The following is a 122,431-nucleotide window of genomic DNA, read 5'->3' on the forward strand; positions in this document are numbered from 1 at the left end:
AGAGAGAGAGAGAGAGGGAAAAAAAAAAAAAACAATCACGCAGTTTAAAACAGGGTGATAGACATAACAGAATAGTTGTGCTTGATGTGCATGTGATATAACCATAGCACAAAAGAAGCTTACCAAACAGCTTGCAGAGATTAGCTAACAAGAACTAAGCTATTCTTTTCAGGAGGTGTTATTAGCATATTTTTCATCAATACTATACTTAACAGCTACTACATAGCAGGAAGTGGTATTTAACCTCTTGTTGCAATGTAACGAGATTACTTTGTATGGTTATGTTACATTCCATTCATAAAGGCCCTCCTGTGTCCAGTTAATTAGATTCACTGTTTGGCAGCATTAGCTTGAAGAAAATGTAACAAAACGTATTTGGAATATTTAAATTTTAAGCTTTTGTTTTGCCTTTCTTTCTCGAAGGCTATATTGAGAGCTATGTAAAACTTGATTTGGGGAGATTGGCATTCATTACAGCCTTCTGCCAGGGGCTGATTAACGTGGACTTTTAACCACTTAAATCCCCGAAGTCTAAAGGAAAGCTAATCCTCAAAGTTATAGTTATCCAAAATAGATGATGATCACCTGATTTCACAATCAAAACCAGGTGAAACTATTTTTTTCCTTGATTTGCCTGCAAAAGTGTGAGCAATGCCATGAGTTAGAGGGGACTTTCTGGTCTCAAGTTTTGCTTTTCAGTGAGTTCAGGCTTGCTTTGGAAAATAGTTGGAACATTTGGAAGAAATTGATCTGAATTCAGAGTCTGGAGTAAAACAGTAAAGCAGGTGAGTCTTGTGGAATGTCACATTTCTGTTTTAAACAACTTCTGTGGTCCTGGTATTTTTTCCATGAAGAAGTGACTGTGGAGTGCTTTTGTTTTTCATTATTTTTTTTGGTCATCTTTTTCCTATTTTCCTAAATATTTCCTGGGTTGCACAACTAGTGCCAGAAGTGCTATTTATTTCAAAGACCCAGTATTAGTTAACAATAAATAATTTAAAAGAGAAAAAAATAAACATGCAACAGCTGCATGTAGTTTGTCCAAGAGTTACAGCAAGCAAAGAGGAATCAGCATCTCCCTCTTGCAGAAGCTGTTCTGTGCTTCTACAAAACAAACAAACAAAAAATCTTGAAAAATAGTTAAACAAGGCTATTTTTTCATCTTCCTGTAAAAACATGATTTTACCACTGAGTAAAAAAAAAAAAGGTGGGGGGGGGAGGGAAACACTAATGAAATTCAGCAATCCAGCTTAACAATGCCACTATTTTGCTGTTTGGCCATACAAAGCATGCCTGGCTGCAGTATCACAGGCAGCAGTTTCAGTGCTGTAGCACAAAAGACAAATCACTTTTTTTTTTTTTCTTCCCCTGCCTTCCGCCCACCTTCCTAAGACTCATCAGCCTTTACTCTCTGTACATTTTTTAAAGCCAAAGCAAAATTTACAAGAGGACAGAGAAAATGTGTTTTCATGCCCAAGATTTAAAAAAAAAAAAAAAAAAAAAAAAAAAGAGGGGGGAATGTGTTGCTGAGATTTTTTTTCTGAGAACCTGAAAATCAGATTTAAAATATTGATTTGTCTTTAAAAATATATTCTGAAAGTGCTAGCATATCCTCATGAATATTATGTAGTGCCTCGTTGGGTTGCACAGTTAGATGAGCTAATGTCCTGAAGCCTGACAGAGATTCACCTTTTAGGAGCACATTGGTGTGGATAGAATCCACGGGCAGATTCATGCCCTCAAGGAAGAGGATGAGTGGCCACCTGGCTGTGCCTCTGCAGCCTGCCCTTGCCTCTCTGTTGTCCATCTCCCCACTGAGAGCCCCTCTCAGGCAGCCCCCAACTGCAAATCACCACCCCAGAACTGAAGGGTCTTGAGTTTCTGATCCTTTCCAGTGCAAAGGCCGCTCAGCATGGCATCAGCATCAACTCTTGGGCTGTTGGATGGAGGCCGAGGGGCATCCTGTGAGAGGGGACTGGTGGCAGAGCCTCAGCACCCTCCCAGTCTGCCCTACTGGAGGGGACCCCACCAGCATGGTGAAATGAACCTCTTGTTTGTGTTTCATGTGCCACTGCTGCCAGCAAATGTCATAAAGCAAAGGAGTTTTCACCACCAGCCTCCCAGCCGCTCTGCTTTTGTCCTCCTTGCCCAGGCCGGGTGACATGGGCGGGTGGCAGAGGGCACAGTTGGCAGGCCCTGTACAGAGCCCTCAGGGACTTCCTTCCCTAGCAAAACACGGGCCATGCAGAGCAGCAAACTCCAGCCTTGCCACTATTTCTTGTTCAGATAACAAATCTGTTAAAACATCTTTTTTTTTGTGTTTCCAGACTGCAAAATTAATTTAAAGGGACACTGCCAAGGTTAGCATCCTCAGAATTTGATTTGACCAACTGGGCATGTTTCCTAATAACTTTGAAAAGTCTGCACAGATCTTTATATGTGCCTTTTTTTTTTTTTTCTTCCCTCTCAAGACAAAGATATTTCTCCAGGGAAAATATATCAAAGCTGCAGGTCTGTCTGTCTTCATGGGCAACCCTGGTAAATCTGCCCAGTGTTCATATATAATAGACAGAAACCAAATTAGAATGAAAGCAAGCTTCCTTTTCAAGCCTTCCAAAGGAGTGAGTTTATTTTCAAGAAAAAAAGGAGCTGAACCAAGAGTTGGATTTTATAAATGGTGTACAACTCTTTAAGCAAAACTCTTTGAAATTTAAAAACCAAACAAACATAGCAAGTATTTGTCAGTGGATTATGGGGCACTTATTGACTCCTATAGCAGTTCCCACACTTCCCAGGGTCACACTCAGTCTCCCATCTGCTTCAGCCCTTCCAGATATAGCAGACAAATCCTGACATCCATATTTCTCCACTGCAACTGCTGCTTGCAGGACTTATCAATTATTCAATCAATAACTTGTAAGATGTGTGTCCTCCTATATGTAGTTGCAGAAACTTATTTTCCCCAGCTACTGTGACGTTGCTTGATGAAACAAGATGGTGAAGCTCTGGGGTTCCTTGTTGGCCTCACCCTCAGTGTGTACTCAAACTTCATTATGTGTCACTTTTAGCTTTTTTTTTTTCCCTGGAAGAATACACCATCTAAATATTTTACTAGTGGCACAGTTGTGCCAGCCAATTGATTGCAGAAATGGCCTACTTGAAATGACAGGGCAAGCCATGGAAACTTCCTAAATATAGGGTGATCTGCTCTTGAACTGTGATCTACCATAGAATCAGCTACAAATAACATCATCTCCAAGGTAAACACATCTATTACTAGTGCATCATTTCAGAATGGAAAGTAACCAAATTACATCCATGGAGTTCAATTAAAGATGTAATCTTACGTCTGTGAGTTCTGATTTTTTCTAAAACCAGTAAAAGCCATTTTTCTATAAGGCTTTCTCACAGCTTTTCCAGCCATTTCCAGTATCTAGTTTGTGGTGGTGCTGGTGGTATGTTTTGTTGTTGTTGTTTTGTTGAATAAAATAAGGGCCAACAACAGGTAGGTACATAAATGAGGCACCCGCTGAGGCATTTTGAGCCCTTAGCATCTGCACTAGAACTGTCTCCTTGTAATATTGATGACAGGTTTGTTACTCCTTTTTAAACTTTGCGGAGTATAGATATTATTAACAAATTCAATGCCTTGTAGTACTTCTTACAATGCTCTAAGAATTGTTTCCCAAGTTTCATCTCATTTCTCAGGTACACACCCTGTTTCTCTTAAAAAAAAAAAAAATACCACTCGCATTGCTCCCGCTTGTCAGCTCAGCAAGCATCTTTTATGCACTGTTTACCAGGAGCAGACCCGCAGTATTTTCTCTTACATGGAGATAAAATATTCTGCTTCTGCAGGTACAAAACAGTACTCCAGAAGTGTTAGAAACACTGCAAATGAAAACTGTGAACCTCTGTGAATTTCATTTAAAAGTTCCCTTTCAAGTGGAAATTCGTTATTTTTCCATGAAAAGGATGATCAAATTAGATCAGACTCCAGTTTTTCCTTTCTTCTCTTTCCTTTCTTTTCTTTTCTTTTTTTTTTTTTTTTTCTCATTTCCCCCTTCTGCAGTGAAGATAGGGAGTAAAAGAAAACACTTTTAAAAGACCTGCACTTTTTTCTTGAAAGAAGTACTACTATTCAAGTAACTTCTGAAAATAAGCTTCGAAGCAAATTTCTTCATTTTGCTTTTGAGACCTCACATTTATTCTTTGCATTCCAAGTACTGCCAATCCTATGGAATTCTTTCAGTAAATTCACAGAAGCAGAGCACCCTCGCTACCTTTCCCTCTATCTGGATTCTCTTGCAGCTGCCAGTGGAACGCGTGATGGGCTGGTACGGCACGGCACAGCCCAGCTTCCCGGGCGCCAGGCAGGAGCTGTCCAGCAAGGCCCGGGTGGCTGTCGAGCTTTCAGCTGCTCCTGGAAGCCACCAGCACGCTGCTTGGCTGCTTTATACCAGGCAAACGTCAGGGACTGTCTCTGATCATCTGCCTTAAATTTTATAGAGTTGCATCAGCTTTGCAAAGCGAGGGAGACGATGTGGGGTGTGAGCTGTCTCTGCGAGCATAAATGCACAGGCATTGCGTGTTTACAGCGTCGGTGTTTGTGCTGAACAAACGTCCTGCAGCCCCTGCTCATCCTCATTTAGCCTCTTCTCACACCCTAAATCATTCCTGAAAGGGAAACGTTCACCTGCATGGCCACTGTGGAAAATACAGTTCTGTTTAGCCTTCTGTAAAACCCTCTGTAATTTCATTATCATTTTTCAAAGGCTTCATTGTATCACGTATGTTAAAGGAATATCTGAAGGAGCTATCTTTAATCCTTTTCTGTAGGGTTTTCTTGAGTATCTTTTCTCCCAACTAGGTTTTAGGACCCTTCATATTTCACCTCCAACTGGTATACCATTAAGCTGAAGACCAAAAAGCAATGTGACTGTTCCACTTGTCCTGTGAAAGATAAGGGGTAACTATATAGGTTGGATCAATTATTTGCCTGTAAGTTAGGAACATACTGAGTCACGCACCAAAATTTGAACACACATGTTTTGCTGGGATTACTCACATGCTTCAAGTTGGGCACATGAGTAAGCAGTTTGTTGAATCAGGGCCTAAAATGGCATGCTATTTCTCAGTATAAATTATAGTTTAAAGCTCATTCTAGACCACCATGGCAAAATAAATCTTTATCTTAGCTACTTAGTACTAATGAAAAACAATATTATCGGTATTTTTCCTATAGCAATTCACTTAAAGAGAAATGTTGTACAATTACAGAGAATGGCTAACCGTGCTTCTTGATCAACCTGATAATTAATAGGAATAGAAGAAAAAGCCCTGTATTTCTGAGTGCCGATCAGGCTGCAAAGGCACTCCAAACATCTGAAGAAAAAACAGTTTGTTAATTGCTGTCTAGACAGTTTATTGCTGCAATAAGATCAAAACACAGAATACTGAGGTTTGTGGTATGAATCATGCAGACTAAACAATTGTTTTATTGCATTTACAGAGCACTTGATTTATAATGCAGTCAGTTTGGTAATAAAATTCCTCCATTGTATATCCTGAATAATTTCACCTCTTTTTGCATCTCTCTTTTAATTCTATATCAAGATGGTTTAAAAATGCCAGTATGGAGGGAGGATTACTGTCACGTATATAGGATATTACTTAGCATGGATCCCTGTTACATTGTCACTGAGCATACAACACTCAGCTGAGCCTTGATCAGCTGGTGGTATTATGGGCACACCAAAGAACAGATTTATTGGGCTGCAGTGAGCACACTAGAGGAAAAGTAAGGCTGTCCCATTGTAAGAGGTTTTGTTCCACTTGAACCAAAAGGGATCAATCAGGCAAGTGACTTTTTTTTCCCTTTTTAAAAAAAAAAAAAAAAAAAAAAAACTTTATTACTCTGAAAAACTTTTTTCCTGAGAGGAGTGATTCATTGCTCCTCTTCTGTGGTTATCTCTGGAAGACTGAGGTTTAAGGGAATTCCTCTGGGAACCCAGAATCTTTTGGGATGAAGAAAGTTACTCTTGTCTTTACCGAGTGCCTGAGCTGGGATAGGGGAGTAATAGCATTAAACATTAAATTTTCCTGGGAACACAAAGTATTGTCTTTGTATAAGAGAAATATGTTTTGTTTTGTTTCATTTGCCAGTTTTGATCAGCTATAATCATCCTTGTATCTATGAAAAGAAAAATATTGGAACAGAATGTAGTTCTGGAGCAAAACCAAAACAGAGCCCTACAGCTTGATGTTCTTAATTTCATAAATTGCATACTGAAATCCTGGTCCCATCAAGTTTGGTGGAAATGTTGCCATTGATTCCATTGGGTCACAGTTGGACATACAAATTTAGTGAACTACTTATTGATAAATCTGAGAGTGCTGGGGGAAGCACGATGATATTTGTCACTTTATAAAGACCTGTTTACGTAAGATTTTGAACTGAAAGCTGTTTGGGTAAGTTTAGATAAGTATCTTTTGTACTTTGCCTTAATATTGGGGGGAGGGGGGATCCTTCTGTGCAGTAATCCCCTGATTAAGGAGATCTGTTCTCTCTCATTGTAATATCTTAACTTGAATACCCTCACTGTAGTTGTATTTGGAGTTAAGCTCTTTAAGAAGGCAGGGCAGCCGGGCTTGACTGGTACGATATGTCTGAAGTGGAGGTGTTTTTGCATATACTCATACTTGGCTTAATTCCCCCCAGTAAAAGTTGATGTTCCTGGTGGTCAAATGAAATTACTTCTGACGATCACACAAGGCCTGTACAAAGCCTGCTCCACCCACCAAGTGTACTGTACAGGCTCTTCATTATCTCCTAGTACAAGCTGCATTCCAGAGAAATGACAGAAAATGCTCTGGTATAAATTTTGACCCCAGCTGCCCATACTCACAATGAGTGGAGATCAGCCCTAGCTCTTTAAAACTTCCAAGCATTGCATTGCCTGTCTGCCTTGTAATTCCTCTCGCAGCCATGCAGGAAGACCACAGTGGCCCCAGTTCAAGCTGCATTTGGATCTCAATCTTCCACCTAGGGCAGAACAAACCTGCTGAACGTCCGAAGCATGCGAAGAGCCGAATTTACAGGGGACAGATGGAGAAGTGCACAGGCCAGAGTGCAGCGGAGGAGCTGACCTGAGGAAAGGTAGGGCTCTGGGGACAACCCAGACAGCATGGGTCTTGTGGCTGATCCTACAAGCTTTGTGTGTCTGCAGGGCACGAGTCTCAGCAGCACACTCAGGTGAGGAGCCTGTAGAAGCTGGGGGCTCAATCAGTGCACTTCCAAGAGAAACCCAGAGCAACTCTGACACAGGGCTGGGTGAAGAAGGGGAAGATGTTCAGGCAGGTACCATGTTACACATTTCCCAAAATACCACTCCACAGCCCCCTTCCTTTCTTCTCTAAATGACAGAGGAACATACAAGCAGAGAAGAAGGTGCCTTTTTACGTAGCTGTTTTATTTAACAAATAGGTAGTGATAGTTGTAGACAAAAGCAAATACTAAAAGCCACCGTGACAGGGCAAGCCAAGCCCAGGGGTCTTCCAGCAGCATAAACCAATGCACTGTGAACAGAGAGAGGCTGAAAGAGTGCCTGAGATACAAACAGCATTCAGTAGTCTTGCAAGCAATCTGGTAAGTGATCATTTAGACTTGGAGGTTTTCGTGAATAAAATGGTAAAGTAAATCTACAGCACTGATGCCAATAATGCAGAACTACTGTTTTCCAGTTTGGAGAGTCCAGGTAAATTATTTGGTCACTTTCTGCAGAAAGAAGGAAGCTGTTGCTGTCTGAGAGGATTTGGCATAAATTACCTTGTGGGAATAGCAGAAGAAGCTCTTTTCAGAGTCTGACTTCCCTACTGATATTTTTTAAAGCAGAGCAAATACTTCTAAAAATGTGCCTTTCTTCTTTATGGTAGGACATTGGTCCACACCACACAAGTGAGGTAGCTGCCAGAGCGTGTTGATACCAATTCAGGCAGTTTTCTCCTCTGGTTCTCTAATGCTTCATGTGCAGCAACACGTCAGTCACCTGCACGTTAAGAAAAATTTGGGATGCCATTTCTATACATGTTGCCCAAGATGTTCCTGGGCCCATCCCTTAGTGCAGAGGACCCAGAAGATGGTTCTTACCCCCCTCTACTATGAATGGCCAAATACACTAACAAGCATAGAGGTACTTGTATGAAGAACTTTAAGATAAAAAGTTAGGAATTTTCCTCATTTTTTGGTCAAATGTCAGCTTACTGGCTTTGAGTGTGTTACGCTGGAGGATGCATTCTCCACATGCTCAGTGTGTATCCAGGCAGGACGGCAGCACAGTGGGCACAAAGTGTCCTCGTCCCCATACTTGGGACAAGGAGCAGGGGAATTTATTGTGGGGAAAGGCAAAGTGAGAGAAGGCTTATGTCTAGGGAAAGGTACCAAAATGTTGTAGATGCTGCAAGCAACAAATGCAGAGGCTGAAAGGTGTTGGGGACCAAAGGCTCGGGAAGTTACAACACAGCAGCCAGTGTGCAAACCCCCCAGACAGGTCTGTGCCCCCCTCCTCCAGCAAAGCACCTTCTCTCTCATCAGTGCTATGTAAGCTGTTACAAGCATATGTACTCGAGGCAGTCAGCCCTTTGTGCTCTCTTTTACGTGGCTTTAAATGCTGCTAGAAGTATTTCTGTTGTTTATTGCTGCTCAATAAAGTTTTATCTTGTGAAAGTCATGATTTATTTACTCCATCTTGCAGAATAGACATGTGCGCTCTCCCACCTCAGCACCCCTTTACCAGATTCATAAAATGTGTTAACAATTCATTTAAAATTCATATACAAGCCAAGTACAGTTCCTTCACAAAGCTGCACCAAGTAATATAAAGCAGCACGCACCCTGACATATGGCACACTGTCAACGTGTGCTCTTAAGGCCTCCCTCAGCTGTAAGTACTTCAGTGTGCTCTTGTAATTGCTCGTGTCCAGCCAGTCAAACAACATCTTCCCATTTTCCAATTACTGTAGAGTTTTTGCTAATTTTCCCTCTCAGCTACCATGAAAACACAGGCTGTGAGGATAGGTGGTTTAGAGAGAGACTGGTCAAAGTTTATCTTCAGCTTTAAAGTTTATTGACTGCCTGTTTAACAGGGGGCTTTCACCTGCCCAGACAAGACGTGTCTCCTTGCTGGTCTGTGTGTGAGTTATGCAAGGAAAAAGGTAAGGTGAGAATCAAAATAAGAATTTCTATCCAGTGTACCCTTCTGGGAAAATCATCTTACTGGTAGCTCTTGTGACAGTCCTCATTCTGAAAGGTGCAGTTGCCATGTGGCTTCAGTCACCTTTTACTAATAGCTGTGAAACATCTCTGGTTCTTCCCTTTCCCTGGTATATTCAGTTTTCTTGCAGCAGACTCACTCACATCACTGTTATTTTCATTTCCCAGCACTGAAGAGCTGTGGCTGTGAACCTGACCCAAGCACATCTCCCCTCCAGGTTCCTCGCAGCAAGAAGCCCTGCTCCAGTCTGCGCCTGGAAAAGACAGCTATGAGGATGTAACCTTAGGCTTCAACATCCTCTGGTACCTCACAATGTTTGTGTAATTCCCAACTGAATGAGAGTTGAGGGATCTGTGATGTCTCTGCAGCATGCTTTTTTCTTTCTATTCCTATTTTAATAGGGCCATGCACAGGGAAAGGCGTGTTGGGGATTCCAGAGAGAAATCTATTGGCAGTTCTGTGCTGGCCCAAATAGTAAAATAAAACGTTGGGGTGTGGACAGGTCCCAGGCATGTGCTTCAGGCCGTGGCTCTTCAAAAGAGCACCCAGCTGGGCAGCTCTGCTCTGTGTGAAGCTGGGCAGAGTCCTTGCTGCATTCCTCACGATGTTGCTACACACATTTGTGCAATATTTGGCTTATTTGTGCAACGTAATTAATGAAACATGTCTCATTGGCACCAACATCCCTAGGGACCTAAAGCAAATGGGAGGCTTTGAAGCCTTAAAGGATCTTAAAAGCAGAAAATATTTACCACAAGTTTATTAAATCAAGCTTTACTGGTAATAAATTAGCAGCCTGTAGACATGCCTTTTTCTTGAGGATCTGACATTAATCTTCTAGAAAAATACAGTAATGATTTACAATTTTCATAACACCTTTCTTTCTTTCAGTTTCCAGGCATTTTGCTTCCAGAACTCCTATGTTTGTTCAGGTCTCCCTACGGTGAGTTTCCTGCAGAAAAGGGCAATGAGAGAGGGACCCTCATTCATGTGCCATTCTCAGGAAGTCCATGAGAGACATGAGCCTTACAGCATGCTTTATAGGTGCATGCGAGCAAAACCCCACACGTAATACACTTGTTATTCCTTTTCACGTAGCCACTGATCCATGACGCTGGAAGTATTTTAAAGACATTGACCCAGAGTCTCAGTAATGGAGCTGGGGGTGGCTGAAATGCCCATTCTGCTCCTACATCTGCAGTTTAGGTTATGTGATCTTACTGTGCTGTTTTAAACCCAGAAAACACTGGGGGGGTGTTTACAGATTTGCACATCTCTCACACTACGCCATTGTATGGTAAATTACATTGGAGCCTCTCCTGAGCTCATTAACAAAAGCCCATTGTGTGAGGGTGTTATATATCCCATGTGCTTAGCCTGGGACTTATACGTGTGTCATGAAAGTGTTGGTGAGCTCGCATGAGAACTGCTTTCTAGTATTTCTGTTTGGATTTTTAATGACATTTGTGCAGGTGCACAGCTTATAAAAGGAATCTTTTCTTAGTCCATGGAGTTGTTCCACAATTCAGCTGGAGCAACAGGCATTCTTAGCAAAGCTTGATTTTTAGTGGTGACCTCCAAAATTTTTGCTGCATCACTTAGAATTACTCATTTTTATTTATTAAGGGTGTGCTTGACTATCTTCCCATTAAATAGAGAATATTCTATATACAGCCAGGGGAGGGCTTGTCCAGTTCGACAAAAGCTAAATCAAGACCAGGCAATTGTACTCAAGGACACAAGCAGATGTGAATAAGCTTATCTTTTCAGTGTAATGCTGTTTTACAGTAATAGGTGATTAAGTTTTATTGCAAGATCAAACCTTCTGTGTTATGTAGTATATTCCTGGCTGTGTTTGACACAGCTTGATAACTGCTCAGAGGGATATCTGTGGCATCCGTGAGTGGGAGGTTAGGGGATGGTTGGCCTAGATGATCTTCGAGGTCTTTTACAACCTTAATGGTTCTATGATTCAAGCTTTCGTGACAGAAAGGGGTTGGTGACAGGACTGGCCTAAACTCTTCTTGCCCAGTTACACCTTCCCCAGTTTTCCCCAGTACCCTTCCCAAGCTGGCTCTCCACCTTCTTTTTTTTTTTTTTTTTTTTTTTTTACTGTTTAAGTTGGATCACATCCCTGAACTGGATCACAGACTGGTCACCCAAGAAGATGGACCAACACAAAAAGGACTGTGGTACAGAGAAGAGAAGTTAAAAAAAAAAAAAAAAAAAAAGTCAGAGGGATTCCTGGATTATTGGAAACCGCAACAGCCTCAAAAGTCTCTGTAACATGAAACTGCAGATAAGGTTGGTCATAGCCCGTGACGTGCAGCTGACGGCTGAGCCCATGGGAGAAGAGCCTCCCAGCAGCATTGTGCAAGGGGCTGATACCGCGTCCTCCTAAATCTTGGAGGGCTGAAGCTTATTTGTACAACAAACAAGGCTTGACTGGAGTTTACCGTGCAGAATTGTGCCTCTGTAACACAGTTCAGCTGTGTGTATATTTCATAAAAAAGAAAATATAGTGATGACTTCCACTGGGTTTCTTCATCAGTGGCCATTGCATTAATGCTAAATGTTTGTGTGACTTGTTTGGGTTAAAAGAAGTGCATTGGACAGGATTCTGAATAAATGTAAATTAGAAGTGACTCATTAAAATATTTGGAGTTACAGGCACAAACGGGATCAGAGTCAAGCCACTTGTCCTAGTTTCTGTCACACAAACACTAACCCTTTATAAATCATTAATTTCCAGACTGTTTATTATCCAGGGGAAGTAACAAAACAGTAGTATCACATAACACATCCTAAGAATGCCTTGTTCATTTTAAGAGCAAATAAAACTAAATAGCACCAAGTTGTTAGTGATTCAGCCTATGAGAACAAGCCGAAAGACAAAAAGGGGAGCTTAATGAGTCTGAGGCCACAAAATAAACAGGGGAACGGGTAAAAAAAAGAAAAAGAAAAATAGTACAAGAATGACTTCACATAGAGTATCTTCACATAGATATTATTTGTTTACTATCACATGGAAATTCCCTGCTCATTACATGGTGGTGCTTTCACTGGGGATGCCACAGCCATGCTATTGGAGTGTGAATGCTTTCCACAGCTGCTGTTACCCTTCATCAGCTTTCTCCACAGGCATAGAACAGAGTGGAGCCACCCTTTCAAAAAATAATAGTCGAAATTAATTACTCTGTCGAGAAAACAACCTTTGTGTTGTTTCATTTACTAGCCCCCTCTTCTAATGTGTTTGTCACATGTTGCCCAGAAGCTGCCCATGATGAGGAAATGACATTAGCGCACAGCTGAGGATGAGGCAGGGAAAGTGAGCACCGTGTCTGTCCTCGCTAGGACTGTGCTGAAGTTCACAACTTGCCTTTCTATGGGGCAAGGGGACCTGCCTTGGCTGCAGGAGCCCACCCTGCCACGGGAGCCCACCCTGTGAAGGGAGCCCATCTGCCTGCGCCAGGCAGGCTGCTGAGTTTCCCAGCCATGCAACCTGCTTGAAAGCACAGGGATGGAGGTGCAAGTACAAAAGTGGGAGTTAGATAAAACAAGTTTTTTTCTCACCTATTTTGTATCATTTCGATGGATAATGCTGACAGCTGAGGGTGCACAGCTATTTATTCCTTGCACTTTTGCTAATAGCAGCAACGCTAGACACCGTACTGCTTCAGTACCATCGAGCCTTGCTAGCACAGGCTGTATTGGCTTGTTGTCAATTTTGCTTAAATCCGTTCCCAGTTTCACTAGTAAAAAGTCCTTTTCTAGCCAATATTACTGAGCTTATATTGAACTGGCTTTTTTGCTAGCCTTACTTGTCAGTAAAGTATCGTACTTCTAAAAGCGATGTTAGCAAAACCGTAATACAGGCCTCGCAGATGATTTGGGTCCATATGTTATTTATTTTAATCTCTTAAGGTTCCAAAACACTATATATTTACAGTCACTCTTTAAAGTTATTGTTAGTTACAAAATATTAGAAACATAGTTTCATCTATAAAATGCGTGATTAATTTAATCTTTACCATACTATTTTGCATCATACAGGAAACATTTTAGCCTGATGAATACCATGGATGTATAATTAGTGCTTTATACAGTAAACTTGATTATAACTTACACTGTCCACCCTGGCTCCAAAAATCCTTGCAGATTTTAATTCAATTGCTGCACTTTATCTGGATGAAAGCATTTGAATTCAATTATTATTATTCTGCATGCATTTGTGCCTTTATATAGGTTAGATGTGGTAGTAGTTTTAAAACAAGTTTAGTGGAAGTCTCAAATTAGGCATTAGAGTCTATATTTAGGCATCTATCAGATTTTAAATGCTGACCATCTGATTTTCCTAGCTGAGGTTTGCCAAAGTCAGGGTTTAATGGGTATTGAGACTGGAAGATAAAATTAAAGGGAAACAAATTTTGAGGTGTTTCTGAATTTTGATGGGAATTAGGCACCTGCCCTGCCTGGACTATTGCGAATGCCACGTTACCTGCTTATCTGTACCTGCCAATGCTCAAATGCCTTTAAAATCTTGGCAGGATGCTTTGGATACCCACATAACAGTAAACCCATTAAAAATCTCCTTGCTCATTTGATTTCGTCTTTCCATGGCTGAGAAACTTTTAGACATTTTTGGCATCGAGACATCCCTTGAGGTAGCTCTGCCCTTTTTAATTTTAGCTGAAGAGAACTTCATGCTATAGCAAGTTTAAGACATTTTTAAAAATGGGACCCTCAAATTGGCCACGTACTCCTGTATTTAGGCATCTCCTGGGTTTAAACACTGGCCAAGGGGCCAGATCTGTGCAGGTTGGTGCCCTTGGCAAGGAGGAGGTGGAGGTGGTCGTGCAGCAGCCTGGGCGCTGGCTGCTGGAGGAAGCAGAGGCAGGCCATTCATTCTCCTATTACAGGCCATTCCTGTGTTTATACCATCTTGTTTAGCTTACTCCTAATGCACATCCTAAGACGTACCTCTAATACACATCCTAAGACATGTTTATGAAAATTCTTTATAAGCAAAATATTTTACTTCCATTGAGTAAGTTCAGATACAGAACAGCCTCAGTGCTGCGCCTGGTTCAACTGCACTCCTGCTCTCTCTCTCCCCGTGCATCTTTTCTTTGAAAATTCAGCCTTCAGCCCACCCACATTACCACAGCAAGACCCAATAATTGTAACATATGGATTCTCGGCCAATCTTGTTTTGTTCTCGCTAACATGTTTACAAGCAGTAATTATTCTTCAGAAGATTAAATACTGCTTAGGGCTGCAGAAGGTAAGTTGTTAGCTGGAGAACCAGCAACTAGATTTTGGATCCATTTTTGGTTTTAATTCTTTAAAGGCTTCTTCAGAGCAGATCCCATATCCTTTCATGAAGCATGTATTCCCTAGGTGTGATCCTCAAATCAACAGCATCATTGAACTGGTTAAATATAAAGAATATGCCTTGGCCTGAAAAAGATTGTGAACGTTTACAAAACCGATTGACTCCATTTGTGGGTGCTCAGCACTTCTGAAAATCAGGCAAGAAGCTTTTAAAGATGAAACAATAGCCTGACTCCAGCAGGAAGGAAAATAATTTAAAATTTCAAGAGAGACACATAAAAAGGGGACATGACATTCAAGAGATATTTTATTATGTTAGACAGCAAATTCATAGGAAATGCTTTTTTCTGTGAAGTGATTTATAGTACTGTGGGACTCATGGCCACAGAGACAAGGATTTTAAAAGTTTCATGCGCAGACTGGATGACAGAACTATCTTTGTTTAACTGTAATTGCTAATAGCATTTCTGCAAGGGTTGTTTAACCTCAGGCTTCACAGCCTAATCTATACTCTGATTTTCAGGTCAAGATGAAACCTAATGTGGTGGCTGATTATCTTGCATCAACTTAATGCAAGGTCTTTTACACTGTCTGCTCTGAGCATCCACTGCTGTCCAGTATCAAGAGTGGTTATTGAACTAGATAGGGACCTCCCCCCTTTTAGTCCCACACAGCAATTTCTGCTGGTCTCAAATCAAGTGTTGGTGTTCGGACACAGCAGGGAAGGTACTGTGCAAATGCCCTGCAGAAGGATTCTGTCTGTAGGAGACAAGAGATGATGAGCACAGCAATATCGGGCTACTTAGATAAAAGTTTTCTGCCCTGCATGCTGTGATTTGTCCTTAAAGTCTCACTCCACACAGACCCGATGCCACATGCCCAAATCTCACATTCATCATCTCACGTTCAGGTGGGTGCCGCTTCCCACACTGCTGAACTCAGCTTTTCCTGCATTATTTATGGTTATTCTGTTTGGGGGAAGAAGAAAAAAAAAAAAAAAGAAAAAGAAAAACAAACAAACAAACAAATATTTTACATCCTTTTTAAGCTCATAAATATTATAAATCAAAGGCAATTTGGCAAATCTGCTTTATAGCTACGGACCTTGGATCTGCCCACTTAGTTAAACTCTGTCTTGCTGAGGCATCTTTCTATGTCCAACGAGTCTGTCACTTTGAGCCAATCGATCATGATGACGTGCTGTTCTTCCCCCGTGTCAGGGCACTTGTTTCTTTTTATTTACCCATTACTTCACTTCCTGCCATCTGGCTCCCCGGAGTTTTCTTTTCCTTATTTTTAATACCTGTTCCAAATTGTATTGCCACCATCTATTTGCCCACTGTGATCATCAGACTAAAAGCAGAAAGAGGCTGAAGCTCCTATTGCCATCAGCCCGAAATCTGATTTCCTGTGCCTTTTTTATTCATATATCATTGATAGTATCTGGAAAACTGAATATGCACTGGATTTGAATGAATACATCTCACATAATGGTGAGATAAACATAGCATTCTGCTTCACAGGTATTTGAAGAAAAAAATGTGCAGGTATTAGCTTCAATTTCCCAAAAAACTCCACAATAAGCCCTCTGAGATTTATAAAAATATATGAAATGTTCTTTTTACTTTCTGGGGGTTGTGACCTTAGGGTGACCCCACAGAGACCCCACATTTTCAAGATTTTCTTTGTTATCATGTGTTTTAAGATTACTTTACAGATCCACAGAATAAAGGCTTCTCATACAACCATTTGTTTCTCTAGGAACTCCAGTTCTAAATGAAACATCAAATATCGTGGGAGTTAGTAACCTGAAACCGAACAGCTCCTATCAAGAAACTGCTTGATACAACATTGAGTGCTCTGAATAGCAGTCATTCATTTTCAGAAGTGCCATCAGCTGAAGTGCCATGTAAAAGTCAAGTCCCAAAATTACAGAAATGTTCAGAAATATACCCTCAAGTATATTCAAACTTTTTCCCTCTTTTCTTGTGAATGCATGGATGGAGTTTCCACAACATTTTATAGATAACATAGAATTCCACATAAGGCTTGATTTAATAAAATCAGTGTTTCTTGAATGAATGTTGAAAGTAAGGAGCAAGGTGAGAGAGCAGCTGATGTCTGTTGGTGCTGGGGCCAGAGCTCAGCTGTTATGCATCATACCACTTATTTTGGAGCCCATTTATACCCACACTCAGGCCCTAGAGGGTTCCTTACTAGGGACTATGCTGAAGGGTGGGTGAAGGTGCTTTTCTGTTGCTGCAGATGTGTCCCAAAAGGTCTGGAGATCACCTTCCTTAGGGATTTGTGAAGACTACACAGGTGATTTTATGGGTGTTTTTTTTTTTGTTTTCCCCTCTTGTATTAGTAATGTGCTTTTGCTAGGTGAATTAGCAAGAAACAAAGTATGCTTCTGGTTTTCAGTGGTGCAAATTCAGCCCAGAGCTGTGCAGAGACTGGGGGGGGGGCTATAACACCCCTGGGAAAAGCAAACCTGGGGGCTGCACTATGGCATGTACGTGGGCTTCAGATGCTGTCGATCCTTTCTTTGTTTCACTAATTTTCAAATTCCTTGTGAGTTTTTACATAACACCTTATTTTGATGTCACTGCAGATAAATCTCTGTAGATATCTAAATATTCAAAAAGCTGTTTAACCCCAGGAACACCCTCAGTACTTCACTGTGAAAAGATAGAGCAGGCTATTAAAAAAAAAATGTGTGGGGGGGAGGGGGTAGTGCCCATACTATACAATTCCATGACTTGAGGTAAATCCACCCTAGCCCAGGAAACTGTATCCTGGGTTACTCATTCAGAGTATTTCTTCCTGAGAGGCTGGTTGTTTGTGTATGGCTGCCCCAGGCTATTGCAGCAAAATTCCTTGTGCTGAAGCAACTCCATTCATACAGGCAGGGCCTGAAATAATGTGCACCAGGGCTAATGCACAGCTGATCCTGCTCGGGGGAGCTGCAGATTTGCATCCCAACTGATCTGACTGCAGTCAGACACAGCCTTATCAATGGAATTGAAAATAGAGAGAAATTCTCAGCACTTATATACACCCTGGGCATCCAACAGACCTCTCTCCTTTCTCAGAGGGTTACAGAATGCATTAATTGAGCTTCAGAATGGCTTATAATTGCTGACTAATTTCCCTTTCCTAGAGGTGAAATTACATTAGTAGCAATAAAATAAAATCCTGCACGGCTTCCTCAGAAGTACTCCTGGATACGAGACCCAATCCTGTCCTGACTGCAGCCATGCTGGTGAGAACCTGCTAAAAGTGAGAGAATCTGATGGGAGTTTTTGTGGCTGGGTCCTTTCTGTGCTGGTTGATGCTTCCTGCCTTGCTACACCAGATCTGTCCCAGAGATGTGGCAGGATGCTGCAGCTCATACCTAGCCTACTCTAGTCCCACATGCTTCTCCTCCTCAGCTGCTGGACCCATGAGATTTTTTTTGTTTGTTTTGGTGGTTGTGGTCTGAGGAAATAATCCAGCTGAGTTATGAACTCCTTACTGGCTATTTTTCAGCCAATGCAGCATAAAAAGAACAAAAGAGGTGGGAGCACCTAGCTATGCTGCTATTTAGGGCTGATACTAAATGTTACCAAGCTAAACTGGGAGGTTTTGGCTCGGTGAACAAGAAAACCCATCTAAAATCTTGTTGCCACCCAAGGGAGAAGGCTTTAGTCTTCTCCCATCTTTACTCTGTAGCTTCACCCTGAGAGAAAACACCAGGTCTCCTGACTGCATCTTTGTCCTCTTCTGTGTTTATACAGTCCTGAGCGTACTGACTGCACAACATAGCAGAGGAAATGCAGGTGATAGACTGCTCGCTGCTTATTGTAGATAGCTGTGCCATTTCTGAGACCTGATGTGCCATGCCACATGCAGTTCCCTTCATTGCCTCATTTTGAGAGAAAGCCCTGCAAGTTGATGGTGCCTGATCAAGTCTTTCAACCCTTGGGCAGTTACAACTTTATACTTTCTTTGACAGCTGTAAGGATGATAAATATACATGCATTTCTTAAGATTATTTCAGGTCTCTGAAAGTCCAAGTTTTCTAATCTTTTGCTTTTCCCAAAATAATACTACATAAAGGATTATCTCCATCTTAAAACCTACCAGGAGGTCTATTGCTTCAGACTCAAAATTGCAACTTGAGAAGGACTGTAAGGAAACAAGTCTGCAAATGTATTTAGTATATGAAAAATGATTTTCTTAAAAACATACAAAATGTTCTTTCACCTAATTCTGTATTGATTCCTGTAGCATCATCTTTTTCTTTTTATTCTCTTAATGCATTTCTATTTCTCCCAAACGCAAAAAACTGTTTCCTTTACAAAACAGAACAAAGAAGTTTTCCTTCCCAATCAGTAATTTTGTTTTCTTTTGTAATTGTAAAAAGAAACTCCTGAAAAATCAATATATTGTTGCCAAGTCATACACAATCAGGAATGGAGCAAGCTTAGTAAATAAAGGAAATTGCAATTTTTTCCCTCTCTTTGGTCAGCCTTTAGTACATTCAAGGTGACTGTCAATCTCTTCTGTGTTTCGGGTTTGTTCCTCCCTGCAAATTTAAAAGTTAATCTTGGAGATGAAAAGAAAAGTTTGAAAAGAATTGTTCTTGGAGTCAAAATTCCTGATGTCCTAAATTACAGCAACCCCCACCCCGAAGTGATTGGCTCCTTGAAGTAATCTGACCTCTCTCAATTAACTAGCACAGAGATAAAGATTGTTCATGCTAAAGTTGTCACATAACACCAGGCTTAGAAATTGGAAAATCTTAAGTAAAAGAAATACCTTTTCAGCTGTATCTGTAGTTTCAGCATATATCAATATTTGGATTTGGTTTACTCTCTTGATGTGCAAAATTGAGGGAATTTATGTAGTGAAACCTAACAAAAAGGACTTTTCAGTGAAAAAACATATTAATTAAAATGTAGAAGGAAGCACTTACTAGCTGAACATTTGCAAGCTGGGGTCTATGTTGCTTTTTCTAGGCAAAACTGTCACCTGCAAAATATATGCAGAGTTTTGGAGCTCAGATGTGAACTGCTTACAAACCCAAGCGGGGGAGAAAAAGATGTTTTAACGAGTTGATTTGCACCTGCAATTAAACAGACACACAGGCTAGTCTAATTTACACTGAAACTTAATTGCAAGCATAAATCTTGTGTATACATGTGACATAAATAAAACCTCTCCTAGCTATTCATGATCTGTCACAAAAGAGCCAAGAGTACCATAGCTCTTTTTTTCATGGTTATAGGTCTCATTTTTGGATATGGAATTGCTTTAATGCATTTGTCATCTTCCCTGAAAATACCTAATTGTGGAGTGTCAAAAAATAAGTAAATCAGCAACCAATTTGTCTTGGAGTACCTCTAAACACGGTTGCTGCTAACAGTTAATCAGCAAAAGTATGGGGAAATACAGGCATGTGTGCTATAATTTATTAAATGTAATTCCAGCTTCTTTGAGCATCCTGCAAAGGTGCTCTGCTGCTTTTGCATATTTGTGGAGGGAGCCAGGATTGAGTGTTACAGGGAATGGCTGAAGGGATTATAGATTTGCTGAGGCTACTTTTATCTTCTAAACAATATTTCATGTGTGGAAAGGCACTTTGAAACTCCCAGGGTGAGCAGCATATGACACTGGGTCAGCAGTCTTTACATGTGTGGCAACTTTTTGATGAAACCTAAAGGAGAAAGTATAAAAGGAAGCATCCAAAAACCAACAAGAAAGCAACCCAAGCTGGGTGTTTTCACCCAAGAATACCTCTTGCATAACAATTTATTTCTGTATGAGCTTGAATATTTCGAGGCTTTTGAGGAGCCTGGATAAGGAGATTGAGGCTAAGATGTAGAAGGCTCGAGAGACCTTAAGTCTGGACAACAATGGAGCACCATAGCCACCCTCTGAATAATGTTAATATCTTTATGGAGACTTGTATAGAAATAGGACTAGATACTTTGAGGGTCGAATTTTAATTTCAGTTTTGAGAAATGGCCAGTCAGTTAAGAGGCTGCAGATTTGTTTTGTTTCTCTTGCAAAATAAATTCTCTACGTTTTTCCTATTTGAATTGTGAGCCTGCTGTTATTCTGATAAGCCTGTTTATGGTGTGACCTACTTAACCAGAGCTCTGGTGGCTCAAGGCTCACAGTAGCGCAAAGACTAAAGGCCCCAAACAGGAAAAGATATCATATGAAAAAAAAAAGTTTTCAAGCCTTTGTCCTTTACATGCTGCAAGGTGTCAAGCACTGAACCAGTGCAGAAACCATTGTTCAACCAACTGCTCTTTTCAAATGGAAATGTCTGCAAAAGCCATGTCAGCAAAAGGAATTCGTTGCTTAAACTGTGCCTCCTAGCTTATATCCTACAATAAAACCTGTGGCGTATTAGTCCATACTTAGAACTTGTTACTAGGTTTTAAAGCTCCTTTCAGGCACAGTTTTAGCCTAATCTGGCTGGATCACTAGCACGGGCAAGATTACGAAACTGCAAGGTTATGTTGCCTTTGACTTGCGAATGTATGTCAAAAGTCTGGTTTATAGTTTCCACCAACACAATTGTCTTTTAAATAATATCTTACTGCTGAAGGCTCTGCAATGGTACAGGACTAGCTACATCTACACAGGAAACAGGATCAAGGTTTTCCATAAGTCTGTTGATTTTTCAGCTTCCATGCTCTGAAGATATATTTCCTTTGAAGTGTCTCAAATAGGGTAGTATCCAATTATATTTGTAATCCCAATCTAATTCAATCAGAGACTCCAATTATAGCTGATCTGTCTTTTAATCTAGTTAAAGTCTGTAGAGTAGACTACACCTTAGCTAGCATAACAAAATTAAAATTCAAGCTGTTGAACACTTGTAATCAGGGATAACCAAGTTACAGCTGGAACTAGCTGAAAAGTGGGAGGCTTGCAAGGAAGAAGGGCTATTATAATTTAATGTCCAAACATTGCATCAATTTAACTTGAAGCTTGGCTGAGAGCTAGCTGCTAATTACGAAGGACTGTGAGAAGCACTTTTGGATGGAGACAGATACAACAAATATTTTAGCTTTGCCTAGTTTTCTTCCTCCACAAAGCTGCATCCTAGCTCCTCAATAGTGGGCCAAGGAGGTAATGCAGCACCACTTTCACAAGTGCATCACCTTGCAACTCTCTGGAGCAAGTGGCTTATCAGTTGCTTGGTATCTTACCTGCTTACTGTGAGGCCACAGCATGCCTGGAACAATTGGGCAGACACCCAGGTCTCAAATAAATCCACCCTCCTCTGCACACCTCCATTGAAAAGCCTGACCCGAAAATCCTCTGTGCAGTACAACCTGAGGGACAGCAGCTGACCTGACATATATGGACACACATGGTGATGGTGCAGCATTTACACTAGGAGAGGGAAAAGTCAGCACTAAGGGGCTTGTAGATACAGGAAGAGACACTGTACAAGAGCTGAAAGGGGAGCTTCACACAGGGACGTGGCTCTGCTGGCTGGTCCTGCTATATTGGTATAACTTCAGAAAATACATCCCTAGTTAATTAACCAGTGTTGAAAACAGCAGGTCCTAAACCAGTCTGATCAGCCAGTGTGAACGAGGTTACAATGAAACAACCGAGCTTCCTAGGCAGAAAAATATTAGAGTTTGTTTATTTGTAATTTATACCAGAATTGGCTGGCTGAAGTGACCTTGGCCAGCAAAAGAGCAAAGATATCCTATTGTGTTTAATCATACTTGGGGACAGCTATTAAACTTAATTAGTTCTGTCCCAAATCTCAGTTGCTCACTTTCAGTGTATTTATCTACCAATTCCAGTTCCCTTCTTTCATTTCTAAGGGTTGTACTTAAACTGCCTTGATGATGAATAAAGTCTGTTTCAGCCATTTTGGGAGATGATGCATGAACCATGTATGACCTAACACTAAAAAGTAATTTCCTTTGTTTGAAGAGAGAACCGAATAGCTATACTGGTGGTGGTGGTGGTTGTTGTTTTGTTTTTGTTTTTTTCTTAAAGTAGTGTTTGACAGAAGAAATGCTTTGCAGAAAGTGGCAGTTTATAATACTTTGGCCTGAGTTTTCTGATCTGACTTAAGAAAATACATATGCTGTAATTCTAAAATACAGTAATGTAGACACATGGCTACACAGCATCTAAATGGAATATTCACTCTGGGCTTTAAATCTTGCTGATTTATTTTCTTGTGTAAGGAAATTCCAATTCAATTTTTATTTGTCCTATCTAAGCAGAGATACTGAATAATATCAAATGTTGAGTCTTATCTTCAGTGGGCTCATGGTTCACTGCCGTGCACTTCAACATCTGCATAATAGCCAGATCAAAACCAAAGAGTTGCTTGAAAGAGTGTTACTTGCAGCAGGCAGAACTCACTGCCATCTTCAAGACTTGCCCAAGAATCAATCTATAAGAAAGTTAGAATGAGGCAAAAGGGTGACATTCTTCCAAAGTTTACGCTCAGCACACAATCCATAAATTGTGAAAACAGTAAATTATTCAGATGTTCAAGAGTGATCACACTGTTATATCCCCTCCATTTTCCACCTTATATTCATAGTGTAAGAAGTAGAGTACTAAGCCTAATTGTGTTAGATATTTAATTCATCATTCTACATATAAGCTAACACTTCACAAGAGGTGCAATTCATAGATTTCTGTCCCATTTTCTTTTAGGCTGTCATTCAGATAGCTTGGTGTTGACTTCATTCTATTCATTGTTTTAAGTGTTAATGTTTAGCTGTTGTTTTTTTTTTTCTTCACCTTGTCTTCCAACCATAACAACCAAAACCAGGGTGCTTGTTTTTTTGTCACTTTTTTTTTTTTTTTTTAATAAAAGCTGAGTTATCAAAGACCAGATAGCACCTTCCGAACCTGCTAATGCTCTGAATCTCCACTAACAATTGGTTGTCAGCCCTTCATTAGGAATGGCATGAACCAAAGTCACCCACATGGAAACCAGCCAAATTTAGGACTAGGATATAACTGATGAAAGTAATGGAAAAAAAACTGCTGTAGCAAAAGAAATGGAATTAGGTCTACAACATCAAATACATACATTACTAATCATAGTCATAAAAGCAGAAAGTGAGAGGTAATTTTACTAAGTAGAAGATGTAGAAGATCCCTGCTAAGTGGTATTTTGACATCTGAAAATAATTCAATTTCGATCTTGGTGCTTCACTGACACGAACAGGAAATGCATAATTCTCTGAGCTGTTGTTTCAACCCTACCCTGCATAAACTCTCAGATGCCCAGCAGACTTTCTTGGCAACCCGCTAAGGGATCTCTTGAAACAAGGTCAACCCTTTGCCAAGACAGACAATGTGTTTCATGAGCCTTTCATAGAGTGCAGGGAGCTACTTTTTGGGAATCATAGAATCATTTAGGTTGGAAAAGACCTTTAAGATCAAGTCCAACCATTAACATAATGGCACGGCACAATGTATTGACAAATTATGAAGCGATACCACATGCAAATCTCTCACAGTTATTCAAGATGGTACATGTAAGTGTACAGGGGAAGTCATCCTTATTAGTTACTTACTGAATAGTATTTAGTATTGCTGACAGATTAAATATTTTACAATCACATTTGGACATGGTTTGCTGTTCATTCAAAAAAATATACCTCATGATCAAACCCTATGGGGCTCAATTTGTAATTCTGAAGGAGACTTACCACTAAAAAATGCCAGCCCTGAGGCAGCTGTGATGGCCTGGACACGCGGTTAATCTGGGGCCCCCTTACAGTGCTGCCTGCATTCTCGCCTGTAAAAGGGACAATAATTAGACATTTCTGATGGCTCCATTACAGCTTAGTGTTAAAAAAAAAAAAAAAAAGTTTGTGTACCTTGTCTGGAAGGAAATGATCTCACAGGATTCCTGTTACTATCTGGGATGTATCATTGGGTCATGAAATTCAATGAAGGCAGCACCACAATGACAAGTTACGCTTACCTCTGATCTTAGTGTTTATTCAGAAGCAACTAGGTGTTTGCAAATTAATAAATATTGCAGAGTGGGGGACTGCTATTCACTTAACACACAGCTAATCCATTCCTTAAAATATTTGGTTTGTATTCTTGGGCAGAGGTGTATCCCTCACTCTCCAGATTGCATCTGCCATCTAATACAAGATATTACACTAGGATGCTTCTCATGCTGTGAGAAATAGAGCTGATAGTGTTTACTCTTGCCTAGATGAAACGCTTGGGCATTTTAACAAACATCCACAGATTTGTTTGTTTACCTGCCTATCCCACATGCCTCTCATTCCTCCAGGCTGGGGAGCCAGTTGGTGACTCTTTCAAGAAGTTACAATTCCTATGTCATTCCTCAGCTTACTTGGGACACATAACTTCCAATCAAGCTGCTTCCTGCATCTTCAGTGAGACACATCTTTCATAAAACTCGTTTTAGATGTAACAGCACAGAACCCATGGGAATCAGCAGTCCATTAGCTGCATTAGGAGGACTATTATGAAGGTGGTACTTCTGTTGTGTTTATAAAATGTTTTAGAATTGTCAGCATGGTAAGCCTGAGTAGGAGAAACTGTTTACAAGTAAGGAGGGAGGGTAACTATGAATACATCTTACACACACACCATTGTGCTTCTTTCTCCTTTACCTTCCCACGCTCTAATGGAGGTGTGAAGATTTCACCACCTCCAAACTCCTCATCCCCTCTTCAGCCCCATCATCCGTGTCTAAATATTGTTCCTAAAACATAATGCAAAATAATGTAATATCTTCAGGGAAATCCCAGCTAATGGAGCTGGAGTAGACACTGGGAATGGGGGCAATCAGATGGTTACACAGAATCACAACAACTAAAACAACAGGGTTTGTTCCCATCTTTAACATGAGCATTAAAATAGTGTGAACATTGGCTCACACTTAACAACTTGTTATTAGTGAATAAGTGTTCTCTGATGCTGTTACCTGGAGGCTACATTTAGTGTACAGAAAATATGAATCTCTCTTAATACCCTGGTAGCAGCTTTCATGACTTTTACTTAGTGTTTTAGCTCTTAAATGTCAGTAACGTCAGTGCCTGGATCCTTTTAGGATATTCAAAAGATTTGGCCTCACAGATTTTAGCCCTGTGCTTGAGAAACTGGAAGCAAATTCAGGAGTTCCTAAATTTAGCTTAAAGTTTCTTCATTAACAGGTGTACCCTTTAATTATTCTGCCCTGCAAATACATATAAGGTATTGCTCTAGTGAGGGTAGTTGTATTAATTCCTGTGCAGAAAGTACTTAAGCTGTGTACAGTGCCTGTATTAATAGGAGCCATGCTAATTGGCCTGATAGGTCAATACGTAAGCTGTCCCTGTGCAGCAGGCTAAGGAAGCCTCTTTCTAAAGCTTTCTCCTCCATCATTCTCCTGTTCCTTGGTGTTTCACCTGCTCAGTCCGTGATGTGTTTGGGTGGCTGGTGCCAGCACATGTGTGCAGACCTGGAGCTACAAATTGGGTGGTGGGTCAGCAGTGCTAACATGCTGCCTCGTTGCTGGCTGCCATGCAGCTAAGGGTTGAACCACAGCCCTCTCTTTCAGTGAAGACATAATGTGCATCTTTCCTCCCTGTTTAGATGTTGATCGTCACATGGTTTCCAAGAACTCGTGTTTTTTGAAACTGCTATCCTGCTGTCAGGTTGGACAGAAACAGGCAGCAGGCTCAAGACTCATTTGAAAGATGGATTTCCACTGACTGTGGAAAGACTTAATGCTTATTTTGTTATAAAGCAGGAGAAGAAAAAAAAAAAAAAAGTCCTTTAATTATCAGAGTTATTGCGGTATAAAAACTGTCTCAGGAGTGTGTCTCCTGACTTTGGATTCAAGTAAAGTCTAGTTTGGGAGTCAAAAATAGTTACCAACATGGAATTTAACATACTTATTAACCAGTTCTGAATTCGAATGCCTGGGACTCAACATTCAATCCTGATTAACTGGCACAACAATGAACATTAATTACCCTGATCTACATTAGTTACAGAGCTATGGTCAACTTCATATCAGCAAACTTGAGGCTTCCTAAACACATCTAACAGGTAACATTCAACTCACCTTCCATGTAGTAGAGATAAGCCCTGAAAGCCTGCAGTAAGGTGTGGTGGGAAGAATACAGGAGGAAAGTGAACTGGTGTGCCTCAGAGTATGTCAAGGCTTGTTTTCCCTACCTCTCAAAGCTATTAAAAAAAAAAAAAAAAAAAAGAAAAAAAAAAAAAAAAAAAAAAAAGTAAGTAACCTGTAGCAGCACAGCTTTTTAGAAAAGGACATATTTGTATTTAAATTCTAAATTTAGAAAGAAAGATTACATTGTAAATGTGTACATCCTTCCCAGAAATAAATTGAACTGATCAGAATAGGATCAGCACAGGATTTAAGAAAATACTTTTTACCTTGGTGGGAGTTAGTGTGTGTGTATGGAGATATATACACACGTATATATGCCAACATGTATACATAAATGTATGTATCACCACTTGTCAGATCTGCCACAGTCCTAATCATTTGGCAGTGACATTCCTGAAGAGAGGAATTTCCAGGGCTGGGCAGAGCCGTGGTTGCTGCCGCTGGAAGCAGTTTCTTGTGGCAATGAATTCCACGTGCTCATAATGCACAGCATTAAAAAAGCTTCCTTTTATCAGCCTCGAGGGTGGGGCTGGGCTGCTGTTGGAAGTATGCCTATCACAGATGATGCCTCAGCTCTGTTGGTGGTAGAAGATTGTTCCTCTGGACTTTTCTTAAAAAAATAAATAAATGTCAAGCCAGAAAAGGAAGCCTGCTATTTTTCAAATCCAGAAGCTGTAATCATGCTAATCCATATGATCGTACTAAAGCCAAGTTACATGCCTTTTGCATATGATGTAATCATGCAGAACAGCCTATTTATAATCACTGCTAGCTGGAGGTACCTTCTGAGAAAAGTTTTTTGGTCACATTTCCCCTCTTCCTATATTTTCCAGTCAGTTATGCTTTCTCCTACTTAAATACAGCAATGTGCATTGCTTCTTTATTTTTCATGTTAATGCTTTCCAACACGCCTTCTGCTCTCAGTGTGATAGAGCCATACCAACTGAAATCCCAGTACTCTGAAATCAATACCAAAACTTCCATTGATTTCATATAATATATTCTTTTAAATTCAGTACAAATTCTCCACATGAGATGCTTATTTTAAATATGGATCTACTGTACAGGGCTGTCTGTCTCAGCTTGATACATAAAACAGCATGTTTAATAAATTCGCTGGTGTGGGCTGGCAGCATTATGTGTAATAAATGAAAATCTGTTGGTTATACTGAGCATATCAAGTGTAAAAGGAGAAAATTCATCAATGTAAATACCTATCTGTGGATCAATTGCTATCAATCTTGTTTAACAGTCTATTTCCTCAGGACACACTTTGGAAACAAAGAGCATTTCAAACTGCTGGTTAAACAAACAAATATATAGAAGCTCTTTGGGAAACATGAGGGTGGAGTAATCATCAGATAAAAATGGTCGGAGTAATTTTAAATACCTGTTAATCTCTTCTATTTTATATTAGTAAACACAAAGTTTCTGATGGAACATGTCCATTCAGAGTACCCCATCAAGAGTAGGGGTTTCTGAGACAATGATCTGCTTGCAGAGGAAACGGCAAGAAAAGCAGCCTAAAAACCAAAATTTGTTCCCTGACCTCCATGTTCAGTAATTGTCCAAGGAGGAGGGCAATACCTTCTGCTCTGCAAGAATTTTTCTAAGATTTGTATTATCCTTGGCTAAATAGAACCCCTTAAGACACACTATAAAAACAAAACAAAACCCCAAGAGGATATATAACTAATGAGATCATGATGCACTGTTTACCTTGCTCTACAACGCTAAGATCTTTTCATGGCTGTCATGTACAAACTACAGCTCCCCCCTCCTGAAGCATCACCAAAAAAAGTCAAACCTGAACTATACCACAGGCACTTGGCATGACTGCGTTCACAGGCACAAACTTCATGATATAATAAATGTACAAAATGCAGGTTTTTTAAAGTTAAAAATGCTGATGAATTAACCAGTAAAATGAGACTGTAGTATTGTGCAATCGTGTCTGTGGCAACTGCATGGCCTTGTTATGTACTATTGTTTCCTCCCAACCTTTGTGCTGTCTACCCAGATTCAGGTTTTCCACCCTAAATCACCCTCCTGACACACACACAAAATAATCTATAGATCCATGCGTGGATGTTTGCCCTCATAACAGCTCTACAGCTGCAGAAATGCCATCCTCATTTTACAAGAGGGAAACTGAGGCACAGACCCTAGCAAAATGTGAGCACACCAGCAAGTGCAGGTCGAGTCCGACTTTGAACCTAAATCTGAATTCACCACAAAATCACCTCTCAGCCAAACCAATCTCACCAAAAAATCCCTGTAGAGGATTCAATAGGAAAACAAAAGAAATCAAGTCTCCCCCCCTCCCGGTTTTGCAATCCCCATCTCCAAATGCTTAAGGAGCCTCACACTTTTGCTTGTGCAATGTCCAGCTGGCTTCAGTGGGAATCGGAGGGGTGGAGGTGACTGCTCTGTAACTCTCTGGGGCTTTGCAGCAAAGTAAATCTGAGGCTCAGCAAAGTGGGGTGCAGGAAGCCGACGGAACCACAGGGACTGTGCCCCCAGCGTGCCACCAAACGCCAGGGGCCACCCAGATGGCTCTCGTGGGGAGCATTTAATCGGGCATTTTTACGTGGAATCAGACAAGTTGGAAATGACCCACCGTGTGCTGACCCAACCAATTTGGCTCCCGTCGTCACTTTCAAAGCACAATTTTTTCACTTGCATCAAGTTTTTTTCGCGTGAATCTTTTCCATGACTAACGTTTTTTATTTGCTTTTCAAAATACTATCGGCTCACTTTTGTCGGCTTCCCAGAAAGTGAGACTTAAGAGCAGGTTTTGCACAAACGCCGGCTGCAGCCGCCTGTAAAGCCCCTAACTTGCCACGTCGGGAGCCCGGCTTCGCCCCCCCCGGGACAATCGGGGCTCTTTCCTTTCCCACCTTATCTCCCGCTTTGGGATTAGCATTGTCCCGGGTTTCTGCTCGCTTTAGGGAGAAACCCCAAATCTCCCAAAGCACACTATAAAAAGTGCAGGTGAGATAACAAAGGTATTGTCCCTCGGCAGCCCGCCGGCTCGCTTGTTTACTCGGGGGGCCGGATCCTGCCCCTTCCCCGCAGCTCGGGGGGGGCTGCCCCGGCCCCCGGCAGGGCGCACGCCTTTGTCAGCCGGGCCGGGCCGAGCCGAGCCGAGCCGTGCCGGGACTACATCGCCCAGCGTGCCCCGCTGCGCCCTGATCAATGGACCTTATTTGAATAATCTGTGAGCCCTTGGACTCAGGCCAATCAGCTGTCAGGGACCCATGATAAATCGCAATGCATTATTGATAATCATAATTACTCTGACATGCGCATTCCGCCCAATGGGGGTAATTTCCCAACTCTAGGAATTTGTTGTGAAGAGGAAAAATAATTGCTACTATTTTGCTCCCGATGCTGGTGCACCATGTCGCGACGGAAGCAGGCGAAGCCCCAGCACATCAACTCCGAGGAGCAGCCCCCAGATGCTGCAAGTGGTAAGGCGCGCAGCCCCGGCGCCCCCCAGCCCTGCTGATGCGCGGAGGAGGCAGAGGGGCTCTTGCTGAGGGGGGGGGGGAATTTTTCAACCCTCGTGTTTCACCCCCACCCTGGGTCCCACAGGCTCCTCGCTGGCTTTTTGGGGCGCTTACATCTCTGTGGAGTTGTTCCGCGGGGCTGGGGGGGCTCGGTGTTTCCCTGGGGGGGGGGGGGTCGGCTTGGGACTGCCCTGCAGCGCTGCCCGAGGGGGTCCCCCAATGTCCCCCCCCCTCCCCAACCCCCCTCACGGGGGCACCCTGGTCCCGCGGAACTCGCGCGGGTCCCCGCGTGGGGTGCGCGCTCGGGGCGCAGCCCCACGGGAGGCGAACCCCAAATTGCCTGGGGCGGAAAGGATTTTTTTTTTTTTGGGGGGGGGAGAGTAAGGGGGGGAAGAGGAGAAGGAATTGCGAACCGTCTTCTCAGGGGTAGGAAATGACTCGAGGTAGGTTTCCCCGATTTCTCTATTTAAGACTTTCTCGGTAGTTCTATGAAGATTTTTTTTGTGGGGTTTTTCGAGAAAAAAAAAAAGCGTTCGGACTATTTTTGTTGGAGATCACAATCGCCCTGGACCTTTTGTAGCTTGACCTCCAGCCATCTTTGATTTCCGACTTCCTAAAATAACTCCGGTGAGCTAATGTGGGGTGTGCGTGAGCGCTTTGTATTTGGGTGGCGGGGGGGAATTTGTGCTCCCGCAAATCACGGTGCCTCCTTTTCGGGGAGCTCGCAGCACTCTCTTGTGAAGGGAAGAGGAAAAGTCTCGATTTGAACTCAAAATTATCCCGGAGCGCTGGGTGGGCGTGCAGGGGAAGGGGTGGAGGGGGAGCAGTTGTTTGCCCCTGTTCCCCATGGGAGCGGGGAAGGGTCGGGGCGGTCGTGCCCCGCAGCATCGTCCCGGCACCCTGGGCTCGGGCAGGGGCTCTCACCCTTCTGTTAACACCCTTGTGGCCGGGGGTGGGGGGCAAGTTTCAGGGGCACTTCCCCGCGGGGGGAGGTTGCTCGGCCCCCACAGGCGCTGCGACCCCCGGGGGGCGCGTGGGGGCGCGTCGCGGGTGGGGAAGGGGAGGCTGAGGCTGGGTCTTAGCAGCCCGAGTACTTCTGTAGGTGCCCCCCCCGAACTTTTGGGGGGTTTCTGCCTTTTTAAAGGGCTGGTTTCGTGTGGGGTTTTTCCGTGCCTGGAGTTGATCGATACCAGCGCACGTTACAGGAGCTGCTGATTCCCAAACCGCAGGAGGTTCGGGCTCTTAAATTTTTTTTTTCCTCCTCCCCCCTCTCTTCTTTGATTCGAAATGTGCGATTGTTGGGTCCGGTTAATGGTGACTTAAGAATCGGCAAGCTGGCCAGAAGGCAATAAATCCCATGTTTAATGCATGACTGTTTTCCTTTGTGCATATGGTTAGGTTGGGGGATGGAGGTGATGTTTCCACATGTAAATCTCTGCCCACTGCTGGAAAGGCACCTCCGGGGCTGCGCTGAAACAAAAGGGTTAATAACTCCTGATGCGGCCCGCTTGGGGCGGGGGGGCGTGCGGGGAGGGGAGGGAGGGTCGCTCCGCACCGCTCCTCTGGGCAGCGGGCAGCTGCTGTGCGCTTGGTGGGGGGGCTTTTTTATTTATTTTTTCTCTTTTTAACAACAAAACTCTGGATGAAAACTACCCCCCCGTTCTCCAGGAGCCGGAGCAGCGATTGCATGGGCCGGGGGGTGGAGGTAGGGGCTCCTTTTTGGGGTCGCGGCGCTCGCCGCAAGGGGAGCGGCGCTACCGGGGGCCCCCCGGTGCCACCCCCGGTGTCGGTGGCCGCTCTCGGAGAGCCACCTCGCGGCTGCGACACCCGCGGCTCTTATCGCCCGCAAATCTCCCTGCCCGGCCCCGTCCTCCCCGCTCCAGGTGTGTCCGTAAATACCAAGTGATGAAGCTGCATAACAAAGTCGAAATAGCCCAGGGATTTGTCTGGGACATTATCGGGTATATACACAATCGTAATAATAAAATCAAGCCCTTATCTCCTTCGCAAGTGCTCCTTTTTTTTGTGCAAAGCGATTTGGGACCCACCTCTGCGAACAATGCGGCACGTTGAGAAACGGTTCTGCTAACCTGAGGATCAATTAACAGGTCAAAAAAATCAGCAGGTGGTCACCGGAGAATAATACTACACAGCGAAAATTAGCATTTTCACAAAGGGCTTGAAAATGCCCATTGTGTTGGATTGCTGCCATTAAAAAAAATAATCGGGTTCGTTCTTAAAAATACAGTATGAACCGGCAACTTTTTTTCCGGACAAAAAAAATTGGAGATTCTCCCTTAATTCCAATCTCAGGTCGAGCCGTGTTGATGCCGCGAGGGAGGTGTTGAGCGAGGAGGAGAGCGAAGTTGCTCGGTAGTGCTGCTCTGATTTTTATTAATTATTATTATTATTATTTTTCGGAACTCGCCCGTTGGCCGGGCTGGGAGCGGGATAAGGTTGAGTCGGCCCGGGACAGGGGGGGACCCGGGAGCGGTGTAAAGGGTGAGGGTGCCCGGCGGTGGGCGATGCCCGCTTGTTTTTCCTTTTACGTAAGTGAAACATTAGAGTGGTTGTAGTGCCGGAGCCCGGCTGGGCTCGGCGGCATGTGACGTTTTGACAGAGCTGCTGCTCTAACCTTTGCCTCCTCCCGCTTGCCGTGGGTGGTAAGTTGATGTCAGGCTCACAATTAGGACTCTCATGCAATTGACCTTGGCAGCGGGGTTTGCGCCGTTTAGCCGGGTCTTAAACACTGTACTAGTGTTAAGTGTGCTCCGGGGCCGCCCTGCTTCCAGCTGCGGCCGCGCCGCTGGGAGGACCGAGAGCCGCGGAGGCTCCGCCGCCGAGCAGGTAGGGCCGAGGGCGGCCTCTACCGCTGCCTCCGGGGGGGAGGCTGCTGGGCTGCCCGCAGCCTCTGGAGGAGCCCCCCCACCTTTTCCTTAAAAGCCCCAAGAAGGGGGGTGATGCTCGGGGATGCGAAGCGCAGGTGGGTGCGCGGCGGCGGAGGCTGAGCTCCGGGGAGGCTGAGGCGGGGGTCCCGGGGGGAGGCTGCGGGACGGGACGGGACGGGAGTGCCCCCCGCCGGCCGGCCCCGCCGCTGGGGCCGCGGTTGTGCCCCGGCAGGTAACCCGTGGACGTTTTCCAAGGGGTTTGTCCAGGAATTTGGGGGTTTAAAGCTTTTAAAAGCGGCCTTGGAAGGTGGAGTGGGGCTGGGGGCTTGCACTGGAGGCTGTGCCCGGGGCTGGGGACAGTGCTGCTCGCCTGGAGCTTTCCTCGGGGTTTTAGGGCCGCTCGCTCACATGGGGCTGTGCACCATTATTCTGTCCTCTGCCGGGTGTTCCTCTTGGGTAGGTGGGTGAGCAGAGCTCAGATGGGTGACTCGGGAGGTAGGTAATGAAATGCCTGGCCAAAACCTGAAAACACGGGAAGCCCTAATGGTTAGGGGCAGCTCTGCTTGTTCTTGGGTGCAAAAGTGCTGCTGATAAATTCAGGATAGAAAACATCGAGGCCTTTGAAATAATTCTGTAAGTCATCAGCCACGTATTTGTTAACTCAAACAAACGTTTATTGGTTAAAACTTGAAGTGGAGTAGGGGAAGAAAGGAAATTTGGGACAGTTTAATGTTCTTGAAATGCCCCAGCTTTTCAGCTGGGAACAGGGCAGGGGGGAAGTACGGGAAGCACCATGCCTGAGGGGAGCTGATGGCAGAGCTGGGGCTGCAGTGGATGCTTACTGATCCTTCGCGAAATAATACTCACGTGGAAGTACGTGGTTACTGTAAAGCATTAGAAATTGATCCCCCCTAGCCTGTAGGGGGGAAAAAGTAAACTCACCAGAGGTATTAAACTTGAAAAAAAGGGGGAAAAGAAAGGGGGGGGAAAAAAAACAACGGGTTTTCCACCTCATTCAGGTGAAATAATCTTCTCACAGTAGAAAAAAATTAGGTCACTAATTGCTCAGATGAGTGGTAGACCAGCAGCACCCTTTTGAAATCAAATCAAACCAGATAAGGCTTACTTCACTCTTTTACTCATTCCCTCAAAAAAAATAAATTAATTTGAGCTGTGTGGATTTTATCAGCCCTCCTTGTCGATGACCGCCTTGTCCTACACAATAGTGGATTTTTTCCATCCATTTGCCAGTGATTCAATCTAACCCCCCTGCTGGGTTTACTGCATTCTTCTAACTTATTGGATAACTAGATGCTGAGAGATAACATTCCTGAAATTCGGGGGTGGGGAGATAAAAAAAAAAAAAAAAAAAAAAAAATAGAAGTCCTATCCCTGGGAAGCCTTTGGAGAGGGTTAACTTGAGTGCACGAGCAATTGTTCTGGCAGGGCTCTCGCTCCTCCACCGGTGCTCTTACAGTATTTGGGCTGAGCTGGCAGCAGATGCACGGGGAGGCTTCTGGGCAGGGAGGGAGCCTGGGATTAAGCCCACTACACCCATGTGTGATAGCTGGGGTGAGTGGGGTGCACTGCTGGCTGCCTAGCACTCCTGCAGGGCTGGGTGGACTGGAACAGGCTCCCCAGGGCAGTGGTCACAGCACCGAGCCTGCTGGAGTTCAGGAAGCACTGGGACAACGCTCTCAGACACATAACCTCATTTTTTTTTGTTTGGGGGGAAAGTGGTCCCCAAAGGACTTGATGATCCTTGTGGGTCCCTTCCAACTTGGATATTCTATGATAAATTGAGATGAAGAGTTTATAGAGATAGGTTTTGTTTCTTTAAACAGTTGATTGCTGCTTTGTTATTACAGCTACGGCACAATAAGCAAGCACCTTGTTTCTACTACGTCTTTTAAAAACAAAATGTTTAAGGTAGGGGAAGCATTATGCTCAATTTTGCTGAGGTGGAAGGGAAAATAAGGCATAATGCTTCCCTGCTTGTCATGCAGCAAGTCACTACAAGCTGGGAATTGAATTTGTTTGGAGTCCTCCCTTAGTGCCTCACTGTCAAACAGGGGAACTGGAAAATAAAATGTGGCAGTGACAGCGCTGATGGCTGCAGGCAGGCTGCTTTCCCAACATGCGTACCTGCAGCTTACTGCAGATGCCCTCTGAGGTGGCAGCTTGCTTATAAAACCAAAAAAGTCACTTTTGGAGCTCCTCAGTGTAAGAAAAATGGGGAAGGTGGACTGTTGTGTGGAGAGGGAGGAAAGGGCTTTGAATTTAGTATGGTCTTATCAGTGGAAAAATAAGGTACTCCCAATGGAAGGGGATAAATAACGATCATGTGTTTTGAAGCAGTTAAAGTTTGAGGACTTGTCTAGACATAGTTATCCTGGAATATCTCCTTGGGGTGGGCTACAGTCTTTCATGCAGCCGTTTCTGTTCCACTTGAAGCGTTTTGCATTGCTACCACGGAGGTGCAAACTGCAGTGTGAAATGCGTGTGTTTGCAGATGAGAGAGACTGGAAGAAAGCTTTGTGTTTTCTAAAGTAAAACCTAACGTTACTGTGCAACACAGAGAAAGTTAAAACCTTAAATGATAAAGGATTTGGAAAAGATGTTTTGGTGTTTTAGGCTGTGGTCTGTAAAGTACCTATTGTATGGGAATAGTTATGAAAATAGTCAAGTGAAGACCTGGAGTCGGTGTGCAGCATACTTATGAAAACTTACTGTCTTTTTTTTCACTGTTTAGTACTTTCTTTCCCATTTTATCTGCTCACACTTTTGCGAAGATGGGAATTTAAACACATTCAGTCTTGACCTCAGTCGACCCTATTTATTGACTAAGTTCTGCATCATGTACTTCTTGTACTTAAATAGCAGAGTAGGTTTTGTCCATAGTTAAATTAACTTCAGAGGCATCAATTTAATATTTGGAGTGGGAAATGTATGCAAAAAACACGCTTTTCTTCTCATTACCTTCATTTATGAGGGTTGTTTGGGCTGAAGGAGGGAGGGGAAAAAAGTGTTTCAGTCTCCCTGTAGGACTGTTTGGATATGAGTGATCTGAATGGTTATGATCATGGACGTACCAAGAACATTTCTTCTCCTCACTCGAAGGCAGTTTTGACTTGTAACTCTGTTAACCACAAATTTCAAGGTTACATACGTACAGATTTGGATGTATTGCTCTGCAGACTGTAGCATAAGGGGGCCTCTATTTGTGTTTTGTAGTTGATCTATTTTTTAAAAGAAAACTAACACGTACTTTCCACCAGTCAACACATCAAGCAGTTGAAGTTTTGATTAGTTGGCTATATCTATCCATCTTTATAAAATATGTAATATTCTCGTTACCCTTACAAATGTCAACGTTCACAATATCCTCCCCCACAGAGCTTTTACACTTCCCTGAAACAGTAAGTGAACGTGCTCAGGTTGTTGCTTGGACATGCTTGTCCTCCACCCTGCCATGTACAGGATATACACATGTATCAGATGTGCGGTTCAGTTACACCTTTAAAATGAAAGCCGCAAATAGCTCCTCTGCTTGCAGAGTCTTTGGTTCCATTTTTGAGACAGTGTGGGCTAGCAGCGTGGAATCAGAGCTAAGCCCTGGGGTGAACTACTGGAGGTGCAGGCCCCAAATGCGAGGCCCTGTAGTATGAATTTTCTGTTGACTGAGGCCTGCAGAGTGCCCCTGACTGTGTGTGCGTGTGGGAGGCGAGCAGGGGCAGTGAGGCACTTGGTTACTACACCCTTGACACCCATTAAAATGGGACCAATTACTGTGAGTTACAGGACGTTTCACCTGGTGTGGGCTGTGAATTATCTGAGGTCTTCCGTGCTCCCCCCTCAGCTCTACAAGCCTCAGGCTTTACCTCCTGCATGCTCCCAAACACCCACCCGCCTCGAGCTCTGTGTGTTTGTTTGAAAGATGGCTAGATTGAGCAAAAACATCCTGTTTTGGTTTAGAATTTCTCTTAACCTTTCTTCCCATTCTTATATTTCCCTGAATCATGTTTTCTGCATGTCTGCATGCAAGTTGTGCTCAGTCGGTGGGGCACTGGCGGAGGGAGGGCAGGAGTGGACTTGCAGGCTGGCTTTGCTCTCCTTCCCCCTCCCTAAAAGCGGGGGGGGGGGGGGGGGGGGGCAAGTTAAAAACACAACTAAATCCAGCATCCTTACCGTGTCTGGAACTGCTTCGTGAGTGTTGCAAGCAGGCCTACTAGTTTGCTTGCTAGTAATTGTCAGTATCAACATAAGCTTATTCTTGCATGTGGGGTTCTTGTAAGTTAATCATCTTTTCTTTACTTCTGTGACTTCATAGAGGATTTTTTTTCCATGTGAGTTGGCTTTTGAAGTGTTTAAAAGCTAGTATTGGGCTCAAATTTTGTTTCTGTCAGCCCTCTTTGGTAGCAATTACCTCCGTAACGGAGGAGTGAATGTCATTCAATGTATCAGTGTATCATTAAGAACTGCTCTGAAGTTCTTTTTTTTTTTAACAACCATATGAGCTTCTGAGACCGTTAACTATGAATTCTGAGGTGATGTTCAAAAAAAAAAAAAAGAAAACCAAACACATGAACTAAGCTTATGAGAATCAGTTTTTTCCTGTGTAATGATGCCTTCTGTCTTGATTAGGTCATATTCCATTTAGCTGTATTGTAGGGACTAGCTGACTTGTTCCACTGTTCCATTTCTACCTGTAAAGGTAGAAAAAGGGATTTAAAGGACATAAAAAGGATTTTCAACAAACTTATTTCCCTCAAGCCTTGAGACTTTTTTATTGTTTTTATGGGAAACAGAACTGCGGTGTAGATTTCCTTGGGGGCTGCCAATGAAATAGTAGCAAAACAGCATAGGACTTCTGGTCAATCTGCAAACTTGATTTTTGACACTTGAAAAGTGTCATGTATCTTAACTTGAAATTCTGATAAAGTCAGTCTAAACTGAGCTATTAACGATGTGACTTTCTTTTTATTTTAAGGGAGTCCACAAGACGTCCCAGGTGACGGAGATGGTGAAATGAGTTCCAAAAGGTGCCGAACAGAGGAAACTAAAATCTGTGAGAAATGCTGTGCAGAATTCTTTGATCTCTCTGAATTCCTTGAGCATAAGAAAAATTGCACTAAAAATCCACCTGTCCTAATCATGAATGACAGTGAGGGAGCAGTACCTCCTGAAAGCTTCTCTGAAGCTTCTGTAGGGAGCTTCCCAAGTGACCGAATGGATAGCAGGACACGCAAAGACACTCAGGCAAAGGGCTGCACTGGCTCTACGGAAAAGAGAGAAGGAAAAATGGATGCTGAATCGGTAGGAGGAATGTACCTTAAAATAGAACCCCCTGCTGCGCCTGCGACTCCTGGGCTAAGCTATCTACCAAAATCCAAAGTACCAAACACTAATGTGACTTTGCAGACGATACGTGGCACTAAAGTGGCTGTGAACCAGCGTACCTCCGATGCCATCTCTTCTTCAGCAGCCAGTTTTAATGCTATTCCGATGATCCTGGAGCAGCTTGTGTGTTTGCAGCAGCAGCAGCTCCAGCAAATCCAGCTGACGGAGCAAATTCGCATTCAGATTGCCATGATGGCTCCCCATGCCCTGCATCCTTCTATAGCCGCTGCTGCTGATCCACTGAAAGCTCTGGGTGCTCACATGTCTCAGCAGCTGTCGGCTGCTGTTGCTTTAATCGGACAAAAAGCTGGAAGCCAGAGCCTATCACTGGAATCCTTGAAGCAAGGAAAACTACCTCATTCTAACACTGGCGTTGCGGCTGCTGGTTCGCTAGCTGCCGGGCTTTCCTCCTCCTTCCCCTTGAAGCCGGAGGCAAGCAGAAGCTTCCCTGGCTCTATTTCTCGGTTCCCGAATCCTTTGCTACCTCAGTCCTCCCACTCCGTCATCTTCCAAAATCCACTTTCGGCTGTTTCTTCTGTAATAGACTCCTCAAAGAGGGTGAAGGGGAAACCTCCCAATATTTGCGTTTCCGAAAGCAAATCGAATGCAGAAGAGCCGTTCTTCAAACACAAGTGTAAATTCTGCGGCAAGGTCTTTGGCAATGACAGTGCCCTGCAGATTCACCTCCGTTCCCACACCGGTGAGAGACCCTACAAGTGTAACATTTGTGGCAACCGCTTTACAACCAAAGGAAACCTTAAAGTGCATTTTCAGCGTCACAAAGACAAATATCCCCATATAAAGATGAATCCGTACCCGGTTCCTGAGCACCTGGACAATGTTCCCACTAGCAGCGGAATCCCTTATGGGATGTCTGTGCCACTGGATGAGTCCAACCTAATCGTGGATAGCAAACCTCTCCTAACAACCCTGCCTACCTCTGCGGCCACCAGCACACCTCAGAATGTGTCCAACCTAGCAGGCATCAAGGAGTCCCTGCCCAGTACATTCTCTGGTGACCTGCAGTCAAGGCCTTCTCCAGAAAGTGAAGGTGGCTCTTCCTCATCAGGGGCAGTCGGTCACGAATCAGGAACAGAGCAGAGCTTGAGTTCACCACAAGCTGCCTGCAGCGCGAGCATCTTCAACGCTGGTGGGTCCAACGAGCAAGGCTCTGAAACGTCAAAGCTTCAGCAGCTGGTTGAAAACATCGACAAATCCACTGCTGACCCCAATGAGTGTCTGATCTGTCACAGAGTGCTGAGCTGTCAGAGCTCCCTCAAAATGCATTATCGTACTCACACTGGAGAGAGGCCGTTCAAGTGTAAGATCTGTGGTCGTGCCTTCTCCACTAAAGGGAACCTTAAAACTCACTATGGTGTCCACCGAGCCAATACTCCTCTGAAGATGCAGCATTCGTGTCCTATTTGCCAGAAGAAGTTTACAAATGCAGTTGTGCTGCAGCAGCACATCCGCATGCATATGGGGGGACAGATACCTAATACACCCATACCCGAAAACACCTCTGACAACACTGATGTGGATCCTGCTGCAGCTGAGAAGAACGGAGACATCAGCCGCCCAGATGAGAACGTGGAGAACATAGAGATGGAAGAAGACCTGGAGTCTCAGGATGGCCCTAGGAGTTCCTCAAAACCTCCTACTCCATATGATGCACAATCAGAATCTCCAGCCACGGCATCTGGCTTCTCTGGTATTGCAGCACTGGAGAATCAAATGAAGATTGTCAGCTCTGCTTTGAACTTGCAACGGCAAAGCAGTGTGAAGTCCAGCGACAATGGTTCTGCAGAAAGTGATGGCATGACAAATGATTCATCTTCTGTGGCAGGAGATCCAGATTACCAGAATGGCAGGAGTCCTGCTGCCTCTGAGTCTGCATCCATCCAGGCTTTGTCCCCAGCCAACAGCCAAGCTGAGAGTGTGAGGTCGAAGTCACCTAGTTTCAACAGTCAGGAAGACGCAGGCACAGGAAATAAATCAGAGGGTCATGAGAATGCTTCAGGAGAAATGGAAGGAGTTGTTGCTTTGGATTTAACTTACGGCAATATTGGTCGGAAGGTCATTAAAGAAGAACCTGGCTTACACTTTGCAAATGGAGAATATGGTGAGTGATTCGAGATGCTGGCAATAACTTGGGGTGGGGGAATAGTACTGGAGGAAGTCCTTCTCTAAAAGGATCAACAGGAGTCAAAACCACCTTGGTTTTCCTCTTCCTTCTCTGTTAGCAAAGGAGTGCATGCCCTGGGGAATTTTTGTGACTCAGACTCAAAATTAAAAGACTTAAGTGCTGTCCTCTCCTGCAAGGGGAAGTACAGAGGTCCTAAAAGTAGACAGGCTATGCACTTACTGCCTTTCATGGACTTGCCTGATAGCTCCCTGTAGCTCTCTAAAGATACATGTTGGTGTTTCTTGAAAAGCATTTAACAAAAAAGTGGCATGTTGCTGGAATATTTTGAGGGGGTTTTGAGCTCTTTAGCATTGAAGCTGATGTTGACCTAAATTTGATCAGAAAGTGAGGCTTCTGAACTCTTAAGCTCACTAACAAAACCAGGGATAAGTCAGCTTCTTCCTGAGCCTAGTAGCAGCCCTACTGCATCGCTTTACAGGGCTCAGCAAGTGTGCTGCTCGGGTATGTGCAGCTCCAAAGGCAAGGACTTCGGTATCTCAGCCAGATTTAAGCTTGGCCACAGGAGATGGGATAAGTGTTATCTATCTGTTCTTTCTCTCCAGGCCGAACTAGTATTCCAGCTGCTTTTGTTAGGGCCCCACCAGCCCTCATAAAAATGGAAATGCCAAGCGAGCGTCCCATTAGCACTAGCCATTTCATTGGCCCACCAGCTCTCTCCCCTGGTGTTGCCCCTCTCCTCATGCCACGACCGAAATTCTGCCGTCCAGCCAAACAGCACATCTGCACTACGTGTGGGAAGAACTTCTCCTCTGCCAGTGCCCTGCAGATTCACGAACGGACCCATACCGGTGAGAAGCCATTTGCCTGCACCATCTGTGGGAGAGCCTTCACAACGAAAGGAAACCTGAAAGTAAGCCATCTCCTGGGTTGGGATTCCCTTTTGTTGGGGAAAGTCTTACAGGAGTGGAAAAGACTGTTGATAACATTTGTCCTGCCTTTGGGGACATCTTAGATTTTTTCTTGTAGTTCTTCAAATGGTCATCTTCTGCTCCCTTCCTGAGTTTGTTCACACAGCTGGCTTGCTAAACTGTCCATAAGTCTGCTGCAGCCTTTGATTTCTTCTTATGATGGAAGGAGAGGTTTAGCCTTTACTAAGCCAATAACTTGATTTCTGTTTGGATTTGGAGTTGTCAAGACAGTCTTTTTGTAGTTTAAATGATACAAAATGATGTTTACAGAATACATGTGTTTCACTGCATGGTTTGGAACATCATGCAGGACAAGTTAGAGAAGTACTGCAAATCTATTTACTCCAAGTTGCAACTCCCTGTCATACAGTGGCTTTTCTGTTCCTGTGAGAAACCTTTTAAAGCTCTTCGGTTTTCTTGCATAAAAGCTGATGGGGACGGAGGACATCCAGCTTTACAGTTTGTGAGCAATTGCTTGCAGGAAGCAGTAGCGGTTTGTGTTGTGGCATCGAAGCTTTTAGTCTAGGTGTAATGCTTCTTCCATATTCCTTGGTGTTTTTTTCATCAACTAGTATTTTTTCAGTGCAGTCTGTTCACAGCAAGTGTGGCTCTTCTTGGGTGGCTAGAATGCCAATGTCATTTAAAGTAAGCGTAAGAAACCAGTCCTCCAAATATTTCAGTAGCAAACTCTAAAGAGCCATGGTGATATAAGGCTGATGAGGCTCTCTTACACATGGAAGGCTGAGGACAAATACAAGAACTAACCAGCCTAAATACTTACCTTTGTGCACACTGAGTATATGTATCTTCTGAGCAGCTTAGCTGCAAGCAAAGTAGAACTCGGGTTTTTCATAAAAGAACTGCTATGTTAATGATTCTCTTTACTTATTTCCTCCCTCTGAAAGGTCCATGTAGGAACTCACATGTGGAATAACTCTGCCAGGCGGGGAAGAAGGCTTTCAATTGATAACCCCATGGCTCTGCTGGGGAATGATCCCAAGAAGGTATCTGAAATGTTTCCAAAGGATATAATGCCTCCTTCAGTGAGCATTGACCCCACAGTATGGAATCAGTATGCAGCGGTACTCAGCAATGGCATAGCAATGAAGACTAACGAGATCTCGGTGATCCAGAGCGGTGGCTTACCTACCCTTCCAGTCACCATTGGGGGTGGTTCGGCAATAAATACTGCTACGGTTTCCAAAATAGATGGGACCCAGTCTGGGACTGGTTCTGATACGGAGAAGGCCAGTGGTGCTGCTGCAGACAACGTGCCAAAACATCAGTTCCCTCATTTCATGGAGGAGAACAAAATTGCTGTTAGCTAGAAACTCTAGTGAAGTTGACGTACAGAAAGAACAAAGATATATATACACAAACATATATTTTTAAGAGATTCCACTTCAGCCTCCTATTTTCCTATTGATGTGCAAATGATTTTATGGTTGTCTTTGTAAGAGTTGCCCAGAGTACAATCATGATATTGCTTTGCAAATAGTAAATAATAAAGAATAGGATTTCCTTCTATTTGGAAAGATGCGGGTCTTGCAAAGTAGTTCTTATGTGTGACTTTAATGTGTACAGCCTTACAGAAGTTTCTACAACTTGAAATTCCAAAGGTTAGAATATTTACCTCTTTGTTTAGAGTGGAATACTTGGGGGTTTTGAATAGAGTGGAAACAACCTACTGTTGATGGAAAAGCTTATATTTACTGATGAGAAATGAAAACTATTAATGCGGGTAAATATCCTAGAATGTCTGCCACCCTCTTAGAAGTAGTTTTTCTGTTTGGATTTTTGGCTCTGTGTGGTTTCTGAATGTACTTTTTACTATAATGGCTATAAGAACTACAAAGTCTTTTTTTTTTTTTAATTCCTTTTTTTGCCTCAGAAGTTCTATGAAAGGAATTTGCTGTTTTTCTTTAATCACTGCTTCTAAGGAACTGATTCTCTGTATTGTTGACTGCTGCTTATTTAATACTACTACTAGGACAGTTCTCCAAGTGTAGTGCCAAAACTCGTACTTCCAAAGATGTGCAGTTTTTCCTAGATGTTTTATTTCAATACCAAGAGCCCCAAACAAACATGGGTGGGTATGTATATACTTTTTTTTTTTCCTCTCTTGAAAGGGAAGACTTGCCTTGGGAAGTCAGGTCTAAAAGCTCTGCAAGGAATCTCAGGTGACTGTTGCAATTAGGCATGGGAACTGGTTTCCTTAGCAAGAGATTTTTTTTTTTTAATTTTTTTTTTAATTTGGGTAATTTAGAAGATCAGTCTGTGTAAACCTGTATTTAAATATGAAGTATTCATGCTTAGGTTAAATGTTTTGTGGGTTTTTTGGATGGCATTCCTACTCTGGTCATTAAGTTTCTTGGTGGTCTGTGAACTTGCATTCTGCCAAAATGGTAATTAATGATCCATGTGTATTGTATGAAGGTTGCTGGGATGGTCATCTGGATTCTAAGTTATCTACCTCATTTTTTTCCTTTTGTAGATGTAGTGTCTATTTTTCTATTAATGACCACTGTAATGAACTGAGATTCAAACAGATGCTTCCATGCACTATCTGAAACCAAAACCTGATGTATTAGTGGAAGCACCTGAAGACTTTACTGGACTGACCTTTCACTATTCCTCTAACGTCTGCTGGAACTATGTGTAATGGGATCTAAACCAGACTGGAAACTGAGCATTTGGTATGGAAGGACTGAACAATGGAAAGAAGTCTTTTGACTGCAGGAAATCAAGTCCAGTCTCTGTTGTGGAAGGCCCCAAAAATGCAGATTACCAAAAGTTTGTGTAATGTTGTTGCACCTGATTCTTGCTTATGATCTCTGTATGCCGAGTTGTGCCTTTCCTGCTGGACTTGTAAGTAAGAACATACCAGTACCTGTTTACACTGTAATATGGATATTGTTACATAGAACATGCAAAAGGCATCCCAATTGTCAAGTTTTCTGCATTGTGAATGTATGACTTTTAAGAACTCTGTAGTTTTTGAGTATCTACTGATGCGTTTCTGTTGACATTTTGAGAATAAATTTTGGGATGGCTTTTTCACACTCCTTCTGGTAATGCATTTGTCTCCTGAAGAGCAACGTTAGTATGCAGTACCCTGTTGCAGTCCTGGGTTGTGATTTTTTTGTTGTTGTTGTTTTGTTACTTAAAGCCCTAGATCAATTATTTGGGAATACTGGGGTTCAATTTAAAGGTGATAATAAAGGGTAGGTGTGCTGGAAGGTAGAAAACATAAAACACACAAATGATCTACCGCTCCAGAAGACAAAATAGGTGGGGGCAAGAGAAGACAATCTTTCTGCTCAAGGGAAACTAGGTGATTACAGCCTGAACCACTGCTGTTGAGGAGTATAGCAAGAGATCTTTAAGCGGTGATAAGTAAAACCAAACTGTAGTCCGCGTGCATTCATACTAGCATGGGTACTGTTGCCAAGCACAGAGCAGTGGTGCTCAGGCTCCCTTTATGTGCTTGTGGCCGGAGCTGATGTTCCAGTTGTGCCTGATTCCTCAAGCACCTTGGGCTGGGCACCACATTTGGGGCTGATTTCAGCCACACAGGGAACAATGTGGTGTGAAAGAGGAGGCAGTGGGGTTTTGGGACTGGTAGGGCAGGTCTCTGACTGTAACCTAACCAGGAAATCTGATTGCTAGCAGGGGTCAACCAGGGGTAGGGTGAAGAGGGGGCCTCATTTCAGGACAGGCTGTACTAACAAGGCCGGCCTCTAATAAAGACTTAATACTAAATGGTGTCATGATGTAATGGAAATGTGACAGTAGCAGGAGAAAACAAACAGTTGTGCTAGCAGGAAGACCTGCCATCTGGGGGTTTGCACTGTTAGTAGCTTCTGCTCTCCTCATTCTTGCAGATCCTGAGGTGTGGGGTTTCTTCAATGTAGATTCTGAGCACATCCCATGCCAGCAAGCTGTCATTGAAGTTTAACCTCAAGGCGGGCTCTGACTGCCTTTTTGTTACCCTCTATAAGTGTGTATTTGGGTGTGTGCTGTTTACAATTATGTTGGTGAACAGGTGGGAAGTGGAGGTGAGAAGTGAATAAAGTAGGAGTTAAAGTATAAGCTCTGCTCTAGATGAACTAACAGGGTACTTTGAGAAACCAAGGTGAGATTTTTGTCAAATAGTTCTTCCTAGCCTGTGGTTGCTCAGGGTTTAGGGTGGATGTGTCTGGGACGTGCTGCAGCCAGGCGGATGGCTGTGAGAATGAACAAGGAGGCCTGGCAAGTGCTGCTGTGGGGGCTTACCCTCCAGGCCATGGTGTCGAGCTCTTGCTGTGCCTGCGGCTGGATCTCACAGCTGGGTGACGAAGGTGCTTGGGGCTGGAGCACTTGCACTGGCTCTTAGCACAGGACCTGAAGAAAGGCTGGGACCCATCCAATGACTGTCACCATGAAGAAAGCAGTTCGTGCCACAGGGTACTTGGGGTATTTCTGCTGCATGTAGTGGCACCAGAGGCTGCGTTTCTGGAGCACACAGGGCTGGGAGTTAACTGCTGTCCTACCCACAAGAGCTGAACCAACGCTAACCACTCAGCATGCTGGAGCTCACCCACTGGCCAGTGGGCATGCTTTACAGCAACACTTCATCTTCACAATTAAAATAGACAGCTGATTCTTTTCTTCACTATGTTGTTGTAAATGAGGGACAAGTTTACTGAAGCTAATAAAGCCGCACTGGTGTGAGAGCAGACCAAGCATGGTATGTGTGCTGTCTCTGCTAATCAGCCTCTCTTCTTGCCTGAAGGATTCTCCTGTTCTTATTTGTTAGTGCTTACTTAGCTCATTGCATAGAGGATTTGGCAGAGCTGTTGAAAGCAGCATACTTATTCATTTGAGATAAGGTAAAATTGGCTTATTTAAAAGGTTAAATTTGAACTTGCAGGTTGCATAGATTTAAAAGAAGTAGAGTGTGCTAGGTTTGTAATATATGGACTCTGTTCCTCAAGAGGAATGTTTCCCTTGACCTATCCCTTTTGTCCAAAAGTTTCCAAAAAGTCAGTGTATGCTTCAAGGTGCAAGACTGTCTTAAAACCACGTAAATAAGTGTCTCTTCAGGCTGAACTCAGCAACAGCTGATCCAACAGCTGGCAGTGGGGAGGCGGGAGCCTCCTCAGGGCTGATAAGTACAACCTGGAGCAAGGCACAAATGGCCAAGGAGCTTTGATCCATCCACAGAGGGAGAGGACCTGGCTGAGGTGTTTGAGCCACTGGGAGGGCAGAGAAGCTGAAATGAAGGAAAGGGGACGAGTATTGCATTCATTTGTAATGTTTTCCTTTTGAAAGCTGTTGTGCTTATTGCAGAGTTGGTAGTACATTTGGAGTTAGGAAAAACAATGTCCTGTGTTAGCAAAATAACAATTTAGGTAGGAGGCTTTATTACCGTTTGTGATCCAATTCCTGATCTAGTGCTGAGGCTTTCTTAGTCTCTTGTGTTGGGCTCCGAGGGCTCCTGTGCATGCTGCCTGCAGCCTCGCCGCGAGTGCTCTGCTTTGGCACTGCGTGGGCGAGCACTGGACACACGTTTGGCTCCATCTCACATTCATCACTGACCTAGAAAAGTGTCTCTCACTGCACACCCAGCAGGACAGGAAACATAACTCAGAAGCAGAAAATGGAACTGTCAATTCCACACTCCTGTGTGTTATAATCCATTTTGTTATCGTGTTTTTTATTTTATGAACTTTTAGTTAATTACTATCAAGGGTAGTATTTTTTGGTAGCATTCTGACTTTGTTAATGCCACTGCTACTTGAGAAGGTGTCTGACAGATGCTGCTCTATTGGCAACCATACTTTTTGAAGCCTATTGTAACTGGACTATGTGCTGGCTATCGCAGCCAATCCAATGCAGCATCCCTCTGCTTTCACAGTTCTTTATTAGCCTCTCTGTCTGTCACATCTTGCAGCCCAAAGCTTAACTTCTTTGATTAAATTACTTTGTGCAGAAAATGTCTCAATTCAGGACGAGAACAGGTGGATTTCACTGTGTGCCTTATTTTCCAATACTTTGTTGAGGCAAAATCCAGACATTATTAAAAGCTTGTATAAAAGTGTCTCTTCAAAGAAAACTGAAAAACAAACCAAGTAAAACTCAGAGCACCTAGCAGTAGTTTATATAATTAAAAGTACCCATTTGAAACCACTGTGTGAGGAGCACTACCATGAGTGTTACGTATATTGCCTATTACATATATTGAGCTATTTGTGTTAAGCAAGGATCCCTATATGTAATGAAAATTCCTGCCACCTCATGCATTTTTTTGTCTTTAAGGGGTTGTTGCAGTCCATCCTCATTCAAATAGCCAGAGGAACTTGAAAAGTACCTCTGCTTAGAAAACACCTTTTTTTTTTTTTCTTCCCCTAATGTAGAATATAAACTTGTGAGGGAAAATCAGGGGTACTGTCTGTGATACCTAGAACTACAAAAGCAAAAGGGACAAATGGGGTGAAATCTGAAGACCACAGCCTAAAGCAGGGCGAGGAATACAAATGCACCCTGGCAGTGTTTGTGTCTCTGAGCAGGGAGCACAGTCGCTGCTTCTGTGCACTCGGAAGCGTGAAAACCATCTTAGCTGAAAGTTTGCTGTCAAACTGATGCTCGCTCAGGGACTGCTGGAGGAGGGAAAGTGAGCAAGCTGAAGCCTGCCTGCCTGCCTGCCTTCAGGGAGATCTTCCTCGGCTGCTCACAGATGCCAGGGGCTGGCTTCAGTAGGTAGATACCACAGGGAGCACTGGCAGTGGGTGGGGATGCTTCTGTATTCCCTCCCAGTCTGGCTCAGCTAGACACACTGAACAGCTCAAAAAAAGCCTTTTTGGAAAACTGGTAACTGTTATGTAAAGGCGATTCTATGCTTTTGCTTAGATAGATTTAAGGGCAAATATTATGCAGAGCATAAATAAGATACTGTTTTTATTACAACTGGTCTCAGACATTTGTCTGTACCTCAGTAAGCTCATTTGAGCTTTCAAAATGAAATTAATGCTGTGAGCTGACCAAAAGTCAAAGCACCTGGTTTATGAAACTATGGGAAGCTGAGGGCCAGCTGCACAAAACATGGTGCGTGCTGAACAGAAAGGAGGTGCAGGAGGAATGCATGGGGCTGATAACTGCCTGATAAATAACTCGCATTCTTAGTGCAGTAAGGCAGAATCTATCTATCTGGAATTCTTTCATGGATATTATCTTCCCAGATCTTCAATGGCTTTGCAATCCCATGGACGTGATGACAGAGGATGCTTTTTAATCAAGTTAACTGAATTGGGTTAACAGTCTCTTACACTCCTGGAGATCCACTTTGCAAATTTGTTTCAGAAAAAAATGTCCCTACATGGTCTGTATGTTCAGAATACCAAATGCATTTTTTTTTTTTGGCCACACTAGTTGTTTCAGGGAAGCCAGTTTGATTTCTTAGGTTCTTAAAGTTAAGCAGACATTCAAATAATTTGCAGGGTTGGGGCACCTAAATCTTGGTACATATTCTGAGCTCACAATGTCCAGATTTGGAAAAAAATCCGATTTCCTCATGACCAATTCTTCTGTTCCTCCTATCAGTTCTTTCAAACTGACATAATAACCACTTTTGGTAGATATTTTTGTAAAATTTCCAAACATAAAATGTAAAACAAATACTGAGTTATTCTTAGTTTAAAGCTTTACTTTTTTTTTTTTTTTTTTAATCACACCCACAGGATGTGTAACAAATAAAAATCAGTGTGATGACAGCTTATACGACAGATTAAGTTAATACTAAGATCTTTTCAAGAGCTAACAAAATGAAATGTGTGTTTATTTTTCTAAAAATCAGCACCTTTTTCTCTCTTTGTTTCTTATATTCAGCAGCCATCCTGTGTGAATGGCAGTTTGATAATATTCTCGTTTTGAAAATTAGGTACTGAGGGGTTTTCCTCTTGATCTGCAACATATAATTGTGCAGGGAAGAAAAAGATCCTATACAAATACTGCACTTCCTCAGCTCAACATGAAAAGTATCTGCTCTGCAGCTTCATTATGAGAATGCCAAATGTTCCCTCGATAACAGAGCCTATGGCAGTATGAGCTTTATTGTAGTTTCCCTTAGCAAGTGTTGATGGATTTATGGAGGCCTTCATTAAATATAGGCTTAAAGGATATCCGCTATCGCCCACTTGTCAAAAGAAAAAATAATATCAAAGCCATCCGTGCAGATCAGAGATGCAGGTGTTAACAGTGCATTATAATCTGGTAGTGTTTAACTTGCCAATTAATTGCAGTAGTCTTGTCTGAGTTCAGACGCTTGACAGATAAATTTAAAAGATGAATGCATCTCATGTAGGCTTAGGGCACATGTACACGCATACCATATTGCTAATGATTCCTGCTTTGGCATCCCTGTTCATGTTTGCATTTCTCTTACAGAAACGCTCCTTCCTGGCAATGACGGTGTGCGTGTGCAGCCGGTGCCCCCCAGGAGCAGGCAGTTTCTGCACGTTTGCTCTTATTTTGAGTGAAGGCAATAGCCCGTGTCTGTCCCAGTGCTGCCTCGCAAGGGTGACGTTTCACCTCACCAGAGCTGCCTGTTTCCTTCTCATCTATGAGTCAGTAGCATGGGGAAAGCACGCAGCGTCCGCCTGCCTGCTGCACAGCTTCTGCATGCCGGTGAGTTTGCAAGTCCCTGGCAACCCAGTCCCTGCTCCTGCACACCTGCCTGCCTTGCAAATGCTGCCACTGCATGCACAGCTCCGTAATGAAGCTGAAAATACCATCTGCACTCAGTTATGTTTTCAGACTCGGAAGGTGCATCCTGGTATTTGTAAAACACGCAGTTGTGAAATCAGGTAATAATAGGTACAAAGCTTAGTGTCACAATTTGAGTTGCCTGTGGAATGATTGGCATTTTGTGCAACCAGTTACACGTGAGCCATCTCTTCAGATGTCAGAATTACCTTTAATTGGATAGTTGGGTGGGGGTGTGGGCAGGGAAGCAATAAACAAAACAAGCAAAAGCTAATGTAGTCCCAAATCTCTAACGCTCTTCCAGCGTATAAAAGGTCAAGTAGAATATTACTATCGTGACCTTCTACAGGGTTCATCAGGTGAAAACACAGGAGTCCTATACATAAAAGACTCCATCATTTATTTAGTAATGCAACCAAAATTGAATAAATCTATGGCATCACAGCATCTAAATAGGTAGTGAGTACAATTTGCAAATGTACCGTCAAAGCTAACATCCACAGTTTGAGTGGGGAACTGGCACTAGGGCTTGCTCTTTGGAGGAATTTAGGCACCGCCCTGTAATAGCTTATTATTCACATGTTCTTTAGTTGGTGGAGGGTAGAGACCTGGTTCTATATGAGGACTGATGAAACACTCAGGGAAGGTATCACTTGCAGGTGAGCAGCTGGATGCAGAGCTGCGAGGAAGAGGAGGTGGCAGTGCTGCATAATGGGGTGGGGGAGAAGGGCAAAGGGATGGGGTGTGAAGGCTCTCTTCCAAGAACGGAGAACCACTATAGTAAGTATGGTTCTTGATTTTTTCTTGATGTACAGGTGATTCAAAGCATTTGGCATCTAAATTATTTGTATAAAATAATTTTTAATACAAATTATGTTGATTTTTCAGTGCTGGTTTGCATTTGTGGTTAGGAAAGGGGACTGAAATTATCAGATTATTTTAACTTTATTCCTTTTATGGTCCAGGCATCCCTGGGCAGTCAGTCACGTACGCAGGCTGTTCTTTGCAAGACTGAACTTTCACTTGTCTTCACAAACTTGAATGGCAGACCACAAGAGACTCATGACTATTCAGGGCATAAAATATAATCCCACTTGCAAAACAAGTGTGCTTGCACTGCCTGCTCTGGGAAAAGATGCTAAATCATTCTAATCAACCACCTGGCAGATCTGTACAGCCCTTTGCATTACAAATGGGGGCTCAACCTTGGACTTTCCGATTTCTGATTTTGAAACAGGGTATGTAATGTGCAGTGACAAAAACGCTGGCACCATTAGATAAATTCTGCCTACAGGACAGACCCAGAGGAGATCAAGTGCTCCAGATTTTCTCTATGAAAAGAATGCAGGGAAAAAAAAAAAAAAAAAACAACAACAACAAAAAAAAAAACAGTTTGCTATGGTCTTCATTTAATTATCTGGGTAAAAAGGAAAATAAATAATAATGATTTAAAATATGAAAAACAAATTAGCTTATTTTAGTTAGCAGTTGTCAAATTCTCTGCTTGCAAAAATAGAGCATCAACAGAACAAGCCAGTGGCGTCAGAGAAACCAAAACAGGCTTTATTTCACTTGATTTAACAAGCCTTGAGAAGTTAGACTGGAGGCTTTCCTTTGGGCATTCCTTCTCAACAGGCAAATGAAAGGTTTGGGAATCAGGGGAGCACGTACCTGCCATGAATGGTGAGATCTGATGCAAAAGCTTTACAGCAAGGCTAATGCTACAGAAGAAATATATCAAGAAGTGGGTTTAGTCTGCTGTGCTACAGGCTAGTCTAGATTGTTCACTGTGATTTTCTAGCTAAAATCAAACACATTACAACACAGGGCAGAAAATGAGAGTCCCCTCAAGGAAGGCTCTGAAAGCTTGTTTGAATCCTGAGATGCTGTGGGAGCAAGTCTGTAGACTGCACAATCACAATTGCTTGATTTCTGGCACTGTTTGCCACATTCATACTAGCTGATTATGCAGGTATACGTAAACCTGGCTATGCATCCCTTTATCTACTCCATGTAAAGGAGTGATGGCATTCATTTCTGTCCTGAATCACACAGACGTCAAGGGCCAAAATGTGGTGCTAAAAAGAATGCTGGCAACGTTAAAATTCAGTGCCACTTTCACCTCAAAAGAAGTAACACTGATATTTGAGAAGTTCTATTTATTATACAGACTGAGACTAAAGGCCTTGAGGCTATGGTTATCATTTCAGCCAGTCACAGCATAGGGCCAGTGGTTTTGTGGCAATGGTGATAACACTCGTGACAGTTTTGGTTACATAAAACATCCTGTTTAGGTGCTGCTGTTGCTCCTTTTATTACATTATCATTTGAAGTGAATTCTATTATTGTATATTTTCTCTCATTAAATATATATAATGTATATTGTTTTTGCTTTTTATTCCTGAAGTTGAATATGAGAAAAATGGAATAAATGGGTTTTATGAGCTGAAATGTTTGTAGGAGGAGAAGGGATTTCTACTTCTATTTCTATTGCCCCCATGAGTGGATAGAAATGATAGATCGAGAAGAAATTAAAACATGATATTACTATATTGAAATACAGTATAGTCTTCTTGGCATAAGACTGCACTAGCTCAAATAGCACTGAAAATATCTACCTAAACAGTCTCAGTGGTGGTGCCTGAAACTGGTGTAACTATTAATTACATTGCTGAAATGTCCTCATTACAAAATGTCCAGATGACTGCTGCAACTGTACAGAAAAAAAATTAAATGACAACTGCAGTTTTTGTGCTGTTGTAATCCGTAGTATGACCTGAGCTAGAGCTCAGCAAGGACAGGAAATCAAACAGAGCTACCCAGAAACGCTGATGGGGTTCACTATTCTTTGTTCTTCTTTTCCTTTTTTTTTAAAAAAAAAACAACATTTTTTTCTTTTTCTTCTCTTTTTATTTTCCTTTTTCTTTTTCTCTTGCATGAGAACTTCTCATTGTAAAAAAAAAAATAAAAAATAAAATAAAATAAATCCATCTATTTGGCTATGCTAACGAATTTTTTTTGGTAGATGAAATTACACCATTAGTGAGGTGCTAATCAGAGTTTTCATTTAAGTGTTATTAGTCTACATCATTCTGATGTTAGGCACTTTCCACCAAAAAAAAAAAAAAAGCACAAGATCTAAGAGTTAGCACTTGTGATACCACTACGCATGTCTTCTACTCATGTTTTTCCTCTGCGTTCTTGCAAAGCAATTCTGTTCCTTCTATAGGAGAAGAATCGCTCGTATTTTTTTCAAATAAGTATTCATTAAAGACTAGTAAATTATTAAAAAAAAAAATAAATATTAGTATTATAAAGAAGTCATTAAATATTTTTGAACAACAAAACTGGCAGATCACATGATTTTCTCAAATATTTCACATTGGAAAGAGGACTTACCACACTGTAGGAAGTGAACGTGGTGCTGAAGGATTAGGATGCATGTTGTTAGCTTTGGGGACAGGCGCTGCATCCTTCAGAATACATACATTTTGTCTCTAACAGGTATTTTAAAGACTGTCATTTAAATGCCATAATTTTTATATTACTGTACACAACATGCTTGCATAGTGCTGCTTAATTATGAGACTCATCATTTTTTATCATGTACATGTATTTTTCTTGCCCAGGATCCCGAGATGAAACATGGTAGCAAAGTACACTCTGTAACTAACGTACACTTTGAACTGACATGTGGGTTACTCACACTCTGCTCTTGGTCACTGTCCTTGTGGCATTTTAGCTGGGCAGCACAGTGAGCAGCTTGGAGTGGCCGTGCAGGCAGATGCGTGCCGGCAGCCTGGGCAGCAGAGTGGCACCACATGCGTTCATGGCACAGCTGCATGCGTAGGCACTGAGTTTTTGCCCTGTGAGCATTTCCAGGAAGGTTACTCGTTAAGGGAAAGATTTTGCCACCAGCCTGCCAATGGAAGAGGAAAAGCCGCCCTTGCTCTAGAAAGAGGTTCACATTTTGTGGTGACCAGGACTGCAGTGTGAGAGGCTGTGATGGATACGTAGCTCTGTTTTATACGATCCTTATCTGCGCTGGGCATTTCCTCCATCTGTAGAGGTGCACCGGTGTAAATCTTTGTGGTTTCAAACAGGAAGGAGCTACACTGACACAAACAACAGCCTCCAGCACATTTGCTGTGCAGGCGGCAGGAGCAAACTTCGGGCAATGGCCAGGGCAGCTGGAGCGCTATTACCCGGCAATAACCTTGTCGTCAGCTGGCTGCAGTCAGCACCTAGGGCACAACCAGTGCTCAGTGCAGGCAAGGTTTTGGTTATAGCCAGCATTCAACACCCAGGCTGTGATTCCCCAGGAGGTGAGGTCCTGGTGCAGCGGCATGCTCCCTGAGCTGCCCGGCTGCCCACAGGCTGTGCTCTCATCCAACTTCCCATGGGATGTGAAATAAAGACATAACGGCACTCTCCCAGACAGATGTTTTTTGTAAAAGCAGTCACTTTGCCAAGCTGATTTAGAGTGCAGCCACACTGCGAGGTACGTGGTGCAGGGGCACAACGAAGCAGGAGGAAGTGATGTGTAAGGGCTACAGGCTGGATCCGCACCAACCAGATGTCACACTGGGACACAGAGCCATTGCCTCGCTGGTTACAGAATTTGGAGTGTTTTTTTTTTCCCTTTGTTTTGATTACTGAGATTTTTCTCAATCACTTGTTGGTTTTCTCCGCTGACTTTCACCAAGCTTCCACCAGGCTATCATGGCTATTTCTGGTGGCTGACCAGATACCATTAGCCCTGTTAGACTTCCCTATTTGCGGCTTTCTAGATATTTTTAACATTTAAAAAGGATGTTGTATAGGAGCATTTGTCTTGCCCATTTTTTTTTGCAACAACATCACTAGCAATGCATACATCATTTAACTGGGACCACGACAGTACCACTTCACAGTCTTCGTTATGAAGTACATCTTTGCCACTGGGAATTTTGTTTTTCACGTTTGAATGAAGAACAAGGTCAGCAGCAAGAAAGGTGTGTGGGTCTTGAAGGGTTCCTTTGCTTCCTTGTTTATGGCAAAGAAGAAGGTGAAGATATGGAGACGGCAGGCAGAAAATGCAGTGGAAATGGGAGAGGTGGAGTGAAGTGAGACAGATGGAGAGGACGGAGCAGCTGGCAGATGACCCATTGGGCTGGGGCAGGGACACGAAGCAGCTGTGGGAAGGCCCGTGGCTGTGTCCCCGTCTGACAAAACCCACACAGGCCAAGCAGACATAAATCTCTTCAGTCTCAGCTGCTGCTGTCCAGCGCTTTATTGGAATCTGGTTTGTACACCCAGTTATGACGGAGAGTTTATTTAGGTGATTTTACAGAAAAAAAAAAATATGTCACAAACAGCGCGGACACGTTGGAACAATTTCTGCCTGGATTTGCGGAGGAAATCCGTGTCAGGACCCAGAAGCGAGCGCTGCTACGCGTGGGTGACAGTCCCCGGGCCCTGCACGAGTGGGGTGCGAGGTGGGCGCAGGCTCGGGGCGCCCCCACACCCCTGCCCGCTGGGGGGGCCTCGGCTGCGGGCACGGCGGTGCCGGGGGTCGGGACCCCGAGGGGGCGAGGCGGGGGGCGGCGTAAAGCAGCGGGCATAGGCCGGGCCCGGAGCGGGCCGAACCGGGCCTGGGGGAGGCCGGGGGCGAGGCGGGGCGAACCGGGGCGGGCGGAGCGGGCGCGGCACCTGCGTGCTGCGAGCCCGGCCCCTCGGCGAGCCGAGCCGAGCCCGGCCGAGCCGTGCCGAGCCGAGCGAGGCGCTGCTGGGAAGCGCATCCCGCCCCGCTCCGCCCCGCCGGCCGCGGCCATGACCGACAACATCCCGCTGCAGCCCGTCCGGCAGAAGAAGCGGATGGACAGCAAGCACCGCGGCGGGTGAGCGCACCCCGGGGGCGGCTGCTGGGCTGCCTTCATACCCCCCCCCCCGCCTTCATCCCTCCCTGCCCGCTGCCTTCATCCTCCCCGCCCTCATCCTCCTCCTGCCCGCTGCCTTCATCCTCCCCCCCCCTCTGCCCGCAGCCTGTGCTCGGGGTGTGGGTTGGGGGGCGCCGCGCCCCGGTCCGAGCCCGGAGGAGGAGGTGAGGATGAGGAAGATGAGGAGGATGAGGAGGAGGCGCTGACAGGTTGCTGCTGACGCCATTGCCGCGGCACGCCCGGCGGAGGGAAGGCTCCTGCTGGGGCCGGGGGAGCGCGGCCGGTCCCTGGGTGGGGAGGCAGCAGCCCGGCCTGCCCCCAGCCCCATCCCATCCCCATCCCCATCCCCATCCCCATCCCTATCCCCATCCCCGAGCTGCTGCAGCAATCAGAGCCCGGACACAAAGCGGTGCTGAGCGGCAGCGAGAGCCCCCGGGGGTCCCCGTGTCCCCCCGCTGCATCCCCGCCGGGTGGGGAATTGAGGCTGGGGAGGGAATGGTGCTGCTGCCCCAGCCCGCGGCCTCTGCCTGGGGATAACGTTGGCCCAGCAACAGTGTTTGCGGATCTGTGACAAAGGTCTGGGGCTAAACGGGCTTTAACTGTATCCGTGACAGCAATACAATGTGCCTGCTCGGCGGTGTTGCAGCGTTCCGCATGTGGGATGTGTTCCTGGAGATGCCTCTGGGTGTTGGTACTGATATTTCCTTCCCAGCGTGGTACTGATATTTCCAGCCAGGAAGCTAAATAGGAGGAATGAGTCTCGAACACTGTTTGCGTAGGAAATGGCCCCTCTGCCAGACAGGTTGGTTTGTACGCAGCAGGGCGTGCGGGGTGCCGAGTTACCTGGCTGTCAGGAATTGCTGTGCAGGCCTCGGACGTGTGTGCTTCTAAATGTGAGTGATGGGAAAATAAAGCAAAATCTCCAGGGAAATCACGCCTGTCAGAACAAGAGGAAATTGTTACTTTTTCCATTGTTTATTTTTTGTTGGTTGGTGGTTTTTATTGGGGTTCCTTTAATTGAAGTTGTTCTCTGTAGTTTATTTGAATTATTTGAATTATTCCTTGTTATCAACGTTGTTTCTATTAGCTGGCACGGATGTTGCCACATCAGCCTAGGCTGAGCTGGGAGGTATGTGTGATGCAGCAAATAATTCCCCAGCTGCTGTGTAGCATGCATGGCTGGACAGGTTCCACAAGGTGCAGCCACCGTGGCATTCAATTTGGCGATGTGATTGAAAGGGATCAGCGAGAGGAGGCAGCCTCCAGAGAAATTTCTCAAAGGTTCTTGAATCATTGGTTTCAGAAAGTGCTCCAAGCTCCAGCAAGCCCCTGTTAGCAGTGTCTGACCGAAATAACCCTCATCTGATCTAAGCTGCAGTTCACTGGTTATGGACCTTACCTGGTGAGCAGTCACAGAGGTGATGCTTCCTGTGCTAGTGAGAAATCTTGGCAGCATGAAGTTGTGAAGGAAGATTAACGTGGGATTTTTCTTACTAGCAGTCTGAGTAACTGGGATTTGGTTTTCTATTTGGTGCTGTAACTGTTTGGGGATGTGATTGCATCCTGAGAACTGCTGTCTTGTTTTACTGATCAGTAGGCTGTGATAGGTCCGTAATTCCACTGGATGATAGAGTGGATTGCATTGAGGTGAGGCAAATCCAAAATACTGTTAGCAACTGAAGGAGGAATCAGCCAGCAAGCTGGAAAAGGTCCTGGGGTCAGATCCAGGATGGAGTTCTGGGAGCCGTAAGCCATAATCAAGACCTTCTTACTTCCGTTTCCTCTGAGGAAAACACAAAGACACTTGAAAGTCACTTTCGTTTATACATATGAAAACCCAGTGGTAACCAAGCCTAGAAAGGCTTCACCTTTACATAGCCCCAACTGCAGTTTGTAGAGTGTCTATTTTTCCCCCAATGGGGACAAGTTCTTGGGCAGATTTTGTCAGCTTGGTCTTCTGGAGTGGGAAACAGATTTCTCTTCCTGTACTGAATGGCTTCATAGAAATCCTTGTGTATGTTAGCAAAACAGAAATAAATGCCTAATTCTCCCATAGGCAGCCAGGGGCAGGTGTCATCCAAGCACAGCTTTGATTACAGCCTCAGTCTCTAGCGTACTTTGAAGAGAAGCCAGAGAGGAACTCCCACAGTAGCCTTGCAGAGATGAATAATGGTCCAGACAGCTGAGATCTGTGTCAAAGAGAGAAAGCATGTGCTTTATAAACCAGAGGGAGTAGTGGTTATCTGTTCCTGAGCATAACTTTAATGTGGGTCTTCCTGGCCGCAATCAAAGCCTGTGTAGTCTGTGTTCTCCTTGAATTCAGCTGTATTCATCCAAATGCTTTGCAGCACTCTGAAAACCACTCTGAAGTGTGTGCCAATTAGGAAGGAAGGATAGCATTAACTAATGGGACTGCTGGTGCTGTGGCATGGGAGCCCGAGCTTCTCAGGGGCTGCACTCTGACGGGAAGTGAGCTGCAAGTTCCTGAAGCACCCCAGATGCTCCGTTCAGTGCATGACACAAGTTTTTCCCTAAATAGCTTATGGTCTCAGTCCACAATCCTGCGAGGCTTTTTTTTGAAACCAGCAAACTGCTGTGCTCACGCTGCCTCTGCAATGGAAAAAGGCCTCGATCCAGAAACACGGGGGGAAGGACGGGGAAGGAGGAGCTTTCCAGTACGTGCCTGTGGGCTCTCCTGGTCTGTTTAAAATGGCAAATTCCATTTCAAAGTCAACAGAGAGAGACGGGAGCTCCTGGCAGCCACCTGCCTGCGTGTGGGTGTGCCAGGGCAGGGCCAGGCTGGCTGCCTGCAGTCGGAGGGAGCTGCAGAGATGCCCTGAGACAGGGCACCCGCCCCTTGGGTAACGTGGAGGTGTGTAAAGAGCCAAGGTGGTCATGCACTGCTCTGATTTTTTTTGTCTTTTAAATTAATGGATAATTCTTCATATGCTTTTACAATAATGAAATGTAGGAGATGGGTTTGTGGATTAAAGGTGCCAGGGGATTAACAGCACTGCCTGTGGGAAACGTAGAAGCATCATCTGAGAAATGTGAATGTTGTTGTAGGAATGACTGAATGCATGGAGGAACTTCAGCAGTAATTTGACCAAAACCATCACTGTATTAAGAAAATGTGGCACTTTTTTCATTATTTTTTTCTTTCATAAGCATTTTTCATGTTTTCCCTAATATATTTCTTTATCAGACGTGCTACATTTATAAATACAAACTGCCTCTTGGTAGTTGCTTTTAGTCGGGCAGCTGACAGTCAATCTGTCATATTACTGTTTCTTACATCATTGCTAAGAATACATTCTTGTAACCAAATATACTGCCATGTAAAACACACAGTAAACCTTTCTGATCTTTACCAGCTCACGTTCATTCAGATCCCTGTGCAGATTAAAAGCCGTATCACCTATAGGACTCAAAGTTCAGGATGCAGCTCACATCAAAAAATAGATGCTTTTGAATGATTTTGGTGACTTTAGAGTGTTTTGCTGTTTCTCAAGTTGTGATTTAGAATGTGAATGGCACGATGCTGTATAAACTTCCCCGTATAAGCTGCCTTCATACTCTTTTTCATGTTATTTCTGTAAGATACCCATTTATAAAGTTCATGGTATGCAGTGGTTTGTTAATTTGCCACACTTCGGGAGCTCTTACAATACTGTTCTCCCATACCTCAGTTGCAAACCAGAGTAGGAGAAATGTTTAGAAATGCGTATTCCTAAACTGTTATAGGAAATTGCTCACATTTCTGTAACTTTGTGATTCCTATTCCTGGAAAGTGCATGCTAATTTTATCAGCATCTCTGAGCAGCAGTGAGGGAATGATGTAAGCTGTTCTTTAATAAAATCTTTCTCTCTTTTCAAGGATATAGTCCCTTGACTTCCTGCTGGAAAAATATTTTATTATTCCTAATAATGCAGATAATTGTCTCCTACGAGAAACAGCCAGCTTCCTGCGGTGACACTGATGTTGCCCTGAACACAAACTGGGGAGTAACGTGATGGCCTGAGCAGCCCCTTCCCTCATAGGATAGGGCCTTAAGCTTGATACCCCCAAATAGGGATGGTGTCCAGAGAAATGGCAGATCACAGAGCTATGCATGGACAATAAAATTATTAAAAGGAAGAACACGTAAGCCAGGTAGAAAAGCTGACAGCCCCAATTTAAAGGGGTACCAAGATAATCTGAAAGTACCTTTGTGTATTTGTTTGTGTGTGCCCAGAGTACTTGATTAACAAATCCATTCAGTTGGACACCAGAAACAATGTGTTCTTTTTTTTTGTTTGTTTGTTTTTTGAGGTTAAGTTTACTCTTCCCCTTCTTCTCCTTAGGGGTATGAGTAGACTGCCTGAAATGTTGGTTAGGAAGTTCACCATCAGTCTTCTGCATCTTTTTTCCATTTTTCACTTGGTATGAGTTGCTTCGTGGATAGGAACCCTGTTCTGTCATCCAAGCACGTGGGTATCCCAAGTTTCATATTGAGGACTGTGCACCCGTAGCATGGCCATCTTTTCCCTGGTGCAAGCCCTCAGCAGCTTTGGGGTTTTTGCTTGGGTGGCTGTGCACGCGCAGCAGCGGTGCAGCAGGGGTGAGCACTATGCTGTCACCCCACGTGCTCTGCCAACACAGCCCAGTGCAGTAATAAAAGTGCCCATGAAAACTGGTGTTTATTCACTTTGTTTTACACGTGCTGATGTTACAAAAAGGGTTTGGGGGGTGAAATTGTCCTGCCTGCATGTGACATTAGGTGCGTTGATGAAACCTGCCATTAGTCTGTTAAAACACAAACTGCCAGTGCAGCCACTCCTGTTTGCATAATGCAGTTTGTAAGGAACACAGATGGTGTATGGAGGGTTTTCAGTCAGAACTAATGAGCTTAAATATGTATTCTTTGTTAATGAAGTTTAAGACATCATCGAAGAGTTAAAAATAAATAAAATGATGACCCTTGAATATCTTTTAGGCTGGGGAGATAAGCATCGGTCTGTAAGAATGAGCACCTTGTTCTGTTCTTGAGACGTCTGTATCCTCGCCAAGAGCTCCATTTCTAACATTGCAACAGGCTGTGGGCTGGCACTTGCACAATTAGTGTGCAGATAGCTGGCACCACCAGCGGTCCTGCCAGCCCCAGCTTCGGGCTGTGGCTTTCTGCTCTGCCCGCTCAGCAAAACATGGGCAAAATGCAGGCGGTTGGTGGGACAAGAGGGGAAAACAAGGTCAGGGAATAGGCAAAAGTTAAATGCCAGCACTGGGGTTGACAACATGCTTTCATTTTAAAAAAATGAAAACATATTTATCTTTGGGGATCTTCTTTAATATATGAGATAAAGATCAGCATTTGTACTGCCAGGGTTTTCAGCTGCGGGTGCGCGAGTTCCCAGCTCAGCACTGCGTGCCCTGGAAGAGGCTGTGAGGCAGTGACGTAGCGGGATTCCTGGGCTTGCTGATAAACCTCCCTGCAGTTGTTGCAACATGCGACTTTGTTATTGCTGGTTGTAGTATTGTGTTCCATTGGCTGGATTTTTTTTTTTTTTTTTTTGACAAATTACTTTATGTTGCAAAGAAACCATGTGTTAAAAGGCTACAAAGAAGATTTTGTGGTAGAAATGCTGGATATTCTTTGCTGGAGCATTGATACTACTGATAATCGCCTTCAGAAACTTGTTAGGCAGGAAGTTTTTCTTTTGTTTGTCTAATTATGTTTTCGGTTTGCTTTCCCTGTAATTCAGGAGGTTGTGAAAACTGTGACTCTAGCCAGGGAGTAATTTCACAAAACTGTTACTTTACACAGCAGATTCTCCCATGCCCTTTCTTGTTTACACTTAGAACTGCGTTATTTTTAGACTGATTCTCAAACCTTATAGTAACACATCATTTGGAAATTAAAATTCCTCCAGCAACAGGTTTTTCTGTGGTGGGAATGCTGTGAGAGGTCATGGCTTTGATTGCAGAACATGTGCTAAATTTTGGGTTATTTCACTTCTGTGAAATTGCTTTGTACTTCCATACCTTCACAGGTGCTGTCAGTCTTGGCTGCCGTCTCATTTGGGAAAGCACAACTGTAAGCAGTTTTGCAATGCTAGGTGTTAGTTCTCAAAGTATTGAATCCATAGTTATTTGGAAAAGATTAGGAGCATTGGAATTGTATGTAAACAGCTGTGTGGAGCACATTCTTTTAAAGGTAAAACGTTCTGTTTAGTTTGTGGGTTCATTTGCCATTTTATTTTACATTCATGATGAAATAGGCTGATAAGTCATAGAACTTTTTAAAATGTCTGGAAGTCTGCTTTGGAGTCTTAGATATTGGCTTGAAAATCTGCCCTAATATTTAGATTTTTTTTTTTTGAGTTTACAGATGAATGTTACATTGTAGAAATTAACAGCACAAGTAAATTATCTGTTAAACTATAGAAGTACCCTGCCAAAGCCTTATCCTATAGTGAATATTACAATATAGGTACCTAGCTCTTTCTGCTGTTCAGTAGGATCCTGACAAGAGGCCCAACCTAAAAAATAAACAAAGGTAACTGGTTTCAGATGTCTGACTGGAAGGGCTGAGCAACTCCCTCTGTAGCTGGGAAGCACGTCTGATGAAACCGGGTGTGTGAACACCAGGTTTGCTCCCTTGGGCAAAGCCCCTTGTTTGGAGCTTTATCATAGGGGTCATTCTAAATTCACAGTAGTTAAAACATGAAATCAAGGCTAATCTTCTGTGGTTTTCTCCATCATGAAAAAAGGCAAAATAAGTTTTTTCTATAGAGCATATCAGTTTTCTATTGCAATCCAAACACAACCATTTTCACTATTTTCATTTAAAATTGGAATACAAGTTACTCTTAAAGCGACTGTTTGTTTTAGCTCTTTATTTGCAAACACAAAAGGGAACTGCAATTAAAAGTTACCAAGCTACTAAAATATATTGCTGGCGTAGAGTTTGTGAATTGGAGTGTTTAACATCAGCTTTACTGTTTGTCCTGTGTTGGTGACAGCTTTTCTGGTGTGGGTATTATACACAGTCATGTGGGGAAGAAGGATTTTCTCTTTAGTTTTCTTAACAAGGAAAAAGTTTGTGGATTTGACAAAAATCAATAGCTTCAGGAGCAAGTGTAACTTTCAGAAGTGGGCTATATTTAGGCTACTGGTGTTTCTTACTTTTTTATGGTACTACCTGTTATGGTACTACAGATTGTCAGGGGTGGAAGTCCACAGAGAAATATTACAAATTCTAGGCAATGTCCCTGCTAAAGGTAAGCAGAGATGGCAGCAATGGTGCTGCAAGTCCATAGGAAGTCAGATGCCTCTTCTAGATACTCAAACATCAAAGCATCTCCAATTATTTTATTCCAGTAATTTGATCTAGGTGATCGTTACTATTAGTTTTTTGAGCTGTTTGTTTATTTTTGTCAGATTTTCCTGCATTTTCTCTTCAACAAATGAACAGTTTGTGAAGTCCTCAGGTATTGAGGGTTTCGCTTACCTGGAGCTGGTAAGCAACTATTCAGCACCATCCAAAATTTGTGATTTCCCAGCACCAGTATGCATGCTATGTAGTGCTCTGCAGTCCTATCTGCATGTGTCTGAGAGCTGCTTGAGTGAGAAAAGTGTCCTTCCTATGTCTGCTGGCAGCTCTATGCAGATGGCCTAGGTTGGCCAGGCTAGAGAGCCCACCTCTTCAGGGCTCGTCTGCTACTCTTCCTGAAACGGAAAAATGTTAATGGACTTTGATTATGGAAAAAAATACATCTTTTGTATGGTTTTAAAAGCTTGCGAGGAAATTCTCCTGCAAGTCAGCCTTGTGAGGTTAATACCTGTGTATGAAACACGAGGGAACATGTTCTTTACATCTGGAAGCAAAGTTGACTTTTATTACCCTATAGACTGAAGGAAATTATTTAACTGATAACATTTCTTTCTCTATTTGTATCCAGCAGTTATGGACAAACAAACAAAAAGCTATTCTCGTAGAAAACCACATTCTGTGTGGTAAATTGTAAACTGTTCCTCATGCTGCGTGCATCTATCTGGCAAGACAATAACTTCAAGAGCTGAATACTTTGTGTTCTTGCTTAAATAGTTCTTTACTTTTTCATTTAGTTAGATGTGTATTTAGCTAAAATTCTGTATTAGAGTGCCGTGAACCAAGACAGATCTTAGCAGTGTTTTCTGGAAAGACTTTTTGCAAGAGCTCTGAAGCAATTAGTTCGCAGTTTGGCTGGTAGTAGCCTTTCCAAATGTCTATGAAATCCAACAGGACTACTTTTAAATAGACAGGAAAAAAAAAAACAAGAGGGATCAGGAAGAGATTGGCTTTCAGTGTGAAACAGTGACAACAGAACAATGACTCTTTCGGGGTTTGGGAGGTTGTAGTGCTGCCATTTTGAACAGTGAGCATGGCGCTGGGACCTGCGTGGCTCTGTGGCCGTGTTTTGTTTCAGTACCGGCACCTGCCCTGCCTGAGGTGTTGGCTCGTGGCCCAGTGAGCTGTGAGGCAGGTCTGCAAGGCCTCCGGCTGGCAAGGAGTCAAGCTCTTGGTTTGAAGATGCTCGTAACATGGTGGATACCTGGCAGATGAGAGGTGGCTGGTGGTGGATCAAGGAGCAATCCTCAGATGTTCTTCCCAGCTGGTGGAGGGGGTCTGGGGTGTGTGTGTGCAAGTCAGGATTAAAGATTTACTTCTTGATTTAAAGTTAGACGTTCCTCCCATAGGTGTTGCGAATGCCTAAGATGCTGCGGGAGAAGAGACCCAAGGCCTCGTACGGTTTGGCTTGGCCATCCAGAGAAGAGAGACCAGCGATACCCTCGCAATGTTATCAACAATCAGAAATACAACTTTTTTACGTTTCTCCCTGGGGTAAGTGTGAAGAAAGTTGCTTCTCATCCCACCCCAATGCAGTGCCCGATTTCAGCGCTTCTGCAGAAGGGAAGTGCAGAACCTGGAGCTGGAGGAAATGAACAATGTTCACGTTGCATTTGGTGGGCCTCCTGCAAAGGCTGCAGGCAGCTGCAGCAGGACAGACCCACGCCTGGTGGGATGAAGTGGTGAGGAGGACTTCACTTCTATCCCTGCAACAAGGCCCTGCTGCTGCTGAGAGAGGGGCCTGGGTTCATGGGATGGGCAGCAGCTCCTTGGTGTCCACTCTTCCTGGGAGGAGCGGCTGAATTATCCATCCTATGCATTCTTCTGGGGGCAGCAGGAGAAACAAGTCAGGTGCCCTCTGATTTTATAATCAGAAGTCAGTCACTGACTGGTTGGGTAAGAAAATGAACCACTGTCAAGTCTTCTGAGTTATCTGGGTTCCTCTAATGTCTACAGTGTGATTTTGCAAACAAAATCCTGTAGCTGGTTATGTTCCTGTTTATTGTGAGCATCCCTTTGCAGAGTGGGGATTGTTAAAAGTTTAAATTCAAAGCAAAATGATTTATTTGTGTTAAAGGTTTAGGCCCAGTTATGTGGAAGTGTTATCCAACAGGCAGAGTAAGTTGACCTTTAGCAATGAATTTTCAGACTACTGTAAGTGAGCATTTAGACACTAGAGGAGCAAGCAAAAATGTTTCAGATTGTTGGTTCAATTTGGGTAACTTCTGAACTCCATTAATGTCTTATTTCCTCCTTTTTTTTTTTTTTTTTTTTAAGGTGTTATTTAACCAGTTCAAATACTTCTTCAACCTTTACTTCTTGCTGTTGGCCTGCTCTCAATTTGTCGTTGAAATGAGGCTTGGTGCGCTTTACACATACTGGGTTCCTCTGGTAGGTAATTTAAGGTTTATTTATTCCAGAAAGTTTCAGTGTTTGACTCAATTTCTTTTGCTGCATTTTTTCTAGGGTGTAAGTCTACACTTCAAATCATGTTGTGAGCTTACTCTTCCAGGATTTTCTTGTACATATTGTAGGATAGATGCCTGTTTTGGCTTTAAACTTCATTTTGTAAAGGTAGGACCAGGTTGAGAGAGGACTATGCCTTCACCTTGTTTGTTGTCTCTTTCATATAAAAGCCATATAAAAATATATATATAAACATACTTGTACAGCCTCATACTTCCTCAAGGTGCAGATACTCTTTCCTTCCTGCAACCATTTACCCTTTTCTTTTGATAGCTATATGTTTCACTTGCGTTCAGAGGAAATCAGTAATAATCAGCTTTAAAGCACAAACTCCAGTGCTGTCAAAGGATGTAATGAGGAATAGTTCTGTGGGCTTGTTAGATTTCTAAAATGTACTGTATGAGCCAATGAAAACTGTGTAAATGCTTAAGTATAGGTAGCTGTATTTTTTTTTTCTTCAGCTTTTATTCTAGTTAAACTACTATTTGTTTCTTTATGTAAATATCTTTTTGCTGCACTTCAGCCTTATAGTGTTATAGAACAATTTTGATTCAGAGACGTCTAGTCCAACTGCCTGCTCAAAGCAGGGCTATCTTTAAACTTAAGTTGGCTTAACTCATCTAGCTGAGTTTTGAAAACCTCCAAGGATAGGCATCTTTTTTACTTTAAAGAAATGATATAAAATCAACTGGAAGTTGATTATAAAAGCAGAGTGTTTTAAGGCACTACTTGTTTGCTCTTTTGTGAAATGGTGGTGGTAAAAATCCATGGCTCAACTGAGTCAGGGTGAGGAGGGGCAAAGAAAAATTTTCTTGCCTTTCAGACTTCCAATAGATTGAAATCCCTGGCACAAGTCAGAAAGAAGTAAAAGGGCAACTTCAGGACATTGCTTCTAGAACTGTTTGTATCAAGGCCTGGAGCTCACTGAATTCTCTCTCAAGCATGTGCTTAGAATTTTATTTGCAGTATGAATTCAACACGACTTTCCCAAGATCCTGTCCTATAAATAAAGTACACAGGAGCTCCCTTTCTGGGTTTTGTATAGGCAGCTGCAAATTGTCTGTGCCAGGTGAGCAATTAGGGTTTGGCATATGAGTTGCCAGAAAGCAGCATAAGAAAGGTCTTTGTTCATTACTGGCTGCTAGTATGAGTTCTGGGGATAGGATGACATATGTGATGGCATAGTGAGACTGAACATGTGGGAATATTTTGAGGTTATTATTCGAAGACTCTTTAAGTAGCTAAAACATAAGCTGAAAATAGCCAATGCTTTTTTTTTTTTTAAAAATAAAAAAATAATTAAAAAAATAGGAATTTCTAGGTAAGCACACAAATGCAGTTTACACGTGGAAGAGAAATGCTCATTTTCTCAATTTGTTGCTTACCATAATGAGAGAACTACTATGGTGGTGCAGCTGACATGCTGGTGCTACTGAACTGTAGGGTGAAATGCTTCTTTGAAAAGACTGAATTCTTGGCTTCTGAGTTTCAGTGTTTGTGAAAGCAGCACTGAATACCTGCATTAAAAAAAAATAATTAAATGCCTTCCTTGTGACTCTCCACATGCAGTTCTTGTTAAGGAAACCAGGCAGGTTTGCAGAAAAATCTGACTTATTACACATGTGATCCTTATTGTTCTTTGTATGGCAGAAATGTTGTCTTATATTTGTTGTAGGAACTTTCCGTCCCAGTTGATAAATATTGTCTGTTCCCAAACGCATACATGCTCTTCAAAGGCTATGGATGAAGCTGAAAGGCTAGGGGAATAATATTTAAATTTCATTTTAAGACCATTAGGGAAAGAGATATAGTTAAGACAAATATAAAGCCTTTTTGAAGGGTCATTTGCATGCTTAGATCTTCCTTATTTGTTTCTGCATTTTTAAAAAGTGCCAAAAAATACAGCATCACGTTTCACAATTAACTGTATTTTTCTCTGATCTTGGTCAGAAAAAAAAAAAAAGGATTTTGACACTATGAATATACTAAGACTAATGAAGTTTAGTTTTATTATAGGACTGTACGAGCAGGTGAAGTGTGTCTCAGCCCCTTTATTAATTACAGAAACTGCTCTCTTGAACTCTCAGTAGCTTTCAGGTCATTCTTCATTGTTCTCTTTTATTTAAAAATAAAAAAAAGTGAGAATTTGAATTCTTACTGTTTTGGGTAGTGTTGTTAGCAACGATATGCAGCGAGGCTTTCCTGAAATGGTTGTGGTGTTCAGGGTCACAAGTTCTTTGTGCCTGACTTAAAAACCTATACACAACTTTTTTTGGAGGTGTGTGCACAGCTGTTCTTTCTAAAAATGAAGTTAAAGTTGGAAATTCCAACCCATTGGCCAAATCTTCTGTTTGCATAGTTTGATGTTTACAAACATTTTCTCAAATATTATTAAAAGAGCAACACACATGCTATTGACAGATAATGAGTTCATGGTTGCAATTTTGTATAATACAGGCTGTAAAAAGTTTATATTTCTTCTGTACAGATGTGTTTTCACTTTTTAGTGAGTCCAAGCTGAACAGTATCTAATAAAAATAACTTAATGCTACTAGTCTCATAAAGAATTATTTTGCATTAAGTTGATTTTTTTATAGTGAAGGGAGTGATGTGTGCATTTTCCTTGTGACATGAGGAAATGACTTCCGCAGAAGTCATCCACAGAAAACTAGGACTAAATCCCTAATCAGCTAAATAGGTAATTATACAATGAGTGTTCCATCTCGGTGTGTTTAAGGTGCTTATACACGCACGCAGTTTACCAGTATGAATACATACACAGGAATGTACAGACACATTATATATGTGCATGTGTGTATATATGTTTATATATATGTAAAAATCTGGGATATGTTAAATATTTATGTAGATTATATAAGCATATGAAAAACTTGCCAAATTAGGTAAATTAACTGTAATTGTTTTATTTTGGAAAGAGAACTGAGATTTGAGGGATTCAGTCTTATACTGGACTTGTGTAACCTCCTTCAGTTGTGGTTACTCACCTGTGAAGTGAAATGAAATATTTTCACGCTTAAAAAGAAGCACAAAGATTGGCTTGGGAAATGCTAGCAGGTCATCACGGTAAAGGTGAAAAGCACAGCTGCGTTTTTCTTAAGTGGCAGGTCTAGCGTGCATTTGCTGTTAGGAGTCCTGGACAGCACCACCTATCACTGTAATGATTTAGCAAGAGAAAATAGGATAAGGAAATGCAGATTGTTGACATTGGTGCTGATAAATATCATGCATTGCTCTTATTAGAGGCAGATGTGTGTTTTCCTGGCCCTTTCATCCATTCTCTTCCCCCCCGTGCGCTTTTCAGGGATTTGTGCTTGCTGTTACCGTCATCCGAGAGGCCGCAGAGGAGATCAGATGTTACATGCGCGACAAGGAAGTGAACTCGCAGATCTACAGCAAGCTCACAGCAAGAGGTCGGCTCTGTGGCTCCAGCACGGCCGGGGCTTGCTGCTTGGTCGCATGCTGCTGGGGCTGGCCGGGGCTGGGTGGCAGCGGGCGCTGGGCTTTGGGGGCTTTCCTGGGGAGGCACAGGGCTGCTGCACTGCTTACTTGTTTCAGGTAACTGCCCAGCATCATCTTGCAGTGTGGGGGGCTCACCGCAGCCAGCCCTGGGCAGGGAGGATTGCCAAGCAGCTGATGTTTTCCCTTCTGTAGAGCTGTGACGTGAGGGAAGCACTCCATAAGGGTGCAGGGGTGAAGGCAGGAGAGGCAAACACCACAGTAGGAAGAAAACAAGTGGGGCTATAATAGATATGTTGTTTGGACTTTTTTTTTTCTGTTTTCCTTTCTGTTTTGGTATCAATGTCTTTCCTCTCGTGTTTTTGCTTGGTCACCATGTGGGGAAGAGAAACAGATATACAGAGGATTCCTATAAAGTAGCACTTCATATTCCTTAAGGGAAACAACAAATTTATGCCTAAAAATGAGAGAAGGATCTACATCGTCAGATTACTTGCAAAAGTACTTTACTAAAAAATTGAACTGTGAAATTGTCAGAAGATGCTTATGCAAAAGAAGATTCAGCTAATGAGGGGTGAAAGTGAGCTGTGTCCCAGTGTCTTATGTGGGAAGCCCTTTCAGCACAGGTACTGCAAACCATAGTTAAGTACAAGTACTCCATACTGAGGATGCTTGGAATGGAGCTTGTAAGTGCATGTGTTATATTTAGGGCAACTTACTTGACATGCTGACACGTTATGTCCCTTACTGAACATGCAATACCAGTTGAGTTTCATAGTTCTTTCTGGGCTGTACCTAAAGAGGGACTTGCATAATGCTAAAAGAGTTTGTGCATGTGTACTGTTACTACATCTTCTGTGTGTTTCTGTTAGCAGCAACTGAGGTAGCTCCTTAGTATTGGTAATATCTTCTCAGGTATTTTTGTATGCATCTTCTTTAGCCACTTCCTCCAGCAGTGAGGAATTCAGAGTCCCCAGACTGCAGATCAGCTGTATCTGCTCACTGGCTCTGGCCATTGTTTACAACTTGGTAGCACCTAACAAAGACATTTAAATTCTCATTTGAAAAATTGAATGCTGCCTCACTATGGAGTTGCTGCTAATACCATGACAATGTCAGTGAGGCCAGGGTTTTGTTTTTAAAAAGGGAATGAACTGAATTTAAGCAACTTTTTTTTTTTTTCATTTCTGGTTTCTTTGTTATAGAAGTTTATAACCCTGAATTAAGATGCAGTGAACTAGGTGTATTAAAACTATGCTGCTTTCAACACTTGCGTGTTTAAGAATAAGCCTGCTTTTTAAGCATAATTGCTTAAGGCTGTATATATTTCACATGCCAGGAATTATGAGACAACTCCAAACTAGGGAATTTGAGTTTCTGAATATTAAATCCCCCTTTAATAACATGTTCTTACTACAACACTTAAAATGCTTGGCAACCAACAAAAGCCCCATCCAAGAGGGGTGTACTATGTCTATTTGAAAATATAAAAGAGTTGCCTTCTGGATTCTATTCAGTGATCTATAAGGGGCCTGACCTCTCCTTTAGTTCTTTTCATATTGCTATTACGTTTCCCATGAATGATTTCCCTCCCCCCAGTCCTTTAACTTCTCTAATTTTGTGAAAGAAACCAAGGAGGATTGGCAGCTGGGCACTGGCTGAAAATCTTAAGCCACTTTGTTTTTAACACACATTCGGTGTAGAAACAGTAATGAGACGCTAGCAGTATAGCCTAGAGTAGGAAAAATACATAAAATTATTTCTGATTGCTTAGTGGCTTGGGGAGCAAAGCCACTTTCTGTCTCTCACGGAATCCAGTGTCTGCCAGTAGTCAAGCTTTTCAGATCTGAGCCTCCACTTTTTCACTGATTAAAACCTTAGCACCTCTGAGAATCATCTATGAACAAGGGAGTAGCATGGTTGAGCGGTGGATAGGTGGTTAATTTTTGTGTGCTTGTGCCTATTAGAACAGACGAAAATATAGGCAAGCTTTGGAGCAAGAGCTGCATTGGGTCAGAAGTAAAAGCAGTTAGTACCAAAGTTAGGGTAAGTTGAGAGCAGCTGAATGTAACCATTAATTTTCAGTGCAGCTGACAAAACTCCAGGTAGGACTCAGTCCCCTTTTTTTTTGCATGGCACAGTTCATGCTTCAGGAGGTTGGCACAGCCCTGTACTGAAAAGGGGCAGTGCAGAAGGGTGCACAAAAGCTCTCTGAAATGTTGCTGGCTGGGCTAAGCCTCACAATAGTTTCACCTCTAAAGCCAGTGCTTAGGAGGGGAGAGATTAGGTGAGGCTTGATGCTGAGCACTGCTGTTCTTGGAGATTGGCTATAATGGATCTAATGGATCGCTGTAGCTTTCTCCAAGCTATTTTTATTTCCCCTGAGTAATTGCACTAAGCTGCCATTAAGGTGACTGGAGAATAGTTTTCCAGTCCTCAACCTCAGCCTCCCACCGCAACCTCAGGGCTGTAAATACATTCTCTGCTCTAAATGAAGGCAGGGGGACTTAAGCACAAGCTTATAGGCTGTTTTGAATAAGGCCGGAGGTAAACACAGATATGAGTGCCTTCCTGGATCGGGATCCTCAGTTTCCCCTGGGTGTGCTTGCCCATGCCGAGCCCTGGGGCAGGGCCCTCCAGCCCTGCTGCCAACCTGCACCCCACTGCTTGGAGCTGCCTCTGGTGCACAGCATCGCTCCTGTGCATGGGGCTTTGTGATGCACAATTCCTGCTCAGCTTTGTAAGCTTCACTCAGCTGCTTTCTTTGTAGAGAAGGAAGAATCCTCTTTGGATAACATTTTATTTTGAATATAGTTGCGAAATTCCAGTGACTCTAGTGTTTTTGGAGTCCAGTGTGATGTAGAGCCAGCAGGTATTTTCTGTGTTCATTTATTTTACATAACATCATAAGGAGAAATAAAAAAAAAAAAAAAAAGCACCCTGAACCTTTCTTCTCTTTCTACCATTATGATCCATTTATGTTCCAAAATGTTGAAACCAGAAGTTTTTTTTAATAGAAAGCTCTTTATTTAAAAGACAGCTGTTTGGATTGTAATAAAAAATAATCAAATTTCAATCCCCTATTCATAAACCTACAAGCCTCCTTGTGTTCAAAAGTCTGTGTGCTGACTTTCTGCTTGATAGAAAGCTAGAACTGTGCTTGCAAATTCTTGGTTTGTTTTTCTTCTCTCTCACTCCCCCTCCCCGGGTAACACTGCATAATAGAGAGAAACTCTACAGAAAGCAATGGGAAGAGACCTCCTACTGAGGGGTGCTACTTAAGATACAGATCATTGGCATTTACCGGCCATATAAAAACAATATTTTCCCAAACCCTCTGAGTCCTGCTCCACAGTTTATACAGCATAAAGCTGCAAAAGCCAAAAGTTTGTTGCAGCACATCCAGAACACCCTTTTGTTTTTTCATATGTATTTGACTTGTTTTAATAAGCTGGTGGCTTAATCTTTAATTCCAAATGAAGTATTTTGAACCATGCCTTAGAAGCTGCGCATATTTATTGTGAGAGCTTGACTTTAGTACTCACACGGTAGAAGAAGGTTTCTCTCCTGGCTAATACATTTAATACTTTAAATAATCTGCTTTATTATATCCCTCACACTGCAAATTTTGTGGTAATTCCAAAGGCCATAGATGAAGTTGGAACAAAGTACTTACACTATATTGTCTCCCTTTCTATCCATTACCCAAATAAAACAAAATAAATCTTCAGAACATAGCAAAGAATGAAACAAGTGCCAAGCAAATTTTACGAACTGATTTTATTTAACATAAGAGATAAAAACTTTTATTTAAAAAAAAAATAATTGTTAACCACTGACTTTATTCTGATTAGCTTCTGAAAATACAAACTGGAAACAATGTAAATGCTAAATACACCTAGGTGTGTGTGGAAGAAAGCACTTCTAGATGCATTTATAAAAGCAGTAATTTATTATTACAAAAATATTTTAATAGTAGAGCAATATTGGGAAATGAAGCAGTTGTGTTATTAGCTAGTTTCTTAAACATGTGTGAGAAAACATCTAATGTTTAGGAGCTAGTTTCCCCACAGAAAGAAAAAGGAATTACAGAATTCCCAAGATCAAAATAAAACTAATTCAAGTAAGTTGCTTTATGGGAGTCCTGAGTCAAAGGAAACATCTGGTCCTGAGCCTTCTTAGTGGGACATATGGTACATGCTGCAGAGATGTCATCCACGAGAGTCCAGGAGTAGGGCTGGAAAAGTAGAACTAGATTTGCTGCCTGAAAAGGGCATCTCGTGTGTACAAGAGTTATAAAAATGCATATTGGTTCAAATGGTCCTCTCTTTCCTCTACCTAAAACTAGCTGAGGTTGGGAGGATAATTGAGGGTTATCGATACAAGGCAGATCTCCTCCGGTTGCTTTTTTTTTTTTTTTTTTTTTTTTTTTTTTAATGGAAAAAAGTTTGGAGCAGCTAACATTGTTTTCAGAATAGTGATTCACAAAGCCCTTTACGTGCATAACAATAGGAAATAATGGCATTGTAACTTTGCCCAATTTTATTTTCTGGCATGAATTTATTTCATTAAGTGACACAAAATTTTCCATTCCTGAGCTCTGCAGGTAGTGCTGCCTATACTGGCAGTCACCAGCTCAATCCTTGTGATTTTTAAGAGAAATACATAAAATATGGCTGAACAAGTCCACCTGTACTGCCAAGAACTTTTTTTAGTGCAGTGGCGCAGGAGTTGCTGTGCCTGTGTGCAGAGGGCTCGGTTCGTGCCCTCCTTTGCCCAGAAGAATATTCAAAAGCACTTTTTGTTGTTTCATGAATAACCGTATTAAAAGGGGAGGAAGAGATGTTATCTGTCAGACCCTTTTAGTGTCAGAGTACCTAACTTTGTATAGCCCATACAGAGGACTGCCGGGGATGCTTTTTGGGATCCTCTCGGAGTGCGGCTTTTCTTTTCAAGCCCCTGCGTAATGGACTCTTAATCCCCCGTATGCTTCCTGCCCTAGCAGAGATGTCTTTAGCCCGGCATTCGTTTTGTTTACTTTTTTTCAGCTAAAACTCTCAGAAGGCAAAACCCAGAATCTGCAAAAGACCTATGAGATATTTGTGAAATGGGCCATGACTGCTTATAATTTGTAGGAATAATTACAGCATGTAAGGAAGTCTGCATTTATTAGCAGCAGTGATGAAGCATGTTGTTAAGCCCGCAGTGTGTCACCAAAGCAGCAGGCTGCCGGGAGCCCAGAAGGGCTTTCATTGTTAATTTGGAGCAGAAACACTGAAGCATATCCTGAGAAGGATGCTAATGAAGGGACTGCCAGTAGTAAAATCCTAGTGACCTTTGTGCTTTGTGCTAATTTCTGCTCCCCTCCCTTCCCCCTTCTCCTTTCCCCCTGAGCTGCTATCTGGCCAGTTAGCCCCTGAATTTGGAGGTACAGTAGGAGTGTTGTCCGTGCCGGGGTGAGCTCCCACGTGCCTCCCCCACTTCCACTCAAATCACAGCAGATTAAAGAGGCTTTTGTTGAAATATAACAGACAGACACTTAGAGGCAGGGTTCAAATTAACTGATTATAAATCACTAGTTAGTCTGAGAAGTCAAATCTAGAGCTGGCTAATGATTTGAAATTACTAGCCAATTGTGAAATTAATCCCCTGTTTTAAAGCAACTGGGAAATGCTTGAGAGCTGCAAGGAAATAAATACGTAGGTGTTTTCTGGGGGACTCGTGCTCTGCGGGTTTGTTCAGGCTGTGTCTGCACAGAGGCCAAGGAGAGGAGGTCGAGCTGAGCCAGACACGAGAGCAGTGGCTCAGGAGGAAATGAGCCTGGTTTTTAAGATGTGCCCCTTTTAATTGTGGCTTCCAGGTCTTGCTTCAGAGAGTTAAGCTTTAAATTTTCATCCACTTGGGGAAGAGAGGTCATGAGCTCATGGTTCCCTATTGTAGCTTTCCTGGGTTTGCACTATTGTCTGCCTGGCGCATGCTGGAAGTGTTTTCAAATTCCTGGGTTTGATGGCTTGTGTCAGAGTTGTCACTAGAGGGTGACAGGCAGCACCCCGAGTCCTGTCCTGCTGCTGCGAGGCGTGGCTGTGATGTACTGGTGTCTTTCCTCTGCAGGGACTGTGAAGGTGAAGAGCTCTAATATACAAGTAGGCGATCTCATCATTGTTGAAAAGGTTAGCCTCTACGTGTCTATCTTTTTTGTAAAGTATGTTTCTTGCAAGACCTTTGAAAATGAGATATTTTGAAGTCATATTTGTTTTATGGTAGGCTCAGAATATTGAGTGTTGAACGTTCGTTATGATATTTAATCACTTTTCAAGGTCTCTCCCTTTTTCCCCCTGGCCCTGGAAACAGCATCGTTGTCCTTAAAAATGAGAGCAAATCTGTGCATAAGCTGTGTTTTCCAATTGCACTATAGCAAGATAAAGACTCTCTGGCCCTTACCTTTGACTGTTGGACAGGGGTTAAATGCCTGATACAAATGCAACATCAAGATGTTGTTTGGTGTAACCAACACAAGTACGGGGAGAGGGATCCATTTGCAGGCACTGGAGTGTACAAGTATATTCTCCCTTTTGTACAAGTTTGTGTTTTTTTCCTCAATTTATTTTCTTTACACGCACACTCCGTGCAAATATCCGTGTTCTCTAAAACTGATGAAGGATGAACATATTCAGTCCAAAAAAAAAAAAAGAGCTGGTACCTGTAGATTTCAGATACTTGCTTTCTTCTGGCATAGGGCTTCTCGGAGGGAAGCCGGCATTAGTTTAAAATTTCTTCTTCTAGAATTACTCACTAGCTCTTTTGTAAACCTAGACATTGGCCAGTCTGGTCAGTGGGAGCTGGCACCAGTTATTATTCTGCAGGGAAGCAAATTTAGGATTCAAAGCAAAATGAATACCAACCTTCAGTCTGACAAAGAAATACTTTCTCCTCCGTAGCCCCTTTGCTTGTCACTGGGGCTGTGGAAGAAGGCTGCACACGCGTGCAGGGTCTATGCACAATAATGGCCTTTCTTCTTGTAACAGAACCAGCGGGTCCCTGCTGACATGATCTTCCTGAGGACGTCGGAGAAGAATGGTAAACATCTGGAACCAATTGTCAAAATAGCCATTAACCTTTCACTGGTTGTTTAGAGAAAATTATCTTTTGGAAATGTGAAAGAAATAGATAATAGTAAAATTTTGGAGCGACCGGGAATTCAAAGGCTTTGATGGACCGCCAGTTTTCAGGATGTTACACTCTGGTCTTGTTTGCTAATCCAAGAATGTAGTTATTTGAACCCAGAGTAAATGAATGGGATTGCAAAATGCTGTGCATTATAGATGTAAATCATTTTACTTGCTGTTCAGGTTTGTTTTGTCAAGTGTGGGATAAGGAAATGCTTGATTGGAAGGTTTACAAAACATAATGACTAATAAGAATATTTAAAATGTCTTAAAGATACAGTGCAGAATCTCACTGCATTTTGGACTAGTGGAAGGAAACGGATGTGAGATGCAAGAATATAATTCCTTGATTCTTACCTTATTAATAAGTACTACTTTAAATCAGATACCAAAGAAATAAGTGTGCTAGAAACAAAACCATTTCATGAGCTATAGGTGTACATAAGAAAGCTCTAGAAAGAGCACCAACTGTTGTTGAAATTCCCCAGGGTCTTGCTTCCTCCGCACTGACCAACTGGATGGTGAGACAGACTGGAAACTGCGGCTGCCAGTTACCTGTACTCAGAGATTGCCAACTGCTTCTGTAAGCTGCTTTATTAAAAATACTCTAGTTGTTAAATATGCATGTCTGATTTTCCTGCAAAGTGTTCAGGTGCTTCAGTTAATGGGCTGCTTCGAGAAGCGGGTTAATTTAGCATTCCTTTGCACAGGGCTCAGTGCATGTTCCAGGTTAGCTCTGGCAGTAAAGAGTGTCTGGTACTGAAACTAAGGGTAAACCAGCTCTTCCTGAGCTGCAGGCAAGATGTCAGGTAAGGTGAAGCAGGGTGTCTGGGTGCCACGCAGCTGTCACTGCAAAGCTGCATGGACAGAAGGGCGCTGGGGCTGGCAGCTAGGGAGTGGCTTTGCAGCAGCAGGTGACTCATGGCAGGGTGCTCCTGTTTTCTTTTTCCTTTCCAGACACCATTGCAGTAACTTACTACAGGGTAGGTCTTACTGCGGCATACGTATCCTTGTTCTTCTTAAAGTCCCCCTTTCATTCACTGGAGTGCAGTATACTGAGACACAAGTCATCCGATTTAATGAAATGGATTCAGAAATAAAGCTTTCATTACTCTCCATCAAAAAAGGCGGAATTGTCACTATGGATGCTCCACTGCATGATTTGAAATGAGTGTACAACCTCCATTAAACATTCTGTTCCCTAACTAAACTACTCTCTAGCTAAAGTGGTTTACTCTGACTACTCTGTAGTTAAAGAAGTTTGTGTTGAAAAAAAAAAGGGGGGGGGAGAATCTGTGTACCTGTTTTATTGATGTTCTGTCTGTAAAAAGTACAAGAAGTTTATTTTATACTAAGGCTTTGAAGAGAAACATTCTCTGCATGGAGTGAATAGTTCATGAGTGTAGGAGTCAGCAGTGAATGTTCTTTTCAGAACTGGCATATCTCCTTGTCACCATAGAACTGTTCCCAGTGACACTAGCATCTCAAACTAAATACCTAGTGGTAGGATGTTCCTTGGTTGCCTTGGAAAAGTAATCCAAATCTTTTTTTGATAAATAGTAGTAAGTGTTTTAGGCTAGCTTCATTATTCAGGCTGAAATTGCTTGTATGGGGCACCAACAACTAAGTAGTTCCCAGGAGCCTTTGTTATCATTGCAATAAATACTCTCGGATAAGTACTTTTCAGTAAAGCTGGTATAACAGTTGTATTTTCTCTCAGTTGAACTCAAGTAAGGAGTATAATTTAATTATTATCTTAACTTGATTAAGTAACTCTTGCTCAAAGTATTTTTTTAGAAACATTGGTACATTATTAAAATGTGGTTATCTAACTGCCTGCTAAAACATGTCTGTTTTTAGGACCTACTGCAAATCCGATCCTATGTATATGCAGAAGAGCCCAATATTGATATACATAATTTTGTGGGGACCTTCACAAGGGTAAGTCCTACTTAGATATGCTTGAAATAATGTATGTAGTGTTTTCTGTGCAAACCTGCTGAATCACAGGATGCCAGACTTTTTTTGGAGAAGTGGTGAAGTCTTGTCATTCCTTGTACCCTTTCTGTGTTTTTGTTTTTGCACCCTCCATAAAATACATGTAATAAATCTGACATAAAAATATGCTTATTGAAGCTTTGACTTGGAAACAACATAATAGACTGTTTAAGATTAGGGTTCTTACTCTTAAAGTATTAGGTCTGAACATTTGGACTAAGATTGGTAGTTACACATGCATGGTGTTCAGAATGAAATCTGGACCACCACAATCACTGCAGGGTTAAAATTGTTTACTGGTGAAAAAGCAGAGGTTCTTAGATAGATCAGTCTTAATTGTGAGTCAATTGTTTTTTTCTTTTGCCTTCAGTTGTTGCATGCAACCTGTGTGAACTTAGTTATATCTGCCCTCAGAGGGCAGTGGCTCAAACTCTCTGTGAAATATCAGAGAATATCTATCTTTTGACTTGAAGATGTGGTGCCTATTTGAGGCAAAAGGTTGTGGTGTTTTTGTTTTTTTCCCTCTCTCCTCCCCTCCCCTCTCACTGGGATTATGAAAACATTAAGAAATACATCTAGTACCCTTGGGGAATTTTCAGAGGACAAATGTTTTTGTAACAAATGGGAGACAGTTACAGCTTTTAGAAGTTGTTTGCTAGTATTTCAGTTCAAAATTGTAAGTTTTTTAACTTTGAGGCATGGTTTAATCTGATTAATGGCGGTAGTATGGATTAGAAGTTTGAGTGGCTTAGTGAGGTTGTATATATGTTGTATAAACCCTGGGCATATATTAATTTACTTTCTTATGCAAAAGTACAGTCCCATAGAATTAGTCTTTTGGTGCCTAAGAGGAATCAGATTTTCTTGAAACTGTTCTCTGGCATGCATCAGACAAGTTTCCAGGCATCACTGAGCAGTCCAAATTGGATCTCAGTGAGATCTCACAGCAGAAGGCAAAATGCTATTAATCTGCATGGACCAAGTGAGGAATACATTTCCCTGTAGTCCCTGGTGAGCTCCTGACAAATCCCTTTCTCATTTCTGATTCCCAGGGTCCTTCAGCAGGAACATGTTTCTTAATAGATTTTTTTTTCCACCCCTTCCTTTCTCCAGTAAAATCAAGTTGGTTTTTAACCTAGACATAGGTTTAACTGTTTTTGAAAATCCTCCATCTTATCTAGGAGCTCTCTATCAATTCCCCCAGCATCCCTCTCCAAACACCCCTGTGTAACTCTGTCATCCAATAGTCTTTTCAATTACTGACATTTTTTTATTTTTGTTGTAGGAGGACAGTGACCCTTCCGTGAATGAAAGTTTAAGCATAGAAAATACTCTATGGGCCAGCACAGTGATTGCATCAGGTAAGATGGAGGCATGTGTCTTTTTTTTTTTTTTTTTTTTTTTTTAAGGGAATATGTTAACAATTTTTAAAGGTCTTTTTGTAATGGAATAATCTCTGTCAGTTGGAGAAATTAGCAGTCAGAGTGAGGTTTCCCACTTGTCCTAACACCTCTGGGGAGCAAGACTGACGTCTAATTGCCTCTTGGACATTCCTAGATGAGAAAGAATTGGAGTGGCCTTTGGGCACTTCTTTAGCATCTAGGACCAGAATAGCACTTAATTGCTCTCTGCATTGACATCCTAATCTGTAACAGAAATGGTGTCAAATAGATTCTGGTAACAGAAGCTAAGATGAAAGATTTCCAGGTAACTGCTTCCATTGAGTTTGTCTTACGTATTTTTAAAAAGAAAAAAATAAAATCTTTGACACATTTTTGTATATGTATACAATACGCTCACAAGGCCTGAGATTAATCAATGCTCTCTTGCAGAGGCCTGTCAAAGTAAAAGCCTTGCTCTTCTCCTGCCTAGCATGCCTGCAAGATTTACAGGACAGTAGCTGGAGAAGAGTGAAATTCTGTAATGCAGTGCTGGATTTGAAGCTGTTGAATGGAGGGACTTAAGAGTGCTGTACCAAGGTGTATATGGAATTAATAACAATGAGAAGGAACTTCAAAAGGCTTCATGAAGCATCGAAAAGATTTTGATTTGCTCTTTTTTAAAACCAGAATATAATAAATAGATTTTATACCTGTATGTTTCTATCTACCCCTACCTAGACTCCTAGTTGAAACACATCTCAGTATTGTCACAGGATGTGACCAAAGGGTCATAAAAATCTAGTTGGCCAAGTGTTATTTAGTCAAGTAAATTATATTTAGGGATGAGTAATTGTTATGCAGTAGGTAACCTGCCTTCCTCCCTTCTGAGTGTAAAACCACTCAGATGCATCGGGACTGGAAGTTTCACATACCGAACAGGCTGCTTAACTCATGAGCCTCAGTCCATCCTGCTTTGGAACAAATACATTTGAAAGGAAAGCCACTTTCCTTGTGATTCTGACTTGAATGGCAATTTTTCCTGCAGCCCCCTTTCCCACATGGACTTTCTTACCTCTTCCTTGGAAGCTTTTGTGCCACAGCTGAGCATAGCGCATGTGTGTGCTACCACGAGCAGTGCGGCTGATGGGAGGGAGATGCTGTCCTGCCCTGAGCCAAGCTCCCAGCCAGCCTGCTGAGGGTGAAATCTAACCCTCCTTTCTGAGTATGAACAAAGTTATTTGTAGATAGATATCTTTTGGAGTTCAGCTAGTAAGAATAATGTTTGCAGATGTTCTTGTAATTTCAGCTGGTTTGTACAATGAAGTCTGTTTTGGATAGCCATAAAATGATTAGAAACACTATTTATACACATACCAGCATGTCTTCAAGCTGTTTTCTAGCCCTGGTAGGTTTCTCCCCTTATTTCAGCTGACTTGATCAATTTAAATTCAGTTGTGTTTTTCCTGTGGCAATAATAAATAGCGTGGTGGAGGTCATTTCTGTAAGGAAAACCTATTGGTTTGGAGAAAGTGTGGATATCATTTTTCTTCTTCTGTAAGCAAAAGCTGTCAAGTCATAGTGATGCCATCTCACTGGGGCAGCCTTTGCTTGTAAGATAAAGCAGAGCTATGTGACTTTCTCCATCTGCTGCTGTAGTAGGAGCGGGTCTGACTCTGACTGTTTGCAGTTGATTTGGAGTAGCTGTGCCATCTGCTGATTTGAATTGTGATGATCTTACCACCTCCTGCCATCTGGTTCCAGTGACTTCTTGTTGTGCTGTTTTTTCTGTTGTTGTTGTTGTTGTTTTTTTTTTTTTTTTTTCCAAAGGAATGTTTCCCAGCATTTTTAGAAACCACCTCTTTTGAATTATTCTTATTTGATAATAATTCACTTGCAGCTTGCTAAAACTTCTGTTGCTAATGGGAGCAGGGGAATAGTGGAGTATAAAATGGCAATGTATTAACAACAGAACAACAGTGCTTCTTTTTTTTGTTTCCCCACTGTTGTTTTTATCCATTTTTATAGACTCCTAAAATTTTCTGCTAGAAACTTTGACTTTGGCAATAGCACAATAGCAGCTTTTAAACTCTTGACTGTAGCTAGCTTTTTCTCGATGGCTTTTTGCAAAGGCTTTAAGAGAAACCTGTAGAAAAACAGTGGTTTATGGTACTAAACTGTATTGTATTTCTGCAGGAAGAAAAGAGAGCTCTTTAGAAACTGTGGGACATAGCATTAAAATACATAGATGGGCTCCCAGCAGCTCCATCTGTTGCAGTAAGGTGGGAGTTGGTATGATTTGCCTTTCTGCTATTAAACAAATACTTAATTTAAACTAAAACGTAGATTTTTAAAAGCTTTTACAGATAGAATTACCTTAAAGATAAAATTACCAAAAGATTGTGGAAGACTGCACCAATAAAGAACAACTACAGTCCAGAGCACTAATTTAGATGCTCTTACAATGGAGGACCACTATCTGAAGTAAGGCAAACTTAGCACCTGAGTGAGGTTCAAAATAGTGGGAGAAAACACAAGAAATCCTCCTTCCTCAGCAGCTTTTATTGATATTGAGGAACAACAGCTTACATCAGAAGGGGTTACTGAGGAGCCAAGAGAGCAAAACTCTTGATTTCTCTTTCCATGCTCTTTAGTTGCTGCAGTCTGTCCAACCCAGCTGGAACAAGCCCAACCATAAGGGCAGTGTGGTTGAAGACTTGCTGACTTCTAGTAGGATGTCTTCAGTTCAGCATCTGTTTTCATGGATTTTATATTTCAAGTACTGGCCTTTCTAGTCTGATTGTTATTGCGTTAGAAATTAACCTGCTAAAAGTCCATTTCAACTGCCAAGCCTCTGTATTTAACAAGCATTTTGCAGATAAAACAAGTGGAGATTGTTTTTCTTAGGCTAATGCATGTTTTGTTCAGGTACTGTTGTGGGAGTTGTCCTCTACACTGGAAGGGAATTGCGAAGTGTGATGAATACTTCAAACCCAAGAAGTAAGGTAGGGTAAGGATAATAACTAATTATTATCTTACAATAAAAGGGGGCAGAAATTTATAATTAAAAAAATATATATATAAATCCAAAGGCTATGTGTACAGACTGTAGGAACAACATCCTACAAATGATTTATATCTTCCAACCTATGATTTAGATAGTTACCATTATCAGAGACATATTTTATTTTTTTGATCCTAACTACAAGTATCTGCTCACTTTTTGACAATGGTAACACTTCTATTTTCTATGGTTATAATAAAATAGACCCAGACAGAATGGGAAGGCTGATTTTGCTGCATTTTTTACATTATAGCAAAGTTAAGACAAGGTGTGGGGATATTTATATAGTCTGCAGCTTTTGACAGCATGAGTCTTTCACACCTCTTCATGCACTCCTCAGCTTCCAAAGGATGGAGCTCTTATTTAGTAAGCTGGAACAGTATCGTTTATAAATTTAAATATGTTTGTAGTGTTTTATGTGAAAAAAAGTTAATGACTGTTGAGAGACAGCTCGTTGGATATAGCAGCTCATTCTCTTTGTGAATACTAAATTGAACTAACACCTTCGCTAGTGTGATTGAAATGTCTCAATTTCATTCTTTAGATCGGTCTCTTTGATTTGGAAGTGAACTGTCTTACGAAGATCCTGTTTGGGGCTCTTGTCGTGGTCTCGCTTGTCATGGTGGCCCTTCAGCATTTTGCTGGCCGTTGGTATCTTCAGATCATAAGATTTCTCCTCCTGTTCTCAAACATTATTCCTATTAGGTGAGTCAATTGCTAGTTCTTCCAGCAAGATACTGCTTCCTCTGCATCCTCCTCCACACTTCTGATGTGAACAGTCATGTAAAGTCATGTGTGTTCCTCATTTGACAACTAAATAAATTTAGAAATAGAAATCGAATTACTGTTAAAAGTTGTTTTGTTGTTTCTGCTGAATTTGTTTAGTGTTTTAGCCTGTTTGCTGTCTGTGCTCTCTAATTTAGGCTGCAGATTAGTCATTTAAGGCACCTGTTTCTGTGTTCAGGCTGCCTGGTTACTCTGATAAGAGCAAAAATAGAGGAGAGAGATTTATATAGCATGTAGCATAATAGGATCCAACTGCCTTTAAAAAGGGGCTGAAATTTTAATATTTAATTGTGCTATATTAATAAGCAGATTGTTATTTCCAGTGTAGGTCAGGGATTTGTTTCACTTGCATTTTTAACCTGCTGTCTGCTTATCAATCACACTGTCCTTATGCGTCTGAGTCCATCATCCTCTCAAATTGTCTGTCCTCAATGTAATTTTGTCATATATCCTTTTGAATCACAGTACCACTGCAGCAGTGCGCAGTTCTCCCCATCTGCCACCCAACCACTCATTTTGAATATACTTCTCCCTAAATTCCCTCTTTGGCTGCTCAAGCTCAGTATGGAAGGCCTGGCCTTCTATTGCATTGTCACAATTCACAGTGATTTTTTCCAAAGTTTTAATGCAGATACACTTCCTTTTTCTTTTTCCCATTCCTCCTGCATAGTTTGCGTGTGAATCTGGACATGGGGAAAATTGTCTATAGCTGGGTGATCCGCAGAGATTCCAAAATCCCTGGGACTGTGGTTCGATCCAGCACTATACCTGAGCAGCTGGGGAGGATATCCTATTTGCTCACAGACAAAACAGGTATCTATGTAGAAAATCCAGTTTTGAGTTGTGGTTGAGTTGTTCTTTTTTGTTATGTTTTTGACTAGCCACCGATCATAATGTAGGATTTCTTTGGGTTGGGAGAAATACGCACTTTCTGCCACTTTGACAATATGATTTCATCAGTTTAAAATATTTTTTGAATTTTTGTTGTTTTTCTGAACATGTCATAAATAAGAGAGGACACGAGTACTATGCTACTTGAAAAAATGGTTCAAGTGTGATATTAAACCAAAAGTAGAGGTTAGACTTAAAATCAAAATCAACTTTTAGAGTTAATTTTTAAAGCTGGATGAAGATAAGTTACACATTTGGGCAGAAACATACGATCAGTCTGCCTGCTGCTATCCTCACTTTTTACAGTTAAGTTGATTACAAGGGACTAATCTGTAAAAAAAAAAAAAAAAAAAAAAAAAAAAGCTTTGTCTGACATAAACTCCTGGTTCTGTTGAAGGTGTTCCCAGAAATTTTCTTTGGTTCCAGCAGGACCAGAGCTACAGCTGCCACTCTTTCTGGCATCAAGTTTTGGGTGAATGATCTCATTATTTCTTACTGGGACAGTGATGTGCACCACAACTTCCCAGGAGATTGTGCCCTGAGATTTTTAATACCATCACCTTTGGTCTCAGTCTGTGCTGAGAGCCTTGTGAAGTGACTGACTCAGCTTCTGGACCATTTCCTCTTGGAGTTGGGATACAGCAAGGACAAGAACGTGCCCTGGGGATAGACACGTTGGTTCATGTTCCATGTTGGTGCTGCTTCTGTTACAGGAACGCTTACGCAGAATGAGATGGTCTTCAAGAGACTTCATCTGGGCACGGTGGCTTATGGCCTGGACTCCATGGATGAAGTGCAGAGCCACATATTCAGTATATACACCCAGGTAAAATTAAATTGGATTTTTTAACTCTTTGTTAAAGTTTTCCAGATTGCTGGGCTAACGGTGAATTAACATGTCAGGGACCTGCCTATTAAATGTTATTTTTTTGGAGAAGTCTGAAGACCATTGGGTGCTTAATCCAAACATATTAGCCTGATTGCATGCTACATTTTTTGGTTATTTCACATCCACCAGTTTTCTAAGTCCAATTGCCACAGCACTTGCATGGGCCTGTAAGTGTAAGCACGCATAGGTGCCTGTGTCTTGTTACTGAGGTCTGATCATAAGATAGCATACTTTTATTTAGACATTTACCACTTACAGCAGCCACACCATTTGCTTCACGGGAAAATTGATAGGGTGATGGATAGTGGATTAAGTTGCTGTTTGAAAGGCTGTGTAAAGGAAGAGGAGCCATCAGTATTCAATAAGCAGTAACAGAGAACAGTGGGCCATTGCTGCTGCTCTAGGCCAGGTGGTTAAAAAAGAAAATGGTGAAAGTGGGATTCTTTCAACAGTGCACCAGTGGCTTCTAGAAGTCTCATATGGCACATAACTGATGTGTGCTTTGAGAAATAGCTATAGCTAAGGAAGACAGGAAAGTCAAGATATAAAGCATAGAACAGGAAAATCCTGGTTTGGAAATCTTTCCCGTGCATTCCTCTTTCAGTGTAACTGGATGAGTGAGCATCCAAGAAGTCTTCATCTTTGGATGAAATTCTAAGAATAAATTCTTAGAATTAATTTCAGAATAAAGAATTTATTCTGAAATAATTAAATTTATTCTTAGAATTTATTTCAGAATTATTTTAAGAATAACTTATTAGAATTTATTTCAGTTTTACCTGATAACCAGATAGTGCCATGAGATCTGTCTGGACCAGCAAACTGTATTTCCTTAGCATGTTACAGTGGACACTTATCAGCTGAAATTTCATATAGATGCATGCTGTTCTTTCTTATAGATGAACTTTTACTTAAAAAGATTGTAATACCGTTGGCTGGGGAGGGATCAGCTGTCAACAGCTGGTGTTCCAGCCACCCCTCTGAGCAGTACTTATTTAAGATTTAAGAATTGTCGTTAATAATGTAATCATGGAAGCATTATTTTTCATTTTCTGCTAATAGCTGGTTTTGCAACTGCAGTTATTTCTAACTTTTTTGTGACTTAATGACAATTGAATTTTCTTTTGTAAAATGTGATTCAACAGATGCAATCTGTGGAGGTTAGTGATGGGTTGCTAGTCCTGCATTGTGTCTCAAGCATTTTCGTTTCTCAATAGTTGTGGTATTGCTTCGTTCCTACAGAAACCACAGAAGTGGTTTTCAAGGTACCTGTGAACTGGATTTTTCATGTCACATTTTTCTTGTTTCGTTCTAGAGATTTTAGACTCAAGTGCATTTTCTGTAACCCAACAAACTGAAACATGAAGCCAACATTCTTGCCTGGAAAAGGGCACTACCATAAATAGGATTTTTATTTTTTGATTTTGTTCAAGGTGGTAAAGATATACAGCATTTTTCCTTGACCTCAGTAATCTGTCTGGTGGCCTAACTTTTTTTCTGGGCAGACTGTCAGGCTACTGTATCCTTTTAACCATGCATATTATGATTGCTAAATACTTGGTATTTTGAGCAATTATCTTTTTCACTGACATGTGTCTCAGGTAGCTTTTAACTCCTGTAGCCATCTCTCTCTTTCCCTCCTCTGCTTTCACAGCCCTTAATAGCATCTGCTTCTTCTCTTGTTGTTGAGACCCTTAAATGACTGAACTGTACATTTTTTGCTAAATACAAAACAAACAACAACAACAACAACAAAAACGTAATAAAAAAACAAAAACAGACTTCAGATTTATTTGCCATCATTTTGTATTCAATCTCCAGAGAAAACTTGACTACTGGTTAATTATTTGCCAAACTATTCAATATTTGTTAAGAATGTTGTGATGACTGTGAGTAGTCCAGTATGTGAATAGTTGTACATCAATCTAAATGTACTTGAGCTGAGGGTTTGCTATTGTTTGGTTTGTTTAAAGCCTGTTGCAACAGTGCTGATGAGCTGCAACAGTAAATTTGAAAATCTTGTGTGTCCTAATCACTAGAATGTGGAAAGTAGCATGTGGAATTACACTGGTAAAGGACGTGTCTCATAAAACGTTTATCATTACAAAGTCAGATTTCTTATAATGAGAAGCATTTGCAGGCAATGATTCATTTTGAACTGTAGTTCTTATTCTGTGCTCTTATTTTTACCACGTTGTGCCCTTTGACCTGGAAGCGAAACTTTTGTCCTCTTGACACTAAAGGTTAACAGACCAGGAAACTAGATCACTGTGTGTCCCCTCTTCAACCAGGATAATTTAGTAATTGTGCAATTATCTGAAGAGTCCCATTCTGATACTAAAAATAGTATTAAAAATTAAATGAATGTAATTAAGATTTTCTAGGTCCATACAAGTCATCTGTTTTCTGTTTTCAGCAATTATATGCTCTCGCGCATGAAACCTAGCTGAGGCAAAACTTTCAGAGCCATTGGTCTTTTGTGGAGCAAAGAGTGGTTTCATCAAGTCTTCTGACTTTGATCTTGCATCCATTGGTGTTTGATACATCTGCAACTACGGCCCATTTACTCCACGTACCATTCTAAAAATTTAGGTGAATTTTTTGTGGGCACCTTCCTCCACCACTAATTGTGATACATAAATTGAATTAGTGTATTCCTGGTCAGAGTTAGAGTACAGTGAGCACATCTCATTCCAAGGGACAGAAGAGTCTGCAAAACTACTATAGTACATATATACTCTTCACTGAAGTAAAGTTTCAGTTTGAATCTTTTTCTCTCCAATAAGACTTTATTCTTTATTCTTTTTTTTTTTTTTTTTTTTTTTTTTTTAAAGCAATCTCAGGACCCACCTGCTGTGAAAGGCCTTACCTTAGCCACCAAGGTGCGTAAAACCATGAGCAGCCGAGTGCACGAGGCCGTGAAGGCAATTGCGCTGTGCCACAACGTGACGCCGGTGTATGAGTCCAATGGGGTGACAGACCAGGCTGAAGCCGAAAGACACTACGAGGACTCCTGCAGGGTGTACCAGGCCTCTAGTCCTGATGAGGTCAGTTTGCGGAGTTTGGTTCATGTTTCTGCACTCGTGATTTGTCCAGGATGTATTTTGTAGGTCAGTATTTTAAGTTCCTCTGACAACGCTTAGCAAATTATTGGCAATGGTGTCTTGGGAACTTGTGGAAGGTGGTTGGACCACTCTCATCAGCCAGCTTGTCCCTCATTGGCAGTGTGTTCAAACTTCCAGACAGAGTTCAAAGTTGGAAGTCTTGCTGGGTCTCATGTCTTACCCGGGAGGCATCCCTTGCCGTGCAGATGGGACAGACCTGGAGCCTGAGTTAGCTCTGCAGGATAACCAAAGTGAAGCAGAGTTGGTCTTGGAGCAAATCTGTGCTGTGCCATTTCTCCATCAGCACCTAGTCCAGCCTGGGCTATGTGTAGTGGTACAGCAGAGGGGAAATTTGCAGAGGATTGATGGAGACTCTTACTGGGCACTCTACAGAGCAGACTGAGTACATAATGGATGATACAGTGCTCTCTGCCATACTCTGCAATATTTGAAAAAATAGTATGATTATTGTGATGCATCTTCTTGAGTGCAACTATGCTAAAACAATTTATCTAGTAACTTGTACATTTGGTTTATGCCATTGAAAGACAGAAGTTTTAAACTTTTCATAATATCCTACTGAGGTCCTATTGGCCATTGGACTACATTTGGAGGATTCTTCCATGTATTGCCTCAAATAAAACAAAATTCCCTCTGGAAATAAACTTCTCACCCTTGACATCAGAAGAGAAAGTAGCTTTCCTTATAGTTAAAGATGAGAAATTGTTTGCATAAAAATCAATGTATAGGTAAAAATCTTCAAATGGATAGGTTTCTGAGATTGTAGTGCATGTATTACTGAAAGACTGGCATACAGAGTTAGGCTCCACATTTTGTGCCATTCAGAATATTCTTTGTGGTGTTCTTCTACCCAAGCATGCAATTCATTAATTTCATAGAATGTGGTCTTCTCTGTATTATGCAAAACCACTATCTTTGCTTTTTTTTCCCCCCACTCCGTTGGTATGCCTACAGTGACAACAAATGCTTACCCCTCCCTGCTTTGAGCTGGTGAGCAGATCCCACACCATGACCCAAGTCTTGTGTTTTGCTTACCTGCTTTTCTCCTCTAATGTGTTGCTTTCCCCCATGAAGGCAGCTTTACAGAAAGCAACTGCCTTTGGATTGAAATGAGATCTGAATGATTTCCAGATGGTAATTTTTGTGATCTGTATTTAAGTTTTTTCTTTCCTTTTTTCCCCTAAAGCATTTACTGGCTATTTTTGTGCAATCCTCTGTTTATTTACATGTGTGCTGTGGTATATAGTGAAGTCAGTGATTTTTCTTTTCCTTTTTTTGCTTTATATTATTCTGTCTTTAAAATATTTATGGAGCAATTTGTCTCAAATACCTAAGGGATTATTGTTTGTTTGTTTATTTTACTGTAGCATGATAACTAATCCTACCAACATTATTGTTTAAGTTCTTTTTTCTTTCTTGTGGTGTTTTAAGTAGAGAATTACAGTGGGTTCAGAAATCAGATATGCTTTGCTGCATTGAGGAAATCTCGTCTGTAAGTCTTAAATATACAAATATTGTTTAGACGTGCTCTGTGTATGTCATACTAGATGCTACAATATGCAGGATCAGCACAAGTCAAGTCCTTGAGAAGAGAGTGATGCTGTTAAATAACATTCCCTGTAGGGGAATGGCTTTGGACTCCTGTTAAAGCCAGCCTTTGAAATTCTATATCAATAAAATATTACCATGGCAGGGAAGGTCAGTTTATGAAATGAGTACAAAAACTTGTATTCTCTTTACTTTAACAGCAAGGGTAATTTCTACCAGTTGGCATAGGATTCATTTCCTGTAACAGAAAGCAGGATTTCCTAAATTTGTTTCCTGTGCACACTGCTATTTAGAAGACTTGAAGTATCTTTATTCAGGTATCAGTTACAGCCTTGGGGCTCTGCAAGCGTGTCAGTTGTAGCCATACAGTAACTAACAGGGGAAATGAAATAGATATAATCTGATCAGAGATAAGAGTGCCTGGGATTCCTGGGCAAACAGTCTTTAACCCTGACAGCCCACCACAGCTGCCAGGACATGAAAGGGTGCTCCAATCAATGGGTTTCTGCCTGTTGTCTGTGTGCCTAGGCAACCCTAAATGGGACGTTTGTAGAGCAACTCATAGCACAGAAGGATCAATTTGTCCCTTTGGAATGAAATTTATTAGTCGATATCCACTTCGGTGGTGGCTTGGGTAATTTAATTGTCAGAAAGAGCAAAGTTGAGGGGATGGTACGGCGGGCTCCCATAGCTGCTCTGCTCTGTAATGCGCGGATCTTTGTCTGACTTGGCCAGGACAGAGCTACGAACTCCCAGAGAGCTCTCAGGAACCTTGCTGACTTCTCCTCATCAGTCAGCATGGGCTCATGAAAAGATGTATGAGTGGTTTCCATGCTGGTTAAAGCTGTCAACGTATCTTTGCATCTTCCATGTTTCGCATCTTTTTGCTGTGACCAGGAGCCTTCCAGTTAGCGATTTATGGGGTGTGGAGTAAAGTTTTTCTGGCCCATGCCACTCTGGAAGCACGTTGCCTGGCCAGATGCCCCGGCCCTGCAGGAGAACTGGTGGCCTGTTGTCCTTGGTGTCATCCTGCAGTGTTCAGGGCTGAGCACGTTGTGCTTTGTGGTGAATGGGGACGGTAATTTCAGTGCTTGCAGTGGCTCTGATGGGAACACTTCAAAATGATATCACTTTTCCTCTCTGGTAATTCGCGAAGCACTGCAGAGGCTGGGAGGTGGCAAGTTAAAAGGGGTCAGCCCCACTTCCCCGTGCTGAATGGGCTTCACCTGGAGGGCCATTGAGGGCTGAAAGAAGTAGTGCTCCTGGGCTCAGCAGCAAGGGAGGGGGGGGATTTCCTTCATTACTCTTCCCCTTCTGCCGACATGCCTTTTTGTGGTCTCAGGGCCATCCGAAATGAGTGGTGGCACACAATGAAATGCAGTTAGTTTGCAGTATGATGTGTGCAGCATAGCAGGTATCCTCTGCTGCTCTTCAGTTGCTACTGTGCGCTGGGCTTTTCTTCCAGGAGGTTTGAATGCTTCCTGACATAGAATTGAAGTGAGATGCTGGCAGGGAAGGAGGAATCTGTGGAAGAAAGTAGCAATGGAGATGCTTTAACAGCCTGAGGTGGGAGCAGAGCTTTATGTCTTCAGACATTTGCAGCTCACCAACACGGGCAGATGAGCATCTAGTGCTATGTACACCAAGCAGGTCCTTGTGTTAACATCTCACTGTGAAAAATTCTCAATCATTATTAACCAGAGTATTAGAAACCTGAGCTCAATCTCTGCTCTGGGAGGTAGTTAGGAGGATTATCCAACTGCATCCTTTAATGCACTAAGGATGTCTTGAAGAAACTTTTGAAAAAGAATCTTGAAAGGTCCTTTGATTTGTTGTAACCTTTGTGAATAAGCCTGCAAAAACTTGCTAGTATTAAAACAAATATTGATTTAAAGGCCTTTAAAGACAAAGCCAACTCAGCTAATTTTTTTTTTTTTCATCTGATGATTTAAGACTACCTTAAGAAAGAAAAGGATTTATTTTAGGTTGTTTTTTAAACCTAATTGTGGATGAAAGGGAGCCGAGATATAAAAGATTGTCTGATTAGACCAGTTGTATCAACTTTCCTAGTAAAACCTTGAGTCGACGCAAGTATTTATAGATTTCATTTCTATCTGTATTCTAGTGTATGTGATTTCCCAAAATAAATCTCACTTTTATGTAAGGTATTTGTGGGAATAGGCAGTAAAAGCAGAACCTGAAATGCCCAAGAAGTAATTAACCTTCAAGTCAGCAGCAACCATGTGCCGCACATTCTCACATTCTTGAGAACGTCACTGTAAAATACTTCTAGTATTTTGTATTTGTTTGGGGAAAGTATCCCTTGATCCTTCCTGGAGGCACGTGATATATGGGCTTATGTCAGCTGCTGCTCCCATCCGTTACTGCCAGGACAGCTTGTAGAGCGAAATGCCTGTATCTCAGCAGGATCATTCCTAGGTGGCTATGTCAGCTGAGGTGGGGAGACGGGGGCAGCGCTTGGGGAGCAAAATGAAGTCTTTGGTCTTCTGTTGTGACTTGGTTGTAATTTAGTGAATGCTTATAAGGAAAGCAATGTTGCAGGTCCTCAAATACGGAAAGCGGCAGTCAAAATGATAGTTGTATAAGCTCAACTGAGTACTTCTGTGTGTTGAAAAATCAGGTTTTTTTTTAATTATTATTATTAATTTGTTTGTTTTAATGTGTGGGGCAGAGGAGCTCTGCTAAAAAGTGCCTGCGAGCCAGCCTTCAGCTGTTTTGCTGCTCAGTACAGAGATTGCAAATTGCTGATGAACTGTAACTACCAAACCGAGTACAACAGGGAGCTTGTTTTCCTTTGTTTTTCCATGTGAATTTTTAATGATCTCTGCGTTAGCATTTCAGGCTTTGATACTGTAAATCCAGGGTGAAAGCATCACTTTGAATTCTTGATTTCATAAACAGCAAGTTTTGAAACAGCACATTCAACAAGTTAGGTGTTTGTAAATAGATTTTACTAATGGGCCCCTACAGAGGTTTGGGTGCCCTGGAGCTGGGCAGAGGGTACCGGTGCCTCCATTTGCTGTATGTTTTCCTTCTGGACACTGCAGCCAGAGGCAGGGAGCCAGCGGCCACCTCCTGCTAAGGGCCTAGGAAGGCTTTGCAGCTGATTCAGGAGCTGGCCTGCCCAAACCACAGAATTACTCTTAGTGAATGCTCAGTGTCAGGAAAAGCCTGTTATATCCAGCTGTACCAGAGCACCTGTGTAAAAAATGTATCATTAACATTAGGTGGAGATTTCAGCAGCCTGATGATCCACAGCCCACCAGTTTTTCTGGAAAGCTTGGGCTCCACTTAAATGCCAGACCCACAACCATGGTTAGGGTGCTAGGCCTGGGCTGGCATTTCCCTTTCTGCCTCCGTGAACAGTTTTAATTCATGATACAGCATAAGTTTCAGAGCAGATTACAACCTGCTGTGCCTTTCCTCTCAGGTGGCCCTGGTGCAGTGGACCGAGAGCGTGGGCTTAACGCTGGTGGGCAGAGACCAGTCCTCCATGCAGCTGAGGACACCAGGCGGCCACATCCTGAACTTCACCATCCTCCAGATCTTCCCCTTCACTTATGAGAGCAAGCGCATGGGGATAATCGTCCGGGTGAGTGGCTTCAGTTACACGCTTCTGTCTGTGATTCTCCTGCGAATATAATGTGGAAGGTACAAAACATTTGCTCTCAGGAGTGGTGTACTTCCTCAGGCTATAAACTGGTTCTGTGTTTTGAGCTAATAGCATCTCGCTGCTGGGTTAGTTTGGTGATGTATCCTTTCCTTCATCTTCAATTTTTGAACTTTAGTCCCTCATTCAAGCTGACAGGAAAAGGGAGGAGTAAGCTGAAGCTTCAGGCACTGTGTGCGTGTGTCCTCCATGGCTCCGTCTGCCTCTGGCTTCTCCTTCCTGCTCATGTTTTTAATTTCTGTCCTGGATTTCAGCCGTGGGTCCAGCTTGTGCTCGGTCTCCACAGCAGTTGTGGTGGTACAACAGGGGGAGATAGAGACAGCAACAACTGAGAAGGAGTGAGGGGATTGTGGACTGATGCCACAGCAAACAACTTCAGCAGATTGGTAGTGGTAGTGTGGTACTGCCCTGATCTCTGCCAGGTGCTGAAACTCTGTCAGACATTGTGGAAGTACAAGACTGCTGGAGAGGGCACTTGCTGTAGCTGCAGAGAATGGTGGAGGTCTTTCTGAGCTGTTTAACATCTCAAAGCCGTGCTGAGAGTGTTGTATCATGAGCAGAGTTCAAAAATAGCTGAGTTAAGGTAAAAGGGTACATCTGTACATGCAGATAATTTTATCAGCAGGGGCAGGCACTGCACAGGCTAAATATGTGCCCAGCTGAAATTGTGCATGTACCTTTGTGATTCTGTCTGCAAATGCAATAGAAGATCACACTTCCAGAAGTTAATTACCTTGAAAAAGAAAGAATAAGAAAGCATGGATGTTTTAAAAACAGTAGAAACGAGTTATCACCATTATCATCATTAGTTTTCCAGATACTGCTAGGAAATCAATGTTAGAAAAATAAATCAATCCAGCTGAAGCAAGGCACTTCCATTTTCCTGCAAAGCAAACAAGGTGAAGCAGTTTGAATATTTCTTTTGGAGATAATTAAAACATTGCTGTTATTTTTTTTACTGAAAGTACAGACATATAATTGGTGCCAGGAATTTAAAACACGAATAGGAAACCTATAATCCAGGGCAAGATATGATTTGCTGTATCATTGCATAGGATCTGCAGCCTTGTTATTTAGGGTGGGGAGAATGGGTAAGGTTGATCCTTGCCTCCTTTTGCTTTGTGCTAAAACTAGGTTGCTGCATAGTTATTTGGGGGTATCTGGAAAGAGAGTGTAAGATTATCTTCTGTCTCGTATTTTAAGTTATAAAACAGTGGGTGGAATAGTCCTTGTTGTCATTAGAAGCAGCTGGGACCAGGGTAGTGTATGTGAGCCGCTTCCACAGCAGATTTATTTGGTCTGCTTCATTGGCTAACGTTTGGAGGCTTCACAAATATGAACTTCTCTGGCTGTCTGGCAGAACGCAGCCTCTGTCAGAAACAACATCATGGAGGAATAATGTCACGGAGAACTTGAAATCTCTCAGTAACAGCAATATTGGTTATAAAGATAGAACTGTAACGTGCACACAATAGCTTTTGCAAACCCATGCATGACAATCTGTGTTTCATACAGATTGAAATTCATTAAAGCTCACACAAATGGCTGTATTTGCATTATTCCACCTGAGTATTTTGGACCTGGGTCTCCCGTTACTCAAGGAACTGCTTTTAAGTGCTGGATTCCAGGCCTCAGTACAGCGGCATAAATACGTATTTCAAGTTGTTCCAGGCTTTGGAATATTAAAACATGCCTGAGGGCAGGAATGCTGGTTGAAATGGGCTGATAGGCTGAGCTTGTACAAAGTAATCAGTGTGTTAAATCTGTGAGTCTAGAGACCTGACTGAATGTGTTTGAACACAGAGTCCCACAAATGTGTCCTGCTGCATGGGATGATAGCTGCAGCAAGGATAGCATATGTACCTCTAAATACAGCAAGCATAATTTCTTCAGCTGGACTATTTTTTTTAATGGTAAAAGTGATGTGGTGCCTTCAGGCAACCTTTTTGAGTCCTAAAAGAAAAAGATGAGCAATAAAAGATGGAGGAATAAAAAACCTTTCCCTACCATTACTTATGATAAGTACTTTTTTTTTTTTTTTTGAGGAACTGTTTTATCAAAAGTTTAAGAAGTGGGCTAACCATCAGAACAAGAAAACACTTCTTTTAAATTGTGATTGCGTGCTCAGCAGAGAAACGGATGCTCTGAAATGCTTTCTCATCTAACAAAAAGTAGAAAAGTATCTAAGTAGAAAGGAGATCTTTTTTCCCCCCTTTATGTATGATAAAATGACAAGATGCAAGTCAGTGATCTGAAGCTTGTGCCTTTTAAAACAACCATGAGATACATTCCTCCCATTTAGGAAGAAAAAGTTTCCTATTGTGCATTTCTGTATTTAATGTAGTACTGCTGAAGAAAATGGCAAAACTCCCACTTGTGGTCAGTGGGAGCAATATCAGGCCCAGATCCCAAGCCTGTAAGACAGGTTTGTATTGCTAATAGAAGTACGCACTGCCTCCTCCATCATGCTTGGTAGCGAAGTGTCTTCATTTTGCAGCTGTGAGCTGCTGCTAAGTCACTGTACAGCCTCCTATGCACCCTGTGTGGAGCCAGGTTTGGAGTAGCAGCTGCTGGCTGCTTGAGTGTTACCTTAGCATGTTCCTGTATACTCCAAAATACTATCAGGGTTTACATTTGCGTTAAAAACAGTTTAAAAATCACTAACTGTCAAATAAAATGTTTTTATTGAATGTGCATGTATGCAGGTATAGGCAGTCATGTTGGTTTTGATACACAACTTGCAAAGGTGGTTAGTTACCTCTTCAGCAGATCTTCTAAATCTGTGCTACTTGTCTAAGGATCAGAAGAAAGTAGCATAAAGAGTCCAGAAGACACCAGAAGCATTGTGCAGGAGGGGAGAAGAGAGCAGCTGTAGAATGAAACCACACTCAGGAATGCAGCGAGTAGAATTAAGATGGTAATATTTTCTGCTAAGCCATACAGATATTGCCCATTCTTAGAAAATGCCATTTTTCCAGCTAGCAGGAGCCACTGCGATTGTCTTGCCAGCATAATCTGGGTATAGAATTTCAGCAAGTGATTCATGCATCAAGCTCAGCAATGCCGTTACCAAACTCTTTGGCAGGGACGCCCGTCTCCCCTGCTGGTCCAGTCCTCTCTGGCTCTCATAAAAAGATCTCCTTCAACACACAACATTTAGTAAATAAAATAGTAGTTAATATTGAAAACAAGTAGCAGATGTGCCTCATTTGGGATATTTTTGCAGTATCTTCTATATGTGATCAAACTGTCATCTCTGTAGCTGATTATTTCAGTTCTAAGAAGTCCCGTTTTAACAAAGCAGCCACTCTTTACAGTACTGTTTACTTACTTATCTTCTTGAAAAGAGGCCTGTTTGTTTGACCACAACATTTTCCATTCTTCTTTCTCTCTGCTTTTTTCCCCTTACCCATGTGGAATGGTCTTTGTTGCGAAGTGAAGATAGTGCTATTGTCATATCTGGAATTGAAAGAAGCCTTTGAACTGTGGCCAGAATCAGACCACGGTGGAAAAAGATGCTTCTCCAAAACAATATAACTGGCAAATCTTTGTGTAGATTTATAGTGTGATCTTACCATAATATGAGAACGCACTAACCTCCTACTGAACTCGGTGAGAGGAAATGACTAATGCAAGGAGATAGCTGATACAGTATTTATATTGGACAAAAACTCTAAACTATCTTAAGCCGGTTCTGCAGCACGGGAAGTAGAGTCCTCATGCAGTTTCCTACAGAGATGTTGTTAGACACTTTTTAATCAAATAATTTAATAGATAAACCCTTACCTTTTGCCAGCGCCAAAAGTGTTATGTTTTATTTAAGCAGATTTTGTTTGTTTTGGTAGTTGCACGTATTCTGCTTTGGGGGAGGTGGGATGTATGGGTATCGGTATGTGAAGGCTAAACCTTTCAGGGCTTTGAAAAACATTCTTAGGCTTAATCATAAGAATCTTACCTGCAAAGCTCTTTGAGCTTGGCAGAAGTCTTTGGTAGAGTATCTTAATTATCCTTGGCCACTTCTTAATTGCCCTAGCCAAGTCACTTATTTCTCTTCCTTGGGTTTTTAGTATCTGCATCAGGTGCTGCTTTGCCTTGCTGTGCAAGTGAACTGTTTTGCCACAAGACGTCAGGCTTTTAATCTATCGACTTGTACTCCTCGTGTGTGAGAGCCATCACCACGAGTTTCTGTAATGGCAGAACAGATTGACGCCTATATTAAACAGTGTAAAAACAAAGCAGTGTTCATTGTGCTTTTCTTTAATTTCTCATTTTACCTAAAGTATTTCTTCCCCTTTGTTCATGGCTGTCTATTTCCAGACCTTTCTAGACTTTCTGCTCTTGCGTGTTAAGTTTATTTTCTTCCTATCCCTGGTGGCTATCTTCGTTTACAGAGCAGTTTGTTCCTTACTCATTGTTTTGTCTCCTTTGAGGAAATTGCCAGGGTTTCCATTAGCTTGTAATACTAATAGCTGTGACCTCCTTAGGTATCTGCCTGGTTAGAAGGGATTTTTTAATTTGTGGTAATGTAAATATGCTTTGCTTGCAGCCTACAAATTACTTCTATCAGATAAGGCAAGCAGCAATCTAACCTTTCCACGGCAAGCATAAACTTTAATTATGCTTATGTTGTATAATGTAACAGGGTAAATTAAAGTGACTTTTACTCTGTTAATTTTTGTGCATCTGTTTTATTGTTCCTGGTAAGTATGAAGCAGGTTTTCAGGGTGAGGGCTAGAGGTTACTCCAAAGGCACACGCTGTTAGGATTGAGAAGTGGCTGCACGGGGATCACATGTTGCTGATTAAGAAGCTGATCATACTTGTCTAAATTCCTGCTGCAAGTAACTGAACTGTAATTGAATAGGCATCTCGTTCTGGCCCTGAGACAAGATGCTGGGCCAGATGGACCTTCAGCCTGACCCTGCACAGACATTTTTGTGACTGTTGTGTAAAAAACCTCATCACTTAGCTTGCTGAGACCACTCCAAATGTGCTAATAATGGCCCAACTTTGACTCTTCTGCTTCTCAACTTCAGGATGAATCAACAGGAGAGATCACCTTCTATATGAAGGGCGCTGATGTGGTGATGGCTGGCATTGTGCAGTACAACGACTGGCTGGAAGAAGAGGTATGGGGAGGTCTCTCTTGGTCCTGAGGGTTCCTCCCGAGAGTGCTTTTCCCCTTCCAGGGCAACACCTGACAAAGCTTCTGCTGTCAGTGTGCCAAAATGGGCACAAGTGCTAAAACACCTGCAGGCCAAAAGATCATGCATTATGGCAATCCACTGTTAATCTTCAGCCTTGTTACTTCTTCAGCAGTAACAAGGAAGTCAGGTGGCAAGTTCAGCATATTTAGTGCAGAATAATTTCTAAAAATAAAATGGATTTTGCTCCAGACGGGTTGCTATTCAAGATCACCTAATTTGTCATGGGCTTGATCCTGTGTCTGGATTTATTTTAGACTGAAAGGTCTGATTTCAAAACTCCATTTGGCAGATTTGTACTTGGATGTGTTTGTCAGGTTAGCAGTAATGTTGACACAGAGTTCATAGCAGTAGCATCATTTACTGGTATTCCTCAGCCCCACACCCCAGAGTTCATAGAAATAATGGATTGGTCTTATTTTAAAGAGTTTGTGGCCAAAGATTCCAAGTCTTTAAATCAAAGGTTTGTGTCCTTTTACTTAGAAATGGAGAAAATGAAATCAATGGGGCTGTTTTTGCCATGTTGATATGGCAGAGGGGACAGTTTTGTTTCTGATCACTGGGATAGATTACAAACCATTGCAGATCTCCTTTTTTCCTCTCGAGTTTATCATGCACTTTATCAGATGTTATAGACCTGCTGGGGTTGCTCAAATGGGACGGTTATTTTCTTAACCTGCTATCTTGCATTGCAATCTCTGAAATGCTGTGCATAAATCATCTTACTTGAGATGCAGTTTATGGTTTACAATGTGATACTTCTTTCCAGTGTGGTAACATGGCTAGGGAAGGCCTGAGGGTTCTCGTTGTAGCCAAGAAGTCTCTGACAGAAGAGCAATATCAAGACTTTGAAGTAAGTTCTTTGTTTGTTTTTTTTTCTCTTTGTTTTTAAACAAATAATCACTGAAGTGATTCTCACAGACCTCTAATGATAATGCCGCCTCTCATCTCCGTACTCCTTCTGTTAGAATTGCCATTTTTCAGTGTCTTGCTGTTCTTTTAATCAAAGTGCCTTTTAAAGTGATATGTAGGAAACTGGATCCCGTCCAGGACTCTCCAAAACAGTTCCTGAATCCTGCCTTCTAATCTTCTACGGTTATAAATTCTGCAAATATCCATCATTCATTAGACAAGTTGTGTTTGTTTGAGGCAATGTGTTGGCTTTTAATTTTCATTGTTGCATTCTGGCATCCAGGGAAACTACAAACATCCCACATATAACACAGCCATGCTTCATGGAAACACAAGCTTCATGCGTGGGGTATGTTAGATGGGTCTCTGCACACGGTGCTAACTTCTGTACCCCAAGCAGGCAAAATGTGAAGTAAAACTGGTTAAATGCAGAAGTGAGATGGTGGGAAGCTTCAGGATTCTCTGCTGTCCTCGTTTGGAGAAGTGTTAGTCAGAAAAGCAGTGGTTGGACCTGTGGTGTGATGGCATTGTTCCCAGGTTTGTGTGTGTGTGTGCCACGCTGTGTGCCGTGCCACTTGGCTGGCATGGGATAGGGGCAGAGTGACAAAAACTTCCTGAAATATTTTCTGGCCCATTCTGTAACAGCACCTTGTGCTCATGGGCCGTTACAGGTGACACCTCTGAATGACAGTCAGCAGATAGTTTTGGGGCTTCATGCTGGCTAACCCCTGTGTTGCACAAAAATGCAAGCTGACCGTTCATGTGGCTGTGGCTACCTCTGCTCTGTCCTCAGGCACGCTACGTGCAGGCGAAGCTGAGTGTGCATGACCGCTCCCTGAAGGTGGCCACGGTCATCGAGAGCCTGGAGATGGAGATGGAGCTGCTGTGTCTCACCGGCGTGGAGGATCAGCTGCAGGCGGATGTCAGGCCCACTCTGGAGACCCTGAGAAATGCTGGCATTAAGGTTTGCCTAATTTAATATTACCCCGGCAGAAATACCTAGGCTCTCAGGAGTTTACTGTCCTGCAGACAGAAGCTGACAGTTTGGGGCCCTGTTGATGAAATGTTCTAGCAAGTGCCCTTTGGGAGCAGGAACAGTGAGGCTGGCTGATGCATTTGAGCACGACTTTGGGTACAGAACATGTGGGAAATGTTAAAAGTTAACACGTGAGAGTGCGTCATCTTCTGTGCGTTTCTTCCCTCGGCCTGTTCTGGCTCCTTCCGCTGAGAAACCGGGTGCATGTGCAGGAGGGGAGCTGCAGGAGACTTTGGGGTTACATGAAACAACAGGGCTGTTGTGGGGTTTAGTGGGTGATATTGGAAGTAGGGTGATGGTTGGACCAGATGATCTTGAAGGTCTTTTCCAACCTTTATGATTCAATGACTCTGGCACACGGTGGAGCTGGGGTGAAGCGCTCGGCTGTGGAGGTCAATGCTTTGCAACAGCCACTAGAGGGTGCCTGAGCCAAGAGAATGAGAGGCTGGAAACCCATTTTTTTGGGCTCCTGCATCTGAGACGCAGGCACTTATGGCCCCAGCTGTGCTTGGCAGAGAAGGATTCTTGCTCAGTTTTCCTCTCTGAGAACTTGTCATTCAGATTCTGGTTTTGAAAAAGGGAAAAAATAAAAGACTAAACATTGAGATTCAGGCAGTAAAAGTAGATAAAATGTTCTGCTTGTGGCTTTTCTGCTTGAAATATAAAAGCGAGCAAAATATTGAGCTGTGCTGTAAATACAAAAGCAGGGAGGGCTGTGTGTTGGAATTTAGATAGGAATTGGAATTCCAGGCTTAAGACAGTCTTCCAGAAGTGTTTTCTGTTTGGAGCAATCCCTTTAAGCAACATGATCTCGAGCTACAAAGTGAGATGAGCAGGATAAAACAGTTACTCAGCAGTGCTGTGGCTTTATCTGATATAGATCTGGCCAGTAACTCTGGAGCAGTTTAATATTGTTTTCTCACCTTGGCTGCAGTGGGCATTGTGGTGCAGCGTGGGTTGTGTGGGGCTGTGCTTGTTATGGTGGTGTGTTGATTAGGGTATAGCATGCAAAAAGCAAATCAGAACTGAAGGCAGTCTTGTAATTCATTACAGGGACCATCTTGTTAAGATCAAATCATTTTCCAACCTCAGATTATTAAATAAATGAGTCCCTGTGCATTTTTAAAAAAGTTTAGTTAAATAGTTGAATATTCTTGGGCGTTGTCTTGAAAGAATAAAAACACTGAAAAACCGGGGGGGGAGGGGGGAAATAGAGAAAAAAAAAAAAAAAAAAGAAAAGAAAAGAATAGAAAACATATATTTACAGTATTGAGGGAATTCCCTGCCAGATTATAATATATTATTGCTGCTGAATATTGCGGCTGACATTGCTTTCAAATGCCCCCCAGCAGCAGAAAATAAAAAGAGCAGTGTGTGTGTATATATATTTTAAAAAAAAAAAAAAAAAGACTAACACAAAACCAACTCAGTCTGTTCCAGATGCACACATCAGCAGTGAGCTAACCCCAGTTGCATCATCCACATTTGAGGCAGGGCCATGAGGGATATTTCTGCAGCAAGGCCTGCTTATTTCAGCGTACAAGAAATAGCTGGGGTGGGACACATTAACACACGCATACACATTCTTTAGCTTGCATTTAGTGGGTTTTATCAGCAGAATCTTGAAATATTGCAGGTGGAAAAATGCTATTCAGCTTGTAACCTCTTTTGCAATTCAGCCTCTTTAAAAGCTTTGCTTTTTTTTTTTCATCCATGAGAATTTTCTGTACATATTAAAATAGGCCTTTTTTAGAGAAATAATTTGTATGTATATTTCCTAATAGTTCTCTTCCATGCCTGAACTGGTAGGTGGTAATTTTAGATGTCTTGCAGACGTGGCTGTTAAGTTTTGTGTTTAATATATTAAATACTTGGATTTTAGGTGTGGATGCTGACCGGGGATAAGCTAGAGACAGCCACGTGTACAGCGAAGAACGCTCATTTGGTGACAAGGACACAGGACATCCATATATTCAGACTAGTGAGTAATACCCGTGTACTGCTCTCAAGACCTGTTCAGGTCACCAAATGCCAGGACAGGAGGGGTGCTGAGATCAGAGCTCTGTTCCAGCAGCAGACCCAGACTATTTATGTTTTTTTGACCCAGCTTTTTATCCCCTTGAGGTTTTGTTTATCAGTGTGCTGCCTGTCCATATTGCTTTTGCTCTCCTTGAGACTTGTTTGCTTTGTCGGGGTGAAAACAAACAAACTCTTCCTCCCTGCCATGTTTTTCTCCAGGTGACTAACCGTGGAGAAGCCCATCTCGAGCTGAATGCCTTCCGCCGGAAACATGACTGCGCACTTGTTATTTCTGGCGACTCGCTGGAGGTAGGCTGAGAGCTCCCCAGACTGTTCAGGAGCAGCCCCAACACCCTGTCGCTGATTTCTGATTTGTAAAGAAACATAGCACAAACGTAGTGATTGATGCTTGTGATCTCTGTAAATTAGGTGTGTCTGAAATACTACGAGTATGAGTTCATGGAGCTGGCGTGCCAGTGCCCTGCCGTCGTCTGCTGTAGGTGTGCTCCAACACAGAAAGCCCAGATCGTGCGTTTGCTGCAGGAAAGGACTGGCAAGCTCACCTGCGCCGTAGGTAATGGACTTGAGAGAAACTTGAAAAACAGTTTTGCCTCCTTTTTAGTCTGCTCAACCTCTTGTTCATACATTAGGCAGAGTCTAAGATTTTGTGTCTGTGGGGACATCTGTGGCTGGTATGAAAAGACTGAAAAGTGTTTTAAGCATGTGAACTGTTGTTTTTCTTTAAAAGCCTGACTTATGTCAGCTTCAGGCTGCAAGCAGCCAGAGGTTGAAGTCAGAAAAGCATGTTTTGGCTATGCAGCTGTGCAATAAGAAATCTGTTATAAGTGTTTCAGAAACAGCACCGCTCTAGTTAGAGTTGAGTGGCCGTGTAGGATGGAGTCTTTTTATTTTTATTTTTATTTTTTAATGTGAACAGTCCCGTGTCATCCCATAACACCTGGAAATGCTGAGCTAAGGAACAGGTTCTTTGTTTTTTTCTGGGGGAAGGATGATTGGTAAAATCAAGTTTTGCATATGGAAACTCATAAATATTTGGGGTGATACCTTTGCAGAACAGAATTTGAACTTTGTCAGATACAGTGTTATTGTTAGCAGGAGCTTTATTTCATCATTGTATGTAAAATAGTACACCTACTAGTCAGTTTAACTGATCAGTGGCCTTGAATTCATACAGGTCTATTAAAAACAAAACAAAAACACACAAAAAAATCAAACCACTTCTTTAAGAATTCAAATTCTCAAGTTCTGTTTAAATTCCTGCTTTTGTTAATAAGGTTCAGTGTTTCTTCTAATGTTACAGCCTGGCCCAGATGCCTTTGGTTAGGTTGCAAGTTGGATCTGTTGCTTAACTACCAATGTCATTCATCTGTGCTGTGACCTGCAGGTGATGGAGGGAATGATGTTAGCATGATTCAAGAGGCTGACTGTGGTGTCGGAGTTGAAGGAAAGGTGAGATTCTCATGCTTAATAAGACTTCTAATGGCAATTCAGAAACTAGTTAGCAAGTATCTCTTAAGTAAATCCTCAGAAATTTGTGCAGGAAAGTGAGAAGCTTCCACAAGAATAATCATCCAACCAAAAATGAAGTGACAAATAGTTTTAGTAGAGTTGAAGTTTCTAATTTGATTCTTGGGAGATTCCTTGAACTTGAACCACCATGGTTAATTTGGGGTTTTTAATCGTGTGTTGGTGCTCCAAATGCTGGGGTTATGATTGCTCTTAGAATTAAAAATGGGTTATATTTTATCTGTAGAGTGTGTATTATTTTAGAAAGCAAACTCTAGGGTAGAGTTCTAGTTCATGCATGTGGAGTTGTTTTGAGCAAAAGGACTGAATTTAATGGGGGTGAAAGACTCTGCTTGCAGTATGCCAAAACATTAAAATTGAGTGAACTGTTGAGACTGAACATTTGTGTTCAAAACTGACCTGGTATAAAATGAGTGTCATGTTAACATCCATGTTGTGAATCATAGTCCAGAGGGTTGATTAGAATCAGAGGCCAGGGTTCAAATGGGAATTCTTTTCATATTTTTGCTCTTTAAGTAAAGGCTGTGGTGGAAGGCAGAAATGCTGAGGTAATACTCTCCTCCACCTAATGAATTGCAATTTTTCTTGGAAATTCTGTTGTGATAACTAGTAAATAATATATATATATATATATATATAGTTTTCCCCAATAATAAAATGATTTCCCTATAATTTTGCTTGCTATTGTACACAGGAAGGCAAACAAGCATCACTTGCAGCAGATTTCTCTATCACTCAGTTTAAACATTTGGGTCGTTTGCTGATGGTGCATGGACGGAACAGCTACAAGCGGTCAGCAGCTCTCAGTCAGTTTGTAATCCACAGGAGCTTGTGCATCAGTACAATGCAGGTCAGTGGGCTGTCGTGTGGGCTTTTCCATTGAAGAGGTAGAAAAAAAAGCAAAAAGCAAAGGTTCTGCTTTTCAGTTTGCATGCAGTTATTTTTTCTTCTGAAAATTTTCTTGGGTTGGGAACTTCAGACTGTTACTTTGTTATGAAAACACACAAGCTCTTGGTATTGGATGAAGATCAGCAAGTTCTCCAAAACTGGACAAACAATATTCTGCCCTAGGAAACATTGCTGTGATACAGTATGGCATTGCTGATTTTAGTAATGCCAAAAAGTACTGAAAATCTGAAGGAGAACAATATTCTGCTAAGTGCACTTAATTTCAGGTGTGTTTTAGGTAAGGACTTCAAATAGTGGGACTGTAGTTAAGCATCTGGCTGAAGACCTGGCTCAGAACCTGATGAGGTTCCCGAAAGCTTGGTCTGATGTGGTGCAGAGTGTTCCCAGGAGGCTGTTGAAGCACATTTTAACCTCCCCAAGTGCTCAGCAGTCTGTTCCTCTTCGTTCCAAAGAGAACCTTAGAAACAGATTTAGTAGTCTTGAAATTTATGTTGCTCGTGTGTGCAGAGCCCCAGTATAACAAAAATGCAATTGCCAGTTGACAGGGAGAGCTGAAAGAGATTTTAAGAGTTTGTAATCCATATTCTGTTCTTAGCTGTGGTGACTGGAGTGAAAGTTGCCGTTAAGGATGAAGGTTGCTCTTTGGGACTTTTATTTCCACACTGTAGAGTATAATTGCATGCATAAAAAATACTAAAGCTTTTTAGTAAAGCACTTGATATTTTTCAGAAGGCTCATTCTTCCTTTCTACCTTTTTAGAATAAATGTGTTAAAGAGGGATAACTAGAGACAAAAGGCTCAAACTCGAGAGGATGATCTAGCTTCCCCTTCAGCAGAGGCAACCTAAGAGACATCCCAAGCTAAAAACAAGATCAGAAAACAAACCCATGATTTCTGTAACTGACAAAAATTATTTTTACATAGTGCAGGCATAATCTAGGGAATGAGACATAAATAAGTATGCACCTGTCCTTCACAACATTTGGATGGCTTTGATCAAAAGAATGGGCTTCGAAGGAAACTCTTTATGCTCTTTTCTGTGGAATTATATTACAAAAAATTTTCCAAGTCCAGTTCTTCAGTGTTTGCTCTTAAACATAGTTTTCATCCAAGGTTTGCGTAGGAATAAAAGGGTTGATATTACATTCTTCTTAGTTTCGGGAATTTGGAGAACCCACTGAAAGTACTTTCCAGCTTGAACAGGCCATATTTTTAAGCTGTTACATTAACTGCATTATTTAATGCCTGAAAAGTTTCTATTTTCTTTTCTAGGCTGTTTTCTCATCCGTATTTTACTTTGCTTCAGTTCCCCTCTACCAAGGCTTTCTCATCATTGGGTAAGAGCTCACTTTTTTATTAATAGTGTGGAAAACATATGTGTAATGATAGATTTGGGCTAATTAACATGCAAGGCATGCACATCTCTGCTCTGCATATTTCACAGCACTGCTTCAGAAGGCAGGTGTGATCTGTATCCCTCTGTGTTGAACAAAGCCACCGAGGCAGTGCAGTCACGTCTAGAATCCTTTCCAGAAGGAGAATGTCTCAAATTCAGAATATTGGAAGGTTACAGCAGTGCATCTTCCAGAAAGAGCTCCTTCAATCCTGGCAAAAGTAGAAAGACAGTCCTGGTGCTCTGGTGGCTGTGCAGCAATGAGAGCCAGTGCCCAGCTCCTGACAGTGTCATTTTAAGGGGACAACACAAAATCTTCAATGGGAGGAATCAGCTGATACAGTAAACTGAGAGATAGCAGTAAAATATACTGGTATTGCACTTGCAATCCCATTACTCTATAAGCTATCCATTATGTGATTAAAAAACAAACAGCAAATTCATCCCCACTCCCTTCTGGTGCGAACAGGACTCAGCCCAAACTGTGGAGTGGAATTTAGGGTGGGGACAGGTCTGTCCTTGGCTCCATTAATAAACCTATAACACCAGTTGCAGTACTTGAAACAGTCATGTAGCTGTGAATGTTTCTAATCAAAAGCTATTCAGAAAGCAAATCCTGCAGGTTTTTCCTACATGCAAAACTCTAGTGTGTTCCCTTTGGAAGTTTTTATAATACGGACGTTATTTAGTACTTTGAGTTTACTGTACTGTATTTTCTTTCTGAAGATTAGCGTTTTTGTTTGCTCATCTAGATCTTAGCTAATTTTTGGTCTTTAACCTTCTTCGCAGGTACTCCACAATTTACACAATGTTTCCAGTGTTTTCCCTAGTCCTGGACAAGGATGTTAAATCTGAAGTTGCAATGTTGTACCCAGAACTCTACAAAGATCTTCTTAAGGTGTGGGAGACTCTCGTATGTTTTGGTTTCAGGCAAAATCCTTGTTTTGATTAGAAACTCTCTAAATGTTTTAAATCAAATGTATTTTCAGTAGATACAGAACTCATTGTTGGCCATATCATATATTTTCAAGCAAAATTATTTTAAAGGCAAATTTGAATTAACGGATATAACCAGATTTTAGTGCAGTTTGCTATTGAATGCTGCATAAAATACAACTTATTAAAAATGGCTGGGAAATAATAGTTGTATTCTGCAGGAAATTCAAAGTATTTAATATTACTGATTTGTTCCAAAATAAAGGGAGAAGAGAAATTGTCAGGGAATTTGCACTCTCCTGAAGCCAGAAAAGGGGGGTGGGGGTCATAGGGGTAAGGGATCTATTAATTTCATGAGGGAAGGAGGTTATCACATAATTTCTTGAATGGAAATTTGCCTTAAGGATCATCTAAGGGGATTGTCTAAAAGTTTGGTTGCTGTGCCTTTTGTTGTTGCCTAAGCATGAAAGACAGAGTTCCTTCTCCTTAGACAAAGGAAACTTTATTTGATACTTACCATAGAAATATCGGGAAGGTAAATCTTGTCTTTGGTTCTCTTTTTTTCTTTTCTGGAAAATTTTTTGAATAACTGGGTATGTGGACTGGGAACATCTTTCTTAATTGAAGGAAAGGATGGACTGAGTCTTCAACAGATCCTTTCCCTCAAGGATTTCTGTTAAACAGATACTCTCAGAAGCAAAGCCTGTTTTTCCAACAGTCTGAATAAGTCTCCATCTGGTTTCACTTGTATGTTGTCTCTGATGTCATAAACCACTAATTCTCCAACCATCCTTAGGCCTGGTCTAAACATAGGTTTTTTTGTACTGGTATAGCTGTGTTGGCTGAAGAAGCTTTTTTTTAAAACCTATCTGCCTTCAATATGATGTGATTTGTGTGTGTATAGAAATATAATATTAATATATACATATATTTGTGTATACACACATCTTATATTTCACAGTACAGTGACTAAACTCATGAGACATCGTTGCATTGAATTAATTGTGTGTGCAGTAAGGAAGAGGTACTGTGCAAGCAGTGAGCTTCCACAGTCCCAGGCGTCCTCTGCACATCATGAAAAATGAGAATAAAGAGACAGTACTTCAGGGTTGGTTGGTTTGGTTTGGTTTCTTTCCAAATCACCTTCAAATTCCCTTTTATTAATTGGTGGGTTGACCTGTAAGTGAATGTTCATAAAAGAAAACCCTAAGAGAGCTGTTTTTTTTTTTATTCCCTCTTTTAGGGACGACCATTGTCATACAAAACATTTTTGATATGGGTCTTAATAAGCATCTATCAAGGTAAGAAATCAGCTTCTGCTTATGCCTTTACATGTTTTGATGAGTACAGAATATCTATTTATACTGTGAGAAGCTAAGGAAGTGAATTTAGCAATGGATCCTTAGGTTATTGAATCAATATTTCTTTTTTTGTTTGTTTGTTTTTTGTCTCAGAAAATTTTGGTAGCATTCCCAAAGCAAGAAACAATTTAAAGCTAAATATTGGCAGCAACTGGTCAACAGTGTCACAGTGGTGTGATGTCAAAGTTCAAAACATTTTGCCTTTTTCCATCGGGACAACTCTTTGTGATTTTGTGCAAGTTCCTTTTGGTGCTGTAATTGTTCCATCTGTATAGTAGAGCTGGAGACTCTTCCTTTGTTTTGAAAAAGGTTTCCAAATGTATGGGTTATGCTGGTTAGTCAGTATGCAAAACAGAATCTGTGGATTAGTGTATTTTATCTAAACCCTGTTTATTAGCAGTGGCAATAGCTCTGGTTACTTCATAGCCATTTGTAATTAAGGATTAGAGTAGAGCTCAAGGTCTTGATCATATCACATATACATGTACTCCACGTAGCCTGCTAGGATAGTTGAGCAAATACCTTAATTACAATGCATCCATTTTACAAAAGTGGATGTGGGGATAGGGATATATGACTCTACAAAGTCTTTTTATTTAATTTTGTCTTTTTTTTTTTTTTTAATTAAGTAACCTCAAACTCTAATACTTTAACGGTTAATCAGGGTATCATGGAAAAAGTATACATAACGCTGAGCTATAAAGCTAAAAATGGTAACATGATCCTGTGACAAAATTTCTTGTTTTCCAAAACTCCTTTATCAACAACAGTCAACATAAATGTGCCAAAATAAGCAGCTAGTTCTTACTGATTTAAATGATGTTACCATCCTCCGTAGGGAGTGAAGCCAAGAATACAAAAGCTCTCTTAGCATTATCTTCTGAAATCTAATACAGTAGAACCCTTCGACAGGGCTAACGGTCTTCTGTTGCTGTATAAATATGATGGCAAAGCCAAGGCATTTATAGAAAACTCACAAGTGGTGGAAAGCTACAGCCAGAGGGTGATGCATTGAGGGAAAGATTTATCCTTGAGCTGAGACCACTATCTCGTTACAATATTTGGTTAAAGTGACTTCACTTCTGATGTGCTAAATAACTAAAAAACATCAGGCCAAACAATTGGACTAGTTGCTAGCAGAGATGAGCCTAACCAAAAACTTGAGCAGCCCTAAATTTTGGAAAGTTCACAGCTGGATTTGAACTCTGTGGCTCGAGCTCTAGTCACTTGCAGGTTTTCCCTTCCGAAACTAGCCTAGTGTGATGGATGTTGGTGCAGATTACTCATGCTGCTAACATGAGTTATTTATGCAGGTGGCTGTGCAGGGTGTTTTGAGCATTCCCTGGCTTATAGCTAGAATAGAAGTACACAACAATACATCATTAATGGTGTGCTTTAGTGTGCCCTTCTTTTAGGGGAAAGTGTCAAGGGGAGAGAACTTGGCCAAAGTAGTACAAAAAAGAAACTAACTTGTATCAACTGAGCTTCATAACACCTTACTTCTATCTGGGCACTGAGGCAGTGCAGTGGGATTTAGAAGTATTTGATATCTTTAAGCTTCTGAGTAGTGACCAGCTGCTTTTCTGGAAGGATAGAGTTTCATGATGCTAGAAGTCACCAGCTGCCAAAATAGTGTGTGTTAATTTCCTATTTCCATGTGTCTATGAACATAATAGATTATCATAAAAGTCTGGGTACCTCTGCAGTAACTTTTCCTTGTCTTATCAGTTGTCTCCTAAATAGTAACTAGGTCATTGTCATTACATTTAACAGGCTTCATGACTATGTTTCAGCCTTTCCAAGACTTAGCAGTGGGTTTTAGAGCTTCAGCTGTTTTTTAAAAAAATATCCAAATTGGTCTACTCTTTTGCAGGTAGCATCATTATGTATGGAGCACTCCTCCTCTTTGAATCTGAATTTGTCCACATTGTCGCCATTTCCTTCACATCTTTGATTCTCACCGAGTTGCTGATGGTAGCATTGACAATCCAGACATGGCACTGGCTCATGATAGTGGCTGAGCTGCTTAGTCTCTCCTGCTACATAGCTTCCCTGGTCTTCTTACATGAGTTTATCGGTAAGGTTAAATGCCTTTTTTCACCAACCAGTTGCTTCATGACCTGGACTGTAAGGACATGAACTCAAAGGCTGTTGAGGAAGTTAACATGATTATAATGACAGTGGTTCTGACCAGAGCAAACTCTTTAATTCTGAAGGATATTTTATGGTTCCTTCTCATAGCAAACACTAGAGGAGATAAGGGTAAGGTAGTCAGTAAGCTTTGTGCTGATCAGTGAATCTCATCCTTGCTTTCAGAGCTCCACTGCATATCACCTGTCGTGTGGAATAGTGGTCTTTTATTTCCATGTGGGAACTGAACTTGAAACTAAAAATGTTATCCTCTGTTGTTGATTTGAAAGATGCCATCTTCTAACTGGATGAAGTAAAGTTACCCAATTCTATCTGCTTCAATGGGGACTCTTCTCTTGTGTTTTTTGTTGTTGTTTTGTTCATTTGCTTTTTTTTTTTTTAATTTACCTGGAAGACAGCTAATCATTTTAGTTTCCCTGGCTAAAGGGAAAAAGGCGAGGAATTCTAAATTTCCAGATTTACTCTGGTAGTTGTCTGTTTGCAAGTATCAGGTCCATACAGTTTGATCCAGGGTTTGTTCAGGAAGCCACAAGATGTCACTACTTCTTCCATAAACTCTTTGTATCCTCTGAAGACAATGAAGATAACTTCCCAGTGGGCTAGATCTCACGAATACGGGTATACCAGCCCTATTTTGAACAATACTTCGGCTATTTTTGTAACACTTCTGAGATACCATGACTGAGTTAAGAGATGTATTTGCTGGACTACCAGCCACGTAGCAGAGGACAAGTCCCAGAGTACAAGTAGTCCATTTAAAGGAAGCTCAGTATTGCCAGCAGATGGATATCCCAGTTTCAGATGAGGAATATCTGTGTGCTTGTCTGTGATGGGTTATGTGCCCTGCTGGAATCCTACAGGGAATGAGTTATGCAGAAAGCTGAATCTTCTGTGAAAGAGAAAGGCAGAAAAGTGAGGAACCAGGGACTGCATGAGCTTTGAAATTCTGTGTGTGTGGAGAAGGTGAGGCTGTTTAAGCTGCATTGTTAGATTGTATGGCTTTTCTGTACCTCTTCCCAGAATGTGCTTCCCTTCTTTCTTGACTCTGCTCTTCTCTTTTTACAGATGTTTACTTCATTGCAACTTTGTCATTCTTGTGGAAAGTCACCGTCATCACTCTGGTGAGCTGCCTTCCCCTCTACGTCCTGAAGTACCTGAGGCGAAGGTTTTCTCCCCCAAGCTATTCAAAGCTCACATCTTAGGGCTGCTTTTCTTGCACACCAGAGATGAATATTGCACATGGCTGAGAGACAAAAATCATGTAGTTGTTACTATAATGAATACGTCTGATATTTGCATAAGGATCATGTAGTAATCTCTATTACATGCTGCTTTATTGAAAAAGACTTCACAACTACTACAAACGGAAACCTAACGATACAAGGGAAGGATTTTTTGAGGGTGGAGGCACTTGTTAGTTCATCCACTTTTTGTCACTTTTGTTCAACTTAACTGGGGTCGAATGCATGCAACTGCAATGATGATTGATTCCTCATGCGTGGTTAAAAGTACCAAAAGCTGCTAACTGACCTTGGAGTATATGTTCGACAATTTTTAAGTTACATTTTAAAAATATCTGTGGTGTTCCTTGCATTGTGTAACGTAGTTTTATTATTTATTTTTTTGATTCAAGTAGGTACATTCTTTTTACATCTTGGAAATCCCTTAACGTAGGTGATGCACTATACTGTTGACAGCTGATTCCTGATTTATGGCATGCTGTTCCCATAATGGGGCTCCAGCACGTCGAATCTACACACACTGGAGAATCTGAGCATGTCTGAGATTTTCCTTCAGTTGAAATGTGGTCACCCTGGTGATTTTGGTGGTATCCAGCCATCGATAAATACAGAGAAATGTAATCTAAAATGAAGAAATTCAGTTTTGTTTAGTTCTTGTGCTTCCTGTTAAAAGGAGCTGGTGACATAATAACTTTACTCTGTATTTATTTGTATAGGACAAAATTATCTAAACTAAAGCAAATCCTCTTTGGAAAAGAAATTTGCACTTGATCAGACTTGAAATGTGTTGACAACGTGAGAAGAGACTTGTAGTGTTCCGCAGACAATGTGGCAGACATGTCTTGAATCCTCGGAGACTGAAAGGAAAGGTCACAGAGCTGCTACTCCTCACAACTACACAAAATCTGTTTCCTGTTAGGGTGAAACAGTGAAGATGAGCTGCAAATAAGCTGAGGCACTCCTAGGTGGATGTCATTCTTGACGCCCTCCCTGCAAAGGGAGTTTTTGAGAACCTTGCGCTTGTGTTGGTCTAAAACCAAAACTTGAATGGGAGGCAGGAGCAGGGTCTGTACAAAGGTTCATGTGCAGAGCAGTATACTTGTTTTTAATTTTCAAAAACTCAATTAGTTTTGTTTTCATAATAAGCATTGTTCCCCTTATAACACAGTGAGGAGGGCAACACGTGCACAGGCTGTTCAGAAGAGTGACAGGGTTGCAGAACCATTCACCATTGGATCTGTGCATCAAGCATGGCTGAGCTTTTATAGTGGCAGCCATCCTCATCTAATGGCTGTTTAGTCTGTGATAAATTAGTTGCTTGCTGTCTTGTTCCCACATCACAAAAACCACTGTCGTGGTGGGCACAGCCTGGCGCCGTCGCTGGTCGGCTGCACGGAGGGACAGGGAACGGCAGAGCCCAGAGCCTGAACTCCCGCTTGTCTCTTGAGGCAGCCCCTCCAGGTCCAGGCAACAGCACTGGTGTGAGGAGCAGAAGCTCCCTGGTTGCCTCTGTGCCATGCTGAACCCCTTTAATGGACTGCCAACTTCTGTTGCCATTGCTACAGACGCTGTCGCAAGCAGCACAGTGCTGCATGAAAAGCTCTGGTGTGAAAATCAGTGGAAAATCCGAGTGTTGTTTTAAAGGGAGAGCGTTGATCTGCGTTGATCTATAGCAGCACGTCTTGAATTTTTAGATCTAAGATTGCCATGACTTACGTGGTTGATTTTTGGTAATTTCTCTGAGGAATGCTTTGGACAACCTGACCTGCCTTCCTTGTTCTCAGTTACTGAGAGGAAGCAAGTTCCAAAAGCTATATAGAGAAATTCATAATGCGTGTAGCTTGGGGTGAGAGGAAGGTGCAAGTCCATATGGCCTTGTCATTAGTTCATGTGGGGGAAACCCTCGTAATTTAGGAAGTTATGTTTCAAAATCCTTCAGGAATAAGAACAGCCAACACCCTTTAATCTAAGACAAGGTTTTTTCTTTTGTGCCAGTCTTCTGATTAGGCACTTGTCTGAAATCCTAATACATGGCAACCACCTTTAGAAACAACCTGCTGACCAAGGAAATGTAGCTAATTCTTAGCAGTCACCTTTTAATAATTTGCAAATTTGCCTTTCATTCTCTTCTAATTTTTTTCCTAAAAAGAATAATAATATATATTCCTACTATTTTGACATGCATTGGGTACGGGCTTCAAAGTCCTATACTTCTCATTGATTTGTCTCAAAGAAGAAAAACAGTGCCCGAACAGCTCTATATCGGAACAATTGGGCTAGCAGCTGTCTGTGAATTATTGCCAAAAGGTACCTCATGTTGTCTTTATTGTGACTTGCTACAGTTCCTGGATACTGTCAGACATGCAGCTGTTCTGGAGTCCCCAGTCAGCATTTGATTTAAATAGATTTAAAGACAAGAATCATTTTTTTTTTTTTTTTGTCAGCTTCTTGTGACTGAGAAGTCAAGTACCTCTTGTTCTTTGGAAAATACATCATGATACACATCTTTGTAAAATCCCTGTCCCTATCTAGCGTGTATTAGTAGTTCAATGTCCTGCAAAAATAACAGTGCCATGCTACTGTATGTAAATATTTGAGACGTATGTATGGTAGAATTCACTGTTTCCTGAAGTCAATACAGTTTACACTGAGTGGACCATATTTGCAAAATATTAGCCTACACCAAGAAAGGGAGTGAATTGTGATTTCAGTAATATTTATTGAATCATAACTTTAATAATGAATGCATATTTAGTGGCATTGAGACTAATCTGTAGCTGTGTCCTGGGGTGGGGATTATGTTCCTTTACAGCTAGTTTTTTTGCACAAGGTTGTAAATCCAGGAAGTAATTTCTCTCTGCATTTTTTAAATCAATCAGAAAATTAAAACTGCCATCTAACAAACAGCCGGAGAGAGGAATGATTGTTGTATTTTTCAAGTTTAGCACTTTGTCTGAAATATATTTCTCTTAAGTTATTTAAAAATGTTTTTAAAAGCAAAGTTTAATACATATGTTCATACTTACTGTACATCTGAATAAATGTATTCTCTGCTGGAAATTTAAATTAATCTTTTTCATCTAGTATGCTCATCATTTGTGCTTATTGAGAGTGAAAGCATTGTTTTCTTGTATGTAGTATCTTGTTTGTAGATTTAGTGTTCTTTTTGTTCCTTTTTTTTTTGTTGTTGTTCTGGTTTACGTACTGCAGCAGTTCGTATAACTTGTGAGCTTTGGGACTGCGCTACAAGTGATGCTGTAGGATAGCAGTGTGTGTCTTGGTGTGTTCTTGTTTCTTCTGGCTGCTGTAGGGAAGCCTGTGCTCTGTGATGTGCTGCTTTGGTGGTTAGTTACGTGCAGATTTTGTGATATGCACTGTTCTCTTCTTGCATCACTGCAGTAATTCCAGGTGCTTAACAACCTCTTTTTTTTTTTTTTCTTTTCTTTTCTTTAACTCTTGGATATGTTTCCTCTGTAGGGTTTGCCCCATTTCTCTTTGCAAACACTTGTTCAGCTCATACTGCAATTGAAATGCAACATCCTGTGTTCAGCAGCTCAAATCTGGGCAGGGTCTTATCAGAACTGGGCTGGGGAGTGATGAGTGACATCCCTGGTGTCCCCTCAGAGTTGAGAGCTACATGCTGAGGGCTACAGCTGTGGTTGGACCAAACTGAGCAGTATCAGAGGCATTTTTCTGCAGTCTGCTGAACTATCACAATTAAATACTGTGACAAACTATCTTGCTCACTGCAACTCTTGATGGAAATTTTGCTGTAGATGGGCTGTTTGTCAGGGAGCCCTGGTGAATTAGATGTGTGAATCCCTAAAGCTTGTGTTCTGGCTTTATCTTTTAAAGAGAGCTGCTGCATCTTCAGATAATAAATCCTTAGTTTGCACAAGCAGTGCTCTGAACCAGGTATGTGATCTATATTGTATGCAGCTCACCGTCACACATCCTTTGTGTACAGCTGTTCAGATGGGGATTGACTTGTCTCCACAGCTGCATAGCTAGGGCCAGCTGATTGCCCTCTAGAATCGTCAGTGTGAGCTGGATGGGCTCTTTTCATTTTTATTTATTATTAGTTATTTCAAAGTTAATAAACTCTGATTTGCACGAAATCCTGGGTTCTACAGCTTTGCCAATATGGTCCATTACTACTGCCTACTACAACTTGTGTACTTATATGCCTTTGAGAACATTTTTAATTGTTAAAATTTGTTAAAAATTAATGTTAATTTAATTTAATTTTTAATTGGGGAAATGGATTCTGTTGTCAAAAGGATATTTACTGTGATGCTGATGTTTTGTACTTGTCATCTACTTAAACAACATGTAAATACTCTTGATTCAAGAGAAATATGAATGCCAATTATTTATTGTTCTGTGGAGTTATATGTTGCAGATGTGTAAGAACTTAAAAGGGAATGTTGTAAAACAAGGTGGAAAAATAAATTTTATGCAACTTCTCTATTTCATCCATATATGCCAGGTGTGATGCACCTGAGTTAGTCCTGCCTTGATCAGTCCAAGATGTGTTCTGACAGAATTAAGTGTAGAGGTCAAGCTGCATTGTGGCCCTTTAATGTGGCTAAATGGGAAATGCACGTGTGAGAAATGATCAGTGCTCCCTGCTGATCAGTGTGGACCTGCTTCGTTAGACTTTGCTATAAGCAGTTTGCTAGCTGTCTTCGCGGGAAGCTTAAAGTGTATAGGAGATGGCAACTTCTGCCGTCCTTCGCTTTATCGGTGGCTTCTTGCAAGGCTGCAGCTTCATGCAGGATTGCGTTCTCCAAGCCATCTGAGCTTTGTATCATAATGTAAAGGTATTCATCAGCCCTGGGGAGCAGCATAGGAGCAGCTGCAGGTGGCATCTGTGTTGCCACAAGGTGGAGATTCAGGTGCCACCGCGCTCCCGGCTGGCCCAGGTGCCTGCCTGTTTGAAAAGCCAGTTTCAGGAGACCCAGCTCGTTCAGGAAGATTCTGGTTGAGTTAGCCTTGGGGTTTTTTTAAGCCGGTGTAACCCCAGTGAGGGAGAAGATGGTTGGTACTGGTGATTCCCACTGGTGTGAATTAGGAGGCACAGGCCTTTCATTCGAAACATGGATGTGCTGCTCTTGGAAAAGCAGTGACGCAACAGCAGTAGGAGCAGCTATTTTTGGCATGTTCTCATCACTCGAACGTTTGATTAAGAACTCGCTCTGCACACAGCAGTCACACAGATAGAGCTGGCTGCCGTGTTTGTGTCAGAAATGGAGGGAGAGGAAGGAATTTAATGCCGAATATTCTCTGCAGAGGAAACTGCAGTAACTTTAAGGACACAATGCTGTGTTTTTCTACTAAAATGTAATAGAGCTATAAACACCCTCAAATAAAAAGAAAGAAAAATAGAATTAGATAAAGTAAATCCATAACTTGGGAGATTATTTAACTCAAGCAGTCATTAAAAACTATTCCCTCAGACTCCTAAATATATATTAAAAAGCTTTTCTTTTAGGTTCTATAGGAGACAAATGCCAGCATATTAACCTCTCTCATGATTAACATTCTTTTGTGTAAAATAGTTAATGCAAATGTTAAATACGCATTTTTTTTTGTGATGTTTGCACACATCAAATGAACGCTGTGGACTCCAGAAATTACAGTAACAGACTTCACTCCCAAGTGTTACCAATTTCCCACTCTAAATGGGTTACATAAGCCCTAGTTAGTGGTTCTTTTAATTTATGGACGGTTTCTTTTTAATGGTGAAATGTGTAATTAAAAAAAGCTAGAAATAGTTTTTCTAAACTCACTCTGGAAAGGGAAGGAGAATTTCTGCAATTTTTTTTTTTCACCCAAACATTGCATAATAGTAGAAATGTCAAAGATTTCCATGGGTTTAATTTCATTCTTCATGTGGCTGTGGTCATACAAGAAGTTTGAACACTGCAGGGGTTGGCAGATTTTTGGAAGATCACGCATCCTGGGATAAGTTTTCAGCTTAAGCTTTACCAAAGAATGCCAGTGGCCTTATTTTTCAAATTGTGGTTGTATTATATACTAGTGTCTTTTTTCTTTAAAGGGAGGGGAGGAGGGGAAAAAAAAAAGGTGCTGGCTGGTAATTGGGTTTCATACTATGGCCCTGAGCCTTACGTGTGGCATGAAGACATACAGAACCTCACCTTAAGCCATTCATAAAGAAGAAAATCCTGTTGATGTGCCCTCTGTCTTTTCCTTCCAATGGCTCCAGTTAATGACAGCTGTACTTCTGTATTCTGCTGCTTCTCCGTTGCATTAGCATGGCGTTAAATATCATTGTCATAATTGTTTACTAGAGGAAGGTAGCTGCTGCTGTTCCTGTTTCACACATAGGAAATGGGGACAGAGAACCTGGGGTCTCTGGTCAGAACCCCAAACCCACGGCAAAGCGTGGTGTACAAAATTATTTTCCTGTTTGATTATTGGACTTTCTCCCCACCTTAGAGTCAATCATATAGGAAAGATACTTGCTCCGTGGTGTATCCAAATGTTTGTTTTTAAATTAGGAATGTGATTGGAAGCTTAAAAAAAAAAAAAAAAAAAAAAAAAGGCACACACAAAACTACTGCTATTATTTGGAGTTTTGATGAACCTCAATTTAACAATTTTGCTGGCTTGCCCTGTCTTGAAATTGGGACTGCGGATCAGGGCTAGTGTTGTGCAACTCCATGGTAAAGTGGTGAGTTTGAGAATGCGAGCAGCAGTTGATCACAGAAATGGCTTTGCTGTAACTGCAAAAAGGTAGTGCAAGGAAGAAGTTTGCTGCACATGGCAGCAGCGATTAGCAGCACTAAGTCCTGCATTTACGTAAATTCGATAACAAAACTACCATCAGCCTAATGCCTGCTTGGCTGCTGTGGCTTCCTGGGGCCACAAGCGAGCATCTCCTTGCCCTAAAACTCTGGGTAGTATAGGGCTCTCTAGGTTATGCAGTAAATCTCTTGAGTTTCTGCTTCATGTAATTAAAGTTATAGATGATCAGCAACTTGCAGGATTTGGCCTTCAGTAGAATGTCCTTCCCTCTTCTGCTTTTTCTCCCTTTGTGGCCTAGGACCTAACTGTTATTGACTGAGCGGGTTACAAAAAAAGGCTTTAAAATCATAGCATTCCCACTTTAAAGTCTCCTTTTCTTGGCTTGCTGTAATTGTGCACGTAAGGAGGAATATTGTGTGCTGTTCAGATTCTCTCACAGAAAGAAGTAGTAACAAGAACAATCTGTGCGAAAGAATTTAGCGCATTAAAGATGGGGGTAATAGTCATTCTCATTTGTCCTTTTATGTGAAACAGATTTTATTTTAAATGTACACTCTGAGTAGTTTAACCATGTCCAGAGACTTGTTTACCAGGGTAAAAGTAGAATTACCCACAATATAAATTAAGAGTATTGAATAGAAGTGGATTGATGGTGCTGCATGATTCTGCTTAGTCAGCTCAAAAGCACTCCTGGGGCACGCACCTTGGTGGGCACGTGGGACGGGGGCATCTCCCGTGCTCGTGATTTCATCAGACAGTATATTTAGTCATGTGTTGCGCATCTGCTCCAAAAAAGTTGTGTTGCAGCTCTGCTGTAGGCATTGTATTTCTCTGCCTTTAGACATGGATCTGTCTTGTGCCGGCTCTTACACTTTTAAGACATGTCACTTCTGATTTATTTTGCACAGTGGCAGACTTCACCATTGTGTCACTTGTCAAAAAGTGATACAAATCGCTATTGATCAGATTTCCTATTTAAAATGAGACTTGGTGTGACTATTACATGAAATGCCACAGAATGGTCTCGATGGAGCATGTTAACCCGTTCCAACGGCCATGAGAAGAAACGCCGTCTGGTGCTGAGCCTATCGAAAAGGCCAAGGGACGCTGTCTGCAGAGGTGGAATTCCTCTGTACCATTTCTAAGTTCAATATGACTAAAGGCACTTTTATATGGATCAGCATTGACTCTGTCAGACGGCATCTCTCTCCTCACACGGCGGTACCCAGCGCCTCACCACACCCTGCAGCTGCTGCTGCACCTGACGCGAGCGCCACAGAGCCTGTCACACAGCGAGCTCCGCGTCTCAGTCTGCTCCCCTGGGCACCTCAGGGTGCTGATTTGCATCTGGGAGCTCGAGTGGGTTGCTCTGACTGTGTTTTATTCCCTTCAGTCTCGTTCCAAGAGTTGACAAGATCGGACCCTTGAGGAGAGGCCTGGGCTGCGGCGGGCAGTGAGGCAGCTCGTCGTTGTTCACCGAGGGCCGGCGGTGCTGCCAGCAGGCCTCCAGGCCCTTAGGAGGTAGGATCTTTCTTCGCCCTGGAGATGTTGCTGGAAATGTTTATTGCTCTCTCCAGCTGCACCTCTATTAGGCTCCATCCTGTTCTCCTTATGTTTGACAACCAGCACACCCTGAGCTGTAAAGTTTCGGAGGCCCAGTGAAGAGCAGCCAGTGTTTTAACCACTCTCTTGCCAAGGCTTCCTTGGCATGAGCCTGCAACATGAGCGAGGAGAGTGCGTGCTGCTGGAGCTGCTCTTGTGGTTAGCAAGCCCCAGGAAACACCAGCACCCACCCTGCCCAGCCAGGGCTCAGCTCCACGGCTGCCCTGGGCTGTGGTGTGGGCATCAGTGCTCACAGGGCTCCTGCCTGGGCACCGAGACATATTTACAAGTCACTCGGTCTGCACTCAGGATCCTTAATTTAATTTTTGAGAGTAACTGGAGCAGTCGCATCCTGTTGTTTATTAATGTAGCTTTAAATATTTAATAGGCCATCTTGGCTTCTTTCTAGCATGCAGCAATTACTTCGAGCCCAATGACAAACAGAAGAGTGATTTCAATGTTTGAAGGTGAATAAAATAAAACAAGGGCAAGCAATCTTTCCGCCTGAAGTGTGAGCTGGAAACTAATAACCAATTCTTCCCTTCATCTCTATTTGTCCGTGTCCAAGGTAAGTAAAATCCCTGGAGAAGGAGAAAGAGAAGACAAGTTTTAAATAGGTTCCATGCCATTATTTTCTGCTGAGAGCTACTCCAAAGAAGCATTTATCAGTGACGCACAGAGTGGCATAGAAACTTGGGCCTTCTCCACCCTGATGGCTAGGCTGTAAAATGAAGTTTCTAAAAGACAAAGTTTAGATGTTCTCAACCCTCATATATTTTTCTTTCCCCAGATACACCCCTTTCCAGTCTTTAGCATCCTCCTTTTTGTTTATCTGAACGTATCACTGCCTTTTAGCTGGATCCAGATAAATTAACCCTAGTGACAGTTTACATTTTAGGTTGAAACCAGTGCCAGAATTTCTCAGGCAAATGTCTATGGGCTAAAGTTTGATTCAAAGCTTCCCAGTTTTGCTTCTAGGCAGCCTCAGGCTCTTGCTGATCACATTTTTGACATCTGATCTTTCCTATATACAAGGAGAAATGATCCAGAAAACAAATTTGCAAAGTAAAGTTGCTGTTTGCAACACTAGTCCCTTAGGGAGAAAATCCTTCCAAAATCAGATGCATCAACAGATGCATCATGTTGGTATTTTGGTGGA

General features: G+C 42.1%; 2 protein-coding genes across 5 annotated transcripts; both read left to right on the forward strand.

Moving 5' to 3' along the window:
• Positions 1 to 30,121: 30,121 nt before the first annotated feature.
• SALL4 (spalt like transcription factor 4) lies at positions 30,122 to 44,734 on the forward strand. Of its 3 annotated transcripts, none has more exons than XM_082773125.1 (4): positions 30,122 to 30,239; positions 38,157 to 40,688; positions 41,315 to 41,622; positions 42,586 to 44,734. In XM_082773125.1, the coding sequence occupies exons 1-4, from the start codon at positions 30,170 to 30,172 to the stop codon at positions 43,006 to 43,008; spliced, it is 3,333 nt and encodes a 1,110-aa protein (XP_082629251.1). In that variant the 5' UTR covers positions 30,122 to 30,169; the 3' UTR covers positions 43,009 to 44,734. The 3 variants fall into 3 exon arrangements, with proteins under 3 accessions (XP_082629251.1, XP_082629253.1, XP_082629252.1); XM_082773127.1 differs by lacking the exon at positions 30,122 to 30,239 and adding an exon at positions 30,711 to 30,721; XM_082773126.1 differs by lacking the exon at positions 30,122 to 30,239 and adding an exon at positions 33,198 to 33,261.
• An 11,467-nt stretch (positions 44,735 to 56,201) lies between these two features.
• On the forward strand, positions 56,202 to 117,338 carry ATP9A (ATPase phospholipid transporting 9A (putative)). Of its 2 annotated transcripts, XM_082773558.1 has the most exons (28): positions 56,202 to 56,301; positions 65,060 to 65,204; positions 65,988 to 66,101; positions 69,499 to 69,607; positions 75,765 to 75,823; positions 76,679 to 76,730; positions 77,308 to 77,402; positions 78,680 to 78,760; positions 80,103 to 80,178; positions 83,125 to 83,201; positions 83,805 to 83,965; positions 84,717 to 84,859; positions 85,651 to 85,763; positions 88,661 to 88,873; positions 93,951 to 94,112; positions 99,226 to 99,318; positions 100,163 to 100,246; positions 101,099 to 101,269; positions 103,224 to 103,322; positions 103,580 to 103,669; positions 103,790 to 103,934; positions 104,766 to 104,830; positions 105,603 to 105,758; positions 107,090 to 107,154; positions 108,000 to 108,108; positions 109,390 to 109,447; positions 111,381 to 111,584; positions 112,724 to 117,338. In XM_082773558.1, the coding sequence occupies exons 1-28, from the start codon at positions 56,234 to 56,236 to the stop codon at positions 112,858 to 112,860; spliced, it is 3,144 nt and encodes a 1,047-aa protein (XP_082629684.1). In that variant the 5' UTR covers positions 56,202 to 56,233; the 3' UTR covers positions 112,861 to 117,338. The 2 variants fall into 2 exon arrangements, with proteins under 2 accessions (XP_082629684.1, XP_082629685.1); XM_082773559.1 differs by lacking the exons at positions 56,202 to 56,301; positions 65,060 to 65,204; positions 65,988 to 66,101; positions 75,765 to 75,823 and having other exon boundaries at positions 69,500 to 69,607.
• The last annotated feature ends 5,093 nt before the right edge of the window (positions 117,339 to 122,431 follow it).

This window comes from Aythya marila (assembly GCF_965140915.1).
Source record: "Aythya marila genome assembly, chromosome: 16".
NCBI classification, from domain to species: domain Eukaryota; kingdom Metazoa; phylum Chordata; class Aves; order Anseriformes; family Anatidae; genus Aythya; species Aythya marila.

What these genes read in the sequence shown, in the direction of transcription:
- SALL4 (XM_082773125.1), top strand. Translation starts at nt 30,170, where the DNA reads ATGTCGCGACGGAAGCAGGCGAAGCCCCAGCACATCAACTCCGAGGAG. An exon ending in GCCCCCAGATGCTGCAAGTG is followed by an intron (nt 30,240 to 38,156) that starts GTAAGGCGCGCA and finishes TTTTATTTTAAG; the next exon opens with GGAGTCCACAAGACGTCCCA. An exon ending in CTTTGCAAATGGAGAATATG is followed by an intron (nt 40,689 to 41,314) that starts GTGAGTGATTCG and finishes CTTTCTCTCCAG; the next exon opens with GCCGAACTAGTATTCCAGCT.
- ATP9A (XM_082773558.1), top strand. Translation starts at nt 56,234, where the DNA reads ATGACCGACAACATCCCGCTGCAGCCCGTCCGGCAGAAGAAGCGGATG. An exon ending in AGCAATATCAAGACTTTGAA is followed by an intron (nt 100,247 to 101,098) that starts GTAAGTTCTTTG and finishes CTCTGTCCTCAG; the next exon opens with GCACGCTACGTGCAGGCGAA. An exon ending in CTTCTTACATGAGTTTATCG is followed by an intron (nt 111,585 to 112,723) that starts GTAAGGTTAAAT and finishes CTCTTTTTACAG; the next exon opens with ATGTTTACTTCATTGCAACT.